Source organism: Peromyscus eremicus, chromosome 3 (assembly GCF_949786415.1).
Source record: "Peromyscus eremicus chromosome 3, PerEre_H2_v1, whole genome shotgun sequence".
Taxonomy (NCBI): Eukaryota; Metazoa; Chordata; class Mammalia; order Rodentia; family Cricetidae; genus Peromyscus; species Peromyscus eremicus.
Window position 1 is genome coordinate 134232573 of NC_081418.1, and position 144179 is coordinate 134376751.

The 144179-nt window shown below is 41.8% G+C and overlaps 3 protein-coding genes and 3 pseudogenes across 3 annotated transcripts; 5 read left to right on the forward strand and 1 right to left on the reverse strand.

The window, feature by feature from the left end:
* The first annotated feature begins 8366 nt into the window (after positions 1-8366).
* On the forward strand, positions 8367-18362 carry LOC131906098 (C-type lectin domain family 4 member A-like; annotated as a pseudogene).
* Positions 18363-20290: 1928 nt separating this feature from the next.
* Positions 20291-20706, reverse strand: LOC131906498 (non-histone chromosomal protein HMG-14-like; annotated as a pseudogene).
* A 7438-nt stretch (positions 20707-28144) lies between these two features.
* LOC131906499 (C-type lectin domain family 4 member A-like) lies at positions 28145-56130 on the forward strand. The gene is made up of 7 exons (XM_059257117.1): positions 28145-28166; positions 28774-28917; positions 29990-30106; positions 51338-51439; positions 53627-53778; positions 54681-54793; positions 55983-56130. Exons 1-7 carry the CDS (start codon positions 28145-28147, stop codon positions 56128-56130), a joined length of 798 nt encoding a protein of 265 aa, XP_059113100.1.
* A 23078-nt stretch (positions 56131-79208) lies between these two features.
* LOC131906099 (C-type lectin domain family 4 member A-like) lies at positions 79209-88770 on the forward strand (the record flags this gene model as incomplete). Its single annotated transcript, XM_059256888.1, has 6 exons — positions 79209-79368; positions 80441-80557; positions 83511-83612; positions 85539-85690; positions 86592-86704; positions 87882-88770. Coding segments are annotated over 6 exons (792 nt in total), but the record flags the coding sequence as incomplete, so codon positions are not given.
* A 15764-nt stretch (positions 88771-104534) lies between these two features.
* Positions 104535-123043, forward strand: LOC131906500 (C-type lectin domain family 4 member A-like; annotated as a pseudogene).
* A 10853-nt stretch (positions 123044-133896) lies between these two features.
* LOC131906100 (C-type lectin domain family 4 member A-like) lies at positions 133897-143297 on the forward strand. The gene is made up of 6 exons (XM_059256889.1): positions 133897-134153; positions 135318-135434; positions 138908-139009; positions 140691-140842; positions 141753-141865; positions 143155-143297. Exons 1-6 carry the CDS (start codon positions 134072-134074, stop codon positions 143294-143296), a joined length of 708 nt encoding a protein of 235 aa, XP_059112872.1. The 5' UTR covers positions 133897-134071; the 3' UTR covers position 143297.
* The last annotated feature ends 882 nt before the right edge of the window (positions 143298-144179 follow it).

Genomic DNA, 144179 nt, shown 5'->3' on the forward strand with positions numbered 1-144179 from the left:
GATTCTGATCACCTGAGCCCATCCCAGGAGCCCAGTCTCCTGTCACATGGAGCCCACGCTTTCCAACTGCAGCTGTTTCCGTGGTGTGTGTGTGGGAGCTGCTACATCTGGCTGAAATATTCGGAGCTTGGGTTTAACTGCAGATGATGTCCTGTTTTAGCCCTGACACTTGCTAGAACAAACCCAGGGGAAAGGACAAGTCTCCAAGGCAGGCTAGGACAGTGGCCCTGTTGAGTGACAAGTCTCCAAGGCAGGCTAGGACAGCGGCCCTGTTGAGTGTCTTAGCTCCTAGACCTACTTCTCTGGAAAAAATCTGTGGGAGGGGCTGGGCCAGGCTTTCCTTTTCTGTTACTGGAGTTCTAAGAAATGTTTGCTCAGACTTACTGTTATTACTTGTGCACTGGTATCGGAATGGTTGAACTGCTGTGCGTTGGGGAGGCCTGTGCAATCTCTTGACTTCCTGTGCAGCTCATTTGTACATTTTGCAGAATAGCCAGTATTTCCAAGCATCCCCGAGAGTGTCTGGGGTCAGATACTGGAACTTGGCTTTCTGTCTCTCGCATAGTCTCAGCTGGACTTGATGTCTGAGAAGGCGCCCAGCAGCAAAAGCTGCTCAGACCTGAGACCACAAGTGCAGCATGTACAGTGAGATGGGAAGGTGCTGGGCACCGGGCTGCATCCCATACCTAGGTCCACACTGTGGGGAGGAAGGGGCGACCCCAGTAGTGCCACCAGCCACTCGGGCTCCATTTCCATCTCCCCAGGCACCTCAGGAAGGGCACTGTGTGAACATGTAGAGTGAGGCCGCCACCACACCAGAGCCTCTGTCCTGGATGAGCACTGCTGGGTGGGAACAGGGAGAGTGGTGAACCAGGTGGAGAAGGGCGTGGTCACCCAGCAGAACTCAGGTTTTCTGGTCTCTGTAGCACTTGGCTTCTCAACTTGTGTGTCACCATCACTAGGAGGTTCGAATGACCCTTTCGCCGGGGTCGCGTAAGACCATTGGAAAACACAGACACTGACATTACGATTCATAACAGTGTCAAAATTACAGTTATGAATCAGCAGAACCGGGAGTCTGCAGAGCCTGTGTGCTCTGGCCTCTCCACCACTTAGCTGATGTGTCCCGAGGATCTCACAATGACTACAGGTTGCATGACCCAGCCACTGAGTACTTAATAGCTGACACTACATTCTTCAACCCTTAACTTTCACCATTTGCTTTTAAAGAATTTCCAGTTCCTCATAGAAATTCTCAATATTGATTTTTTTTCTTATGGCACATTAAACATACTTATTTTAAATTGTAAATCTGAGGAAAACCCACCTCATGTGTTTGAGCTCCATGGACCCTCTACTTCTTTGCATTTTTTTTTTGGGGGGGGTTGGTTCTTTTGAGACAAGGTTTCTCTGTGTGTTTTTTGGAGTCTATCCTGGAACTCACTCTGTAGACCAGGCTGGCTCGAACTCACAGAGATCCACCTGACTCTGCCTCCCGAATGCTGGAATCAAAGGTATGCGCCACCACCGCCCAGGATGGATTTTTTCATTATATAAGTATCGTATCTCTTGGTATTGTTGTTGCCTTCTGTTAACTATGAACTGTTGCCTGAAGTTTTGATGGCCTGCTAGTATTTTTTCAGAGCAGAATTGCTTCTGCTCCCCAAGGCAGCTGAGGGCTCCAGTACTCTTCAGCCACCTAAACCCATTTTCACAAGCTTAGATGATTCAAGTTGAGCTGCTGGATCTGGAACTGCCCATCTGTTTCTGGTTGGCCTTTATGTATAGGCTGTAAGGATCCAATTCAACCTTAGGGCAAATTATAGTGATTAATGAGTTTATTTGAGATCAAAATAATTGTTCTTTTCTTTAACAAAGTGTTTTAATATTTACAGAAAAATAAGAAAAAAGATGCTTTTTTGGGGGTGCAAAACCAGCTCATACTGTTTATATTAAGGAACTAAAAATTAAAATGTATTATTTGTAATTTTTGCTTTAAAGTATTTCTGAAAGACAATCCATCAAAGAGTTCAGAGCTTACATTAGAACATGAAGAGGGTCTGCGGCACCTGCCAACCTAGGCATATCATCTTGATAGCTTTCTGCTTCCCACACCATGGCTACAATTTTCCAGGCCTCTGAGAAGGGCAAAGAAGGACAATCAAGGTCACACATCACACTGTTCTTCCTCCTGTTATGTTAGGTCTGTCTTTTCTACACCAATCCTCCTATAAAGAGCAGGATAAATCCGGTTTCAAAGTCCTGCACAGGATCGTGCATTAAGGACTCAGTTTTACAATTAGCTCCCTGGAAAGGCTAAAATGTTTTCTTTTCATCTGCACACCTTACTTGGACCTACCCATGATTCTGCCTGTTCCCTGAGCTTTCCATTTTTCCTTACCACTTTGTCATCTTTGATTTTTATATTTTATCTGGGGCTTTTCTTCTGTTGGACTTTGTTCTATCACCTCATCGCTTTAGCAAGGTGATGTGGAGCATAATCTAGAAACACAGGACAGAAGGATGGAAGGAAGCAGACAGTGGAGTTCAGGGTTCCCAGTGAGCCAGAGCAGACAGCACAGGCAGAGCTCACACAGATGAGGAAAAACAAAGGAAACCTTAAGCTGCTTCTCTGGTGCAGCTAAGAGGAGTGTTTTCTTTCTCTGAACAATCAGATGATCCAGTCCTTCAGTGTGCATCTCTTCCTCCCCAGGAAGTAACTGGAAACACATGGTAATGTGTTATAACCACTTCCCCATTCCCTCTTTATGACTAAATCACCCATGCATGCACTCAAGCCAGCCCTGGCTGAACTGTTCTGACCTTTAAAAACTTGTTACTTAATGTCTGTTTCAAAACTTTAAGACACAAAGGAAAGAAGTGGAGGAAGAAACCAGAAGATAGAAAGATCTCCCCTGGTTACGGAAGACCAGGGTTAATGTTGTGAAAATGGCCAGCCTACCAAGAGCAATCTCCCGAGTCAACGCATAACCCTTAAAATTTTAACACAGTCTTCAGAGAAATTGAATAGATAATCTTAACTTTTATCTGGAGATACAAAAGACCCAGGATAGCCAAAACAATCTTGAACACCAAAACAAAAACCAAACCAAACCAAACCCTGCAGGAGACATCACTCCAAGATTTCAAATTATACTACAGAGCATCAGTAATAAAGACAATATAGTACTGGAATAAAAATAGACTAAAAAGCCCCTTAAGTTCTGACAAAGGGGCCAACAGTGCAGGTTGGAGAAAGGACAGCCTCTCTAACACATGGTGCTGATCACACAGGATAGCTACATACAGAAGAACAAAACTAGATCCTTATTACTGATCCTGCACAAAACTCAACTCCAATTGCTCAAGGACTTTCGCATAAGATTTCAGACCCTGAATCTGATGGTGCAGAAAGTGGGGGATATGCTTTATTTCAATGGCACAGGAAAAGACTTTGTGAACCACTCCCAATGGTCCAGGCATTAAGACCAACAATTAGTAAATGGAGCTTCATGGAACCAAAGGCTTCTGAACAGGAAAGGCTGTCCATAGAGTGAGGAAAATAATCTCTACCAACTATACATATGACAGGGAGTTGCTATCTAGAATATACAAAGAGCTTTAGAAAAAGGAAAGTACTTCCTTCCCCCACCAAAAAAGGGAAAGGAATTGAACAACTCAATAGAAAAGAAAGAAAACAACTGAAAAAAAATCCTTAGCCACACAGTTTAAAAATTCTTTGAGATTTTCATCTCACCCGAGTCAGAGTGATTAATGAAAAACAAAACAACAACAATGAATCCCAGCAGCAACAAATGCTGAGTTGGATGTGGGAAAGGGGAACAGTTATTCATTGCCAGCAGGAGTGCAAACTGGAGGATTGACTGTAAATATCAGTGTGAAGTTCCTCAGAAAGCTAAAAATAGTGGCTTCCACACCATCAAGCTGTACCTCTCTTGGGCATTTACCCAAAGGACTTCGTATCCTAATCTAGAGACACATGCTCATCCATGTTCATTGATGCTCTGCTCACAGTAACCAGGAGAATGAACAAGCCAGGATGCCCATAGCTGATGAATGAATAATGAAAATATATATTTACACAATGGAATATTATTCAACTGTTAATAAAGATGAAATTATTTAATTTATAGGTAAATGAATGAAGATGGAAACATTCATTCTGAATGAGGTAATCCAGACCGAGAAACACAGTTGTACATTTTTTTCTCAGTTGTGGATGTTAGCTTTGAATCTTCAGCTATGTGTTTTGTGTGTAATGCTCATAGAGGCCAGGAAATTTCTAAGGGACCAGGAGGAGGGGATTTCAAAGACAGAACAATAGAGTGTAATGGTATAAAGGGTTAAAAGGGAATAATGAAACAGGAAGGGTTATATTGGGTTCAGTGAGAGAGGATAGGGTAAGTGAAGTAATATAGGATGGATAAATAATACTAAAGACCTTTTCAAAAAGTCATATGGAAACATTACCATAGAGGATTTCTAAAATATACCTATGCATGCACGCACGCACACACACACACACACATACACATGTTAAAATGGAGTTATCCTATAATAGGTAAACAGTGTCCATACTAAACAGGGCTTGTAACTAAAACCCCAGTGGCAGGAATATATTACTTCTTTTTAGTTGTAGGTCTGGTAGACTCCCAAACATCATAGGTTATTGCAGTCATTCTTGACTACTCTTCAGAATGCTTTTCTTAGTTTTAATTTACTTTATTATTTGGGAAAAGTTTCACTGTGCTATTCATTGACATGGTACAATTGCATAGGACATTTTCATGTACCTACAGAATACACGCTGAGCTCATTTCCCACATACTCCCTGACTTTGCCCTTTCTCTCCACGTGCCTCTCATCAATCCCTCTTTCCTCTAGAAGATTTTACTTCTATTTTCATGTCCTGTGTGCAACCAGAGTTTATTCATCTGTTTAAAATCTAAGGATCACAAAGGAGAAACATATGCTGTATTTCATGGTGAGATTGGTTTAATCCAGTAAACACAATTATCCCTACTAGCATACATTTTCCTGCAAATGCCATTACTTTGATTTCTTTATGGCTGAAAATTCCATTTTACACATATACCACAGTTTGTTTATCCATTCCTCTGCTGTTGGACAGCTAGGTTTGTTCTATAACTTATCTATTGTGAGTAATGCTCCAGAACTTTATGATAAGACCCTGTTGCTGCAAACCACATAAAAAAATCAAGTTGTCATTGACCTAGAAACTTCAACCCTACTAACTAGCTATCATAGTGCTCAAAGGTGCTATCTATGCTACTGGAGAAGAAAAGTAATCATCAGTACTATCCAGGACTGAACCCTGGGAGCTACAATTATGATTGACCTGGCAAGACCTGCCCCTGGTGCAATAGTGGCTGCAACATCTTGACAGCAACCAATAACTCTCTGATTAAAGTTTTGTTCCATAAGATGAAACACACACCTGAAAACATTGTTGAGCTAAGAACCTATGGCTAGGCAGATCATAGGCCATAGGGGAGAATCTATTACTGTTATTTAGCTAAAGGGACATAGTGTATTGAATCTTAAAAACTTATCATTAAACCTGTATCAGTGTATCAACCCTCTCTAGAGAAGCTTCAATTTGCTATAGATGATGATTAACATCAAGACCCACAATTGGCCAAAGTACAGTGAATAAGCAGAATGCTTGCCCCTAAATGGGACATATATACCACAACTCCTTTCCCTGCAAAGCTCTGGGAACATTGTGGAAGAGGGAACAGAAAATTTAAGAGCCAAATGTGATGGATGACTGTAAGGAAACAGTGTCTTTTGGATAGAGCAGGACACCTGAATATTTGAACTCATAGTGTTTGTTACAAAACGCACAAGCCCAAGTCATACCAAATCCTATCATGGGAGAAAACCTGTCTCAAGATTGTTTCTAGTTTCTAACTATTACGAATAACACTTCTATGAACATAGTTGAGCAAGTAACCATATGCGATGATTGATATTCCTTTGCGTATATGCCTACAATTCTTCCAGGGAATCTTGTCTCCACTTCATTTTGACTGGTGTGAGATGGAAACTCAAAATGTTTAAAGTTTTATTTCACTGATGGCTAAGTATTCTGGACTCTTTTTTGTTGTTGTTTTTGTTTTTTTGAGACATGGTTTCTCTGTGTAGCTTTGCACCTTTCCTGGAACTCACACTGTAGCCCAGGCTAGCCTCGAACTCACAGTGATCTGCCTGCCTCTGCCTTCAGAGTACTGGGATTAAAGGCATGTGCCACCACCACCCGGCTTGAACACATTTTTACGTATTTATTGGCCATCTGTATTTCATCCTTTGAGAACTCTCTGTTCAGTTCATGAGTCCTGTTGGGAAAGATTTTTTTTTCTCCCTGTCCTGTAAGCTGTCTCTCCATTGGGATAATTGTTTCTTTCACTGTTTACACCACATTTTTGAGGATGCTGTTAGCAATCCTTTAGCTAGATAATGTAAAGTGATTGGAAGTAGTTTGCACAATTGATCAAATGTGTTTGCATAATTCTCTGTGGAAGGATTAGACTTTGATGCTCTTGACTCATTTTCCTGTGGGACCTACATTGGTGGTTGTCTGTCTTTCTACCTATTTATAGGTTTGTGCAAGTGACTGCCATTGACCAGTATTACCAGAGTGACTTTTTAATGACCACTACATTATTTGTGTGTGTGTGTGTGTGTGTGTGTGTGTGTGTGTGTGTGTGTGTAGATGGACGTGGAAGTTAGGACAACCTGTAGGAGATGGTTCTCTCTTATCATGTTCAGGGATTAAACTTGGGTGGTCAGGCTTGGTAGCAAACACCTATACCTCCTGAGCCTTATTCCTAGCCCTGACCACAATATTAAAATAGTGGAGTACACTGCATGCTCAACTATGCTGTGGTCTTGTCACCAAAAACAGGAAACATATGAAAGCATGTAAGCAGACCCTAAGAACAAACAAAATGTGATTGAGAAATAAGTGTTTGATGTTGTAAGCCAGTTAAGTACTGGGATGGTTGATGATACAGTATAGTTCATGTACAATGTGATTTTTTTTTCCTAGGGAGATAGAGGTAACTTTAGAACTCAATTTTGTGTAAGGAATTTGAATGATAGTGACTCTGAAATACTAAAAATAATAAATGGTTATAGTTGAGAGGGTGTCTGTGAATGAATCACTGGGTCCCTGAACCACATATGGAGAACGAGTAATTCTCTTGTTCTTCTTCTATCCTTTAAAAATACTATTTTCCCTTTCCTTACTAAATAATGCAATTTCAAGCAAAGTATTATACAGGAAAAGGCAGGGTAGGCATCCATGGTAGGGTGAGGTTTGGGAAGGCAATGATCTCTCTGTGCAGAGGGCTGGCCTGACAGCAGAATTGGAGACTGAGTAGTGAGGGGAAATGTGTTTTGAATGGGGAGTGAGTCCACGTGCAGCAGCCTGATGTGAGACTTCAGAGCCTGAGAGGTGACAAGGTCAGCTGTGTCTGAGAGTGGGCAGGTGCAGAGCCTCTGAGCTGAAGCAGGGGGAGAAGGCATCCATGCTTGAGGCCCCTTCTTGTGGATGTCAGAACCCTGAATGAGTGAGTGAGCAGAGGGTCCTCAAGGCCAGCCTGGTGTGACACCTCAGCACTTGAGGTGGTGAGGGTAGGCCCCAGTGCACAGTGTTAGCTCCAAGTCAGGTTGGGGTCAGGAGACTCAGCTGACTGAGGGGAAGTTCCTCACAGAGGGTAAACAAGGTTCTAGGAACCAGGCAAGGTACATGTGGGAGTGGAAAACACAAGGTGGGAACTCAGTGACTTTCAAGAGAAGGAGGAAATCCTTGCTGGGCTGTGTAAGAACTGGGTGTCAGAGCTCAGGCAGGTTAAGGGGGGTATCCATGCCACAGATAGAGCTGTCGTGGGTTCCAGAGACTGAACAGGGTGAAGACCTTGTCCCCATGAGGTGGGACAGTCTAGAGTGTATACTAGGTGCCTTTGTGTTTAAGAATGCTTCTGTCCATGGAGCACCTTGAATGTGGTGTTAAAGGCTCAGGTAGGCCAAGAAGCAGCTCTACAGAGACCAGGAAGGAGTAGGAATCACAGCACAAGACGAGAAATGCAGGCTTTATTGAGGCTTTATTTATTTAAATGAGGTCAGCTCAGACCGAGTGTCAGAATCTCAACTCTGTGAGGAGTTTGACTTCTCTAATGGCCTGGTTCCTCTTTTCCATTCCTTCCTGTTTTCTTCTCTCCCTCATTGAGTTCTTGGTATTTCTATGATTGTATAATGATACTGGGTGCGTTCTCCATCTGTGATTCTCCATTGCAGGTCACAGGACTGGAAGTCATGCTGCAGGCTCAGGGCACCGGTCTGTTATTTCCTCTCATCCCTAGATGTTATTGTGATAGTTTGTTTCTCGTTCAGGACCTATTTTAAAGAAGGGATGACACACATCTTCTGAGGGCAGGGGAAGAGTTCTTCTCAACATGTTTTCAGAAAGCATTTATAATAACAAGAACCTCATCAATAAACTTGATTCCTCAGACATGGATGCCGACTCTCCTCCAGGTAAGAAAGCATTTTCTGCTGCTCCTAGTTGGTGATGATGTAAAGGACAAAGATGATGTTAGCCGCTGGCCATGCCTCTGGGTCACTGGAGTCTCAACCAAGTGTGTTGCCTGTAGACAGATGTGAAAGGTTGTGGGAGTGTACAATGGAGAAGAGAAGGTGTTGTCTTTTACCATCTAGAGAAAATCCCACCACCCATGTTATTGTATCTTTTCTACATATAAACACACATAAATATGTGTAACAAATTGTTTCAAAGTTAAACCATGGCATACTGATTTCCCCCTCTATCTGGTGACATGTTATAGTCTGTTGGCATCCAGGTGTTGAGTAGTTTCTTTCACTCTCTCCCTCCTGTGATGGGGACAGAACCCAGGACCTCACCCATGGTTGGGAAGTGTTGTAACTCTTTTAGAAGTGGTGACTGAAAACATGGTGACTTTATCATAAAATATGACTTCTTGACTACTGCATATTTGAAGTTGGAAGCAAGCTGGAAGACTTTAAAAGTATATAATAAAATACTATGCAACCATAATAAAACTGATAAAGAAGACATGATAATATAGAATAATGTTCATCCAGATGTGCTGGCACAAGACTGTACTCACAGAACTCAGGAGTTAGAGGCAGGGGAGTTACTGTGAGTTTGAGGCCAGCTTGGACTTCATAATGCATTCAAAGTCTGCCTGGGGTACATACCAAGACCCTATCTCAAAAACAAACAAAAAAAAATCATGGTATAATGTAAAAGAAAATGATGGTCATAAATCAGTGTTTATGATGTTCCAATTGTGGAAAATATGTATTTATATGTAAAAGCTTTGAAGTTGTTGGAAAGATACGTACCAAAATACTGACAAGAATCATTCTCAGTGTCAGGAATGAGTGATTTTGTACGTATTGTAATGTTTCTATAATTGATCTGATATTTCCTATTTGCATTTTCTTATTATTTCAAACATCATGTTACTAGTATTTATTATGCACAAAAAAGTAGAATAGGAGAAAGAAGAGGAAATAGTAACAGAGCTCAAGCCATGAATTTGGTTTGTCTTTCAGGTCCTCAAAAGAAGACCATGAGTCATGAAAGTTGTCACAGATTCTCCAAGTTGCTCCTCACCTCATTCATAATACTTTTACTGCTATTGAAAATCTTATTCTCAGTTGCTCTGATCAGTAAGTATGCCCCTGGGAGAATTAAACACAGAGAAGAAAAGGGACTCATTAGACAGATGGTGGCCCAATAACCTGAGACAGACACTCTCTGGAGAGATGGATGACACTGGGAATTTCTCCCTGTTTCAGAATAACTCTTCTGTAAAAGTCATTCACTCTCACTGGAGAAGCATGCATTTGTTTGTTGGTATCACAGAGTGAAATCCTGGAGCATCTGTGTTAGGATCCAGTAACGAGAACAAACCTGTATTTTCTCATCAGCAGCATTTGGACACATAGACATCTATATTTTGGAATGAGTAGAGAGATTAGAAGACATAGACAGAGCTATTTCTGGGACAGTGCTCCAGTGGAGTTCCTTCTAATCATTTATTTTTTGTTCCAGATTGTATGAGACATGAATGCTAATTTAGAAAGTAGTAGAAATCTTTATACATTGGCCTTCATATTATTCAAAAACTAAAAAGCATAAACTATATTTTTATGTAGATGTTTTATTCATTCATGCATTAATTAGTAATACCCGTATACTATATATTGGGCAGCGTGTAGAGAATCCAGAAATAACTACAGTCCTCAGTCTCAGGAAATGTAGAGAACAGTCCTGTGAAGCAGTGCTTAAAAAATTGCATGGGTGGCTGGAGAGATGGCTCAGCAGTTAAGAGCACTGGCTGTTTTCCAGAGGTTCTGAGTTCAATTCCCAACAACCACATGGTGGCTCTCAGCCACCTGCAATGAGATCTGGTGCCCTCTTCTGGACTGCAGGGACACATGCAGGCAGAACACTGTATCCACAAAATTGCATGGGAAATGCTCTGCAGGTGAGCAATAAGAAGTAAGCACAGGGGGCTAAGAAAAGCTTGGAGCAGATGACACCTAGACCTGTGTGTGCCAGCAATGTTCTAGACATGTGGGGGCATAGGAAATATGGGCAAATATAAGTACACATTACTGTCATATATAGTGCTACATGGAGTGTGGGGGCCAAAACACCCCCACATTTCCCCAGAGTACTCTTGAGTACAAAGCAGCAGAAAATATTAGATAGAAGGATAGAGGGGAGAGAAAAAGATAGAAAATATAGGCTATCCTCGTGTGGGCCTGGATCCTAATCAATCGGGTCCTGACTGTCTCTGCCCTAGGGTTTTTAAAGGAATGCCAATAGGTGGAGCAAAAGACCTCCACCAGCACAGCCAAGTGGAGACCATCTTAGCCACCTGGTACTCAGTTCAGTGATCTAATCATCCTCTTTATGCAGACCTGCTGGGTAAAGCTGCTAGGAAACCTACATGGGCTCCATCAACGGAGAACAAAGCATGAAACTGTAGGGGCAGACAAAACTGGATCAGATCACAAAATAGTGCATACCATATCACACAGGCATCCACTCTTAATGTTATTTCATTTAGTAGCTGTTGCTCAAGCACTAACCAACTTAAAACTTAGTAGGTTAATTGAACTATTTATTTAATTCTTTCTTGGTAGCTTGGCCGAGACTTGTCCCTCTTGGAGATTCCCATGGTCCTAGGTGAACTTACTAATTCTCATGGAGTCATACATCAGTAACAGACAACCCAGCTTCCCATGGCCACTTCAGACTTTCAGGAAGGATGGTGGCAGTAAGCCAAGCCCAACATTGAGCAAATACACATTTGCCTTTGTGTATTTTAGTGGCCAAAGAACTCTCAGCAGCAGCTCAGATGAGGTGATGTAGACATAGAACAGTCTCTTGAGAAGGGAAGTGCAAAGGTATAGTCTAAATGGATATTTATATAGGGAAGGTTGAGATGTGTCCAGTATTGCAACGTGCCACAGTCATGGAGATTCACTAAAGAATCTAAAGCAGGACATGATATTTTAAAACTGACTTAGAGAAGTGTGCTCTTATAGAGATGTGAAAACCAAGGGAAGGAGAAATTGTTCATTGATTCAGAATCCGTTTGAGCAGCACTAGGGGTTTGATCCAAAGATCATGTGAGTGATGCACAGGAGAGGAGATAAGTTAGAACAAAGGATGTGACGTTTTGGTCAATTATTGATAGCTGAGAATTAGGGGACACAGGAGTGAGATAATGACTTTAATATTCTGATTTCATAAAGTCAGTAATCATGAAGTTATTTGAAGAGAAAGAAGATGAGTAGCAGGTTTGAATTGGAATAAGATGATTTAAGTTTTGTTTATGTTCGCCTAAATCTCAGATGCACAGTTTAGTGATGCATATTAACATGTTTTAGGAAAGAGGTGTACATTTTAGAAGACCTTTGCTTATAGGCAGCAGATAACAAAAACTGACTAAAAAACAAAACAACCACTTCTACTCCCGACCTCAACCCCAACAACCCAGTACATTGAACATCACTAAGGAAGAGGAATTTGGAGGAGAAAGAGAAATACAGAAGGAACTGGATGCAGTGTTCCGTTTTATGAGAGGTGGGTGTAGAAGGAAACAGGTAGGAAAGAGCACAGGAAACAGCAGCAAGCAGGGCCAGGCAAAACAGGAGGGAGTCACTGTCTCCCAACAGTTAAGGAGGAAGAGAAGTGGGCAGGGTAATGTGAGAAGTCCCACAGGAAGATGACTGATCAGTGGACAGGAGAAGCCATTGACATCTAGTTCAGGAATGTTTGGTAAGTGAGCAGAAGGGAAAGCCGGAATCTAGTGACTCCAGGAACAAGTGGGAGATGAGGAAGAGAAGAAAGAAAATTCAATTTCTCGAGGAAAGGTGAGTTAGTTTTCAGTTAGGAACTCGGTGAAAGTGTGGGGACCCTGAGAAGTCAGAGCTGGGGTGGAGGGAGATACAGGAAAGAAGAGGATGAAAACAAAGTCCTTTTGATCAGTGTCAGGCTTTTATAACTTCCGTGCTCAGGTTACCTGGAACTGCTCTCGATAAGCTCATTTCTCCCTCACCTTTCCTGGGGTGCATATATACTTAATAGAACTTGTCACCTAAGATGTAGTCTTCAGTGTGTCCTTCATGAAATGTTGAAGAGACCCCAGGGTCATGGTTCTGTCCTGTTTTTCCAGCTCTTCCTGAAGATATCTGTGGTCATAAATTACTCGGAGCAGGGTAATACTGGCTATGAGGGATTAAAAAAATATTTCTCTTGGTGGAAAGGTCTCATGTAGCTCAGGCTAGCTGTGAACTAACTAACTAACTAACTAACTAACTAACTAACTAACCAACCAACTATCTAATGATCTAACTAACTAACTAACTAACTAACTAACTAATCAACTAACCAATAACTAAGTTACCAACTAAGTTAACCAACCAGCCAACTAAACTATACTAACTAGCTAGCTAAAACAACCAACCAAGTATAGTAACTTGCATAGTTAAGGATGACCTGAAACTTCCATTCTTCCTCATTCTAATTCCCAAGTGTTAGGGCCACAGCCTCCACAATCTGTGGTGATGGAGAATCTGTCCCATGCAGACTCTAATGACTCAGGTAACTGGACATTTATAGGTTTTGTTTCTACAAAGAATGTAAGAAGGTAAAAGTAAAAAAAAAAAAAGTCTTAGCACTACCAGAAAAATGAATTGTTTTTATTCTGTTTTACAGCTTTGTTTAAAAAATATTCTCCACTTCTTGATGAAAAAGCAATTACAAAAGAACTGAATTACACTGATTTGGAGTGTACAAAACAGCATTCACTCTCGAAAGGTAAAACTTAATGTACCTAAAATCAGCATTTCCAACACGATTCTCAGGTATCCATCAGCAATGAGCTCTGTGGAGACATGACTTCATACCTCACACTCAGTACCAGCTGCCTGTGGAGTCATTTTTAGAAGTCTCCAGTCAGACATAATTGGGATGTGTGCCCCCTAGTGTCAAGAAAGAAGAGTTTCAAGGAGGGAGAAGCAATACTAGGCTGAGCAGAATTTTATTAGAAACAGAAAGGAGCTCCAGAAAGAATAAAGCAAATCTGCTGGTGTGAATGTGAGCGTCTCCAGGGACTCATGCTCAATGGTGTGTGTTTAAGATTTCCTTTTTAATTAATATATGTATATATGCACGTGCCTGTGTGTGGGTTGGTGTATGTGAGTGCACAGCCTGCAGAGGCAGAGGAGGGTTCAGATCCCTGGAGCTGGAGTTGGATGTGGTTGTGAGTCACAGGTTGGGGGTGCTGGGAACTGAACTCCAGTCCTCTCTGAGAGCAGTACACACTCTTAACCACTGAGCCATTTCTGTAGTCCCTGAAGTGTTTTCATAACTCTGTGTGTGTGTGTGTGTGTGTGTGTGTGTTTGTGTGTGTATGAGTGGGTGTGATGATCTTGGTGTGTGTGTGTGTGTGTGTGTGTATGTGTGTTTGTGTGTGTGTGTGAGAAATGATCTTGTTCCATTCTCAGTTACAGTGTCTACAAAGTGTAATTTACTCAAGATTTGAATAGAGAATTTGTTTTTCTAGAAAACTAAACTGGAAGGTGGACTGATAAACGTGTATTACTTAGATTTAGGAAAGAGAGGGAAGTGCTTAACACTACCCATCACTTTGGTCCGGAGTAAGCAAAGATTCTCGACTGCCTTTGACATCTGTAACTGAGATGTCTTTGGAATACACCGTCTGGCCCTAAACAATCAATTTGTGTACTGTTTTTGTCAACAGACCTTTTGGGAAACACATGTTTCCCTAGACCACTTGAGCTTGTCTGGGGTTCCTGCCTTTCTCAGCAGATCTCTGTCTCTTCACTCACTGGATCCTTTGCTGTAAAGCAGCCTGCAGTTCCATTCAGGGAGTCTTTGCCTATGCCTACATCTTGATCTGTTGTCTTGTTTTTTCCTGTAACAATTTCAGGGTCGCAGGCCTCACAGTAAGGTGTTTAATCCATTTAGAGTCTATTTTGAAGTCAATTTTCACACAGAATGCCTACGGATCTAGCTTCATTCTTCTGCACATTGGTACCTAGTTTTCCCTGCACAGTTTGTTGAAGAGCTTATCTTCCTCCGATAAGTATTTCTAGTGAAAAGTCCGGTGGCTGTAGTTGTGTGGGTTCATGTTTGTGGTTCTCTTTTGTGTTCATTGATCAATGTGTGTACTTTTGTTGTGGTACCATGCTCTATAGTGTAGCCTGAAGTCAGGTCTGGAGATACCTCCAACATCATTCTTTTTCCTTCAGGATTGCTCTGGCTATCCAGGGTTTTTTCCACTTCTATATGATTTTTGAGATTGTTTTGTTCATTTATCTGATGAAGAATCTTCCAATATCTATTGGGACTTTATTCATCTGTAGATATGTAGGGTTTTAACGTGAGACTTTATTTTACTGTTTCATTTCCCTTTTTATACCCTTGAGGGTTCACTGATATCTCTGTTGCCTTCAGGATGCAATTAACACCCTGGAATACTTCAAATATATTTTCAGATAAAAGTTTCCATTCAGCTCTTTACATCTTTCTTTGTTGATGATTTACATATTTTTAAAAGTTGTTTCCGGAATGTTTTTGTTTTCTTCTTGTAACATCTATCATGGGCATTTTAAAATTTTGAGATAAACCTATATTTTTGTTATCTTACTTGCTGTAATATATTGACTACCACTTTTATCATCACTAATTAAAAATATCTGTCTGCTAACTCTGAAATTTTGCTGCCTTGGTTAATAACATCTATTGTTTTCATGTACAAGTATGTATATATTTATGTAATATGAGAACTTTCTGGTTCTTGGTATGATGAGTTCTATCCTTTGAAGACCCAGACTGTTTGGTATTATGTCCTCAGTGTCTGAGTATTCTTACACTCTGTTTTCCTGACAGCACCCCAGTAGGACAATGGGGCCTTGAAGTTGGTGTCCACAGAGGTAGACTGGAGTTGCTTGGCATCTGAGGGGAGAGGGGCTCCTTGTTGTATCTGGAGAAGTGGAGAGTCTCAGCTTCCATGTGGTCTCCACATCAAACAGGTTTTAAAATGACTTTATGACATTGAACTTACATTTCCTTTGCCCCAAAGTCTGGAGCTGTTGCCCAAAGGATTAGAAGCCACTTAATTACCACTGCTACTTCACTGTGGGTTATTCATCATCTTGGAATAAGAGTGAGGAGAAGTGCTCCAGCATGGGTGCTCATCTGATGGTGATCCACAGCCAGGAAGAGCAGGTGCATTCTGGGAGAGACTAGGGCCTGGGCCTGGCCTGCTCTCTGCCTCATTTTACTAAGAGGGAGTTTTGTTGACATGGGTGTTGCTGATGTGGCAGAAGACTTTCCATCAGGAAGCCGGAAAGGTTGCTTCAGCCTTGGCATTCTACACCTTGTCCCTGCTTCAGTGAAGCTGAACAACCCACAAGGAACCATGGCAACAGAAATGCAACCTCTGAGGGTGGAGGGAGGGATGAAATGTTTCTGCTTGAAAGAGCAGTGTGTGATTTCAGCACTCTAATGCTTCCTGTAGTACCAACTGCCTAACAGAGGAGGGCGCAGAGATGACTAGGGAAAGGGGATCAAATCAGGAGAGTCACAGCCAACCATCAGAAATGAAATATCTGAGGTTATGAATGGAGAATGCTTACATCTGCTAAATTCTCACATGCACAACTTTCAAGAATGGTGCTGGGGAAGAAAAGAGGGGAGTGAGTCTGAGAAGAGAATTCATTATGATCACGGACAGAGATTGTTTCCAATGTCATGGAAATCGGGCCTCTGAGTGATGACTTTGTGTCCTGGTCAGCGGAGAGGATGGCACTCCTGGGGTTGGGGGTGGTTTTTCTATTCCTTGATCCTTTCTTTGTCTTCTTATCTCATTGTGACCAGAAATAAGTCATTCAAAGTATCACAGTGTACCTCTAAAATGATAGTTAATGAGTATTAGTTTATAATTTGAAAACTGTTGAAAGACCTAGAGAGATTATTAGGATTTGATTATTATGTATTTCCATAGGTGCATCATATTGGACCTATACTTTTGTATGGTTAAAATAACTTTTGAAAGATCTTATACAAATTCTATAATTGAAAAAGAAGCACTTCATCCAGGCTGAATGCTGTATCTTTCTTTCCTCTTAGGATTTCATCACCAATTTCCTGGATCCTAAAGCTGATTATTATATTGGGCTTTCGGATCCAGGTCATCGACAGTGGCGATGGGTTGATCAGACACCATACAATGAAAATTCTACGTGAGTTTAGAGTTACTTCAGGGAGTCCTGGTTCCTGTAGCATGAGAAGACTTTAGGGTGTTCTAGTTGTCGGTTATGAAATTAAAACAGCTCACTCCTGGTGTGAGTGTTGGGGATGGAGTTACTTTTATTCCCATTTCCTCATCAAGGAGTCCTGTGAGACACACGTTACTGATATTCTCAGGACAGATGAGGAAATTGAGTTTGAAGAGTGTAGCATGATAAGTACCCAGGTGGGTTTCATTATGTTTTCAGTCCCTCTCTATATTTAACAATAGTATTTAATTTACTTTTGTTTGTGTGTATATCTGTGTCTCTCTTGAGTGTGTGCCATGTGTATGTGGGTGCCCATGGAGCCCATGAGAGAGTGTTGGATTCCCCAGAGCTGAGGTCATAGGTGGTGTGACTGTGTCAATATGTGTGCTGGGGACAGAACTCACACACTTTCTGCAAAAGCACAAGCACTTTTAATTTCTGAGTCATCTTTCCAGCTCTCATTTATAGTGTTATAATAAAAATTAATGTCAAGATCATTTCTCATAAATCAAAAGCCCTCATTCTGATATTGTTATGTGTTGTATTTATATAATTATTTAAAAACTCTAATATCTTAGTATGTTCCCATATTCTATCCTGATTTCTGTTGTGAGATATAGGTAGTAATTTTATTCTCATTCTCAGTCTTCAGAGAAGAAAAGTAAGAATGGAGGATGTTAAATTATTTGTCCTAGATATTAGAAATAAGCAGATTATCTAGATATTTTAAACATCTTTTCAGTCTCTAAAATAAAACTATTGTAAAAGGAAAAAAAACCCTTTATCAAAACACAAGAATAAGGAGAGACCTTTTCATTATGTAAGTAAGCACACAGAATGACAGTCCCTGGGTACCAAGACCTAGGGATGAAGTAGAATAAAGTAGCCTCTGGGATGTGTTCTGGGAGAACAGTTAAGTAATAAGCTAAGAGAATATTGAGTGCAGTGGCCCTGTTTTCCAGGGACATGTCAGACATGGGTGGTGGAGAATGGTTAATTTGTACACTGAATCAGATTTCCACAAATTCCCACCACATCCTCAGGCTTGCTTACTCTTGTTTTCTCTTTCCCAGCATCACTGTGGGAAACACTTTGATGCTCTTTTCTCCCTTCCAGGTTCTGGCACCCAGGTGAGCCCAACAATAAGAATGACAATGAAGAATGTGTTGAAATACGTCACCTATCTTCTAGATGGGGCTGGAATGACATCTCTTGCAGTTCTATCCGGAAGTCAGTTTGTCAGATGAAGAAAATATATTTATGAGTCAAGCTTTTTCCATGGACAAGGATTTCATTTTTATCCAGCATTACACAGATACTGCAAAGATCTTCTTGTGGAATAGATGACCATAGAAATTTAGGTAGGCATCAACAGTTATCCATATGATAATACTGGTCCCCATATATACTTATTTATTCATCTTAAGCTCTTTATGTAATAAGAATATCCCATATACCAGAGACTCTACAGGATTCTTTTGGTATATGTAGAAGCACACTAGCTTCTCTGTCCATTCTTAGATTCTTAAAGTCTTATTTGATGATAGAATTGTATGGTGTGGTCCCTCTACCCATTTCTCTCTCCTTGGATTAATGATGTATAATTGACAAATAAATTATTTATATTTACATTACACTCTCTTGACTTGATATGGAAATGTATTATGCAATGTCTACCACAATAAAGTTAGCAACACCCTCTATTACCTAACATTGTTGTCTGTTTTTTGTGTGTGTGGTTTAGAACATTTAAGATCTTCTTAAGCAAATTCAGACAGACATGGTGACTTGGTACCTATTGTCACTTTGATCCTCAGTGCTTACTCACATTTTCTCTGGCAGTTTGTGCCCTTCCATCAGCATTTTCTCATGTCCCCCAATACCTGCACTACCAGGAACCATTCAGGACTTGGTCCCCATGGCTAGTGTGTCAGGTGCTATGGGTGCCGTGAGGCTGATGTGGGCCACTAATGGGTGGCTGATCCTGGACTGGGTGACCTTCCTCAAGAGCAAGTTTAAGAAGATGATAGCCAACCTTCTACTGGCACCGCCTGTTATTCTTGGTGTCCCTCCTTGTGCCTGCCACATTAGGGACAGCCTCTGCCCTGTGGATGGACATTGAGGAGAGCCACATGTCCCATGGAAGCCTGCATGATGCTTAACACTTTGGAAGCCCTTTCAACTTCTTCCTAAGAGTATTTTGAAATAGAAGTTGACTGGATGGTATCATCAATTGTTGACATTTTGAAAATTATATATGTATATATATATGTATATATTTGTGTATGCATATGTCACTTGTTAGGGCACTTGAGAGTTAGTTTGATACATAACACTTCAGGCAATATTTTAATATATATCTGAAAATGTCAGTGCACAAGAAAACAATACCACTATCACTCTTAGAAAATTTAACAACTCTTTTCTCATATGGTACATTATACTGCTTGTATTTCCTCAGCCATCCCCAAAGTGTTTCTTATGGCTGTTCTGGTTAGCCATAGCCAAAAATATTTTATTTACTAATTACATTGTTCTACAAGTTCAGGCCATGCCTCCACAAGACTGTCCTCATTTTGAGTCGACTTCAAGTTCAGGAGTTCCCAAGGATGCCATTACTTCAAGTCAACTGTCTGCAGAGTCCCAGGATCCCATGATAACTGCGGATTTATGAGCTGCTAGGATGACATACTGAACTAACTATTCTGTTCTATTAGAATTATAGTTTTTTTCCTCTTTCACAACTGAGACTTTATTGGTTGAGTACACAGACATTTCAATTCTTAAAACATGGACCCAAACTCTAAGAGTCAGACATTGTGTTCACGTACCCAAAAGAGCCATGTGTTGTTTCTCTTTGAACTTATTCCAGTGATGTTCCATCCTAAACTTGGCAAGTTTTCCCTAAGACCTCACATAACAATCAAATGCTCACAATCCTTAACTCCGCTGACTCACAATTTTATGCCACATACAGTACATATTCAAAATTTCAATCTTTCATAGCACACTATCACAATTGTTAGGAAAATGGACTGCCATGACCAGAGACAATTCTGACAGGGCAAGGACCGAGGAGTGGTTTTTTAGGATACAGTTCTACTAGAAACACGAGACCAGAAATAACTGAAAATACTCCAGACACAAATGCATGACCAAGACTCCAAATTACCATTTAGTATGCTTTGTGTTGTAGGATACAAAACTAGCCCCCTCTACGGAATGTTAGGGTGACCCCCGAGACAGTCACAGCCTCTCCTGATTCAGTATCCTGCTATTTTCTGGTTGTACCAAAAAATAAACAACCAGCAAGTGATTTAACCTCCTAAAAAATCATTTACACTTAAAAAATGGGATGATGCGGGACTTCCTCTCACCTTTTAAAAACATTTCTAGAGCTACTAAAAAACTCGCATTTACAAAATAGTTGATAAAAACATTCCTCTGGATTGTACAAGAAGGGAGGCGGGGACACTGAAAGACACGATGGACGGTTAGTCGGCCTTGGCTTCTTTTTTTCGACTTCAGAGGCTGGACTCCGGTGGTCAGCCTCTCCATTTTCTCCAGGCACATCTGTGGTTCTGCAGGCACATCTGTGGTTTACTGGTCAGCCACCTCCGCCTGTTTGCCCTTTGCTTCCCTCTTCCCTTTGGTTTGCACTTTTTGTCTGATGGTTTATCCGTGGCCGCCTTCCACCTTGGCAGGGGCAGGCTTGGCCAACAGCCTCTGGGCGCACCGCTTGGGCTCTGCCTTCGCCACTCAGTCAGTGCTAGCCTTCCTCTTGGGCATCCTGGCTGCACTGGGTGGGAGGCGCGTGCCAGGCCGAACCTGTCACAGAGGGAGCTACACCGCCTCGGCCGCCACCGCACCTATAGGTTGTAAGATACTAAGCAGAACTAAAGGGAGGGACATATCAGGTGAGGTCAGGGAGGGTCCCATAAAGGGAACTTCCATTGATCCCATGGATGCATCTCCTTCCCAGAATGTTAATGAGTGGCAGTATACAGAATAGGCCAACCAGGGGGCACTCATCTGAGCTCTGATGCTCAGAGATTTGTCAGGGTTCATTATATAGGTGTGAATGTTTGGTGGGTAAGAGAGTGAACTCAGTCTTCAGCATCACTTCCCTGCCAGAGTGAGCATCTCATGGCTCAAAGGCTCCACACTTTGATCACATGGTCAGTGTTTCTGAAATGGTGAGCTCCCACCATGAATCATCTTGTTAGCATGAACGATGAAAGAACTGAGCAGCATAAGGCTTCATGACCTACCATGGTAAAATAGATGTCCCGATAGCTTCAGGGATTCCAAAGAACTAGAGAGGTCACCTCCCATGACCGGGTTAGAAGTCCAGAGAAAGTCTTTCTTGTACAGGTCAGGTGTAAAATGATATGACTGCAGATGTGGGTGAACAGGAGAACGTGCACCATCACTGTCCCAGGCACTCCCTCACTGCTTCCCGACAGACCCCATGCTGTACATGACAGACACCCAACACTAAACCCATATGACACTAACTTAGTTCAATACCAGAGATAAGTAAAGCACAGGCTTGAGTATTTTATTTATATACGTGAAGTGCTCTATTTGCATGTATGACTTCCTGCCACAACAGGGCCTCAGATCCCACTAGAGATGGCTGTGAGCCACCATGTGGTTGCTGAGAATTGAACTCAGGACCTTTGGATGAGCAGCCAGTGTTCTTAACCACTGAGCCATCTCTCCAGCAAGTTTTAATATTTCATGCTTGTGTTGCAATGGTACCTCTTTTCTGCTGATGGTCCATTTTGAAATCCAAAACAAAACATCTCCTGAGCAAACAGGAAAGGGGTTTGGTGTAGATGCTATGCTGGTCCCAGTGCTTTCACTCTCCTCTATAGAAGGACTGTTCAATGCCTTTGATCGTCTTCCTTTATATAGAGTATGCTTTCAACCTCAATTGGCTGGTTTGTCTAGGTGACTTTCACTGGCCATAGAATGAGAATGAATATGATTCTCTAAATACGGGAGGCTAATACACATTCAATTTAAAAGAAGGTGCCATTCTCTATGATACTGGCTCCCAAATAATAAATGTGGAAAGAAACTAAACAGAATTACAGTGTCCCATAGCCAGATCCTTAGGACATGCACAAATGACAAATATTTGTTGTTGAAAGTCATTTAGATAGTGTGTATGACTTATTTTAGTGTATGTGAGATATGATAATTTAGAAATATATTTTGCTGAGAGGGTGAAACACTGAGCATTTGTGGTTGGAATGAAGTGGTGTATAGGGATATTTATCACTATGGAAGTAGTCAATAGTTTAATAATTGCACAGGACTTCATGTTCTTTCATATCTGGTTGGTTTTTCTTGCAGCACCTCAGTTACTTAGTAACTTACTGAATAAAGAATTGTGTAGGGAGGGCAAGGCATGTGTCTGTGGAAGGGTCAGGTGTGGGGCAGCAATGGTCTGGCCCAGGGTCTGGGTGACCATGCTGAGGGCTGGCCTGTCAGCGGAACTGGAGCCCAAGCAGTGAGGGGAATGTCAGCATGCTGGTGAGAAAGTGTCTGGATTCAGGAGAGAGACTCCAAGCAGCAGTCTGGTGTGAGACATCAGAGCCTGAGAGGTGAGGAGGGCACCTATGCTATAGAAAGGTCACTTGTAGGGAGTCTGTGCTCCAGCATGGTGAGGAGAGTATCAACTCACTAGGTCACTTCCTGTGGGGAGTCAGAACTGCAAATAGGTGAAGAGAGGGTTGTGATGGAGGAACTCAGCATTTGGAAGGATTAGGAGGTCTGAACCCTGGGAGCTACCAGTATGATTTGACCTGGCAAGATCTGCCCACTGGTGCAATAGTGGCTGCAACATCATGACAGCAACCAATAACTCTCTGATTAATACAGAGACCCAAAACTGGCCAAGGTAGAGTGAATAAGCAGAATGCTTCCCCCTAAATGGCACATATAATGGGGGATTTATTGAGGCAACTCAATGTAGTTAAAAGGAAGGTTTATTTTGGGGTAACTTACAACAAGTAAATGGATAGGTTATGGGATCTGCAAGACATGAAGTGCAGTCCAGGAGTGCTCTCAGTGGAACTCTGCTCAGTCTACCATCCAGCATCCAGAATCACAAGGAACCAAGACAGCTGGCACATCTGGATCTCAGGTCTTAAGGGCTCCTATCTCTGCCTCGCTTCAGCGGCAGGTCATAGGTAGGGGTGACAGTTACTGGAAGCCTCACTGGGGGTAGTATTTCCAGGTCAAAGCTGGAACAGCTACCTGCTACATCCCCTGTTTTGTCTAAATAAGAAAGTTCTAACATAATATAAAACTATACACAATAGGAATGATTATCAAATATTGCCCATGAGGAATAAGGGATAATAAGGACCTAGACAAGATGGAACTATAACCAACACAAACAACATCAAACAAGAGACACATACTAAAATCCAGAGAAGTCTGGAGCATAGGTAAATGGCACATACAAAGATCATTCCAAAAGTTTTCCTATCCTAAAGAACCTAAATCTAATACTTAGTATGTTCTAGCTAAGATACAAGAAGATTGTAACTATAACTGTTAGTCTTCAATTCCATCAAAGACCTGAGAAGGAATATAACATCTGAGAAATGGGAGAAGGACGCAAGCAACTTTTGGGAGTCTTGTGAGAGTAGACAGAGACAGCTGGCAGCCTGGACAGTCACCTAAAGTTTCTCAGCATCACTGCTGCATTTAAATTGGCTACAGGCCTAGAGTCAGACCATTTTTCTGTCAGCAGTCGAGGCAAAGGCAGGTCTTTGCCCAATAGGTCATTTTGTGCCAAAGTGAAGACAAACTTCCCAATGGAAATGTCTGAGAAGCCCTTTACATTGTCTCGGGATCATATCAGTGCTGCCAGGAGTAATCGTGTCTCTTGTCAACAGAATTCCAAGTTATCAAAACATTTAAATGCTGTATTCTCTAGGTCTATGAAGTGTTTGAAGACTATCTATCCATCTGACATATGTTTTTGTAAGTCTGGAGAACTAATTTAAAATAACTATATAGATGACAAACACAGGTAACTATAAATCTGTAAGTCTTATCTACCTAGATAACCTAAGGACTAAGGCCTCACATAAACAGGGTAAACAGTCTGTAAGCAAATGTACATTAAAAGGACAATGACTTCAAAATTGTGATAATACACAAAATAGCTAAAGCAGAGTTGGAAATGTATAGTACAATATGCAATATGACAGTTATCCTAAACATATATCAATATACCATATATCCTAAGCAGAGGTAGAACATACATCCAGTATAACAAATATAATTTTACATTTGTGTCAATATACAAAACATTTCAAATATGAGTAGAAATACATGTACATTACAACAAATACGGTTCTGAATTTGTATCACTATATAAATTATCTGGAACAAGAATATAAAAATAGTTTACATTTCTATCAATATACAAGAATCCATAACAGTCCAATTTATCTAAGGCTGATACTTTACAAAATTATTTTACTAGTATATACCATAATCTACCTTAATATCCTATACCTATCCCTTCCCCTTTATTAGGTAATATTATCTGAGTTTTTTGATGTAGTTGAGGACTATATAGTTATAGTTTTCCTTAGTTATGATAAAAGATAAGTTAGATATGAAACCTTAGACTCACAAATATTGGATAAGTAGAATATTTTCTTTGAATTTGCCAAATATAAATAAAGTTGATATTGTAACTGTAATTCTTGCTTGATAACTGTTTTATATAATTTTACTATGTTAAAGTTAGAACTTTCCTTTTTAATTAAATAGAAAGGAGGAATGCTGTGGGATAATGCTTTTGTACACTGGTTTAATAAAACGCTGATTGGCCAGTAGCCAGGTAGGAAGTATAGGCGGGATAAGCAGACAAGGAGAATTCTGGGAAGAGGAAGGCTGAGTTAGGAGACGCCAGCCTGCCATCCAGGGAACAGCATGTAATGGCACACAGGTAAAGCCATGGAACATAGGCTAACACATAGATTAACAGAAATGGGCTGAGTTTAAATGTAAGAGCTAGTCAGTGGTAGGCCTGAGCTAATGGCTGAGTAGTTTTAATTAATATAAGCCTCTGTGTGTTTACTTGGGTCTGAGCGGCTGCAGACTGGGATGGACACGGGAAAACTTCTACCTACAGATGTATATACCACAATTCCTTTCCATACAGAGCTCAGGGAACATTGTGGAAGAGGAACAGAAAGTTTAAGAGCCAAATGTGATGGATGACTCTAAGGAAACAGTGTCCTTTGGACAGAGCAGGACACCTGAATATAGACTCACAGTGGTTGTTAAAGAGTGCACAAGCCTAAGTCATACCAAATCCTATCATGGGAGAAACCCAGTCTCAACATTGTTTCCAGGTTCTGGCTATTACAAATAACACTGCTATGAAGATAGTCAAACAATTGTCCTTGTGAGATGATTGATTGTCCTTTGGGTATACGCCCAATATTCTTTCAGGGATTCTTATGTCTCCACTTCATTTTGACTGGTACAAAACAAAATCTTAAAATTGTTTAAATTTGTATTTCCTTTAAGGCTAATTATTTTGAACACTTTTTTAGGTATCAATTGGCCATCTGTGTTTATTGCTTTGAGAATTCTCTGCTCAGTTCATGAGTTCTGTTGGGAAAGGTTTTTTTTTCCCCCCATCCTGTAAGCTATCTCTCCATCTTGCTAATTGTTTGTTTTCCTGTTTACACCATATTTTTGAGGATGCTGTTAGCATCCCTTAGCTAGATAATGTAAAGTGATTGGAAGTAATTTGCACAACTGATAAAGTGTGTTTGCATAATTCTCTGTGGCAGGATTAAACTTTGATGCTCTTGAAACATTTTCCTGTGGGACCTGCACTGTAGGTAGTCTGTCTTTCTACCTATTTATAGGTTTGTGCAAGTGACTGCCATTGACCAGTATTATAAGAGTGACATTTTAATGACCACTACATTATTTATATGTGTGTGTGTGTGTGTGTGTGTGTGTGTGTGTGTGTGTGTGTAGATGGACATGGAAGTTAGGACGTGTAGTAGATGGTTTTCTCTTACCATGTTCAGGGATTGAACTTGGATGGTCAGGCTTGGTAGCAAACACCTATACCTGCTGAGCCATATCACTAGCCCTGAACACCACATTGGAATAGAGGAGTATATTTCATGCTTAACTACTCTGTTTTCTTGGCTCCAGAATGAGGAAATTCATGGAAGGATCTGCCTCGGACTGAGTCTCAGTGGGGCCACCAGGCCGAGGGAGAACGGGGTGAAGGTGCTCAGGATAATTGGGATTTGGCGATGACAGACACAGATACCAGAGTATGCTGTGAAACTGCTGCAATTTTACTGAACATCAGGCTGAGATTTTGTACAATCTTAACAAGGAACTAAGTTCAGAGGCAAAAGGAAAACAATAGACGCAATCTTTTGTGATCACACAACGTGGTTTTTAGAATGATTAATCCTTTCAGGCAGAGACATGATGTGGCCTGAATCCTAAGAGCCAGATCACGCACTCAATAACTAGTAATCCATTTCTAGTAATTTATTAAAGACAGTTACAAAGTCCTCGTCAAGAGCCTTCGCCCACCTCTTTAGCACAGGTGCTATACCCCTTAATATAGCTGACCTTGTCTGTCTATCATATGTACACCATACCTTTCTGCTTCTAACCAGCCTTTCCATAAAAGGCAACTGATTCTACAACATTCTTTTCCCCCACGATTTACCCAACCAATTCCCTTCATAGTCATAAGCCCCTGTAAAAGGGGGTGGATCTAAGTAATTTTTACTTCTGGGATTTCAACGAAAGGGTGTCCACTATTTCCCATTAATATGGTATTGAATGTACTTTCCAACCATTCTTGTGGGAGTTGCCAGTTTCCTAAGTTTTCTTTCTTGTGAGTTTGCATGAGCTGAGTGAGGGTTACCTAACAATCTTTTTACTTTTACATTTTTTCCTTAGAATCTGTGGGAACCTGAATCATTAGCTCTTTCTTTTCTAATCCATCCATGAGTGCCCCCACTGAAGTAGGGGTTTTTTGTGCTATCTGTCCAAGGGCTTGAATCACTGGGGGCGGTGCCGGTGTAACAGTTGAGGAGTTATCAGGTACGTCAAGCAAGTGTCTATGGGAGTCCAGGCACAGGGAGGTTGTTATTGTCAGGAAAGAAGAAAGAAGCAGGAGTCTTGCCAACCATCTACGGAAGGCTGGTGTTTAGGGAACAGTGTATCCAGGAACCATTGCTTGGGCTGAATGCCAGGGGACCGCCGGGGGCCTAGCCTCGAGAGACACGTGCCCCCCTTCCTCGTGAGACCACCAGATCAGCATTTGTCACACGGGCGACACCGTCGCCGGTGTGGCAAGGATCCAAGCAGAATTAGCCTTAGGAAAACCCTAAGCACAAATAAAATGTGATTGAGAAATAAGTGTTTGGTGTTGTAAGACAGTTAGGTCCTGAAATTGTTGATGACACAGTATAATTCATGCACATTGTGATTTTTTTCCTAAGAGAGAGAGGTAACTTTAGAACTCAATTTAGTAAACTGAGTTTGAATGATAGATCTCCCGGGATAAGTGGTTACATTTGGGAGGATGTGCATGCATGAATCATAGGGTCCTTGAACCACATATGGAAAACTATTAATTCTCTTGTTCTTCTTTTATACTTTAAAAATACTATTTTCCATTTTTCTTATTAAATAATACAATTTCGAGTAAAGGATTATACACGACAATGCAGGGTTGGCGTCCATGGTAATGTAGGGTGTGGGGAAGCAATGATCTGTCTGTGCAGAGGGCTGGCTTGACAGCAGAACTGGAGCCTGAGCAGTGAGGGGAAATGTGTCTTGAATGGGGAGTGAGCCCACAAGCAGCAGCCTGGTGTGAGACTTCAGAGCCTGAGAGGTGACAAGGTCAGCTGTGTCTGAGAGTGGGCAGGTAGAGCCTCTGAGCTCAAGCAGGGTGAGAAGACATCCATGCTTGAGGCCACTTCTTGTGGGAAGTCAGAACCCTGAATGAGTGAGTGAGCAGAGGGTCCTCAAGGCCAGCCTGGTGTGACACCTCAGCACTTGAAGGAGGTGAGGGTGGGCCCTAGTGTACAGTGTTAGCTCCAAGTCAGGTTGGGATCCGGAGACTCCACAGACTGAGGGAATCTTCCCCACAGAGGGTAAACCAGGCATTGATTCCATGGACTAGGCAAGGTACATGTGGGAGTGGAAAACACAAGGTGGGAACTTAGTGACTTTCAAGAGAAGGAGGAAATCCTTGCTGGGTTGTGTAAGAACTGGGCTGTCAGAGTTCAGGCAGGTTTAGGGAGTATCCAGGCCTCAGATAGAGCTGTCGTGGATTCTACAGACTGAGCAGGGTGAAGACACTGTCCCCATGAGGTGGGACAGTCTAGGGTGTAAACTAGGTACCTTTGGTTTGAGGAACTCTTCTGTCCATCGGGGCGACTTGAGTGTGGTGTTAAAGGCTCAGGGAGGTCAGGAGGTAGCTCTACAGGGACCAGGAAGGAGTAGGAATCACAGCACAAGACGGGAAACGGAGGCTTTATTGTAGAGGTCAGCTCAGACCGAGTGTCAGAATCTCAACTCTGTGAGAAGTTTGACTTCTCTAATGGCCTGGTTCCTCTTTTCCATTCCTTCCTGTTTTCTTCTCTCCCCCATTGAGTTCTTGGTATTTCTATGATTGTATAATGATACTGGGTGCATTCTCCACCTGTGACTCTCCTTTTGCAGGTCACGGGACTGTATCTCATGGTTTATTCTCAAGGCAGCTATCTGGTATTTCCTCTCATGTTTAGCTGGTATTGGGATAATTTGTTTCTTGTTCAGGACCTATTTTAAAGAAGGGATGGCACACATCTTCTGAGGGCATTGGAAGATTTCTTCTCAACACGTTTTCAGAAAACATTTATATTAACAAGACCCTCATGAATAAACTTGATTTCTCAGACATGGATGCAGACTCTCCTCCAGGTAAGAAAGCATTTTTTTGATGCTCCTAGTGAGTGATGATGTAAAGGACAAAGATGATGTTAGCCACTGGCTATGCCTCTGAGTCACTGGAGTCTCAACCAAGTGTGTTGCCTGTAGACAGATGTGAAAGGTTGTGGGATTGTACAATGGAAAAGGAAGGTGTTGTCTTTTTACCATCTAGAGAAAATCCCACCACCCATGTTATTGTATCTTTTCTACATATAAACACACATAAATAAGTGTAACAAATTATTTCGAAGTTAAACCATGGCATACTGATTTCCCCTTCCATCTGTTGACATGTCATAGTCTGTTGGCATCAAGTTGTTGAGTATCTTCCTTCTCTCCCTCCTGTGATGGGAACAAAATCCAGGACCTCACCCATGGTTGGGAAGTATTGTAACTCTCTTAGAAGTGGTGACTAAAAACGTGGTGACTGTATCACAAAATGTGACTTCTTGACTACTGCATATTTGAAGTTGGAAGCAAGCTGGAAGACTTTAAAAGTATATAATAAATACTATGCAACCATAATAAAACTGATAAAGAAGACATGATAATATAGGATAATGTTCATCCAGACGTGCTGGCACAAGCCTGTTGTCACAAAACTTAGGAGTTAGACGCAGTGGGGTTGTTGTGAGTTTGAGGCCAGCTTGGACCACATAATGCATTCAAAGTCTGCCTGGGGTAAATACCAAGACCCTATCTCAAAAACAAAACAAAGAAATCATAAACTAAAAAAGTCATGATGTAATGTCAAAGAAAATGATGGTACCAAATCAATGTTTATGATGTTCCAATTGTGGAAAATATATATTTATATGTAAAAGCTTTAAACTTGTTGGAAAGATACATACCAAAATACTGACAAGAATCATTCTCAGTGTCAGGAATGAGTGATTTTGTACATATTGTAATGTTTCTATAATTAACCTGATATTTCCTGTTTGCATTTTGCTATTACTTTGAACATCACGTTACTAGTGTTTATCACGCACAAAGAGTAGAATAGGAGAAAGAAGAGGAAATAGGAACAGAGCTGAAGACATGAATTTGGTTTGTCTTTCAGCTCCTCAAAAGAAGACCATGAGTCATGAAAGTTGTCACAGATTCTCCAAGTTGCTCCTCATCTCATTCATAATACTTTTACTGCTATTGAAAATCTTATTCTCAGTTGCTCTGATCAGTAAGTATGCCCCTTGGAGAATTAAACACAGAGAAGAAAAGGGACCCAGTAACCTGAGACAGACACTCTCTGGAGGGATGGATGACATTGGGAATTTCTCTCTGTTTCAGAATAACTCTTCTGTAAAAGTCATTCAATCTCACTGGAGAAGCATGCATTTGTTTGTTGGTGTCACAGAGTGAAATCCTGGGGCATCTGTGTTAGGATCCAGTAAGGAGGACAAACCTGTATTTCCTCATCAGCAGCATTTGGACAGATAGACACCTATATTTTGAATGAGTAGAGAGATTAGAAGACATAGACAGAGCTATTTCTGGGACAGTGCTCCAGTGGAGTTCCTTCTAATCATTTACTTTTTTGTTCCAGATTGTATGAGACATGAATGCTAATTTAGAAAGTAGTGGAATTCTTTATATATTGGCCTTCAATGAAATCCCCATCAAAATCCCAACACAATTCTTCACAGACCTGGAAAGAATAATACTCAACTTCATATGGAAAAACAAAAAACCCAGGATAGCCAAAAGAATCCTGTACAATAACACAACCTCTGGAGGCATCACGATCCCTGACTTCAAGCTCTACTATAGAGCTTCAGTAATAAAAACAGCTTGGTACTGGCATAAAAACCAACATGTGGACCAATGGAATCGAATTGAAGACCCTGACATTAATCCGCACACCTATGAAAAAGAAGCCAAAAGTGCACAATGGAAAAAAGAAAGCATCTTCAACAAATGGTGCTGGCATAACTGGATATCAATATGTAGAAGGCTGAAAATAGATCCATATCTATCACTCTGCACAAAACTTAAGTCCAAGTGGATCAAGGACCTCAACATAAATCCAGCTACTCTGAACCTGCTAGAAGAGAAAGTAGGAAGTAGTCTTGAACGCATTCACATAGGAGATCACTTCTTAAATATAACACCAGTTGCACAGACACTGAGAGAAACAATCAATCAATGGGACCTCTTGAAACTGAGAAGCTTTTGTAGAGCAAAGGATATGATCAACAAGGCAAAGTGACAGCCTACAGAATGGGAAAAGATCTTCACCAACCCCACATCTGACAGAGGACTGATATCCAGAATATATAAGGAACTTAAGAAATTAGACATCAAAATGCCCAACAGTCCAATTAAGAAATGGGCTATAGAACTAAACAGAGAATTCTCAACAGAGGAAACTCAAATGGCTGGAAGACATTTAAGGAGTTGCTCAACATCCCTAATTATCAGGGCAATGCAAATCAAAACAACTCTGAGATACCACCTTATGCCTGTCAGAATGGCTAAGATCAAAAACACTGAAGACACCTTATGCTAGAGAGGATGTGGAGCTAGGGGAACTCTCCTCCACTGCTGGTGGGAATGCAAACTTGTACAACCACTTTGGAAATCAATATGGCGCTTTCTTAGAAAATTGGGAATCAATCTCCCCCAAAATCCAGCTATACCACTCTTGGGCATATACCCAAGGAATGCTCAATCATACCACAAGAGCACTTGTTCAGCTATGTTCATATCAGCATTGTTTGTAATAGCCAGAACATGGAAACAACCTAGATGCCCTTCAACTGAAGAATGGATAAACAAAATGTGGTACATATACACAATGGAATACTACTCAGCAGAGAAAAACAATGACATCATGAGGTTTGCAGACAAATGGATGGATCTAGAAAAAATCATCCTGAGTGAGGCAACCCAGACTCAGAAAGACAAACATGGTATGTACTCACTCATAAGAGGATACTAGATGTGGAACAAGGATGACTGGACTGCTACTCACATCACCAGGGAGGCTACCTGGAAAACAGGACCCCAAGAAAGACACGGGGATTGCCCAATGATGGAGAAATGGATGAGATCTACATGAACAGCCTGGACATGAGTGGGGGTAATGAAGGGCGAGGGTTGAGGGAAAGAGAGCTTGGCGGAGCGGGAGATCCCAGCTGGATCAAGAACAGAGAGGGAGAACAAGGAATAGGAGACCATGATAAATGAAAACCACATGAGAATAGGAAGAAGCAAAGTGCTAGAGAGGCCCACAGAAATCTACAAAGATACCCCCACAACAGACTGCTGGCAATGGTCAAGAGACAGCCTGAACTGACCTATTCTGGCAATGGGATGGTCAAACATCCTAACTGTCGTGCTAGAAATCCCATCCAACTACTGAGGGATCTGGATGCAGAGATCCATGGCTAGGCCCTGGGTGGATCTCTGAGGAGGGTTTTTATGAGCGAGAAATTGTTGAGAGCAAGGTTGGATAAAGCACAGACAAATAGCCAAACGAATGGAAACACATGAACTATGAACCAATGGCTGAGGGGTCACCAACTGGATCAGGCCCTCTGAATGGGTGAGACAGTTGATTGGCCTGGTCTGTTTGGGAGGCATCCAGGCAGTGGGACCGGGTCCTGTGCTCATTGCATGAGTTGGCTGTTTGTAACCTGGGGCCTATGCAGGATTGCTTGGCTCGGCCTGGGAGGGGTACTGGACCTGCCTGGACTGAGTCTACCAGGTTGATTTCAGTCTGCGGGGAAGGCTTTGCCCTGGAGAAGATGGGAATGGGGGGCAGACTGGGGGGAAGGGGAGGGGGACGGGAGGGGGGAGAACAGGGGAATCCGTGGCTGATATGTAGAACTGAATTGTATTGCAAAATAAAAATTAAAAAAAAATTGCATGGGAAATGCTCTGCAGGTGTGAAGCAAGAAGTAAGCACAGGAGGCTAAGAAAAGCTTGGAGCAGATGACACCTAGACCTGTGTGTGCCAGCAATGTTCTAGACATGTGGGGACATAGGAAATATGGGCAAATATAAGTACACATTACTGTCATGTATAGTGCTACATGGAGTGTGTGGGCCAAAAATACCCCCACATTTCCCCAGAGTACTCTTGAGTAGAAAGCAGCAGAAAATATTAGATAGAGGGATAGAGGGGAGAGAAAAAGATAGACAATACAGGATATCCTCGAATGGGCCTGGATCCTAATCCGTCAGGCCCTGACTGTCTTTGACTTAGGGTTTTTAAAGGAATACCAATGGGTGGAGCAAAAGACCTTGCCCAGCACAGCCAAGTGGAGACCATCTCAGACACCTGGTACTCAGGCCTGTGATCCAATCATCCTCTTTATGCAGACCTGCTGGGTAAAGCTGCTAGGAAACCTACATGGGCTCCAACAATGGAGAACTAAGCATGAAACTGTAGGGGCAGACAAAACTGGACTCAGATCACAAAGCAGTGCATACCATATTACACAGGCATCCACTCTTAATGTTATTTTTTCAGAAGCTGTTGCTCAACCACTAACCAACTTAAAATTTAGTATGTTAATTGAACTATTTATTTAATTCTTTCTTGGTGGCTTAGCCGAGACCGGTCTCTCTTGGAGATTCCATGGTCCTAGGTGAACTTACTCTTTCTCATGGAGTCATACATCAGTAACAGACAACCCAGCTTCCCATGGCAACTTCATACTTTCAGGAAGGATGGTGACAGTAAGCCAAGCCCAACATGGAGCGCACACACATTTGCCTTTGTGTAATTTAGTGGCCAAAGAACTCTCAACGGCAGCTCAGATGAGGTGATGTAGACATAGACCAGTCTCTTGAGAAGGGAACTCCAAAGGCATAGTCTAAATGGATATTTATATAGGGAAGGTTGAGAAGTGTGTTCAGTTTTGAAACATGCCACAGTCACGGAGATTCACTGAAGAATGTGAAGCAGGGCATGAAAAAATTAAAACTGACTTAGAGAAGTTTGCTCTTATAGAGATGTGAATATGAAGGGAAAGAGAAATTAGGACGTTGATTCAGAAACCGTTTGAGCAGCACTAGGGATTTGATCCAAAGATCATGTGAGTGATGCACAGGAGAAGAGATAAGTTGGACCAAAAGGATGTGATGTTTTGGTCAATTATTGATAGCTGAGAATTAGGAAGGAGATATGACTTTAATATTCTGATTTCATAAAGTCAGCAATCATGAAGTTATTTGAAGAGGAAGAAGATGAGTAGCAGGTTTGAGTTGGAATAAGATGATTTAAGTTTTGTTTATGTTCGCCTAAATCTCAGATGCACAGTTTAGTTGATTCATATTAACATGTTTTAGGAAGGAGGTGTACATTTTAGAAGACCTTTGCTTATAGGCAGTAGATAACAAAAACAGACTAAAAAACAAAACAACCACTTCTACTCCCCACCCCAACCCCAACAACCCAGGACAATGAATATCACTAAGGAAGAGGAATTTGGAGGAGAAAGAGAGATACAGAAGGAACTGGGTGCAATGTTCTGTTTTAAGAGATGTGGGTGTAGAAGAAAACAGGTAGGAAAGAGCACAGGAAACAGCAGCAAGCAGGACAAGGCAAAACTGGGGGGAGCCACTGTTTCCCAATTGTTAAGGAGGAAGAGAAGGTGAACAGGAGAATGTGCACCATCACTGTCCCAGGCACTCCCTCACTGCTTCCTGACAGACACAATGGTGTACATGACAGACACCCAACACTCAACCCATATGACACTAATTTAGTTCAATACCAGGGATAAATAAAGCACAAGTTTGAGTATTTTGTTTATACATGTGAAGTGCTCTATCTGCATGTATGACTTCCTGCCACAACAGGGCATCAGATTCCACTAGAGATGGTTGTGAGTCACCATGTGGTTGCTGGGAATTCAACTCAAGACCTTTGTATGAGCATCCAGTGTTCTTAACCACTAAGCCATCTCTCCAGCAAGTTTCAATATTTCATGCTTGTGTTACAATAGTACCTCTTTTCTACTGATGGGGCTAATGGTCTATTTTGAAACCGAAACAAAACATCTCCTGAGCAAACAGGAAAGGTGCTATTCTCATTGATCCTGGCTCCCAAATAATAAATGTGGAAAGAAGCTGAACAGAATTACAGTGACCCGTAGACAGACTCTTAGGACATACACAAATGAGAAATATTTGTTGTTGGACGTCACTTAAACAGTGTGAACGACTTATTTTAGTGTATGTGAGATATGATAATTTAGAAATATGTTTTGCTGAGAGGGTGAAACCTTGAGCATTTGTGGTTGGAGTGAAGTGGTGTGTAGGGATATTTATCGCTATGGAAATAGTCAATAGCTCAATAATTAAACAGGACTTTAATTCTGTCATATCTGGTTTCTTTCCTTGCAGCACCTCAGTTACTTAGTAACTTACTGAATAAAGAATGGTGTAGGGAGGGCAAGGCAGGTGTCTGTGGAAGGATCAGGTGTGGGGCAACAATGGTCTGGTTCAGGGTCTGGGTGACGGTGCTGAGGGCTGGCCTGACAGCAGAACTGGAGCCCAAGCATTGAGGGGAATGTCAGCATGCTGGTGAGAAAGTGTCTGGATTCAGGAGAGAGTCTCCAAGCAGCAGTCTAGTGTGAGACATCAGAGCCTGAGAGGTGAGGAGGGCAGCTATGCTGTGGAATGGTCACTTGTAGGGAGTCTGTGCTCCAGCCTGGTCAGGAGAGTATGAACTCACTGGGCACTTCCTATGGGGAGTCAGAACTGCAAATAGGAGAGGAGAGGGTCCTGATGGAGGAACTGGGCAATTGGACAAGTGAGGAGTGCACGTGTGTAGAGTGAGGAGTGCACCTGTGTATAGTGAGGAGTTCACCTGTGTATAGTGAGGAGTGCACCTGTGTAGAGTGAGGAGTTCACCTGTGTATAGTGAGGAGTGCACCTGTGTATAGTGAGGAGTGCACCTGTGTAGAGTGAGCAGTGCACGTGTGTATAGTGAGGAGTGCACCTGTGTAGAGTGAGGAGTGTACCTGTGTAGAGTGAGCAGTGCACGTGTGTATAGTGAGGAGTGCACCTGTGTAGAGTGAGCAGTTCACCTGTGTATAGTGAGGAGTGCACCTGTGTATAGTGAGGAGTGCACCTGTGTAGAGTGAGGAGTGTACCTGTGTAGAGTGAGGAGTGCACCTGTGTAGAGTGAGGAGTGCACCTGTGTATAATGAGGAGTGCACCTGTGTATAGTGAGGAGTGCACCTGTGTAGAGAGTGAGGAGTGCACCTGTGTAGAGTGAGGAGAGCACATGTGCCCTCTCATGGTGAGTAATGTACCCAGACATAGTGAGGAGGGCAGCTGTCCATACTGGGTTGGATTCAGAGACACAGAAAATTGAAAGGATCTTCTTTGCAGAGGGTAGACCAGGCATGTGTAAAGCGTATTCCTACGTTGGACCTCAGTGTGGAACCTTAGTGTCTAGTAGGGTGAGGAGAGCATCCTTGCCTGGTTGTGGATGTCCTGGCATTGGGTGCAGTGGTCAAATAGGCGGAGGAGAGTGTCTGTGCAGAAGGCAGAGCTGGTGTGGGTTTCAGAGACTGGCAAGGTAAGGATGCTGTCTACCTGGAGAGATAGCTCTGTATGGCCACTCAGTACCTTCCAGGGGGATGAGGGCTTCTGCACATGGAGGTGACCTTGGTGGAGTGCTAAAGCCTCAGGGTGTAAGTGGAGACTCCTCAGGGATTAGCACCAGGAGTCAGCACAAAAGACTGGTGAAGGAGCCTTTCCTCAGTTGTGACATGAGACCTTCAGCAAGATGTCTGGTCCTGAGAGGGAACACCCAGGAAAGGAAGGAAGGCATCAGTTCAGGGGACACAGGCTTGACCTGAAGTTTTAAATTAGTTTCCTAGGGTTTTCCACCTTGGAGCTATTCATAAAAACATCTCAATCTAACCTTAAGTTATTTTTTTAAGGCTGTGTTTCAGCTATGATGCACTCTGAGACCTATGAACACATCTCCCAACAATAAGATTAGAAGAATTTAAGCTAGCTGAGCTTCTGGGACTCAATTGTTTTTCTTAATCAATAACCTAAGCCACAGTCTATATGGTTCCTCAATAGAAACTCATGTATTCTAGCTGTATGACACTTCCTTGTTTTGTTTTTCATCCTCGGCAGCCTCTGCTTTATCAGAGGCAGGGGCAACATTTTATCCCACCTTTACCTATGTTAACTTTTCCACTAAACTAACCTCTATCATAACCCCTTACTATATTTGTTAAAACTACTCAATCATCAAAATCCTATTTCAACTAACACTATTATTATATAAAATAATTGCTTAGGAGGAAATCATCTTCAAAATAATCCACAGGTAAAACTTAACTCTCTGAGTAAAACTGTCCAGTAGAACCAGATGTTACCAAGAGATGACCATACTGCATTAAGGGCAGTAGGGATCTCTCTATGCCCATTCACACCATGCCAGATACCAGAGAAAAATGGCAGCAGCAAAGATGGAAATGCACAGCAGTAGCAAGAGACATTCTGGGGCTGAGGTTCTCAGGGCTATGCTTATTTGAGATTCACTCATGAGGATTTTTTTTGTGGGTCTGCTTCCCGAAACTTAACTGTCACCTGCTGCTACCTTGACAGGGCCACTGGCACATTTGCATAGAGAACACACACATACACACACACACACACACACACACACACACAAACACACAAACACACTTTGTTTGTGTTTTTTGTGTTTCTAGATTTTCTCATGCTTTTGTATGAAAGGCACATAGTTGAGTGAGGGGCTTGTTAAATTTCGAAAACAAAATCAAATTAGTCCAATTATTACCAGCTGATGTGCCTTTTTTGCTAAAATTGCTTGGTGATCAAATATAGTGATTAATTCCTTGTGCCCATTTCTGCCCTCATTTTCCTGATATAAACCAAGAAACAAAAAACCTGTTGCTGAATGGGTATGCACCCTGAGGGTTTAAAGTAGAGATTACTGACTGTTTTTCAAATACAAAAGTTTAGATTTGTGATTCTTCAAAGATTTCTTTTAAGATTACATTTTGTGACAAATAATAAAATAATTGGTTCTTTCTTTGTAACTGCAAAATGCAGCCTGCTAGTAAAAGAACTGGCTGAGAAAAAAAACCCTGATTGCTTACACTCTGTTAATCGATAACGAGTTACTTGGAGGTGAATGCACGTGGGTTCTTGGGATGATTTTGTTTAATCATGTAAGGGAGATGAAACACATGTTTTTACCTGTATTCATTGTAATCATTCACTTGAAAAATAGAATGTAACCACATTGTAATTTTTATATTGCCTGAAAGATTTTGCTGGGGTATAAAGTTGTAAGGGCAATAAAATCAAGTTAGCCAGAATGAAGACATCAAGAGAGACAGAGGGACATTTATGGATAGAGGTAAGGAGAGAAATGAAGAACTGAGAGAGATGATAGAAAGATCCTCTCTCTCTCTCTCTCTCTCTCTGTGTGTGTGTGTGTGTGTGTGTGTGTGTGTGTGTGTGTGTATGTTCCCTCTCTAACAGATAAAAAAGTCCAGGATTCCTGGTTCTGTAGGCTCTCCCTCAAGCCCTGTGCTGCTGGAGGCTGGTTCTCAAGGCAGCAAAACACGTGCTGTTTACTTATTATGTGTATGAACATGGGAGCAGCCTGAGGAGATTTCAAGAAGGGAAGTGTTTGGAAGAGTTGGAGGCTGAGCATGTGGGTATGAGCTGGAAGACGTCTGCAGGAGGAACTCAAATGATCCCATTATTAGCAACTACCTTAAGTTCCCCTCTGGTATATTATGATCCATTAATTCTCCCAACTGTTCCCAACAGTGCTGTGAATCCAGGAAGCTCCTGCTAAGCAGTGCAGGGATCAAGGGAAGAGAGGCATGAGGAGAGAGACAGCCTCCTCTCACAGCTGCTAACCAGAGCTGTGTCAGGATGTGGCCAGTGGCCCAGTGAGTGGAGAGTGCCCATGAGTGAGTTATGAAGACAGTGGGAAGCAGAGAGCTCAGGAGAGCAGCTTCAGAAGACCAGGATGTGTGAGCTTTGCCTTCCCCCTGCAGGAGGCAGCTGAGTGGGAAGTGGGAGCCCACACAATGGAGAAGGGTCAATGGTCCTCTAGAATGTGGTGTTAGAACTTGCTGTTCAGTCAAAATGGATGTTGTCATGCCTTAAGTGTTTTCAAATGTTGTCCGGTTTGTCTCAAACCATGTTTGCATATAGAAGCACATGAATTTATGTTTGCTGCAGAGTATCTTAGGACAGAGTTCTCTCATAACGTGGTTTCTCTTCTCCTCTTCTTCACATGTCTTTCCTTCCCCCTTTGAGTTCCCACTTTATAGTATTTGTGTATTGGGTTGAGTAGGTTTGAATGCTACAACTCTTATTTTCTTGTTTTAAGATGTTGCATCTCTGTATGTGGTCTGAGTGATTCTGTGTTGTGGTTTCTCATTCTCATGTGGTATATCCCAGCAGGAAATCTCTCTTCTCTTATACAATTGTATCACCATGGTACTGTAGTCCCAAATTTTAAGATAGGGAACTGAGAATACCAGAAATTAAATTACTTGTCCAAGGTATGATAAATAGAAGGTGTGTATACTTTAGTTAGTTCCTCAGGCTGTAAATCATTCCATTTAAGAAGATCAGATGGACACACGAGCTCACAGAGACTGTGACAGCTACATTAGACCTGCACAAGCTCAAGTCAGACCAAATCCCAGCATGAAGGAGGGGACGTGGGCACAGAGTCCCACCCCTAACAGAGATGCTCTTCCCATTGATGGCTTCTGGAGGGGAAAACCAGCTTTCCCTAGTGGAGTGTCACTAGGTATATGAACCACACTCCAGGGCAGGCCCCATGCTCAGGAGCAGTTGACAAACACAAATGGACTCCATGTATTTGTTCTTTTAATGAGAGAAAAAAGAACATGAAGTTGGGTGGGTAGGGAGCTTGGGAAAGATCCAGAAGAAGGTGAGGATGGGAAAGAATATGATCAAAATATATTGTATTAAGATCTCAAAGAGTAAATAAAAATGTTATTTAGAAAAGGATAAAACTATTGGCCCATAGTACTGATGGGAAATATTTTCATCAATTAAGAAAGTTTTAGAAAGGGTGTAGGAATGATCAAATAGAGGTGAGCCTTTGGAATACTTGCCTTCATATTACATAATACAATAAGGTGCTGTGGGCTCAGTTTTCAAGGGAGAGCCAGAGATTCAAGTGGAGGAGAAGCTGCATGCCTAGTGGGGGAGGAGTAATTTGGGCACACATGACCTTGATTTCCACAAAGTTCACTCCCAGCTTTCAGACCCCTATTGCCTGTATCCCTTTTCAAAGTAATTATTGAGAGAATTACTCTCATCTTTTTCTCTTTGAGACTCTGGCACTCAGAGGAACCCAGTGGCAAGAACGGATTTTATGTTGTGCTAAATTATCACCCAAACATTAAAGGATGAGGCTGAAGTGACATCTCTTATGATGGTTATTATAGGTCAGTTTGTGAGATGATGCAGCTGTCTTATGAAGCAAACATTCTCTATGGACACATGACGTGGTTGGAGTGGAATCCATAATCATGGAGATAGCTAGAGAGGTCCTCCTTTGGTCCCCTTAGGGATCAAACATAGGTGCTTGGAATGGTGTTAGTAAGCCTGGGTCTTAGTAATTTCTCTCTCTCTCTCTCTCTCTCTCTCTCTCTCTCTCTCTCTCTCTCTCTCTCTCCCTCTCTCTCTGGAGTGAGGGTCTCACTATGTAGCTCTGGCTGTCCTAGAACTCACTATGTAGACCAGGCTAGTCTCATACTTACAAAGATCCTCCTGCCTTTCCTTCTCTAGTTCTGGGATTAAAGATATTTGACCCTAAACCCAGACTCTTAGTAAAATCTCCATGTCTGCAGAATTTTAGTCAGCTGGGTCACAGACTCTTCCATTTATGAGAACATTGGCTCACATTTGTCCTCATTCATCCATTTTCTCATTCATAAAAGAAGCATTTTCTCCCTGCCAGCTAGAGACCCTTTTGTGCACACACAGAATGCACATGTGTCTCTCTGCTAAGGTCTGTCTGATGCTAAGGTTTTACTTACTGATTGGATGCTGTGATTCTGCCCCATCTGCCGTTTGTCTTTCCTCTTTGGCTTTGTTGATGTATAACTGACAAATAAACTTCTGTATGCTTAAGATATCGATGTGCTGATCTGATGTACGTATATACTAGAAAATGATTATAGGTTAGCCAACACATGCATTACTGAAGGCAGTGGCCATTTATTTGTGTTTGTGCAGAAAGAACACTTAAGGTCTTCCTGAACAAATTCCTGTCACGCTGTAATACTATTGACTGTTGTCACCACGGTGCACATTGGTCTCCAGAACTTCTCTTGGTCTAAATTTTCAGTTCACCATCACCATCCTATTTCTCCCAACACCCAGGTCCTTGAAATTGCTGTTGACTTTCTTCCTGTGAGATTTCCTTGTGAAGATTCCACACAGAAGTGGGATCTTATCTACACATGGCCATCCCAATGTGACCCCAGAGTTCCTGCAACTGTGCCTTTCATTAGCTGCTCATTTCCTGACCACAATCAAACTCAAGTTCTTTCTATGCAGGTTTCAGTTCCATGTGTTTTCAGATTTACAATTTCACTTCCCAGAGAAGAAGGTGCACAATAATTCTGGTGGGACTTTTTTTGTTCCCTAGACAGAGTTTCTCTATGTAGTTCTGGCTGTCCTAGAACTTACTCTGTAGACCAGGATGGCCTCAAACTCAGAGATCTCTCTCCCAAGTACCTGGATTAAAGGTGTGGGAAATCACAGCCTGACATCTGGGGGGACTTTTACTTTGTTGAAAGTGAGCTTTCCCCATTATTGTTTCTACAACAGAGATGGGACAAAGGAAGCAGAAAGGTCCCCCTTCACTAAGCTCCTCTGACAGCACGGTAGAGTGAACTTGAACTGTAACATCGCCCCAGTACTCAGTTCTGGAGCCTCCACTCTACTCTGTATTTTATGTGCTCTTTAATTTTTCTCAGAGCACCTTTAAATACACAGATATGTCACAAAATTAAATAGGGTCTGTGTTTACAGGGTGATATTAAACTGAAAACTACCTAGGGGAGCCCAGGTCAATGAATGGACCTGTAAAAAACACTTAATCGTCTGTTACTTTAAGCCCCAGGGTTTGGATAATTCATCAGCCCCCTCAACTGAAATAAGTTTTTAATTGTACTACATGTTTCGAACTAAGATTATGCAAAGCACATTCAATCACCTTCTATTTCTACAAAGTTGAACAATTTCTAATGTACCAAACACCCCTTAATATCATGATCGTCCTGCTCTGGTCTTGAGTGCTGGGATCAGGTGCTGCCAAGTAATGGGAAACAAGTGTCACTTTTGGTTCAGAAGTGGAGCAGAGGTGTCAGGAGAGGAGAGACCTGTGGTTTGTGATTTAAACCACACTGGGGCAACAGGGAACTGTTTTAATCCAGCCTTTCTCAGACAATTCCCACAATTTCAGGGCAGGGAATTTTCTCCATGGACTAGAGAGGAGCTGTTAGTGTTCTTGGAGGGAAGGGGTCAGGAGCCAGGAGGATTCTGATCACCTGAGCCCATCCCAGGAGCCCAGTCTCCTGTCACGTGGAGCCCATGCTTTCCAACAGCAGCTGTTTCCGGTGTGTGTGGGGGGGGAGCTGCTACATCTGCCTGAAATATTCGGAGCTTGGGTTTAACTGCAGATGATGTCCTGTTTTAGCTCTGACTCTTGCTAGAACAAGCCCAGGGGAAAGGACAAGCCTCCAAGGGAAGGCTAGGACAGTGGCCCGGTTGAGTGTCTTAGCTCCCAGACCTACTTCTCTGGAAAAACATCTGTGGGAGGGGCTGGGCCAGGCTTTCCTTTTCTGCTACTGGAGTCTAAGAAATGTTTGCTCAGACTTACTGTTATTACTTGTGCACTGGTTTCTGATTGGTTGAACTGCTGTGCATTGGAGAGGCTTCTGCAATCTCTCGACCTTCCTATGCAGCTCATTTGCTCATTTTGCAGAATAGCCAGTATTTCCAAGCATCCCTGTGAGTGTCTGGGGTCAGATACTGAAACTTGGCTTTCTGTCTCTTGCATAGCCTCAGCTGGACTTGATGCCTGAAAAGGCACCCAGCAGCAAAAGCTGCTCAGACCACAGACGACATGTGCAGCATACACAGCGAGATGGGAAAGTGCTGGGCACCGGGCTGCTTCCTTTGACCCTAAGGTCCACACAGTGGGGAGGAGGGGAGACCCCAATAGTACCACCAGCCACTGGGGCTCCATTTCCAGCTCCCCAGGAACTGCAGGAAGCATACTGTGTGAACATGTAGTACGAGGCTGCCACCAAGTCAGAGCCTCTGTCTTGGATGAGCACTGGGTGGGAGCAGGGAGAGTGGTGAACCAGGTGGAGAAGGGCGTGGTCACCCTCCTCCCCAGCAGAACTCAGATCTTTTGGTCTGTGTAGCGCTTGGCTTCTCAACTTGTGGGTCACAGTCTCTGGGATGTTTGAATGACCCTTTCACCGGGGTTACCAAAGACCTTTGGAAAACGCAGCTATTTACATTGATACATAACAATAGCAAAATTACAGTTATGAATTAGCAACAAATATAATTTTATAGTTGGGGGTTACCACAAAATGAGGAGCCGTATTAAAGTGTCACATTGTTAGCAAAGTGGAGAACTGCTGGTGTAGCGCCCTCAGGGATGCTGAGCACAGGAGGGCACTGCCGCGCGAAGCCCTTCCCTCTGTCCAGGCCAGGATCCTGCCGCCATGTGCGACTGCTCTCACTTGCGTCTGTTGAGGCCTCAGGGACTGTGTACACTGCCCCTCACCCTGCTGGCCCTCTGCACACAGCTCAGGGTTCGCTGGATTGGGTGGCCCTATCAGGCTAAACACTGCATACTGACACCTCAACAGCTCTTCCTGTGCAGGAAGGTGCAGCCTCTTCCTCCAAGAACCTCTGACTGGCTAGGTCTGAGCATGCTTTCCACTCACAGGAAAGCACCACTCAGAACCGGGAGTCTGCAGAGCCTGTGTGCTCTGGCCTCTCTACCACTTAGCTGATGCGTCCCGAGGATCTCACGATGACTGCAGGTTGCATGACCCAGCCACTGAGTACTTAACAGCAGACACCGCATTCTTCAACCCTTAACTTTCACCATTTGCTTTTAAAGAATTTCAGTTCTTTACAGAAGTTCTCAATATTGATTTATTCTCATGGCACATTAAACACACTCATTTTAAACTGTAAATCTGAAGAAAACCCACCTCCATGTATTTTGAGCTCCATAAACTTATTATTTCTTTGCATTTTTTTTCTGTTTGTTTTCAGTTCTTTTGAGACAAGGTTTCTCTGTGTGTGTGTTTTTTTTTTCTTTTTTCTTTTTGGAGCCTATCCTAGAACTCGCTCAGTAAACCAGGCTGGCCTTGAACTCATAGTGATCCACCTGGCTAAGCCTACTGAGTGCTGGGATTAAAAGCATGTGCCACCACTGCCCAGCTTAAACACATTTTTACGTATCTATTGGCCATCTGTATTTCATCCTTTGAGAACTCTCCGTTCAGTTCATGACTCCTGTTGGGAAAGATTTTCCCCCCGTATCCTGTAAGCTGTCTCTCCATCCCAATAAATGTTTCTTTTGCTGTTTATACCACATTTTTGAGGATGCTGTTAGCAGTCTTTTAGCTAGATAAGTAAAGTGATTAGAAGTAGTTTGCATAATTCTCTGTGGAGGAATTAAACTTCGATGCTCTTGACACATTTTCCTGTGGGACCTACAGTGTAGGTAGGCTGTCTTTCTACCTAATTACAGGTTTCGGCAAGTGAAGGCCATTGACCAATGTTATATGAATGACTTTTTAATGACCACTATATTATTCATTTGTGTGTGTGTGTGTGTGTGTGTGTGTGTGTGTGTGTGTGTGTGTGTGTAGATGGACATGGAAGTTAGGACAACCTGTAGAACATGGTTCTCTCTTATGTTTAGGGATTGAAGTTGGGTGATCAGGCTTGGTAGCAAACACCTATACCTGCTGAGCCATATTCCTAGCCCTGACCACAATATTAAAAGAGTGGAGTACATTGCATGTTCAACTATGCTGTGGTTGTGGCTCCAGAATGAGGATATGCACAAAAGCATCTAAGCAGAATTAATTATCCTTAAGCAGACCCTAAGCACAAGCAAAATGTGATCAAGAAATAAGTGTTTGATGCTGTAAGCCAGTTAGGTACTGGGATAGTTGATCATACAGTATATTTCATGCACAATGTGATTTTTTTCCTAGGGAGATAGAGGTAACTTTAGAACTCAATTTTTTATAAGGAATTTGAATGATAGAGACTCTGGAATAAGTGGTTACAGATGAGAGGGTGTCTTTGAATGAATCACTGGTTCTCTGAACCACATATGGAGAACTGGTAATTCTCTTGTTCATCTTTTATCCTTTAAAAATACTATTTTCCCTTTCCTTATTAAATAATGCAATTTCGAGTGAAGCATTATACAGGACAAGGCAGGGTAGGCGTTCATGGTAGGGTAGGGTGTGGGGAGTCAATGATCTGTCTGTGCAGAGGGCTGGTTTGACAGCAGAATTGGAGCCTGAGCAGTGAGGGGAAATGTGTCTTGAATGGGGAGTGAGTCCACAAGCAGCAGCCTGGTGTGAGACTTCAGAGCCTGAGAGGTGACAAGGTCAGCTGTGTCTGAGAGTGGACAGGTGCAGAGCCTCTGAGGTCAAGCAGGGTGAGAAGACATCCATGCTTGAGGCCACTTCTTGTGGGAAGTCAGAACCCTGAATGAGTGAGTGAGCAGAGGGTCCTCAAGGCCAGCCTAGTGTGACACCTCAGCACTTGGACGAGGCGAGAGTGGGCCCCAGTGCAGTGTTAGCTCCAAGTCAGATTGGGGTACGGAGGTCTCAGCAGACTGAGGGGAAGTTCACAGAGTGTAAACTGTCATGGGTTCCAGGAACCAGGCAAGGTAGAGAGTGTGGGAGTGGAAAACACAAGGTGGGAACTCAGTGACTTTCAAGAGAAAGAGAAAATCCTTGCTGGGGTGTGGAAGAACTGGGTGTCAGAGCTCAGGCGGGTTAAGGGGGGTATCCATGCCACAGATAGAGCTGTCGTGGGTTCCAGAGACTGAACAGAATGAAGACACTGTACTCATGAGGTGGGACAGTCTAGGGTGTATACTAGGTGTCTTTCTGTTTAAGAATGCTTCTGTCCATGGAGCAACTTGAGTGTGGTGTTAAAGCCTCAGGTAGGTGAAGAGGCAGCTCTACAGGGACCAGGAAGGAGTAGGAATCACAGCACAAGACGGGAAATGGAGGCTTTATTGTAGAGGTCAGCTCAGACCGAGTGTCAGAATCTTAACTCTGTGAGAAGTTTGACTTCTCTAATGGCCTGGTTCCTCTTTTCCATTCCTTCCTGTTTTCTTCTCTCCCCCATTGAGTTCTTGGTATCTCTATGATTGTATAATGATCCTGGGTGCATTCTCCACCTGCGATTCTCCCTTCGCAGGTCAGGAGAAGGGACCTCATGCTGCATGCTCAGGGCAGCTGTCTGTTACTGCCTCTCATCTCTAGCTGGTATCGGGATAATTTGTTTCTCGTTTAGGACCTGTTTTAAAGAAGGGATGACACACATCTTCTGAGGGCATTGGAAGATTTCTTCTCAACACGTTTTCAGAAACATTTAAATTAACAAGACCCTCATGAATAAACTTGATTTCTCAGACATGAATGCAGACTCTCCTCCAGGTAAGAAACCATTTTCTGCTGCTCTTAGTGATGAAGTGAAGGACAAAGATGATGTTAGCCGCTGGCCATGCCTCTGGGTCACTGGAGTCTCAACCAAGTGTGTTGCCTGTAGACAGATGTGAAAGGTTGTGGGATTGTACAATGGAGAAGGAAGGTGTTGTCTTTTACCATTTAGAGAAAATTCCACCACCCATGTTATTGTATCTTTTCTACATATAAACACACATAAATATGTGTAACAAATTGTTTCAAAGTTAAACCATGTCATACTGATTTCCCCCTCCATCTGGTGACATAGTCTGTTGGCATCCAGGTGTTGAGTAGTTTCTTTCACTCTCTCCCTCCTGTGATGGGGGTAGAACCCAGGACCTCACCCATGGTTGGGAAGTATTGAAACTCTCTTAGAAGTGGTGACTAAAAACATTGGTGACTTTATTATAAAATGTGACTTCTTGACTAATGCATATTTGAAGTTGGAAGCAAGCTGGAAGACTTTAGAAGTATATAATAAAATACTATGCAACCATAATAAAACTGATAAGGAAGATATAATATAGAATAATGTTCATCCAGATGTGCTGGCACAAGTTTGTAATCACAAAACTCAGGAGTTAGAGGCAGTGGGGTTACTGTGAGTTTGAGGCCAGCTTGGACTATATAATGCATTCAAAGTCTGCCTGGAGTACATACCAAGACCCTGTCTCAAAATAAAACCAAAAAATATAAACTAAAAAAATCGTGATATATTGTCAAATAAAATGATGGTCACAAACCAGTGGTTAATGATGTTCCAGTTGTGGAAAATATATATTTATATGTAAAAGCTTTAAACTTGTTGGAAAGATACATACCAAAATACTGACAACAATCCTTCTCAGTGTCAGGAATGAGTGATTTTGTACATATTGTAATGTTTCTATAATTAACCTGATATTTCCTGTTTGCATTTTCCTATAATTTCAAACATCATGTTACTAGTGTTTATCATGCACAAAAAGAGTAGAATAGGAGAAAGAAGAGGAAATAGGAACAGAGCTGAAGACATGAATTTGGTTTGTCTTTCAGGTCCTCGAAAGAAGACCATGAGTCATGAAAGTTGTCACAGATTCTCCAAGTTGCTCCTCACCTCATTCATAATACTTTTACTGCTATTGAAAATCTTATTCTCAGTTGCCCTGATCAGTAAGTATGCCCCTTGGAGAATTAAACACAGAGAAGGAAAGGGACTCATTAGACAGAAGGTGATCCAGTAACCTGAGACAGACACTCTCTGGAGAGATGGATGACACTGGGAATTTCCCTCTGTTTCAGAATAACTCTTCAAAAAAGTCATTCACTCTCACTGGAGAAGCATGCATTTGTTTGTTGGTGTCACAGAGTGAAATCCTGGGGCATCTGTGTTAGGATCCAGTAACTAGAACAAGCCTGTATTTCCTCATCATCAGCATTTGGACGCAGAGACATCTATATTTCAGAATGAGTAGAGGCTTAGAAGACATGGACAGAGCTATTCCAGGGACAGTGCTCCAGTGCAGTCCCTTCTAATCATTTATTTTCTGTTTGAAATTATGTGACAACTGAAAGCTAATTTAGAAAATAGTGGAATTCTTTGTACATTGGCCTTCAAATTTATCAAAAACATAAATGTATAAACTATATTTTCATGTAGATGTTTTATTTATTCATGCAATAATTAGTAATATCCATTTACTATGCATTGGGCAGCATGTCAGAGAGTCCAGAAATAGCTACAATCCCCAGTCTTAGAAAATTTAGAGAGCAGTCAAGTGAACCAGTGCTTAAAAAATTGCATGGGAAATGCTGTGCAGGTTAGAAGTAAGGAGTAAGCACAGGGGGCTAAGAAAAGCTTGGAGCAGATGACACCTAGACCTGTGTGTGCCAGCAATGTCCTAGACATGTGGGGGCGTGGGAAATACGGGCAAACATAAGTACACATTAATGTCATGTATAGTGCTACATGGAGTGTGGGGGCCATTACACCCCCACATTTCCTCAGAGTACTCTTGAGTAGAAGCAGCAGAAAATATTAGATAGAAGGATAGAGGGGAGAGAAAAAGATAGAAAATATAGGCTATCCTCGTGTGAGCCTGGATCCTAATCCATTGGGCCCTGACTGTCTCTGCCCTAGGGTTTTTAAAGGAATGCCAATGGGTGGAGCAAAAGACCTCCCCAGCACAGCCAAGTGCAGACCATCTCAGACACCTGGTACTCAGGCCTGTGATCCAATCATCCTCTTTATGCAGACCTGCTGGGTAAAGCTGCTAGGAAACCTACATGGGCTCCAACAATGGAGAACTAAGCATGAAACTGTAGGGGCAGACAAAACTGGACTCAGATCACAAAACAGTGCATACCATGTTACACAGGCATCCACTCTTAATGTTATTTCATTTAGTTGTTGCTCAACCATTAACCAACATGAAACTTAGTATGTTAATTGAACTATTTATTTAATTCTTTCTTGGTGGCTTAGCCGAGACTGTTCTGTCTTGGAGATTCCCATGGTCCTAGGTGAACTTACTCTTTCTCATGGAGTCATACATCAGTAACAGACAACCCAGCTTCCCATGGTCACTTCAGACTTTCAGGAATGATGGTGGCAGTAAGCCAAGCCCAACATGGAGTGCACACACATTTGCCTTTGTGTATTTTAGTGGCCAAAGAACTCTTAAAGGCAGCTCAGATGAGGTGATGTAGACATAGACCAGTCTCTTGAGAAGAGAACTGCAAAGGCATAGTCTAAATGGATATTCATATAGGGAAGGTTGAGAAGTGTGTCCAGTTTTGTAATGTGCCCCAGTCATGGAGATTCATTGAAGAATGTGAAGCAGGACTTGATAAAATTAAAACTGACTTAGAGAAGCTTGCTCTTATAGAGATGTGAAAATGAAGGGAAGGAGAAATTAGTACGCTGATTCATAATCCATTTGAGCAGCACTAGGGGTTTGGTCGAAATATCATGCTAGTGATGCACTGGAGAAGAGATAAGTTGGACCAAAAGGATGTGATGTTTTGGTCAATTATTGATAGCTGAGAATTAGGAAGGAGATATGACTTTAATATTTTGATTTCATAAAGTCAGCAATGATGAAGTTATTTGAAGAGGAAGAAGGTGAATTGCATGTTTGAGTTGAATTATGATGATTTAAGTTTTGTTTATGCTCACCTATATCTCAGATGCACAATTTAGTTGATGCATATTAACATGTTTTAGGAAAGAGGTGTACAATTTTTTTTTTTTTTTGGTTTTTCGAGACAGGGTTTCTCTGTGTAGCTTTGCGCCTTTCCTGGAACTCACTTGGTAGCCCAGGCTGGCCTCGAACTCACAGAGATCCACCTGGCTCTGCCTCCCGAGTGCTGGGATAAAGGCGTGCGCCACCACCGCCCGGCGAGGTGTACATTTTAGAAGACCTTTGCTTATAGGCAGTAGATAACAAAAACAGACTGAAAAGCAGAATAATCATTTCTATTCTCCACCCCCACCCCACCAACCTAGGACAGTGAATATCACTAAGGAAGAGGAATTTGGAGGAGAAAGAGAAATACAGAAGGAACTGAATGCAAAGTTCCGTTTCAAGAGAGGTGGGTGTAGAAGGAAACAGGTAGGAAAGAGCACAGGAAACAGCAGCAAGCAGGACCAAGCAAAACAGGAGGGAGTCACTGTCTCCCAAGAGTTAAGGAGGAAGAGAAGCAGGCAGGGTCATGTGAGAAGTCCCACAGGAAGATGACTGATCAGTAGACAGGAGGAGCCATTGACATCTACTTCAGGAATGTTTGGTAAATGAGCAGAAGGGAAAGCCAGGAACTCCAGGAACAAGTGGGAGATGAGGAGGAGAAGAAAGAAAATTCAATTTCTAGAGGAATGGTGAGTTAGTTTTAAGTTAGGAACTCCTTGAAAGTGTGGGGACCCCGAGAAGTCAGAGCTGGGGTGGAGGGAGATACAGGAAAGAAGAGGACGAAAACAAAGTCCTTTTGATCAGTGTCGGTCTTTTATAACTTCCGTGCTCAGGTAACCTGGAACTGCTCTGAGTTAGCTCATTTCTCCCTCACGTTTCCTGGGGTGCATACATACTTAATAGAACTTATCATCTAAGATGTAGTCTTTATTGTACCCTCCATTAATTGTTGAAAAGTCCCCAGGATTATGGTTCTGTCCTGTCTTTCTAGATCTTCCTAAAAATATCTGTGGTCATAAATTACTAGGAGCAGGGTAATACTGGCTGTGAGGGATTGTAAAAATATCTCTATTTGTGGTAAGGTCTCATGTAGCCCAGGCTAGCTATAAACTAACTAACTATCTAACTAACTAAATAATCAACTAACCAACAACTAAGTTACCAACTAAGTTAACCAACCAGCCAACTAAACTCAACTAACTAGCTAGCTAAACCAACCAAACAAGTATAGTAACTTGCATAGTTAAGGATGACCTGAAACTTCCATTCTTCCTCACTCTAATACCCAAGTGTTAGGACCACAGGCTCCACACTCTGTGGTGATGGAGAATCTGTCCCACGCAGGCTCTAACGACTCAGGTAACTGGACATTTATAGGTTTTGTTTCTACAAAGAATGTAGGAAGGTAAAAGTAAAAAAAAAAAAAAGTCTTAGCACTACCAGAAAAATGAATTGTTTTATTCTGTTTTACAGCTTTGTTTAAACAACATACTCAGCTTCCTGATGAAAAAGCAATTACGAAAGAACTGAATTACACTGACTTGGAGTGTACAAAACAGCATTCACCCTCGAAAGGTAAAACTTAATGTGCCTAAAATCAGCATTTCCAACACGATTCTCAGGTAGATCCATCAGCAACGAGCTCTATGGAGACATGACTTCATACCACACACTCAGTACCAGCTGCCTGTGGAGTCATTTTTAGAAGTCTCCAGTCAGACATAATTGGGATGTGTGCCCCCTAGTGTCAAGAAAGAAGAGTTTCAAGGAGGGAGAAGCAATACTAGGCTGAGTAGAATTTTATTAGAAACAGAAAAGAGCTCCAGAAAGAATAAAGCAAATCTGCTGGTGTGAATGTGAGCTTCTCCAGGGACTCATGCTCAATGGTGTGTGTTTAAGATTTAATTTAATTAATATATGTATATATGCACGTGCCTGTGTGTGGGTTGGTGTATGTGAGTGCACAGCCTGTAGAGGCAGAAGAGGGTGTCAGATCCCTGGAGTTGGAGTTGGATGTGGTTGTGAGTCACAGGTTGGGGGTGCTGGGAACTGAACTCCAGTCCTCTCTGAGAGTAGTACACACTCTTAACCACTGAGGCATTTCTGCAGTCCCTCAAGTGTTTTCATGAGTGTGTGTGTATAGTGATCTTGTTGCACTCTCAGTTACAGTGTCTACAAAGTGTAATTTACTCAAGATTTGAATAGAGAATTTGTGTTTCTAGTAAACTAAACTGGAAGGTGGACTGATGAACGTGTATTACTTAGATTTCGGAAAGAGAGGGAAGTGCTTAAGGCTATCCATCACTTTGGTCCCGAGTAAGCAGTTTCTTGACTGTCTTTGACATCTGTTACTGAGGTGTGTTTGGAATACACCGTCTGACCCTAAATAGGCAATTTGTTTACTGTTTTTGTCAACAGACCTTTTGGGAAACACGTGTCTCCCTAGACCATTTGAGCTTGTCTGGGGTTCCTGCCTTTCTCAGCAGATCTCCCTCTCTTCACTCACTGGATTCTTTGCTGTAAAGCAGCCTGCAGTTCCATTCAGGGAGTCTTTGCCTATGCCTACATCTTGATCTCTTGTCTTTATTTTTTTCTGTAACAATTTCAGGGTCGCAGACCTCACAGTAAGGTGTTTAATCCATTTAGAGTCTATTTTGAAGTCAACTTTTACACAGAATGCCTATGGATCTAGCTTCATTCTTCTGCACATCGGTACCTAGTTTTCCCTGCACAGTTTGTTGAAGAGCTTATCTTCCTCCGATAAGTATTTCTAGTGAAAAGTCCGGTGGCTGTAGCTTTGGGGTTCATGTTTGTGGTTCTCTTTTGTGTTCGTTGATCAATGTGTGTACTTTTGTTGTGGTACCATGCTCTATAGTGTAGCCTGAAGTCAGGTCTGGTGATACCTCCAACATCATTCTTTTTCCTTCAGGATTGCTCTGGCTCTCTAGCATTTTTTGCATTTCTATATGATTTTTTGAGATTGTTTTGTCCATCTATCTTATGAAGAATCTTGGAATTTCTATGGGCACTCATTCATCTGTACACATTCAGGGTTTTAACGTGAGATTTTACTTTTCTGTTTCATTTCAGTTTTTCTGCCCTTGAGAGTTCACTGATATCTCTGTTACCTTCAGGATACAATTAACAACCTGAAATACTTCAAATATATTTTCAGATAAAAATTTCCATTCAGCTCTTTATATCATTTTTTTGTTGATGATTAACATATTTTTAAAACGTGTTTCAGAATGTTTTTTTTTTTTCTTGAAACTTCTGTCATGGCGTTTTAAAGTTTTTAGATAAACCTATAGTTTTGTTATCTTGATTGTTGTAATATATTGACTACCACTTTTATCATCACTAATTAAAAATATCTGTCTGCTAACTCTGTAATTTTGCTACCTGGGTTAATGTTATCTATTGCTTTCATGTACAAATATGTATATATTTATGTAATATGAAAACTTTCTTGTTCCTGGTATGATGAGTTCTATTCTTTGATGACCCAGACTGTTTGGCATTATGTCCTCAGTGTCTGAGTGTTCTTACACTCTGTTTTCCTGACAGCACCCCAGTAGGACAATGGGGCCTTGAAGTTGGTGTCCACAGAGGTAGACTTGGGTTGCCAGGCATCTGAGGGGAGAGGGGCTCCTTGTTGTATCTGAAGAAGTCAGGAGACTCAGCTTCCATGTGGTCTCTACATCAGGCAGCTTTTAAAATGACTTTATGACATTGCACTTACATTTCCTTCTTCTCCCAAAGACAAAGTCTGGAGCTGTTGCCCAAAGGACTGGAAGCCATTTAGTTCCCACTGCTACTTCACTTCGAATGACTCAGCATCTTGGAGAGAGAGTGAGGAGAAGTGCTCCAGCATGGGTGCTCATCTGATGGTGATCCACAGCCAGGAAGAGCAGGTGCATCCTGGGAGAGAGTGGGGCCTGGGCCTGGCCTGCTGTCTGCCCCTTTTTACCAAGAGGGAGTTTTGTTGACATGGGTGTTGCTGATGTGGCAGAAGGCTTTCCATCAGGAAGCCAGAAAGGTTGCTTCAACCTTGGCATTCTACACCTTGTCCCTGCTTCAGTGAAGCTGAACAACCCACAAGGAACCATGGCAACAGAAATGCAACCTCTGAGGGTGGAGGGAAGGATGAAATGTTTCTGCCTGAAAGAGCAGTTTGTGATTTCAGCACTCTAATGCTTCCTGTAGTACCCACTGCCTAACAGAGGAGGGCGCAGAGCTGACTAGGGAAAGAGGATCAAATCAGGACAGTCACAGCCAATCATCAGAAATGAAATATCTGTGCTTATGAATGGAGAATGCTTAAATCTGCTAAATTCTATCATGTACAATTTTCAAGAATGGTGCTGGGGAAGAAAAGAGGGGAGTGAGTCTGAGATGAGAATTCATTATGATCATGGACAGAGATTGTTTCCAGTGTGATGGAAATCAGGCCTCTGAGTGATGACTTTGTGTCCTGGTCAGCTGGAGAAGATGGCAATCCTGGGGGTGGGGTGGCTCTTCTATTCCTTGATCCTTTTTTTGTCTTCTCATCTCTGTGTGACCAGAAAAAGTCAGTCAAAGTATCACAGTGTACCTCTAAAATATATAGTTAGTGAGTATTGGTCTATAATTTGAAAACTGTTGAGGGGCCTAGAGAGATGAATAGGATTTGATTATTATATATTTCCACATGTGCATCATATTGGACCTATAATTTTGTATAGTTAAAGTAACTTTAAAAGATCTTATAAATATTCTATAATTGAAAAAGAAGCTTTTGATCCAGGCTGAATGCTTTCTCTCTCTTTCCTCTTAGGATTTCATCACCAATATCCTGGATCCTAATGCTGTTTATTATATTGGGCTTTCTGATCCAGGTCATCGACAGTGGCAATGGGTTGATCAGACACCATACAATGAAAATTCTACGTGAGTTTAGAGTTACTTTGAGGAGTCCTGTGTCCTGCAGCATGAGAAGACTTTATTGTGTTCCAGCTGTTGGTTATGAAACTAAAACATCTCACTGGTGGTGTGCATGCTGGGGATGGAGTTACTTTTTTCCCCATTTCCTCATCAAGGAGTCCTATGAGACACATGTCACTGATACTCTAGGAGAGATGAGGAAATTGAGTTTGAGAGTGTAGCATGATATGTATCTAGGTCACCCAACCAAGGTGTTACACCATGGTGGGTTTTATTATGCTTTCAGACTTTCTACATATTTAACAATAGGATTTAATTTATATTTATTTGTGTGTATATCTGTGTCTCTCTTGAGGGTGTGCCATGTGCATGTGGGTGCCCATGGAGCCCAGGAGAGGATGTTGGATTCCTCAGAGCTGAGGTCACATGCGGTGTGACTGTGCCAATAGGTGTGCTGGGAACAGAACTCGCACACTTTCTGCCAAAGCACAAGCACTTTTGACTTTTGAGTCATCTCCCGAACTCTCATTTATAGCATTATAATAAAAATTAATGACAAGATCATAACTGATTATTTCTCATAAATCAAAAGCCAGCATTCTGATATTGTTATGTGTTGTATTTATATAATTATTTAAAAACTCTAGTATCTTAGTATGTTCTCATATTCTATCCTGATTTCTGTTGTGAGATATAGGTAGTGATGTTATTCTCATTCTCAGTCTTCAGAGAAGAAAAATAGGAATCGAGGATGTTAAATTACTTGTCCTAGATATTAGAAATAAGTAGAGTATCTAGATATTTTAAACATCTTTTCAGTCTCTAAAATAAGACTATTGTAAAGTTAAAAAAAACCCTTTATTAAAACACAAGAATAAGGAGAGACCTTTTCATCATATAAGGAAGCACATGGAATGACAGTCCCTGGGTACCAAGACCTAGAGATGAAGTAGAATAAAGTAGCCTCTGGGATGTGTTCTGGGAGAACAGTTAGGTAACAAGCTAAGAGAATATTGAGTGCAGTGGCCCTGTTTTCCAGGGACATGTCAGACGTGGGTGGTGGAGACAGTTGATTTGTACACACCTGAATCTGCTTTCCACAAATTCCCACCACATCTTCATGCTTGCTTACTCTTGTTTTCTCTTTCCCAGCATCACTGTGGGAAACACCCTGATGCTCTTTCCTCCCTTCCAGGTTCTGGCACCCAGGGCAACCCAATAATAAGAACGACAACGAAGAATGTGTCGTAGTTTATCATCCGTCTTCTAGTTGGGGCTGGAATGACATCCCTTGCAGTTGTATGCGGAAGTCAGTTTGTCAGATGAAGAAAATATATTTATGAATCTTTTTTATCCATGGATTTGGATTGCATTTTTATCTAGCATTACACAGACACCTGCAAAGATCTTCTCGTTGAAGAGATGACCATAGAAATTTAGGTAGGCATTCAAAAGTTATCCATATGATAATACTGGTCCCCATATATACTTATTTATTCATCCTAAGCTCTTTATATAATGAGAATCCCATATACCAGAGACTTGAGACTCTATGGAATCCCTTTGTGTATATGTAGAAGCACACCAGCTTCTCTGTCCATTCTTAGATTCCTAAAGTCTTATTTGATGATAGAATTGTATGGTGTGGACCCTCTTCCAATTTCTCTCTCCTTATTCCTCTGTCTATAGGGTAATGATGTATAATGGACAAATAAATTATGTATATTTACATTACACTGTCTTGACTTGATATGGAAATGTATTATACAATGGCTACCACAATCAAGATAACAACACCCTCTATTACCTAACCTAGTTGTCTGTTTTGTGTGTGTGTGGTGTTAGAACATTTAAGATCTTCTTAAGCAAATTCAGACAGACATGGTGACTTGGTACCTATTGTCGCTTTGATCCTCAGTGCTTACTCACATTTTCCCTGGCAGTTGTGCCCTTCCATCAGCATTTTCTCGTGTCCCCCAATACCTGCACTACCAGGACCCATTCAGGACTTGGTCCCTATGGCTAGTATGTCAGGTGCTATGGGTGCCGTGAGGCTGATGTGAGCCTCTAATGGTGGCTGATTCTGGACTGGGTGACCTTCCTCAAGAGCAAGTTTAAGAAGATGATAGCCAACCTTCTACTGGCACCACCTGTTATTCTTGGTGTCCCACCTTGTGCCTGCTGCATTAGGGACAGCCTTGCCCTGTGGATGGACATTGAGGAGAGCCGTACGTCCCATGGAAGCCTGCATGATGCTTAACATTTTGGAAGTCCTTTCAACTTCTTCCTAAGAGTATTTTGAAACAAAAGTTGACTGGATGGTATCATCAATTGTTGACATTTTGATAACTTGATATAGATATATTTGTTTATGCATATATATGCACATGTTACTTGATAGGGCACTTGAGAGTTAGTCTGATACATAACACTTCAGGCAATATTTTAGTATATATCATCTGAAATTGTCAGTGTACAAAAAAACAATACCAGTATCACTCTTAGAAAATTTAACAACTCTTTTCTGATATGTTACATGATATTGCTTGTATTTCCTCAGCCATCCCCAAAATATTTCTTATGGCTGTTCTGGTAAGCCATAGCCAAAAATATTTTATTTACTAATTAAATTGTTTTACAAGTTCAGGTCATGCCTCCCCAAGAATGCTCTCATTTCAGAGTCAGGCTTCAAGTTCAGGAGTCCCGAAGGATTCCATTACTTCAAATCAACTGTCTACAGAGTTCCAGGATCCCATGATAACTGCAGATTTATGAGCTGCTAGGATGAAACACTGAACTAATGATTCTGTTCTACTAGGATTATAATTTTGTTATGTAGAAAGCTACAAAGCAGAACTAAAGCGAGAGACATATCAGGTGAGGTCAGGGAGGGCCACATAAAGGGAACTTCCATTGACCCCATGGATGCATCTCCTTCCCAGAGTGTTAAGGAATGGCAGTATACAGAACAGGCCAACCAGGGGGCACTCATCTGAGCTCTGATGTTCAGAGATTGACCAGGGTTCATTATATAGGTGAGAGCATTTGGTTGATAAGAGAGTGAACTCAGTCTTCAACATCACTTCCCTTCCAGGGTGAGCATCTCATGGCTCAAAGGCTTCACACTTTAATCACATGATCAGTCTTTCTGAAATAGTGAGCTCCCACCATGAATCATCTTGTTAGCATGAACTATGAAAGAACTGAGCAGCATAAGGCTTCATGGCCTACCATGATAAAATAGATGTCCCGATAGCTCCAGGAATTCCAAAGAACTAGAGAGGTCACCTCCCATGACCGGGTTAGAAGTCCAGAGAAAGTCTTTCTTGTACAGGTCAGGTGTAAATGATATGACTGCAGATGTGGGTGAACAGGAAAATGTGCACCATCACTGTCCCAGGCACTCCCTCACTGCTTCCCAACAGACCCCATGTTGTACATGACAGACACCCAACACGAAACCCATATGACACTAATTTAGTTCAAAATCAGAGATAATAAAGCACAGGTTTGAGTATTTTATTTATATATGTGAAGTGCTCTATCTGCATTTATGACTTCCTGCCACAACAGGGCATCAGATCCCACTAGAGATGGTTGTGAGCCATCATATAGTTGCTTGGAACTGACCTCAGGACCTTTGGAAAAGCAGCCAGTGCTCTTAATCACTGAGACATCTCTCCAACAAGTTTTAGTATTTCATGCTTGTGTTGCAGTGGTACCTCTTTTCTGCTGACAGGACTAATGTTCCATTTTAAAACCCAATAACATACATCTTGTGAGTAAACAGTAATGGGATTAGGTGTAGATGCTGTGCTGGTTCCCAAGTACTTTCATAATTCTCTGTAAAAGGATTGTTTCAAAGCCTTTGATCCATCTTCCTTTTTATAGAGTATGTTGTCAACCCCAATTGGCTGGTTTGTCCAGGTCACTTTCACTGCCCATAGGATGAGAATAAATTTGATTATTTAAACACAGGAGGCTACTATACATTCAACTAACAAGAAGCTGTTATTCCCTATGATCTGGTCTTCAAAATGACCAATGTGCAAAGAAGTGTTTCAGTGACCCATAACCAGACCCTTAGGACATATGCAAATGAGAAATACTTGTTGTTGGAAGCCACTTGAATGTTGTGCGTGGTTTATTCTGTGTGTGTTTTTTATGCACGGGTGCCAGTGGCCATGTCAGAGGAGCAGCAGGTGACAGTCAAGGTTTAGGAAGCTGGCCCACCAGTAATCAAAACCCTCATGGATGAATCTCGGATAGGCATAACCCTGAGAACCTCAGTCCAAGAATGTCTCTTGCTACTGCTGTGCATTTCCATCTTTGCTGCTGCCATCTTCCTCTGGTATCCGGCATGGTGTGAATGGGCACGGGGAGATCCCCACTGCCCTTAATGCAGTATGATCATCTCTTGGTAATATCTGGTTCTACTGGACATTTTCCTCAGAGAGTTAAGTTTTACCTGTGGATTATTATGAAGATGATTTTATTCTAAGCAATGATTTTATACAAAAATAGTGTTAGTTTAAATAGAATTTTGATGATTGAGCAGTTTTAATAAATATAGTAAGAATTTATGATAGAGGTTAGTTTAGTGGAAAAATTAACATAGGTAAATGTTGCCTCTGCCTCTGATAAAGCAGAAGCTGCAGAGGATGAAAAACAAAACAAAGAAGTGTCACACAGCTAGAACACATGAGTTTCTACTGAGGAGCCATATAGACTGTGGCTTAGGTTATTGATTAAGAAAAACAATTGAGTCCCAGAAGCCCAGCTAGCTTAAATTCTTCTAATCTTAATGTTGGGAGATGTGTTCATAGGTTTCAGAGTGCATCATAGCTGAAACAAAGCCTTAAAAAATAGCTTAAGGTTAGATTGAGATGTTTTTATGAATAGCTTCGAGGAGGAAAACCCTAGGAAATGAATCTAAAGTTCAGAAAGGCACATAATTGAGTGAGGGACTCGTTAAAGTCAGGGAACAAGAACAAAGCAGCCCAATTATTACTAGCTGATGTGCCTTTCTTGCTAGGATTGCTTCATTACCAAAGGTGATGATTAATTCCTTGTACCCATTTCTGCCCTCAGTTTCCTGATATAAAACCAAAATCCAAAAACCTATTGCTGAATGGGTATGCACCCTGAGATTTAAAGTAGAGATGACTGATTGTTTTTCAATGTAAAAGTTTAGATTTGTGATTCTTCTAAGATTTCTTTTAAGATTACCTCTTGAGATAAGTAATAAAATGATTAGTCCTTTCTTTGTAACTGCCAAATGCAGCCTGCCAGCAAAAGAACTGACTGAGAAAAATACCCCGATTGCTTACACTCTGTTAATCTATAACAAGTTACTTAGAGGTGAATGCGTGTGGGTTCTTGAGATGACTTTGTTTAAACACAAAAGGGAAATGGGAGACATGTTTCTGCATGTATCCATTGTAATCATTAACTTGAAAAATAGAATGTAACCACATTATAATTTTTTTCAGGACTAAAAGAAAACATTTATTGAATCAAAATCAATACTTTCTTTTTAATATCTACAAGCCAACAGTGAGCTCACTTTATTCAAGAATGAACACAATGTACAAAAAAGTATGCTTATATTATAAAAATACATCCATCTTCTCTTCCGGTGCCAAGCAGAAGTCACTGAACAGATCAAGGCAAGCTGCTCTACACCAATAGCTCTGTTTAACCACAGGGAAGCTAATGGACAAAATCTTCCCAGGCCCACAGGAAAAGCTGCACCCAGCACATGTTGCTACCAGAATCCAGGTGCAACCTGCTGTTCCTCTTGCTTACTAATTGTCACTGTGTATTTCAGAAAAGTATTAACAATATAATAAATTCTGGGTACAAAATCCTATTAGCTCCAATTTAAAAATGAGATGCGTTACTATGAAGCAACAAAGAGTTCCCAGGGTTTACAATCCCATGTAGGGACATGGGAAGTTTGCTTCCCTTCACCCTTGCCAGCATTCTTAAGCCTCCATAAAAACCATCATGTACAAGGTTAGTTACTCTGTACATATTCTTGACTTTACTGGAACCTTCCAGAACACCAGGCCAGTGCACTGTGTACAGTGTCTCACTGTGCTGAGAAGAGGTCCGAGGCAGCTGCAGGACCATCACAGGCTCCTTTGGCTTATTAATGACTGGCCTTGGAGCAGCAGAGTGATGGGGGAGGGGACAATGGCTCCCTGTGCTGTCCCATCCATCAGTGCTGAAGATGCCAAGAAATCCCTGTCTGTCATACAGAGTTTGCACACAGCAGTGCCCTGGCAGGAACCTCACCCTGGCTAAGCAGAATGAGAAACTCAAGAGTGCCGTGCCCACATGATGAATTAAAGACAACAGTGAATTCAACATTTCTCCTTGACAGACTCTCTCTGTGCTCGGATTGACACCTATGAATGGGAAGAATTGCAAAGTCTAAGGATCAGGTCCTCCAGTGTTGCATCCCACTGGTAAATTAAGTTCAGAAGAAATGGAGGAGAAATGCTTTCAGCTGTGCCTGCGCTGCCCTACTGGCTCTACAGTCAGCATCTCAGGACAGGAGCAGTGCTGGGCAGGGACAGACAAAGGGCAGAAGGTAGAAATGATCACAGTTTCTCTAGACAAGGACCTAACTGCTTTCCGCACTCTGATTTCAGTCATGCTCATCTTCTGCACGAATGCCAAGCAATCAAAGGCAGTTAGACAGTGATGTGGACCCCAGGGCCCAGCTGGGAAGGGGAACAGAACAGGACCTGAGCAAAGGCCTCTGGCAAACCACAGAAAGTCACTGTGAGGGCTGTTCATGGTCAGGGAATCAGCCAGGCAGGCAGCAGGTGCTGTTGGAAGCTGCCATGGCCTCCGTAGCAGTGGAACACTGGAAGGCCAAGGGCTCTGCCGTCAAAGCTGGTAGCAGAGGCTGAGTTTAAAGAGAAAACAGAGACAGTACACAGAGAGTGAAGAGCTAACAGGACGAAGATGCCGAGAAACTGGATGAGCTTCACCACGACACGTAGATACGGAACTATTTGCTCACAATCACAGGTCCTTACTCTCAGAATAAATACACTGAACGTTTAGAGCCATGCAACTGCCTTTGGAACACAGGCTTTCTGTAACTGCTCTAATCAGACCAGACCCCAACTTTGATTATCTGTAAAGAGCATCCTCCAGGAGAGCAGCATCCTCAAGCTGCAGCAGCTCAGGATGCCAGTGTCTGGCATCCCAAGGGGGTCCCCTCTGAGCAGCACCTTGAGTGTACAGACACGAGCTCAAGTTTCCAACAGATGAAAAGGACTATTGTGCTTGTGGGTCTCACACCTTCAAAATATACATAAATGGTGGCAGTAACTATAGGTCTCTGCTCACCAGTAAAATCATAATGCAGAAGGGCTGGAGGTGCAATGAAAGTTTAAAAGGGAAAAAATTGCAAAACAGTGCTAGCAGTCACAAGAAGACCATGCTCCATATCGATTAAACATTGAAAATTCAGCTATGATCCAAAGAACTCTCATCAGAATCCCAGGCATGCATGACACTGACAGCAAGGCAGGTCGGCCTGGCGCTGCCTTCCTCAGAGCAGGAATGTCTTGCTGGAGATCATAGGGGTGAACAGGTTGCTGCAACACTTCTTTTTTATAATTAAAATAAAAGGAATCCATTCACAAGACAAAAATATTATAGAACTATGGACAGAGAAAAGACAGAAATTCTGATGGACCGGGACTATCCTGCCTTTGTGTCCACAAGCTGCATCTGCATGCTGGCTCCGCCCTCCACCACTTTGTAATTTTTATACTGCTTGAAAGATGTTGCTGGGGTATATAAGCTGTAAGGGAAAAAATCAAGTTAGTCAGAATGAAGACATCAAGAGAGACAGAAGGGACATTTATGGATAGAGCTAAGGAAAGAAATGAAGAACTGAGAGAGATGATAGGTCCCGTGTGTGTGTTGTGTGTGTGTGTGTGTGTGTGTGTGTGTGTGTGTATGTGTGTTTTATCTCTAGCAGATAAAAAGTCCTGGTCTCCTGGTTCTGTAGGCTCCCCCTCAAGCCCTGTGCTGCTGGAGGCTTATCCTCAAGGCAGCAACCAGATGATGTTTGCCTGTTATGTGTATGAACATGGAGGTAGCCAGAGGAGACTTCAAGAAGGGAAGTGTTTGGAAGAGTTGGAAGCTGAGCATGTGGGTGTGAGCTGGAAGACATTTGCAGGAGGAACTCAAATGATCCCATTATTAGCAACTAGTTTAAGTTCCCCTCTGGTATATTGTGATCCATTAATTCTCCCAACTGTTCCCAACAGTGCTGTGAACCCACAAGGCTCAAGGCTGGTGCTGAGCAGTCCAGGGATCAAGGGAGGAGAGGCATGAGGAGAGAGACAGCCTCCTCTCACAGCTGCTAACCAGAGCTGTGTCAGGATGTGGCCAGTGGCCCAGTGAGTGGAGAGTGCCCATGAGTGAGTTGTGAAGACAGTGGGAAGCAGAGAGCTCAGAGGAGCAGCTTCAGAAGGACCAGGATGTGAGCTTTGCCTTCCCCCTGCTGGAGGCAGCTGAGTGGGAAGTGGGAGCCCACACAATGGAGAGGGGCCAATGGTCCTCTAGAATGTGGTGTCAGAACTTGGCTGTTTAGTCAAAATGGATGTTGTCGTGCCTTAATTGTTTGCTATTTGATTGGAAAGACTTTTCCCAGTCTTTCACTCTGAGGTAGTGTCTGTCTTTGAAGTTGAGGTGTGTTTCTTGTGTGCAGCAGAAAGATAGATCCTGCTTTCATATCCATTCTGTTAGCCTGTGTCTTTTTATAGGTGAATTAAGACCAGTGATATTAAGGGATATTAATGACCAGTGATTGTTAATTCCTGTTATCGTTTGGTGTTAGTGTGTGTGAATTTCTGTTCTTTGGGATTTACTGCTGTGAGGTTATCTATTGCCTGCGTTTTCATGGGTGTATCTGACTTCCTTAGGTTGGAATTTTCCTTCTATTGCTTTCTGCAGGGCTGGATTTATGGATAGATATTGTTTAAATCTGGTTTTGTCTTAGAATGTCTTGTTCACTCCTTTCTGTGGTGATTGAAAATTTTGCTAGGTATATTAGTCTAGGCTGGCATCCATGGTCTCTTAGTGTCTGTATTACATCTGTCCTGGTTCTTCTGGCTTTCAAAGTCTCTATTGAGAAGTCAGATGTTATTCTGATGGGTTTGCCTTTATAAGTAATTGGCCTTTTTCCTTTGCTATTCTTAATATTCTTTCTTTGTTCTGTATGTTTAATGGTTTGATTATTATGTGGCAAGGGGACTTTTTTAGGGGGGTGTCTAGTCTCTTTGGTATTCTATAGGTTTCTTGTATCTTCATGGGTATTTCCTTTCTTCTGTTGGGAAAGTTTTCTTCTGTGATTTTGTTGAAATTATTTTCTGTGCCTTTGAGTTGGTATTCTCCTTCTATCACTATTATTCTTAGGTTTGGCCTTTTCATGGTGTCCCAGAATTCCTGGACATTTTGTGTTATGATTTTTTTGGCTTTGGTATTTTCTTTGATTGACAAATCTATTTCCTCCATTGTATCCTCTACACCAGAGATTCTCTCTTCCATCTCTTGTATTCTGTTGGTTATGCTTGCATCTATGTTTCCTGTTCATTTACTCAGATTTTCTATTTCCAGCATTCCCTCTGTTTGTGTCTTCTTCATTGTTTCTATTTCACTTTTCAAGTCTTGAACTGTTTCCCTCACACATTTAATTGCTTTTTCATGGTTTTCTTGGCTTCTTTAAGGGATTTATTGATCTTTCCCCACCACTTTTTGTTTGTCTTTTCCTCAGTTTCTTTAAGAGAATTTTTCATTTGCTTTTTAAAGGCTTCTAGTATCTTCATGAAGTTATTTTTAAGGTCACTTTCTTCTGCTTCTACATTGTGATGTTCAGCTCTTGCTGTTGTAGAAGGGCTAGGTTCTGGTGATGCCATATTGCTCTTTATGTTGTTGTATGTATTTTTGCACTGGCATTTACCCATCTCTTCCTCCAATAGGTGTAAGAGGTGCCTATGTCTGAGCGAGGTGCTATTGGTCTAGTCTGTTCTTGCTGTGTCTGTGTCTCTGGGGGCCCCTCTGGGTCCAATCTTAGCTCTTGATCTAATTGGAGCTGGGAGATTCTGTTTTTTTCTGGGAGGTGCTCTTGGTCCAATCCAAGCTAGCTGATTCTGTGACTCAGAGAACTGCTTTTGATCTTATTAGAGCTCTTGGTCCAGTCAGAGCTGACAGATTCTGTGTCTCAGGAAACCTCTCTTGGTCCAATGAGAGCTGCAAGATTCTGTCTCAGAAAGCCACTCTTGGTCCCTTGAGAGCTGGCAATTTGGTTTCTGTGTTTCAGGAAGTTACTGGGGTCACAGTCATATGGGTATTGGGGTAGGGCATGGAACTTGTAGATTGCAGGGTCTGAAGGACAGTGTTTTGTTAGGATGGCCTTCCTGCAGGAGTTTTCCCTGCTGTCTGGCAACTGGGGCAGAGATGGATGGGGGTTCCTGGGGACTGGATGTGTCCCAGGACTTGGGTCCTAGAGGCAGGACTCTCTGGGTGGGAGAAGAGTCACTCACCTCTTGGTCCAATCAGAACTGGAGGCTTGGTTTCTGTGTCTCAGGAAGTTACTGGGGTCACAGGCAGATGGGTATTGGGGTAGGATGTGGAACTTGTGGATTGCTGGGTCTGATGGGAGGTTTTGGTGGGGAATCCTTCCTGCAGAAGTTTTCCCTGCTGACCATCAACTGGGGCAGAGTCAAGTGGGTCCTAGAGTGATAAGTATTCTTTAAATCTGGTTTTATCATGGAATATTTTGTTTATTCCATTTATGGTGATTGAGAGATTTGCTGGATATAAAAGTCTGGGTAATAGTCTGGGTTGGCATCCATGGTCTCTTAGTGTCTGCATAACATCTGTCCAGGACCTTCTGACTTTCAGAGTCTCCATTGAGAAGTCAGGTGTCATTCTGATGGGTCTACCTTTATATGTTACTTAGCCTTTTTCCTTTGCTGTTCTTAATGCTTTTTCTTTATTCTATATGTTTAGTGGTTTGATTATTATGTGGCGAGGGGACCTGTTTTTTTGGATCCAGTATATTTGGTGTTCTGTAACCTTCTTGTATCTTCATAGGCATTTCCTTCTTTATGTTGGGAAAGTTTTCTTCTATGTTTTTGTTGAATATATTTTCTGTGCCTTTGAGTTGGTATTCTTCTCCTTCTACTATTCCTAGGTTTGACCTTTTCATGGTGTCCCAAATTTCCTGGGTGTTTTGTGTTATGATTTTGTTGGCTTTAGTATTTTCTTTGACTGACAAATCTATTTCCTCTATTGTATCTTCAATGCCAGAGATTCTCTCTTCCATCTCTTGTATTCTGTTGGTTATGCTTGTATCTGCAGTTCCTGTTCATCTACTCGGATTTTCCATTTCCAGCATTCCCTCTGTTTGTGTCTTCTTCACTGTTTCTATTTCAGTTTTCAAGTCTTGAACTGTTTTCTTCACCTGTTTAATTGTTTTTCTTGGCTTCTTTAAGGGATTTATTGATTTCTTCCAAATTTTTGTTTGTCTTTTCCTCAATTTCTTTAAGGGAATTTTTCATTTCCTCTTTAAAGAGCCCTATCATGTTCTTAAAATCATTTTTAAGGTCGATCTCTTCTCCTTCTTCTGCATTGGGATGTTCAGGTCTTGCTGATGTAGAACCAATAGGTTCTGATGGTGCCATATTGGTCTTTATGCTGTTGACTGTATTTTTGCACTGGCATCTACCCATCTCTTCCTCCACTCAGTGCAAGCAGTGTCTGTGTCTGAGGGAGCCTTTCTTAGTCTGATGAGTACCCTTGGTCCAATGAGAGCTCTTGGTCTAATCAGGGCCCTTGGTCCAATCGGTGCTGATGGATTCTGTGTCTCAGGGATCAGCTCTTAGTCCAGTTGACACTGCCAGGTTCTCTTCCTCCAATCGGTGCTAGAGAGCTCTGTCTAAATGAGCAGCTACAGTCTCAGAGGGTGGGTGGGTTTGGGGGAGGTAGGGCTTGTGGGTTACAGGGTCTGGTGGGGGATGGTGGTAGTCTGACCTGCCAGCAGGATACCTGCCTGCTGTCCTGAAACTGGGGTTGCCGAGGATGGTGGTGTAGGGGTGCAGGGTTGTGTCCTTGGGCCCAAAGCCTAGAGGCTGGGGTGTTTGGCTATGAGAACAATGACTCACCTCTTAGTACAATCAGTGCTGTTGGGCTTTCTGATGCCTGACTTCTATGTCTAATCTAGTGGCTGTTCTGTTCTCTGATCCCCAGGTGAGTTCATAGGGTACACTATTAGGGTACACAATATATTGAGGTGTACAATATATCACCACATTTCCCCCTTTTTGTTGTTAGTTCTGATAGGTTGGCCTTCTGAACTCTAGTTGTCACTGATGTACACTCCCATGGACTTTTACTACCAGCAACTCTCAATAATCTGGGGCTATTCGTCTGTTGGACTTTGTTATACCACCTCATCACTTTATCAAAGTGATATGCCAGGAAAAGACTTTGTGAACAGAATTCTAATGGTCCAGGCATAAGACCAATAATTAATAAATGTGACATCATAAAAGCAAAGGATTCTGAACAGCAAAGACTGTCCATGGAATGAGAAAAAAATTTTCTACCAGCTATACATCTGACAGAGATTTACTATGTATAATATTCAAACAGCTTTAGAAAAAGAAAAGTACTCCCCCAAAAGGAAGGAAATGAACAACTCAATAAAAAGAAAGAAAACAACTGAAGAAAAATCCTTAGCCATACAATTTAAAAATTCTTTGAGATTTTTATCTCACCTGAGTCAGAGTGATTAATGCAAAACAAAACAAAAAAGACAATGAATCCCAGCAGCAACAAATGCTGAGTTGGACATGGGAAAAGGGAACAGTTATTCACTGCCAGCAGGAGTGCAAACAGGAGTAATGACTGTAAATATCAGTGTGGAGTTCCTCAGAAAGCTAAAAATAGTGGCTTCCACACCATCAAGCTATACCTCTCTTGGACATTTATGCAAAGGATTTCGTGTCCTAATCTAGAGACACATGCTCATCCATGTTCATTGATGCTCTATTCACAGTAACCAGAAGAAGGAAAAAGCCTAGATGCCCATAGCTGATGAATGAATAATTAAAATATATATTTACACAATGGAATATTATTTAGCTGTTAAGAAAGATGAAATTATTTAATTTATAGGTAAATGAATGGAGCAGAAAACATTCATTCTGAATGAGGTAATCTAGACCCAGAAAGACAAATGTTGCATATTTTTTCTCAGTTGTAGATGTTAGCTTTGATTCTTCAGATATGTGTTTTATTTGTAACACCCAGAGAGGTCAAGAAATTTCTAAGGGGTCAGGAGGAGGGGCTTTCAAAGGAGGAGCAATAGAATGTAATGGTAAAAAGGGTTAAAAGGGAATAGGAAAGGTTATATTGGGGTCAGGGAGAGGAGGGTAGGGTAAGAGAAGTAACATAGGATGAATAAATAATATTAAACATCTTTTGAAAAAGTCATATGGGAACATATTACCATAGAGAATTTCTAAAATACACACACACACACACACACACACACACACACACACACACAAGTTAAAATGGAGTTATTGTATAATAGGGAAACAATGTCCCAAGTAGATGGCTCGTAACTAAAACCCCAGTGGCAGGAATGTGTTACTTCTTTTTAGTTGTAGGTCTGGTAGACTCCTGAACATCATAGGCTATTGCCATCACTCTTGACTACTCTTTAGAATGCTCTTCTTAGTTTTAATTTATTTTATTATTTTTTAAAAGTTTCATTGTGTTATTCTTTGATGTGGTACAATTGCATAGGACATTTTCATGTACTGACAGAATACACACTGAGCTCATTTCCCACATACTCCCTGACTTTGCCCTTCCTCTCCCCGGTGCCTCCCATCAATCCCTCTTTCCTCTAGAAGATTTTACTTCTATTTTCATGTCCTGTGTGCAACCAGAGTTTATGCATCTGTCTAAAATCTAAGGATCACAAAGGAGAAACATATGCTGTATTTCATGGTGAGATTGGTTTAATCCAGTAAACACAATTATCCCTACTAGCATACATTTTCCTGCAAATGCCATAACTTTAATTTCTTTATGGCTGAAAAAATTCTATTGTACTCATATACCACAGTTTGTTTATCCATTCCTCTACTGTTGGACAACTAGGTTTGTTCTATAACTTAGCTATTGTGAATTATGCTCCAGATTTTCATAAGACCCTATTGCTGCAAGCTACATATTTGAGTCAGAGGAAATAAAAAAATCAAGTTGTCATTGACCTAGAAGCTTCATCACTACTGTCTAGCTATCATAATGCTGGAAGGTGCTATCCATGCTACTGGAGAAGAAGCGTAATCATTGATCTTATCCAGCTCTGAACCCTGGGAGCTACAGTTATGATTGATCTGGCAAGACCTGGTGCATTAGTGGCTGCAACATCATGACAGTAACCAACAACTTTCTGATTAGATTTAAGTTTTGTTGCATAAGATGAAACAAATACCTGAAACCATTATTGGGTGAAGAACCTATGACTAGACAGATCATAGGCCATAGGGGAGAATCAATTATTATTATTTAGCTAAAGGAACAAAGTATACTGACTCTTAAAGACTTATCATTTAACCTCTATCAATGTATCAACCTTCTCCTGAGAAGCTTCAATTTACTGTAAATGATGATTAACACTGAGACCCAAAACTAGCCAAGGTACAGTGAATAAGCAGAATGCTTACCCCTAAATCGGACATATATACCACAACTCCCTTCCCTACAAAGCTCAGGGAACATTGTGGAAGAGGGAAAAGAAAGTTTAAGAGCCAAATGTGATGGATGACTGTAAGGAAACAGTGTCTTTTGGATAGAGCAGGACACCTGAATATATGGACTCACAGTGGTTGTTACAGAATGCATAAGCCCAAGTCATACCAAATTCTATCTTGGGAGAAACCCTGTTGCTAGGTTCTGACTATTATGAATAACACTGCTATGAATATAGTTGAGCATGAGTCCTTGTGGGATGATTGAACATCCTTTGGGTATATGCCCACAATTCTTCCAGGGAATCTTGTCTCCACTTCATTTTCACTGGTGTGAGATGGAATCTCAAAAATGTTCAAATTTTTATTTCCTTTATGGCTAAGTATTTTGAATACATTTTAACGTATCTATTGGCCATCAGTATTTCATCCTTTGAGAACTGTCTGTTCAGTTCATGAGTCCTGTTGGGGAAGACCTTTTTTCCCTATCCTATAAGCTGTCTCTCCATCCTGTTAATTGTTTCTTTTGCTGTTTATACCACATTTTTTTTAAATTTTTATTTTGCAATACAATTCAGTTCTACATATCAGCCACAGATTCCCCTGTTCTTCCCCCTCCCGCCCCCCTCACCTTCCCCCCAGCCCGCCCCCCATTCCCATCTCCTCCAGGGCAAAGCCTTCCCCACCAACTGAGATCAACCTGGTAGACTCAGTCCAGGTAGGTCCAGTCCCCTCCTCCCAGGCCGAGCCAAGGGACCCTGCCTGCATAAGCCCCAGGTTTCAAACAGCCAACTCATGCAATGAGCACAGGACCCGGTCCCACTGCCTGGATGCCTCCCAAACAGATCAGGCCAATCAACTGTCTCACCCACTCAGAGAGCCTGATCCAGTTGGTGACCCCTCAGCCATTGGTTCATATTTCATGTGTTTGCGTTCATTTGGCTATTTGTCTCTGTGCTTTATTCCAACCTTGGTCTCAACAATTCTTGCTCATATAAACCCTCCTCATTCTCGCTAATTGGACTCCCAGAGATCCACCCGGGGCCTAGTCATGGATCTCTGCATCCAGATCCCTCAGTAGTTGGATGAGGTTTCTAGCACGACAATTAGGGTATTTGGCCATCCCATCACCAGAGTAGGTCAGTTCGGACTGTCTCTCGACCATTGCCAGCAGTCTGTTGTGGGGGTATCTTTGTGGATTTCTGTGGGCCTCTCTAGCACTTTGCTTCTTCCTATTCTCATGTGGTCTTCATTTACCATGGTCTCCTATTCCTTGTTCTCCCTCTCTGTTGTTGATCCAGCTGGGATCTCCCACTCCCCCAAGCTCTCTTTCCCTCAACCCTCGCCCTTCACTACCCCCACTCATGTCCAGGCTGTTCATGTAGATCTCATTCCATTTCTCTGTCATTGGGCGATCCCCGTGTCTTTCTTGGGGTCCTGTTTTCCAGGTAGCCTCCCTGGTGATGTGAGTTGCAGTCCAGTCATCCTTGTTCCACATCTAGTATCCTGCTATGAGTGAGTACATACCATGTTTTTCTTTCTGAGTCTGGGATATCTCACTCAGGATGTTTTTTTCTAGATCCATCCATTTGTCTGCAAACCTCATGATGTCATTGTTTTTTCTCTGCTGAGTAGTATTCCATTGTGTATATGTACCACATTTTGTTTATCCATTCTTCAGTTGAAGGGCATCTAGGTTGTTTCCAGGTTCTGGCTATTACAAACAATGCTGATATGAACATAGCTGAACAAGTGCTCTTGTGGTGTGGTTGAGCATTCCTTGGGTATATGCCCAAGAGTGGTATAGCTGGATCTTGGAGGAGATGGATTCCCAATTTTCTAAGAAAGCACCATATTGATTTCCAAAGTGGTTGTACAAGCTTGCATTCCCACCAGCAGTGGAGGAGAGTTCCCCTAGCTCCACATCCTCTCCAGCATAAGGTGTCTTCAGTGTTTCTGATCTTAGCCATTCTGACAGGCGTAAGGTGGTATCTCAGAGTTGTTTTGATTTGCATTGCCCTGATGATTAGGGATGTTGAGCAATTCCTTAAATGTCTTTCAGCCATTTGAGTTTCCTCTGTTGAGAATTCTCTGTTTAGTTCTATAGCCCATTTCTTAATTGGACTGTTGGGCATTTTGATGTCTAATTTCTTGAGTTCCTTATATATTCTGGATATCAGTCCTCTGTCAGATGTGGGGTTGGTGAAGATCTTTTCCCATTCTGTAGTCTGTCGCTTTGCCTTGTTGACCATATCCTTTGCTCTACAAAAGCTTCTCAGTTTCAAGAGGTCCCATTGATTGATTGTTTCTCTCAGTGTCTGTGCTACTGGTGTTCTATTTAGGAAGTGGTCTCCTATGCCAATGCGGTCAAGACTACTTCCTACTTTCTCTTCTAGCAGGTTCAGAGTAGCTGGATTTATGTTGAGGTCCTTGATCCACTTGGACTTAAGTTTTGTGCACGGTGATAGATATGGATCTATTTGCAGCCTTCTACATGTTGATATTCAGTTTTGCCAGCACCATTTGTTGAAGATGCTTTCTTTTTTCCATTGTGCACTTTTGGCTTCTTTGTCAAAAATTATATGTTCATAGGCATGCGGATTAATGTCAGGGTCTTCAGTTCGATTCCATTGGTCCACATGTCGGTTTTTATGCCAGTACCAAGCTGTTTTTATTACTGTAGCTCTATAGTACAGCTTGAAGTCAGGGATCGTGATGCCTCCAGAGGTTGTGTTATTGTACAGGATTCTTTTGGCTATCCTGGGTTTTTTGTTTTTCCATATGAAGTTGAGTATTATTCTTTCCAGGTCTGTGAAGAATTGTGTTGATATTTTGATGGGGATTGCATTGAATCTGTAGATTGCTTTTGGTAAGATTGCCATTTTTACTATGTTAGTCCTGCCTATCCATGAGCATGGGAGATCTTTCCATTTTCTGACATCTTCTTCAATTTCTTTTTTCAGGGACTTAAAGTTCTTGTCATATAGGTCCTTCACTTGCTTGGTTAGTGTTACCCCAAGGTATTTTATGTCATTTGTGGCTATAGTAAAGGGTGATGTATCTCTGATTTCCTTCTCCGCTTCTTTGTCCCTTGTATATAGGAGGGCTATTGATTTTTTTGAGTTGATCTTGTATCCTGCTATGTTACTGAAGGTGTTTATAAGCTGTATCAGTTCCTTGGTGGAATCTTTGGGGTTGCTCAAGTATACTATCATGTCATCTGCAAATAGGGAAAGCTTGACTTCTTCCTTTCCAATTTGTATCCCCTTAATCTCCTTATGTTGTCTTATTGCTCTGGCTAGAACTTCAAGTACTATATTGAATAAGTATGGGGAGAGCGGACAGCCTTGCCTCGTTCCTGATTTTAGTGGAATTGCTTTGAGTTTCTCTCCATTTAATTTGATGTTGGCTATTGGCTTGCTGTAAATTGCCTTTATTATGTTTAGGTATGTTCCCTGTATTCCTGATCGCTCCAAGACCTTTATCATGAAGGGGTGTTGGATTTTGTCAAATGCCTTTTAGGCATCTAGTGAGATGATCATGTGGTTTTTTTCTTTGAGTTTGTTTATATGGTGTATCACATTGACAGACTTTCGTATGTTGAACCATCCTTGCATCCCTGGAGTGAATCCTACTTGATCATGGTGGATAATTGTTTTGATGTGTTCTTGGAGTCTGTTTGCCAGTATTTTATTGAGTATTTTTGCATCAATGTTCATGAGGGAGATCGGTCTGTAGTTCTCTTTCTTTGTTGTATCCTTGTTTGGTTTAGGAATCAGGGTAATTGTAGCCTCATAGAAGGAGTTTGGTAATGTTCCTTCTGTTTCTATTGTGTGGAACAATTTAGAGAGTATTGGTATTAACTCTTCTTTGAAGATCTGGTAGAATTCTGCACTGAAACCATCTGGTCCTGGGCTTTTTTTGGTTGGGAGACTTTTAATGACTTTTTATTTCATTAGGGGTTATTGGACTATTTAAATAGTTTATCTGGTCTTGATTTAATTTAGGTATGTGGTACCTATCCAGAAAATTATCCATTTCTTTTAGGTTTTCCAGTTTCGTGGAATAGAGGTTTTTGAAGTATGACCTGATGATTCTCTCGATTTCCTCAATGTCTGTTGTTATGTCCCCCTTTTCATTTCTGATTTTGTTGATTTGGATGCTCTCTCTCTGTCTTTTGGTTAGTTTGGATAAGGGATTGTCTATCTTGTTGATTTTCTCAAAGAACCAACTCTTTGTTTCATTAATTTTTTGTATTGTTCTCTTTGTTTCTATTTTATTGATTTCAGCTCTCACTTTGATAATTTCCTGGCATCTATTTTTCCTGGGAGACTTTGCTTCTTCTTGTTCTAGAACTTTCAGGTGTGCTGTTAAGTCACTAGTGTGAGATTTCTCCAGCTTATTTATGTGGGCATTTAGTGCTATGAATTTCCCTCTTAGTACTGCTTTCATAGTGTCCCATAGGTTTGGATATGTGGTGTCTTCATTTTCGTTGATCTCTAGGAAGTCTTTAATTTCTTTCTTTATTTCTTCCTTAACCCATTGGTGATTCAGTTGGGTATTATTCAGTTTCCATGAGATTGTAGGTTTTCTGTAGTTTTTGTTGTTGTTGAAATCCAACTTTAGACCATGGTGGTCTGATAGAACACAGGAGGTTATTCCAATTGTTTTGTATCTGTTTAGATTTGTTTTGTGGCCAAGTATGTGGTCGATTTTAGAGAAGGTTCCATGGGGTGCTGAGAAGAAGGTATATTCTTTTTTGTTAGGATGGAATGTTCTGTAGATGTCGATTAAGTCCATTTGAGTCATGACATCAGTTAAGTCCTTATTTCTCTGTTAAGTTTCAATTTGGGAGATCTGTCCAGTGGTGAAAGTGGGGTGTTGAGGTCTCCCACTATTAATGTGTGGGGTTTTATATGTGATTTAAGCTTTAGCAATGTTTCTTTTACATATGTGGGTGCCCTCATGTTTGGGGCATAAATGTTCAGAATTGAGACTTCATCTTGGTGGATCTTTCCTGTGATGAGTATGCAATGCCCTTCTTGATCTCTTTTGATTGATTTTAGTTTGAAGTCTATTTTGCTGGATATCAGGATGGCTACACCTGCTTGTTTCTTAAGACCGTTTGATTGGAAAGTCTTTTCCCAGCCTTTTATTTTTAGGTAGTGTCTATCTTTGAATTTGAGATGTGTTTCTTGTATGCAGCAGAAAGATGGGTCCTGCTTTCGTATCCATTCTGTAAGCCTATGTCTTTTTATAGGTGAATTAAGTCCATTGATATTGAGAAATATTAATGACCAGTGATTGTTCATTCCTGTTATTTTTTGGTGGTGATGTGTGTGTACTTCTCTTCATTGGGGTTTACTGCTGTGGCTTTATCTATTGCCTGTGTTTTCGAGGGTATATCTGACTTCCTTAGGTTGGAATTTTCCTTCTAGTGCTTTCTGTAGGGCTGGGTTTGTAGATAAATATTGTTTAAATCTGGCTTTGTCATGGAATGTCTTGTTCACTCCATCTATGATGATTGAAAGTTTTGCTGGGTATGTTAGTCTAGGCTGATATCCATGGTCTCTTAGTGTCTGCATTACATCTGTCCAGGTCCTTCTGGCTTTCAAAGTCTCCATTGAGAAATCGGGTGTTATTCTGATAGGTTTGCCTTTATATGTCACTTGGCCTTTTTTCTTTGCTGCTCTTAATATTCTTTCTTTATTCTGTACGTTTAATTGTTTAATTATTATGTGGCGAGGGGACTTTTTTGGGGGTCTAGTCTGTTTGGTGTTCTATAGGCTTCTTGTATCTTCATAGGCATTTCCTTCTTTAAGTTGGGAAAGTTTTCTTCTATGATCTTGTTGAATATATTTTCTGTGCCCTTGAGTTGGTATTCTTCTCCTTCTTCTACCCCTATTATTCGTAGGTTTGGTCTTTTCATGGTGTCCCAAATTTCTTGGACATTTTGGTTCATGACTTTGTTGGCTTTAGTGTTTTCTTTGACTGATGAATCTATTTCTTCTACTGTATCTTCAACGCTAGAGATCCTCTCTTCCATCTCTTGCATTCTGTTGATTATACTTGCATCTGAAGTTCCCAATCGTTTTCTCAGATTTTCTATTTCCAGCATTCCCTCTGTTTGTGTCTTCTTCATTTTTTCTATTTCCCTTTTCAGGTCTTGGACTGTTTCCTTCATTTGTTTCATTGATTTTTCTTGATTTTTTTCTTGATTTTCTTTCAGTACTTTATTGTTCTCTTCCAGGACTTTATTGATTTCTTCTAATTTGTTTGCCCTTTCCTCTAGTTGTTTACAGTGTTCTTCACATTTTTTTTGTCTTTTCCTCTACACAAGCCTCTAGCTTCTTCATGATGTCATTCATAAGGCTATTTTCTTCTGCTTCTTCCAATTTCTGATGTTCAGGTCTAGGTGTTAGAGGAGGGCTAGGGCCTGGTGATGGTGTATTGCTATTCATTTTGTTGTATGTGTTTCTGCCTTGATGTCTGCCCATCTCCTTGTGGTTCGTTCTTGGCCTTATCCGCACACTTGGTTCAGACACAGCTGACAGATTCAGGAAGTCTCTCTCTCTTGTCCAGATGGGAGCTCTCTTGTCCAAATTGGAAGTCCGGGGCAGGATGGGAGCTCTTGTCCAGAAGGGAAGTCCGGGGGATGGGAGCCCTCCTCTCTCTCTCTCTCTCTCTCTCTCTCTCTCTCTCTCTCTCTCTTTCTCTTTCTCTCTCTGCTCCAGAAGGGAAGTCTGGGGCAAGATGGGAGCTGGGGGCCAGCCTCTAAGTCTCAGGAAGAGGCTTGGGGCTCAGGTGGATGGGCGTGGGGGCAGGCCGTGGAGACTGCAGGGACTGCCAGGGGTCTTGGAGAAGGGGATCCTTCCTGGTGGGGCTAGAAGGGAACCTGCCTGGTGGCCAGAACCTGGGGCCAAGTTGGGCAGGTCTTCCCCGGAGTGGCTGTTGCCCAGGGATGGGGTCTGGGGCAAGTTAGGGGACTCACCTGTGCTCCAGAAGGGAAGTCCAGGGCAAGATGGGAGCTGGGAGCCGGCCTTTAAGTCTCAGGAAGAGGCTTGGGGCTCGGGTGGATGGGCGTGGGGCAGGGTGTGGAGACTGCAGGGTCTGCCAGGGGTCTTGGAGAAGGGGATCCTTCCTGGTGGGGCTAGAAGGGAACCTGCCTGGTGGCCAGAACCTGGGGCCAAGTTGGGCAGGTCTTCCCCGGAGTGGCTGGTGCCCAGGGATGGGGTCCGGGGCAAGCTGGGGGACTCACCTGTGTTCCAGAAGGGAAGTCCTATACCACATTTTTGAGGATGCTGTTAACAATCCTTTAGCTAGATAATGTAAATTGATTAGAAGTTGATCAAGTGTGTTTGCATAATTCTCTGTGGAAGGATTCAATTCGATGCTTTTGACACATTTTCCTGTGGGACCTACAGGGTAGGTAGCCTGGCTTTCTACCTACTTACAGGTTTGTGCAAGTAATTGCCATTGACCAATATTATAAAAGTAATTTTTGAATGATCACTAAATTACTTATTTGTGTGTGTGTGTGTGTGTGTGTGTGTGTGTGTGTGTGTGTGTATGTGTGTGTAGATGGACATGGAAGTTAGGACAATCTGTAGGATATGTTTTTCTCTTACCATGTTCAGGGATTGAACTTGGTTGGTCACTCTTGTCAGCAAACATCTATCCCTGCCGAGCTTTATCACTAGCCTTGACCACCATATTAAAATAGCAGAGTACATTGCATGCGCAACTACTCTGTGGTCTTGGCTCCAGAATGAGGAAATGCCCGGAAGGATCTAACAGAATTAGTCATCATTAGGCAGACCCTAAGCACAAATAAAATGTGATTAAAAAGTAAGTGTTTGATGTTGTAAGCCAGTTAGGTACTGGAATGATTGTTGACACAGTATACATAATTCATTCATAATGTGATTTTCTTCCTAGGGAGAGAAAGGTAACTTTAGAACTCAATTTTGTATAAGGAGTTTGGATGATAGAGACTCTGGAATAAGTGGTTACAGTTGAGAGGGTGTAGCTAGGTTTTCCTGCCTGGCCCACAGTCAGGGCAAATCTCTCTCACCTGCCAGTCCCACAGCCGCTCAGACCCGACCAAGTAAACACAGAGACTTATGTTGGTTACAAACTGTATGGCCGTGGCAGGCTTCTTGCTAACTGTTCTTACAGCTTAAATTAATCCATTTCTATAAATCTATACCTTGCCACATGGCTCGTGGCTTACCGGCATCTTCACATGCTGTTTGTCATCATGGCGGCCGGCAGTGTCTCTCTGACTCAGCCTTCCACTTTCCAGCTTTATTCTCCTCCTTGTCCCGCCTATACTTCCTGCCTGGCCACTGGCCAATCAGTGATTTATTTATTGACCAATCAGCAACACACTTGACATACAGACCATCCCACAGCAAGAGGGTGTCTGTGCTTGAATCACTGGGACCCTAAACCATATAATGAAGAACTACTAATTCTCTTGTTCTTCTTCTGTCCTTTAAAAATACTATTTTCCCTTTCCTTACTAAATAATACAATTTCCAGTAAAGTATTATAGAAGACAAGGCAAGGTAGGCATCCATGGTAGGGTGGGGTATGGAGAAGCAATGATCTGTCTGTGCAGAGGGCTGGCTTGACAGCAGAATTGGAGCCTGAGCAGTGAGGGGAAATGTGCCTTGAATGGGGAGTGAGTCCACAAGCAGCAGCCTGATGTGAGACTTCAGAGGCTGAGAGGTGACAAAGTCAGTTGTGTCTGAGAGTGGGTAGGTGCAGAACCTCTGAGCTCAAGCAGGGTGAGAAGACATCCATGCTTGAGGCCCCTTCTTGTGGGTGTAAGAACCCTAAATGAGTGAGTGAGCAGAGGGTCCTCAAGGCCAGCCTGGTGTGACACCTCAGCACTTGAAGGAGGTGAGTGTGGGCCCCAGTGCAGTGTTAGCTCCAAGTCAGGTTGAGGTCCGGGGACTCAGCAGACTGAGGGGAAGTTCCTCACAGAGTGTAAACCGGCATGGATTCCAGGAACCAGGCAAGATACAGAATGTGGGAGTGCAAAACACAAGGTGGGAACTCAGTGACTTACAAGAGAACGAGGAAATCCTTGCTGGGGTGTGGAAGAACTGGGCTGTCAGAGTTCAGGCAGGTTTAGGGGAGTATCCAGGCCTCAGATAGAGCTGTCGTGGGTTCCAGAGACTGAACAGGGTGAAGACACTGTCCCCATGAGGTGGGACAGTCTAGGGTGTATACTAGGTACCTTTGGTTTGAAGAACTTTTCTGTCCATGGGGGTGGCTTGAGTGTGGTTTTAAAGCTCTACAGGGAACAGGAAGGAGTAGGAATCACAGCACAAGATGGGAAACGGAGGCTTTATTGTAGAGGTCAGCTCAGACCGAGTGTCAGAATCTTAACTCTGTGAGGAGTTTGACTTCTCTAATGGCCTGGTTCCTCTTTTCCATTCCTTCCTGTTTTCTTCTCTCCCACATTGAGTTCTTGGTATTTCTATGATTGTATAAAGATCCTGGGTGCATTCTTCACCTGCAGTGCTCCCTTTGGAGTATGACCTCATGGTGTATCCTCAGGGCAGCTGTCTGGTACGGCCTCTCATCTCTATCTGGTATTGTGATAATTTGTTTCTTGTTCAGGACCTGTTTTAAAGAAGGAATGGCATACATCTTCTGAGGGCAGTGGAAGATTTCTTCTCAACACGTTTTCAGAAAACATTTATATTAACAAGAACCTCAAAAATAAATTTGATTCCTTCGACATGGAAGCAGACTCTCCTCCAGGTAAGAAAGCATTTTCTGCTGCTCCTAGTGAGGGATGATGTAAAGGACAAAGATGATGTTAGCCGCTGACCAAACCTATGGATCACTGGAGTCTCAACCAAGTGTGTTGCCTGTAGACAGATGTGAAAGGTTGTGGGATTGTACAATGGAGAAGGAAAGTGTTGTCTTCTACCATCTAGAGACAATCCTACCACCCATGTTATTGTATCTTTTCTACATGTAAACACACATAAATATGTGTAACAAATTGTTTCAAAGTTAAACCATGGCATACTGATTTCCCCCTCTCTATCTGGTGACATGTCAGTCTGTTGGCATCCAGGTGTTGAGTAGTTTCTTCCATTCTCTCCCTCCTGTGATGGGGACAGAACCCAGGACCTCACCCATGGTTGGGAAGTATTGTAACTCTTTTACAAGTTGTAACTAAAAATGTGGTGACTTTATCATAAAATGTGACTTCTTGACTATTGCATATTTGAAGTTGGAAGCAAGCTGGAAAACTTTAAGAGTATATAATAAATACTATGCAGTCATAATAAAACTGATAAAGAAGACATGATGACATAGAATAATGTTCATTGAGATGTGCTGGCACAAGCCTGTAGTCACAAAACTCAGGAGTTAGAAACATGGTGTTTCCTGTGAGTTTGAGGCCTGCTTGGACTACATAATGCATTCAAAATCTGCCTGGTGTACATACCAAGACCCTGTCTCAAAAACAAAAGAAAAAAATCATGAAGGAAAAAATCGTGATATAATGTAAAAAAAATGATGGTCTCAAATCAGTGTTTATGATGTTCCAGTTGTGGAAAGTACACATTTATATGTAAAGGCTTCAAACTTGATGGAATTATTTTGCCAAAATACTGACAACATTCATTCTCAGTGTCAGAAATGAGTGATTTTGTGCATATTGTAATGCTTCTGTAATTAACCTTATATTTTCTGTTTTCATTTTCCTATTATTTTGAACATCATGTTTTAGTGTTAATCATGCACAAAAAGAGTAGAATAGGAGAAAGAAGAGGAAATAGGAACAGAGCTGAAGACATGAATTTGGTTTGTCTTTCAGCTCCTCAAAAGAAGACCATGAATCGTGAAAGTTGTCACAGATTCTCCAAGTTGCTTCTCACCTCATTGATAATACTTTTACTGCTGTTGAAAATCTTACTCTCCATTGCTCTGATCAGTAAGTATGCCCCTGGGAGAAGTAAACAAAGAATAGGAAAGGGATCCATTAGATGGTGACCCAGAAACCTAAGACAGACACTCCCTGGAGAGATGGATGACATTGGGAATTTCCCTCTGTTTCAGAATAACTCGTCTGTAAAAGTCATTCACTCTCACTAGAGAAGCATTTATGTGTTTGTTGGTGTCACAGAGTGAAATCCTGGGGTATCTGTGTTAATTTCCAGTACTGAGGACGAATCTGTATTTCCTCAGCAGCAGCATTTGGATGCATAAACATCTATATTTTGTAAGGAGTAGAGGGATGAGAAGACATGGCCAGAGCTATTCCAGGGACAGTGCTCAAGTAGAGTCCCTTCTAATCATTTATTTTTTGTTCCAGATTGTGTTAGACTTGAATGATAATTTAGAAAATAGTGGATTTCTTTGTTGATTGGCCTCAAATTTATCAAAAATCGAAAACAATACCCTTTTTTGTATATGTTATAATCAGTGATTCAATAATTAATAATAACCATTTACTGTATATTGGGGAGCATGTTAGGGTGTCCAGAAAGATCTACAGTTCCCAGTCACAGGAAATTTAGAGAACAGTCAAGTGAACCAGTGCTTTAAAAAATTGCATGTGAAATGCTCTACAGATGAGAAGTATGGAGTAAGCACAGAGGGTGAAGAAAAACTTGGAGCAGATGACACCTAGACCTGTGTGTGCCAGCAATGTTATAGACATGTGGGGGCATGGAAAATATAGGCAAATATAAGTACACATTACTGTTATGTATAGTGCTACATGGAGAACTAAGCATGAAACTGTAGAGAGCAGACAAAACTGGATTCAGATCACAAAATAGTGCATACCATATTACACGGGCATTCTGTCTAAATGTTATTTTACTTAGTAGCTGTTGCTGAACCACTAACCAATTTAAAAGTTAGTAGGTTAATTGAACTGTTTATTTAATTCTTGCTTGGTGGCTTCACAGAGACTGGTTTCTCTTGGGAGATTCCCATGGTCCTAAGTGAACTTACTCATTCTCATGGAGTCATGCATCAGCTCAACTCAGCTTCCCTGGACACTTCAGAGTTCCTGGACAGATGGTGGCAGTAAGCCAAGCCCACCATGGAGCACACACACATTTGCCTTTGTGTATTTTAGTAGTTAAAGAACTCTTAATGGAAGCTCAGATGAGGTGAAGTAGAAACAGACCAGTTTCCTTGCAGGGAACTGCAAAGGCATAGTCTAAATGGATATTCATATAGGGACGGTTGAGAAGTGTGTCCACTTTTTCAGTGTGTCACAGTCATGGAGATTCACTGATGAATCTGAAGCAGGACATGATAAAATTAAAACTGACTTAGAGAAGTTTGCTTTTACAAAGGTGTGAAAACAAAGGGAAGCAGAAATTAAGATGTTCATTCAGAATCCATTTGAGCAGCCTAGGGGTTTGATCCAAGGATCATGCTAGTGATTCACAGGAGAGGAGATAAGTTGGACCAAAAGGAGGTGATGTTTTGGTCAATACTGATAGCTGAGAATTAGGGGACACAGGAGTGAGATATGACTTTAATATTCTGATTTCATAAAGTCAGTAATCATGAAGTTATTTGAAGAGGTAGAAGATTGGTAGCAGGTTTGAGTTGAATTATGATGATTTAAGTTTTGTTTATGTTCACCTAAATCTCAGATGCACAGTTTAGTTGATGCATATTAACATGTTTTAGGAAAGATGTGTACATTTTAGAAGACCTTTGCTTATAGGCAGCAGATAAGAAAAACTGACTTAAAAACAAAACAACCACTTCTACTCCCGACCCCAACCCCAACAACCCAGGACAATGAATATCACTAAGGAAGAGGAATTTGGAGGAGAAAGAGAGATACAGAAGGAACTGGATGCAAAGTTCCGTTTCAAGAGAGGTGGGTGTAGAAGGAAACAGGTAGGAAAGAGCACAAGAAACAGCAGCAAGCAGGACCAAGCAAAACAGGAGGGAGCCACTGTCTCCCAACAGTTAAGGAGGAAGAGAAGTGGGCAGGGTAATGTGAGAAGTCCCACAGGAAGATGACTGATCAGTGGACAGGAGGAGCCATTGACATCTAGTTCAGGAATGTTTGGTAAGTGAGCAGAAGGGAAAGCCGGAATCTAGTGACTCCAGGAACAAGTGGGAAATGAGAAGAGAAGAAAGAAAATTCAATTTCTAGAGGAAAGGTGAGTTAGTTTTAAATTAGGAACTCCTTGAAAGTGTGGGGACTCTGAGAAGTCAGAGCTGGGGTGGAGGGAGATACAGGAAAGAAGAGGACGAAAACAAAGTCCTTTTGATCAGTGTTGGGCTTTTATAACTTCCGTGCTCAGGTCACCTGGACCTGCTCTGGATTAGCTCATTTCTCCCTCACCTTTCCTGGGGTGCTCACATACTTAATAGAACTTATCACCTTAGATGTAGTCTTCAGTGTGTCCTCCATGAAATGTTGAAGAGACCCCAGGGTCATGGTTTTGTCCTGTTCTTCCAGCTCTTCCTGAAAATATCTGTGGTCATAAATCACTAGGAGCTTCGTAATACTAGCTGTGGGGTGATGGAAAATTGTCTCTCTTTGTGATAAGGTCTTATATAGCCCCGGCTAGCCATGAACTTACTAACTAACTAACTAACTAACTAACTACCCAACGAATTAAGTTAACCAACCAGCCAACCTAACTAAACTAACTAACCAAGTAAACCAACTTGTATAGTTAAGGTACCTGAAACTTCCATTCTTCCTCATTCTAATTCCCAAGTGCTAGGGCCACAGCCTCCACACTCCGTGGTGATGGGGAATCTGTCCCAGGCAGGCTCTAACGACTCAGGCAATTGGACATTTATACATTTTGTTTCTACAAAGAATGCAAGAAGGTAAAAGTAAAAAGTTGAGTCTTAGCACTACCAGGAAAATGAATTGTTTTTATTCTGTTTCACAGCTTTGTTTAAAAATCATCCTCAGCTTCTTGATGAAAATGCAATCATAAAAGAACTGAATTACCCTGACTTGGAGTGTACAAAACAGCATTCATTCTTCAAAGGTAAAACTTAGTGTGCCTAAAATCAGCATTTCCAACAAGATTCTCGGGTAGATCCAGCAGCAATCGGCACTATGGGGACACTACTTCATACCCCACACTCAGCACCAGCTGCCTGTGGAGTCCTTTTTAGAGGTTTCCCATCAGGCATAATTGGGATGTGTGGTAGCCTACTGTGATACACTCTTAACAACTGAGCCATTTCTGTAGTCCCTCAAGTGTTTTCATAAGAGTGTGTGTGTACATGTGTGTGCACCTGTGAATGCGTGTGGTGTGTGTGTGTGTGTGTGTGTGTGTGTGTGTGTGTGTTGATCTTGTTGTATTCTCAGTTACAGTGTCTACAAAGTGTAATTTACTCAAGATTTGAATAGAGAATTTGTTTTTCTAGTAAACTAAACTGGAGGGCAGAAGGTGAACACGTATTACATAGATTTAGGAAAGAGTGGGGAGTGCTTAACACTATCCATCACTTTGGTCCCGAGTAAGCAAAGATTCTCGACTGTCTTTGACATCTGTAACTGAGATGTCTTCAGAATAAACCATCTGGCCCTAAATTGGCAATTTGTTTACTGTCTTTGTCAACAGACCTTTTTGGAAAACACATGTTTCCCTAGACCATTTGAGCTTGTCTGGGGTTCCTGCCTTTCTTAGCAGATCTCTCTCTCTTCATTCACTGGATCCTTTGCTGTAAAGAATCCTGCAGTTCCATTCAGGGAGTCTTTGCCTATGCCCACATCTTGATCTGTTGTCTTTATTTTTTTTTCTGTAGCAATTTCATGGTTCCAGGCCTCACAGTAAGGTGTTTAATCCATTTAGAGTCTATTTTGAAGTCAACTTTCACACAGAACGGCTACGGATCTAGCTTCATTCTTCTGCACATCGGTACCTAGTTTTCCCTGCACAGTGTGTTGAAGAGCTTATCTTCCTCCCATATGTATTTCTAGTGAAAAGTCCGGTGGCTGTAGCTTTGGGGTTCATGTTTGTGGTTCTCTTTTGTGTTCATTGATCAATGTGTGTACTTTTGTTGTGGTACCATGCTCTATAGTGTAGCCTGAAGTCAGGTCTGGTGATACCTCCAGCATCATTCTTTTTCCTTCAGGATTGCTCTGGCTATCCAGCATTTTTTGCATTCCTATATGATTTTTGAGATTGTTTTGTTTATTTATCTTATGAAAAATCTCAGAATTTATATGAGGATTGTATTCCTCTGTAGACATTTAGGGTCTTTACATGAGACTATTTTTCTGTTTCATTTTAGTTTTTCTTCCTTGAGGATTCATGATATCTCTGTTGCCTTTATAATGCAATATACACCTTGGAATACTTCAAATACATTTTTCAGATATAAAATTTTCATTCAGCTCTTTATATCTTTCTTTGTTGATTATTTACATATTTACAAAACTTGTTTCTAGAATGTTTTTATTTTCTTCTTGAAACATCTATCATGGGAATTTTAAAGTTTTTAGATATACCTAAAGTATTTTTTATCTTGCTTGTTGTAATATTGACTTCCACTTTTATCATCACTAATTAAAAATATCTGTCTGCTAACTCTGAAATTTTGCTGCCTTGGTTAATGGTATCTATTGTTTTCATGTATAAATATGTATATATTTATGTAATATGAGAACATTCTGTTTCTTGGTATGATGAGTTCTATTCTTTGGAGACCCAGACTGTTTGGCATTATATCCTCAGGGTCAGAGTGTCCTTACACTCTGTTTTCCTGACAGCATCCCAGTAGGACAAAGGGGCCCTGACATTGGTGTTGACAGTGGAAGACTGGGGTTGCTTGGCACCTGACAGAGAGGGGCTCTTTGGTTTTTCTGGAGAAGTCCGGAGCCCCAGCATCCATGTGGTTTCCACATTAAGCAAGTTTTAAAATGACTTTATGACATTCACTTACATTTCCTTCTTCCCCCAAAGACAAAGTCTGGAGCTGTTGCCCAAAGCATTGGAAGCCGTTTAATTACCACTGCTACTTCCCTACGATTGACACTGCATCTTGGAGAGTGAGTCAGGAGAAGTGCTCCAGCATGGGTGCTCATCTGATGGTGATCCACAGCCAGGAAGAGCAGGTGGATTCTGGGAGAGAGTGGGGCCTGGGCCTGGCCTGCTGTCTGCCTCTTTTTACTAAGAGGGAGTTTTGTTGACATGGGTGTTGTTGATGTGGCAGAAGGCTTTCCATCAGGTAGCCAGAAAGGTTGCTTCAGCCTTGGCATTCTACACCTTGCCCCTGCTTCAGTGAAGCTAAACAACCCACAAGGAACCATAGCAAGAGAAATGCAACCTCTGAGGGTGGAGGGAAGGATGAAATGTTTGTGCTTGAAAGACCAGTTTGTGATTTCAGCACTCGAATGCTTCCTGTAGTACCCACTGCCTAACAGAGGAGGGCGCAGAGCTGACTAGGGAAAGAGGATCAAATCAGGAGAGTCACAGCCAATCATCAGAAATGAAATATCTGTGCTTATGAATGGAGAATGCTTACATCTGCTAAATTCTCTCATGCACAATTTTCAAGAATGGTGTTGGGGAAGAAAAGAGGGGAGTGAGTCTAAGATGAGAATTCATTATGATCATGGACAGAGATTGTTTCCAGTGTGATGGAAATCAGGCCTCTGAGTGATGACTTTGTGTCCTGGTCAGCCAGAGAAGATGGCACTCCTGGGGGTGGGGATGGCTCTTCTATTCCTTGATCCTTTCTTTGTCTTCTCATCTGTGTGTGACCAGAAAGAAAGTCAGTCAAAGTATCACAGTGTACCTCTAAAATGTATAATTAATGTGTATTAATCTATAATTTTAGAATTATTTAATGGGCTAGAGAAATGAACTAGGATTCGATTATTATGTATTTCCATAGGAGCATCGTACAAAACACTATAATTTTGTGAAGTTAAAATAATTTTTAGAAGATCTTATAAAAATTCAAAAAAGAATCACTGCATCCAGGCTGAATGCTGTATCTTTCTTTCCTCTTAGGATTTCATCACCAAGATCCTGGATCCTAAAGCTGCTTATTATATTGGGCTTTCAAATCCAGGTCATCGACAGTGGCGATGGGTTGATCAGACACCATACAATGAAAGTGCCACGTGAGTGCAGAGTTACCTAGAGGAGTCCTGGGTCCTGTAGCATGAGAAGACTTTAGGGTGTTCTAGCTGTTGGTTATGAAACTAAAACAGCTCACTCCTGGTGTGAGTACTGGGGATGGAGTTAATTTATCCCCCTTTCCTCATCAAGGAGTCCTGTGAGACACATGATACTGATACTCCAGGAGAGATGAGGAAATTGAGTTTGAAGAGTGTAGCATGATAAGTACCCAGGTCACCCAACCAAGGTGCCACATCATGGTGAATTTTCTTATGCTTCCAGTCTCTCTCTATATTTAACAATAGGATTTATTTTATTTTCATTTGTGTGTATATCTTTCTGTTGAGGGTGTGCCATGTGTATGTGGGTGCTCAGGGAGCCCAGGAAAGATTGTTGGATTCCTGAGGGCTGAGGTCACAAGTGGTGTGACTGTGCCAGTATGTGTGCTGGGAACAGAACTCGCACACTTTTTGCAAAAGCGCAAGCACTTTTAATTTCTGAGTTATCTCTCCAGCTCTCATTTATAGTGTTATTAAAAAATTAATGTCAAGACCATAACTGATTATTTCTCATAAATCAAAAAACCTCATTTTGTTATTGTTATGTGTCATATTTATATAATTAAATAAAACTGTAATATCTTAGTATGTTCCCATATTCTATCCTCATATCCATTGTGATATATAGGCAGTAATGTTATTTTCATTCTCAGTCGTCAGAGAAGATTAGTAGGAATCCAGAATATTAAGTTGCTTGTCCTAGATGACAGAAAAAAATAGATTATCTAGATATACTAAATAGTTATTCAGTCTCTAAAATAAGACTGTTGTAAAATGGAAAATAAAAACTTCATTACATCATGTGAATAAGGAGAGACCTCTTCATCATACAAATAAGCACATGGAATGACAGTGCCTGGGTACCAAGACCTAGGGATGAAGTAGCTTCTGGGATGTGTTCTGGGAGAACAGTTAGGTAACAAGCTAAGAGAATATTGAGTGCAATGGACCCTGTTTTCCAGGGACACGTCAGACATGGGTGGTGGAGAATGGTTGATTTGTACACACCTGAATCTGATTTCCACAAATTCCCACCGCATCCTCAGGCTTGCTTACTCATTTTTTTCTCTTTCCCAGCATCACTGGGGGAAACACCCTAATGCTCTTTCCTCCTTTCCAGGTTCTGGCACCAGGATGAGCCCAACAATGACAAGGACAATGAAGAATGTGTTGTAGTAAATCATCGATATTCTGGTTGGGGCTGGAATGACATCTCTTGTAGTAGTAAAGAAAATTCAGTTTGTCAGATGAAGAAAATATATTTATGAATCAAGCTCTCTTGGTGAAAATGGATTGCATTTTTGTCCAGCATTACACAGACAAAAGATCTGGGAAGATCTTCTTGTGGAAACGATGTCCATAGAAATTTAGGTAGGCAGCCAACAGTTATCCATAGGATTATACTGGTCCCCATGTATGCATATTTTTTCATCCTTAACTCTTTATATAATGCGAATTTCCCATATTCTAGAGACTACATGATTCCTTCGTGCATCTGTGGTAGCATCCCAGTTTCTCCTCCCATTCTTAGATTCCTAAAGTCTTATTTGATGATAGAATTGTATGGTATGGACCCTCTACCCATTTTTCTCTCTCCTTGTTCCCCTGTGTTTATATTTATTAATGTACAATTGACAAAGTGTATATATTTACATTACACTGTCTTGACTTGGTATGAAAATGTATTGGGCAATGGCTACCACAATCAAGTTAACAACACCCTCTATTACCTAACCTAGTTGTCTGTTTTGTGTATGTGTGGTGTTAGAACATTTAAGATCTTCTTAAGCAAATTCAGACAGACAGGGTGACATTGGTACCTATTGTCACTTTGATCCTCAGTGCTTACTCACATTTTCTCTGGCAGTTGTGCCCTTCCATCAGCATTTTCTCGTGTCCCGCAATACCTGCACTACCAGGAACCATTCAGGACTTGGTCCCCATGGCTTAGTGTGTCAGGTGCTATGGGTGCCGTGAGGCTGATGTGAGCCTCTAATGGTGGCTGATCCTGGACTGGGTGACCTTCCTCAAGAGCAAGTTTAAGAAGATGATAGCCAACCTTCTACTGGCACCGCCTGTTATTCTTGGTGTCCCACCTTGTGCCTGCTGCATTAGGGACAGCCTTGCCCTGTGGATGGACATTGAGGAGAGCCACATGTCTCATGGAAGCCTGCATGATGCTTAACACTTTGGAAGCCCTTTCAAATTCTTCCTAAGAGTATTTTGAAACAAAAGTTGACTGGATGTTATCATCAATTGTTGACATTTTGAAAACTTGATATAGATATATATTTGTGTATTCATATATATGCAGATGTTACTTGATAAGACACTTGAGAGTTAGTTTGATACATAACACTTCAGGCAATATTTTAGTATATATCATCTGAAATTATCAGTGCACAAGAAAACAATACCACTATCACTCTTAGAAAATTTAACAACTCTTTTCTCATATGATGTGTGATCTTGCCTGTATTTCTTCAGCCATCCTCAAAATGTTTCTTATGGCTGCTCTAGTAAGCCATAGCCAAAAACATTTCATTTACTAATTAAATTATTCTGTAAGTTCAGGCCTTGCCTCCATGAGACTGTCCTCATTTCAGACTTGAGCTTCAAGTTCAGGAGTTCTCAAGGATGCCATTACTTCAGGTCATCTGTCTGCAGAGTCCCAGTGTCTCAGGATACCTGCAGATTTATAAGCTGCTAGGACAATGCACTGAACTAATGATTCTGCTCTATTAGGATTATAGATTTGTTATGTAGAAAGATACACAACAGAAATGGGAGGGACATACCAGGCGAGGTCAGGGAGGGTCCTAAATAGGGAACTTCCATGGACCCCATGTATGCATCTCCTTCCCAGAATGTTAATGAGTGGCAGTATACAGAATAGGCCAACCAGGGGGCACTCATGTGAGCTCTGATGTTCAGAGATTTATCAGGGTTCATTATATAAGTGAGAGTGTTTGGTTGATAAGAGAGTGAACTCAGCCTTCAGCATCACTTCCCTGATAGGGTGAGTACTTCATTGCTCAAAAACTTAACTTTTATTACATGATCAGTGTTTCTGAAATGATGAGCTCCCACCATGAATCATCTTGTTAGCATGAACTATGAAAGAACTGAGCAGCATAAGGCTTTGTGGCCTACCATGGTAAAAGAGACTTCCCAATAGCTCCAGGAATTCCAAAGAATTAGAGAGGTCACCTCCCATGACCTGGTTAAAAGTCTGGAGAAGATATTTCTTTGGCATGTCAGGTGTAAAAAAATGCATCCCAAGGATCTCACAATGACTACAGGTTGCATGACCCAGCCACTGAGTATTTAATAGCTGACACTACATTCTTCAACCCTTAACTTTCACCATTTGCTTTTAAAAAATATCCAGTTCTTCATAGAAATTCTCAATATTGATTTTATCTCATGGCACATATAACATACCTATTTCAAACTGTAAATCTGGAAGAAAGAAAAAAAAACAGCTCCTATATATTGAGCTCCATGCACTTACTACTTCTTTGGATTTTTCGATATATACATATCATATCTCTTGGTATTGTCATTGCATTCCATTAACTATGAACTGTTGCCTGAAATGCTTGATGGCCTGTTAACATTTTATCAGAGGGGAGTTACTTCTGCTCCCCAAGGCACCTGAGGACTCCAGTGCTCTTCAGTCTCCTAAATCCATTTTTCACAAGCTTAGATGATTCAAGTAGAGCTGCTGGATCTGGAACTGCCCATCTGTTTTTGGTTGGCCTTTATGTAAAGATTCAATTCAATACTGGGAAAAATAATAGTGATTAGTGAGGTTATTTGAGATCAAAATGATTGTTCTTTTCTTTAACAAAGGGTTTTAATATTTACAGAAAATTAGAAAAAAGATTCATTTTTAGCGGGGGTGCAAAATCAGCTCACACTATTTATATTAAGGAACTAAATCTTTAAAAAATACTATTTGTAATTTTTGTTTTAAAATATTTATGAAAGAAAATCCATCAAAGAGTTCAGAGCTTACATTAGAACATGAAGAGGGTATGTGGCCCCTGTCAACCTAGGCATATCATCTTGATAGCTTTCAGCTTCCCACACCGTGGCTATAATTTTCTAGCCCTCTGAGAAGGGCAAAGAAGGACAATCAAGGTCACACATCACACTCTTCTTCCTCCTGCTATGTTAGGTCTGTCTTTTCTTCACCAATCCTCATATAAAGAGCAGGATAAATCTGTTTCAAAGTCCTGCAGAGGGATCGTGCATTAAGGACTCAGTTTTATATCTAGCTCCCTGGAAAGGCTAAAATGTTTTCTTTTCATCTGCACACCTTACTTGGACCTATCCATGATTCTGCCTGTTCCCTGAGCTTTCCACTTTTCCTTACCACTTTGTCATCTTTGATTTTATATTTTATCTGGGGCTTTTCTTCTGTTGGCCTTTGTTCTATCACCTCATCACTTTATCAAGGTGATGTGCCAGCATAATCTATAAACGCAGGACAGAAGGATGGAAGGAAGCAGACAGTGGAGTTAAGGGTTCCCAGTGAGCCAGAGCAGACAGCACAGGCAGAGCTCACACAGATGAGGAAAAACAAAGGCAGCCTTAAGCTGCTTCTCTGGTGCAGCTGAGGGGAGCATTTTTTCTCTCTCTGCACAATCAGATGATACAGTCCTACAGTGTGCATCTCCTCGTCCATGAGGAAGGAACTGCAAACACATGGTAATGTGTTACAACCACTTCCCTGTTCCCTCTTTACGACTAAATCACCCATGCATGCACTCAAGCCAGCCCTGGCTGAACTGCTCTGACCTTTAAAAACTTGTTTCTTAATGTCTGTTTCAAAACTTTAAGACACCAAAGAAAGAAGTAGAGAAAGAAACCAGAAGATAGAAAGATCTCCCCAGCTTGAGGCTTAGCAGGGTTAATGTTGTGAAAATGACCAGCCTGTCAAGAGCAATCTCCCGAGTCAATGTGTAACCCTTAATATTTTAACACAATTTTCTCAGAAGTTGAATATTAACTTTCATCTGCATATACAAAAGACCCATGATAGCCAAAACAATCTTGAACACCAAAGACAAAAACCAAACCAAACCAAACCCTACAGGAGACATCACTGTCCAAGACTTAAAGTTATACCACAGAGCTACAGTAATAAAGACATTATAATACTGGAATAAAAACAGACTAAGAAAGTCACCTCAGTTCTGACAAAGAGGCCAACCACACAGGTTGGAGAAAGGACAGCATCTCTAACACACGGAGCTAATCACACTGGACAGCTACATGCAAAAGAACAAAACTAGATCCTTATTACTGATCCTGCACAAAACTCAAATACAAGTGGATAAAGGACTTTCACATAAGATTTCAGACCCTGAATCGGATGGTGCAGAAAGTAGGGGATATGCTTGACTTCAATGGCACAGGAAAAGACTTTGTGAACCACTCCAATGGTCCAGGCATTAAGACCAACAATTAATAAATGGGACTTCATGAAACCAAAAGCTTCTGAACAGCAAAGGCTGTCCATGAATGAGAAAAAATTCTCTACCAGCTGTACATCTGACAGAGAGTTACTATCTAGAATATACAAAGAGCTTTAGAAAAAGGAAAGTACTCCCCCAAAAGGAAAGGAAATGAACAACTCAATAAAAAGAAAGAAAACAACTGAAGAAAAATCCTTAGCCATACAATTTAAAAATTCTTTGAGATTTTTATCTAACCCGAGTCAGAGTGATTAATGTAAAACAAAACAAAAACAACAATGAATCCCAGCAGCAACAAATGCTGAGTTGGACGTGGGAAAGGGGAACACTTATTCATTGCCAGCAGGAGTGCAAACAGGAGTAATGACTGTAAATATCAGTGTGGAGTTCCTCAGAAAGCTAAAAATAGTGGCTTCCACACCATCAAGCTATACCTCTCTTGGACATTTACGCAAAGGATTTCGTATCCTAATCTAGAGACACATGCTCATCCATGTTCATTGATGCTCTGCTCACAGTAGCCTAGAGAAGGAAAAAGCCTAGATGTCCATCAGATGAATGAATGAATAATGAAAATATATATTTACACAATGGAATATTATTTAGGTGTTAAGAAAGATGAAATTATGTAATTTTCAGGTAAATGAATGGGCAGAAAACATTCATTCTGAATGAGGTAATCCAGACCCAGAAAGACAAACGTTGCATATTTTTTTCTCAGTTGTAGATGTTAGCTTTGAATCTTCAGATATGTGTTTTATTTGTAACACCCATAGAGGCCAGGAAATTTCTAAGGGGTCAGGAGGAGGGACTTTCAAAGGAGGAGCAATAGAATGTAATGATATAAAGGGTTAAAAGGGAATAATGAAACAGGAAGGGTTGTATTGGGGTCAGGAAGAGGAGGATAGTGTAATTGAAGTAATATAGGATGGATAAATAATACTAAAGACCTTATGAAAAAGTCATATGGAAACATATTATCATAGAGGATTTCTAAAATATAGCTATGCGCGCGTGTGTGCGCGCGCGCGCACACACACACACACACACACACACACACACACACACACACACACAAGTTAAAATGGAGTTATCCTGTAACAGGGAAACAATGTCCCTACTAGACAGGGCTAGTAACTAAAACCCCAGTGGCAGGAATGTATTACTTCTTTTTAGTTGTAGGTCTGGTAGACTCCCAAACATCATAGGTTATTGGAATCATTCTTGACCTCTCTATAGAATGTTTTTCTTAGTTTTAATTTACTTTATTATTTTGGAAAAGTTTCACTGTGCTATTCATTGACATGGTACAATTGCATAGGACATTTTCATGTACCTACAGTATACACACTGAGCTCATTTCTCACATACTCCCTGACGTTGCCCTTCCTCTCCCCAATACCTCCCATCAATCCCTCTTTCCTCTAGAAGATTTTACTTCTATTTTCATGTCCTGTGTGCAACCAGAGTTTATGCATCTGTCTAAATTCTTAGAATCACAAATGAGAAACATGCAATATTTCACGGTGAGATTGGTTAATCCAGTTAATATAATTATCCCTACTAGCATTCATTTTCCTGCAAATGCCATAACTTTGACTTCTTTATGGATGAAAAATTCCATTGTACACATATACCACAGTTTGTTTATCCATTCCTCTGCTGTTGGACAACTAGGTTTGTTCTATAACTTAGCTATTGAATTATGTTCCAGATTTTCATAAGACCCTATTGCTGCAGGCCACATATTTGAGTCAGAGGACATAAAAAAATCAAGTTGTCATTGACCTAGAAGCTTCATCCCTACTGTCTAGCTATCATAATGCTGGAAGGTGCTGTCCATGCTACTGGAGAAGAAAAGTAATCATTGATCTTATCCAGCTCTGAACCCTGGGAGCTACAGTTATGATTGACCTGGCACGACCTGCCCACTGGTGCAATAGTGGCTGCAACATCATGACAGCAACCATCAACTTTCTGATTAGATTGAAGTTTTGTTCCATAAGATGAAACACACACCTAAAACCATTATTGGGCTAAGAACCTGTGACTAGACAGATCATAGGCTATAGGGGAGAATCTATTACTATTATTTAGCTAAAGGGGCATAGTATATTGACTTTTAAAGACTTATCATTAAACCCGTATCAATGTATCAACCTTCTCCTGAGAAGCTTCAATTTGATGTAAATGATGATTAACACTGAGACCCACAACTGGCCAACGTACATATCTATTGGCCATCTGTATTACATCCTTTGAGAACTCTCTGTTCTTTTCATGATTCTTGTTGGGAAAGATTTTTTCCCCATCTTGTAAGCTGTTTCTCCATCCCAATAATTATTTCTTTTGCTGTTTATACCACATTTTTCAGGTGCTGTAGGCAATCTTTTAGCTAGATAATGTAAAGTGATTGGAAGGAGTTTGCACAATTGATCAAAAGTGTTTGCATAATTCTCTGTGGAATGATTAAACTTTAATGCTCTTGACACATTTTCCTGTGGGACCTACAGTGTAGGTAGTGTATCTTTCTACCTATTTATAAGTTTGTGCAAGTGACTGCCATTGACCAATATTATAAGAGTGACTTTTTTTTTTAAGATTTATTTTATTTATTACGTATACAGTGTTCTGTCTGCTTGCAGGCCAGAAGAGGGCACCAAATCTCTCTATAGATGGTTGTGAGCCACCATGTGGTGCTGGGAATTGAACTCAGGACCTCTGGAAGAGCAGTCAATGCTCTTAACCTCTGAGCCTTCTCTCCAGCCCCAAGAGTGACTTTTTAATGACCTCTACATTATGTGTGTGTGTGTGTGTGTGTGTGTGTGTGTGTGTGTGTGTGTGTGTAGTGGACATGGATGTTAGGACAACCTGTAGGATATGTTTCTCTCTTATGTTCAGGGATTGAACTTGGGTGGTCAGGCTTGGTAGCAAACACCTATACCTGCTAAGCCATATTACTAGCCCTGACCATATTAAAATAGCAGAGTACATTGCATACTCAACTATTCTAAGGTCTTGGCTCCAGAATAAGGAAATGCACGGAAGGATCTAAGCAGAATTAGTCACCCTCAGGCAGACCCTAAGCACAAATAAAATGTGATTAAAAAGTAAGTGTTTGATGTTGTAAGCCAGTTAGGTACTGGAATGGTTGTTGACACAGTATACATAATTCAATCACAATGTGATTTTCTTCCTATGGAGAGAGAGGTAACTTTAGAACTCAATTTCATATAAGGATTTTGGATGATAGAGACTGTGGAACAAGTGATTACAGTTGGGAGGGTGTGTGTCCTTGAATCACTAGGTTCCTAAACCATATAATGGAGAACTACTAATTCTCTTGTTCTTCTTCTGTCCTTTAAAAATACTATTTTCCCTTTCCTTACTAAATAATACAATTTCCAGTAAAGTATTATACAGGACAAGGCAGGGTAGATGTCCATGGTAGGGTGGGGTGTGGAGAAGCAATGATCTGTCTGTGCAGAGGGCTGGCTTGACAGCAGAATTGGAGCCTGAGCAGTGAGGGGAAATGTGTCTTGAATGGGGAGTAAGTCCATGAGCAGCAGCCTGATGTGAGACTTCAGAGCCTGAGAGGTGATAAGGTCAGTTGTGTCTGAGAGTGGGCAGGTGCAGAGCCTCTGAGCTCAACCAGTGTGAGAAGACATCCATGCTTGAGGCCACTTCTTGTGGGTGTAAGAACCCTAAATGAGTGAGTGAGCAGAGGGTCCTCAAGGACAACCTGGTGTGACACCTCAGCACTTGAAGGAGGTGAGTGTGGGCCCTAGTGCAGTGTTACCTCCAAGTCAGGTTGAGGTCCGGGGACTCAGCAGACTGAGGGAAAGTTCCTCACAGAGGGTAAACAAAGCATGGATTCCAGGAACCAGGCAAGGTACAGAATGTGGGAGTGCAAAACACAAGGTGGGAACTTAGTTACTTTCAAGAGAAAGAGGAAATCCTTGCTGGGTTGTGTAAGAACTGGGCTGTCAGAGCTCAGGCAGGTTAAGGGAAGTATCCATGCAGTAAGTTAGTGCTGACCTAGGTTCCTGAGATTGAGCATGGTGAAGACAATGTCTCCATGATGTGGGACAGTCTATGGTGTATACTAGGTGTCTTCGTGTTTAAGAATGCTTCTGTCCATGGGGGCGACTTGAATGTGGTGTTAAAGCCTCAGGTAGGTGAAGAAGCAGCTCTGCAGAGACAAGGAAGGAGTAGGAATCACAGCACAAGGATGGGAATTGGAGGCTTTATTGTAGAGGTCAGCTCAAAATGAGTGTCTGAATCTCAACTCTGTGAGAAGTTTGACTTCCCTAATGGCCTGGTTCCTCTTTTCCATTCCTTCCTCTTTTTTCTCTCACTCTTTGAATTCTTGGTATTTCTATGATTGTATAAAGATCCTCGGTGCATTCTCCACCTTCAATGCTCCATTTGCAGGTCAGGGGACTGGACCTGTTGGTGTATGCTCAGGGCAGCTGTCTGTTACTGCCTCTCAGCTGGTATCAGGATAATTTGTTTCTTGTTCAGGACCTATTTTTTTTTTTTTTTTTTTTTTTTTTTTTTTTTTTTTTTGGTTTTTCGAGACAGGGTTTCTCTGTGTAGCTTTGCGCCTGTCCTGGGGCTCACTTGGTAGCCCAGGCTGGCCTCGAACTCACAGAGATCCGCCTGGCTCTGCCTCCCGAGTGCTGGGATTAAAGGCGTGCGCCACCACCGCCCGGCCGTTCAGGACCTATTTTAAAGAAGGGATGACACACATCTGAGTGCAGGGTAAAATTTCTTCTCAACGTATTTTCAGAAAACATTTACTTTCACAAGAACTTCATGAATAAATTTGTTTCCACAAACATGGATGCAGACTCTCCTCCATGTAAAAAAGCATTTTCTGCTGCTCCTAGTTAGTGATGATGTAAAGGACAAAGATGATGTTAGCCACTGGTCATGCCTCTGGGTCACTGGAGTGTCCACCAAGTGTGTTTCCTGTAGGCAGATGTGAAAGGTTGTGGGATTGTACAATGGAGAAGAGAAGGTGTTATCTTTTACCTTGTAGAGAAAATCACGCCACCCATGCTATTGTATCTTTTCTACATAAAAACACACATAAATATGTGTAACAAATTGTTTCAAAGTTAAACCATGGCATACTGATTTCCCCATCTCTATCTGGTGACATGTCATAGTCTGTTGACATCCAGGTGTTGAGTAGTTTCTTTCACTCTCTCCCTCCTGTGATGGGGACAGAACCCAGGACCTCACCCATGGTTGGGAAGTGTTGTAACTCTTTTAGAAGTGGTGACTGAAAACGTGGTGACTTTATCACAAAATATGACTTCTTGACTATTGCATATTTGAAGTTGGAAGCAAGCTGGAAAACTTTAAGAGTATATAATTAAATACTATGCAATCACAGTAAAACTGATAAAGAAGACATGATGACATAGAATAATGTTCATCGAGATGTGCTGGCACAAGCCTGTAGTCACAAAACTCAGGAGTTAGAAACATGGTGTTTCCTGTGAGTTTGAGGCCTGCTGGGACTGCATAATGCATTCAAAGTCTGTCTGGTGTACATACCAAGACCCTGTCTCTAAAATAAAACAAAAAATTCATAAGGGAAATAAATCATGATATAATGTAAAAAAAATGATGGTCGCAAATCGGTGTTTATGATTTTCCAGTTGTGGAAAATAAACATTTGTATGTAAAAGCTTTAAACTTGTTGGAAAGATACATACCAAAATACTGGCAACAATCATTTTCAATATCAGAAATGAGTGATTTTGTACATATTGTAATGTTTCCATAATTAACCTGATGTTTTCGGTTCTCATTTTCCTATTATTTCAAACATCATGTTTTAGTGTTTATTGTCAAGGACCAAACATGAACCATGGAAAAGTACTAGCTAGGCCAGAAAACAAGCCACAGGCCCTAAACCAGATGCCCCCAAAGATAAAGAACACCCCACGGTCAGGTAGCATAGCAACAGAGCAATGGTGACCTTATCACCTAGCACAACATCCTGCAGCTTCACGACCTGCACGTCCCCCCTCCACTGCATGTCCTGCATGTCCTGTACCCCTTTCCTCCTTCCTGCCCCCTTCCCCTCCCATGCTATATAAGCCTTGCTGAGAAAAATAAAATTAGCAGCTTGATCAGAACCCTGTCTTTCTGTCTTCCTTTGTGTCTCCCATCCCTTTCATTCTCTCGCCACTGTTGAGACCCCACTTGTTGGGGACCGATTCCGGACAGTGGTGTCCTTACTTTATCAAACCTTACAAAGGCAGGAAGTTCCTGGCCTAACCTCGGGCTGTACAACTTCCTGGAGTACCTGCTAATCAGCCAGCTGCAGGGGCCTGGGACCAAAGTGACCTCACCCTCCCTTAGGAATTTTCCATCCTTCTCTCCGTGCTTCCCCTGTTCCCCCTCCCTGCCTGAAGCCCTGTTTATAAGCCTCAACACCCAGTCAATAAACGGAGACCTCGACGCAACTCAGAATGTCTCTGTCTTCCTTTACGCGCCTGGTCTCCTTTCTCTCTCACCCCCATTGATCTTTCAGGAGGTGCCTCCTCGGGTCTCATCAAATAACCTGGCCCGCGGGACCGGGCAAGTGGCGCCCGAACGTGGGGCTCGAGGCACGGTGACCTGCCGGACGACAGACAACGGAAGGGGCCCCGGAGAGGATTAGGGTAGAGACGCCCGGACCGCATCACTCGTGCAACGCGGGAGAGTCTTGAGGTAAGTATGTCGTCCCATCGATCATGGGCAAAAATTTATCTAAAGAGGCTGTTTTTCTAAAGGAGATGAAAAGGTAATCTTAGGGAGAGAGGAATAAGAGTTAAGAAAAAGGATTTGATAAAATTCTTCTAATATGGGGAGGAGAAATGTCCCTGGTTAGTGATTAATGGACCAGGAAATCACCCTTTGACTTGGAACAAGGTTGGAAAAGATATTAACAAATTACTCAGAGACGGGGAAAATGTCCCCGACGCCTTTTTTAGTTTTTATGGTGTGATTAGAGATGTTCTAAAGGAAACAGAGAGATGGGCGTGTTTCACATTTACTAGCCCTTGCAGAGGATTTTCTCTCAAACTCCCCCTGCCTGACACCCAAGGGTCCAGAGGTTTATTGACATCTACCGGTAAGAGCGCTCTCTGTCCTGTCTGTGTCTCTGTCATGTTACTTTTGTTTTGTACCGGTCGACCGATTTGTACTTTGCAGGCTCTCACTGGGGCAGACGTGTCCGGACAGTGAACCTGGCGGCGAAGGGAGACGTCCCAGAGCCCTAAGGCCACCTCAGAGGTGACGATTTGGTTTAGGAGCATCTTTGGGTATCTTCCCCCACAATGGGAGGAAGTGCCACCTTGTATTTTGTCCCGGGAATTTGTCAGAGCCATTTTGTGGTTTTTTTGTTATGTTTTGTTATGATCATTGTTACTTTACTCTCTCCTTCTCTTCCAAGAAAAAAAAATTTGTTTAACTAAACGAAAAAAGGGGAACTGCTGCAGGCCGCAGGAATATATCATAAAAACTCAGCTGGTTATGGCAAAGTCACTACCTGGAGGAATCAGGGAATTCCTCCAGAGGAAGCCAAATCCTAAGGAGTTTTTGGTGTTACTTGGCTTGTTATATATCAGCTGTATTCTGTTATAAAAATCATGTGTGCCTTCATAGTTTTCCCAATTGATTTTTCCCTAAGAAGGGCTAACAATGTGCACTGATCACTCTCTAGACATACACATTCCAGGCATTTGGAGAACAGCCCCAGGAAAGGCTTTCTCTGGAATCAGATATCTCCCCTAGCCATTTTCAAGGACTAAAGGAGACACCACCCAGGTGGTCACCCAACTTCCGAGGACTAACAGTGATAACCACCCACAGGTGAGTCTCCTGACTTAAGGTAAATTCCACAAGGAGACACCGCCCAGGTGGTCACCCAACTTCCGAGGACTAACAGTGATAACCACCCACAGGCGAGTCTCCTGACTTAAGGTAAATTCCACAAGGAGACACCGCCTAGGAGAGGTGGATGTTAAGTAATAGCTTTACACAGTTTAGCTTGGACCCTCCCTTTTATATACCGGGACTTCCAGGGCACAGAAAGGAAAAGAAAAAAGAGAATGGAAGAACTAGATGGGTAAGAACTTGAGAGGAACAAACTGAGATGGGGAAGAACTAGATTGAAAGGCTAGAAGAGAGGACTAGAGGAACGAGATGGAAGATGAGAAAAGAGCCAGATGGGGAAGAACAAGATGAGAAAGAGCCAGATGAGAGAGAAGGAGATGGGAGAGGAGCTGATAGGGGAAAGAACTAGATAGATGAGAACCTAGAAGGGTCAGAACTATATGAAGGAATTAAGATAGAACCTAGAGGTAGATAAATATAGAGAAATCAGTCAAGAAAGGAGCTAGACATGACAGCAGAATAGAAGCTGTGTAGAGAGAGAACTGTCACAGAATAATAAAGTGTATGAACAAAACAAAACAACAACAACAAAAAAAAAGGTGCATGTCTGACTGACAGGGATGTGGAAGCCCCTGATGTCTGTTTGATCAAGGACAGAGATCCTCGAGTCTGGATTGTTTTTGATGTGATTGAGCCTGGAGGGTTACCCCCTCACCTCCCAGAGCACATCAGGCTGTCATTGTTCTTGGAGCTTTGTTGGTTGTTTTGTTGGGGCAAAGTTTTTTCGTGTGCCCTTGGTCTTGTGTGTAATGTATTAATTGTTCTCTTTGTTGACTTGACTGTGACGGACGCTATGGGACAGTTCCCTTCTTCTCTACTAGACCTTTGCCTAGCCCACTGGAAGGATGTGTGAGCCACAATAGAGGGAACTGAGTTCCCCACCCCCACTCCCTGATTGAACTGAGATAAACAGGTAGCTCCTGCCAGATGGGGCTTGCATACTGCAGGAGGGGCTTGCTGGCTGTGAATGAGGCCGTCGTCTCAGTGCTGATGTTCCAGTTCTTGAATTGTCTGTGTAAATGTTATTTGTTTCTGTCTACTAACCTCCCTTATTTTTCTAGAGGAAGAGGAGGAAAGAGAGGCATAACAAAGGCCACCTCCTTCCCTCCCTAACTCTCTTGCTATCAGGACTGCAGCCAGCTGGCTGCTCTCAGGAGGGTGGGGTACGTGCTCTCCATACAGGCAGGCAAAGATGGGAGCTTTGGACAGGGCAATGGGGACTGCCTGCAATTGACAAGAATCTGACCCTCCCTTCCTTTACTGTGATAACTTCAAGGTCTCTTCTGCTGGCCAGCAGCTTCTCTTGTTAGCCCTTCTCTGTCCTGATATTGCTTAAAAAGAAATGTTAAATTACCAGTTCAAGATACTGGGAAAATTATGCTTTTGTTTCCACAGGAAAAACAAAAATTTACATGGGTTTTGGTCATTTGAGTTCAGTGGGTTACAAATACTTGCCATCATTTAAGAGAATTGGTTTCAAATTATTGTTGGTTAAGATAAAAAATAATGTTTTTATAAAAAATGACTTGAGATATGTATATATATAAAAAAAAGAAACATGTTTCATATTTCTTTGTCTTGCTATTCTGCTGTTACATTGAGACTCCAAAGGGTCATAGTTGTAAAAATGTCTGTCTACTCTACAGGTATGAATGAAAAATGTGGCCACATGTATGTTTGGTTTTGAATGTCTGAGTTTGCATGTCCTTTGTGTTAAGAAATGCAAGTTAATACTAGTCATCTGGCTATTCAGATACTAGTTTAAAGCATAAACTGTTCTATTTTCAAAAAAAAAAAAAAAACTAAGAGGTATATTTGACTAATATATCTATAGGAGAACAAATTGGCCTGGTTATTGTTACCAAACTTAGAGATATTTTCAAGATTAGGCCTAGATTTGTTTGGCTTAGATACATTTAATAGATAATAGTCCTCAAACCTGTCAAGGATCTGATAAATATGGCATTTACATTATTTGATAAAAAGCTTACTATAGCAAACAGAGACTCCGAGCTCCCCAGCTCCTAGCAATGACTCCCAAGGTCTCCAAAGAAGATATGAAACAACGACAAGAAGATGCCACCTGAATTGTGGACAATGCTGTCCTGACAGCTGTCCTGCCAACACTATGAAGACTATAGGAGCCTGGGATGATGACAGTCTGGGTAATGAATAGTCTATGTTGTTTTTTAAATAGACTTAAAAGTCTGCACTCAGGTAAAGTTTATCCTTCTCAGATCTTTGATGACATTTATGACTGGACTAGCTATAGCTTTCTCAGCTTAGTAATTGATTGATCAATGGATTAATTAATTAAAGCTAATAAGTCTCTTTAAAAAAGATAAACAGGTTGTAAATATAGACTTACAGATGCTTTTCATTGGGCCAAGGAAATTTCAGTCCAATCTATATTTGGTTCTCTAGATAGAAAAGACACTATGGATTTCAGGGCAAATTGATAATACTACAAATTACTAAGACTATGGGTCTAAAAGTTCCAAATAAGTTCATAAGTTTTAACTCCTGTTCCTAGTTTATATCTGTCTCAACAGGTTTCCACTTGGCTGACAGATACATCCAAGCATCATTTGCTGGTGACAACCTACTGCAAATGACTGTGAGCCCTGAACTTGCTGAAAGCTGATATGGACCAATTCAGCCGATATGCATACCATCTCTTCAGCTGGTCAATAAAACATTCCCTCTTGTCTTTGACTAACATTCTGGCTTTCCAGGGCCTTGACGACAACGTCCCAATGTCAGCAGGAAGTAATTACAGAAGAGAGAAAACATCTCCCCTGTTTCCCCCCCACCCCAGAATGTTAGATCAAAAGGGAATTTCTTGTCATAGGGAACCTGAGATAAAGTTCCAAGTTCCTTGAGGATAAGGAACTCTGTCAGCCATCATAAGGCTTTTGGCCTTGTGCTTCTGCTAATTACTGTTGGCTCTTATATCACTGATGTCTTAACTAAATGATGATTCATGTCTGGGTACCACTAAACTGAGGATGCTAGAATTCCAATATCCACCTCGGAACCCATGACACACTTGCAGATGGCAAAAACTAAATAAGGGGAAGCTCGCTTTGCCATTGATAATGGGAAAACTCTTATGTTCTGGTCCAATTAGTCTCCGATATGGAATTCTTTGAGCAGAGAGGCAGATACACTGGAGAACCTGTGTCTATAACTATTGCCCTCTTGTTAGGTATTGGGGCATCACTGCAGGAATTGGTACAGGAACTACTGCTCTCGTGCAGAGCAACCACCTTATGCAGTCACAAATGGCTATGACTACTGACCTAGAGGCCATAGAAAGATCCATTTCTGCTCTGGAGAAATCTTTAACCTCGCTCTCTGAGGTTGTGTTACAAAACAAAAGAGGTCTGGATTTACTATTTTTTAAAGGAGGGGGGATTATGTGCAGCCTTGAAGGGAGAATGCTGCTTTTATGCCGACCATACTGGTATTGTCAGGAAATCGATGGAAAAATTACGGGAAAGGCTGGTTCAAAGAAAAAGGGAGTTTAAAAATCAGCACGGGTGGTTTGATCTTTGGTCCCTGGGCCTTTCAGCGGTTGACTCGATTTATCAATAATCAGATTGATTCGGCCTTACCACAACACGTCTCGATTCATTATCACAGAGTAGATTCTGAGGAGGCCAGCCAGGAGCCCCATCAAGGACTCAGATTCAGTGTCCTAAGGCCCTAACATCCCCACGGTCCTGCTAGAGGGTACTCAACGACGGGAATAGTACAGGGCCCACGCCGGAGACAACAGCATACAGAGGTCGCCCGAGACCGGCTCAACACGGCATGCTGCCGAGCGTGGGAAGCCCCCTGTGTAGCCTAAGACAGGGACTCTCTCGGACCTTAGCCACCCCGACACATGGACTTGATCCATTTTTGAGAAAAGAGGGGGAACTGTTGGGGACCGATTCCGGACAGTGGTGTCCTTACTTTATCAAACCTTACAAAGGCAGGAAGTTCCTGGCCTAACCTCGGGCTGTACAACTTCCTGGAGTACCTGCTAATCAGCCAGCTGCAGGGGCCTGGGACCAAAGTGACCTCACCCTCCCTTAGGAATTTTCCATCCTTCTCTCCGTGCTTCCCCTGTTCCCCCTCCCTGCCTGAAGCCCTGTTTATAAGCCTCAACACCCAGTCAATAAACGGAGACCTCGACGCAACTCAGAATGTCTCTGTCTTCCTTTACGCGCCTGGTCTCCTTTCTCTCTCACCCCCATTGATCTTTCAGGAGGTGCCTCCTCGGGTCTCATCAAATAACCTGGCCCGCGGGACCGGGCACCCACTGGCCGGGGCAGTTTATCATGCACAAAAAGGGAAGAATAGGAGAAAGAAGAGGAAATAGGAACAGAGTTGAAGACGGGAATTTGGTTTGTCTTTCCACTCCTGAAAAGAAGACCATGAGTCACGAAAGTTTTCACAGATTCTCCAAGTTGCTCCTCACTTCATTCATAATACTTTTACTACTATTGAAAATCTTATTCTCAGTTGCTCTGATCAGTAACTTTGCCCCTGGGAAAAGTAAACACAGGGAAGAAAAGGGACTCATTAGACAGATGGTGACCCAGAAACCTGAGACAGACACTCTCTGGAGAGATGTGTTGCATTGGAAATTACCCTGTTTCAGAATAACTCTTCTGTAAAAGTCATCCATTCTCACTGGAGAAGCATGCATTTGTTTGTTGGTGTCACAGAGTGAAATCCTGGGGCACCTCTGTTAGGATCCAGTAACGAGAACAAACCTGTATTTCCTCATCAGCAGCATTTGGACACATAGACATCTGTATTTTGTAAGAAGTAGAGAGATTAGAAGATATGGACAGAGCTATTCCAGGGACAGTGCTCCAGTGGAGTTCCTTCTAATCATTTATTTTTTGTTCCAGATTGTGTGAGACCTGAAAGCTAATTTAGAAACAGTAGATTCTTTGTATATTGTCCTTTGAATTTATCAAAAATTAAAAAAAAATACACTATATTTTTATGTAGATGTTTTATTCATTCACACAGTAAATAGTAGTATCCATTTACTATATATTGGGCAGCATGTAGAGAGTCCAGAAATAGCTACAGTCCCCAGTCTCAGGAAATTTAGAGAACAGTCAAGTGAACCAGTGCTTAAAAAATTGCACAGGAAATGCTCTGCAGGTGAGAAGTAAGGAGTAAGCACAGGAGGCTAAGAAAAGCTTGGAGGAGATGACACCTAGACCTGTGTGTGCCAGCAATGTCCTAGACATGTGGGGGCATGGAAAATATGGGCAAATATAAGTACACATTACTGTCATGTATAGTGCTACATGGAGTCGGGGGCCATCACACCCCCACGTTTCCCCAGAGTACTCTTGAGTAGAAGCAGCAGGAAATATTAGATAGAAGGATAGAGGAGAGAGAAAAAGATAGAAAATATAGGATATCCTTGTGTGGGCCTGGATCCTAATCCATCGGCCCCTGGCTGTCTCTGCCAAAGGGTTTTTAAAGGAATGTCAATGGGCGCAGCAAAAGACCTCCCCCAGCACACTCAAGTGCAGACCATCTCAGACACCTGGTACTCAGGCCTGTGATCCAATCATCCTCTTTATGCAGACCTGCTAGGTAAAGCTGCTAGGAAACCTACATGGGCTCCAACAATGGAGAACTAAGCATGAATCAGTAGGGGCAGACAAAACTGGACTCAGATCACAAAATAGTGCTTACCATATTACACAGGCATCCACTCTTAATGTTATTTTATTTAGAGGCTGTTGCTGAACCACTAACCAACTTAAAACTTAGTAGGTTATTTGAACTATTTTTTTAATTCTATCTTGGTGGCTTCACTGAGACTGGTCTCTCTTGGGAGATTCCCATGGTCCTAGGTGAAGTTACTTGTTCTCATGGAGTCATAAATCAGTAACAGACAACTCAGCTTCCCATGGCCACTTTAGACTTTCAGGAAGGATGGTGGCAGTAAGCCAAGCCCAACATGGAGCACTCACACATTTGCCTTTGTGTATTTTAGTGGCTAAAGAACTCTTAAAGGCAACTCAGATAAGGTGATGTAGAAATAGACCTTTTTCTTGAGTAGGGAACTACAAAGGCATAGTCTAAATGGATATTCACATCGGGAAGGTTGGAAAGTGTGTCCAGTTTTTCAGTGTGCCACAGTCATGGAGATCCCCTGAAGAACTTGAAGCAGGACATGATAAAATTAAAACTGACTTGGAGAAGTGTGCTCTTACAGAGGTGTGAAAACGAAGGGAAGCATAAATTAGGCCACTAATTCAGAATCCGTTTGAGCAGTACTAAGGGTTTGATCCAAGAATCATGCTAGTGATACACAGGAGAGGAGACAAGTTGGACCAAAAGGAGGTGATGTTTTGGTCAATATATTCACCATTTCCGAGGGAGGGGCTGTGGATCAAAAAACAGAAACAAGAACAGTGAGTCATTCATCTCAGCAGAATGCGGAATGCCATTCATTGAAGGAGGGAGGAAACCTTAAATACAGGCTTACAGCACAATGGAAGAACCCCAGAGGGCAGAAGTTCACTACAGATGTTTTACATTCTTGCATCTAAGCTGTTTACACCAAATGCAGGATACAAAAACAAAGAACCTCCTGTGAGCAGTGAGCATTCAGGAGGAAGCAAAGGGGCAGGAAATCAGTATAGGAAGGACATCTGGTCAAGGTCAGCAAGCAAGGCAACAGCCACCCAAAATGGGTGGTGGGGGTGGGGTGGGGGTGGGTGGGCAGGGCCCTACACAGCAGTCATGAAGTAATTTGAAGAGGAAGAAGATGAGCAGCAGTTTGAGTTGTAATATGATGACTTAAGTTTTGATTATATTCACCTAAATCTAAGGTGCACAGTTTAGTTGGATGCATATTAACATGTTTTAGTAAAGAGGCATATGTAGCTAGAGTTTTCCTGCCTGGCCCACAGTCAGAACAAATCTCTCTCACCTGGCAGTCCCACAGCGGTGGTACATTTTCTGCCAGCTCTGGGAGCCATCAACTCTCAGAAATAGTGGGTCTATGCTTCTATCAAAGCAGCGTGTAGCCCAGAAACCTCTTTTTTTTTTGTTTTGTACTAGCAAAGGCTAAATCCACGATGCAGCTTAATGTGCCACTTGCAGAGGCCTCATTCCCGCCAAACTGCAGGTTGAGCGCACATGCCAGAAACCCGCCATAGTAGCTCAAACACACAGGCTGCCACTAACTTGAGAGAAACAACTAGGAACTGTTTTTAGTTCCGTTTTAGAATCTTTTTTCTCAGGTTTTAGGTGGAAACTCTTGCAAACACATTGGGCGCCATTTGTAACTAGAGTTTTCCTGCCTGGTGCACAGTCAGGACAAATCTCTCTCACCCACCAGTTCCACAGCCGCTCAGACCCAACCAAGTAAACACAGAGACTTATATTGCTTACAAACTGTATGACCGTGGCAGGCTTCTTGCTAACTGTTCTTATATCTTAAATTAATCCATTTCTATAAATCTATACCTTGCCACGTGGCTGGTGGCTTACCGGCATCTTCACATGCTGCTTATCATGGTGGCGGCTGGCAGTGGCTCCTTCCACCTTCCTGTTCTCTCAGTTCTCCTCCCTGTTAGTCCCGCCTATACTTCCTGCCTGGCCACTGGCCAATCAGTGTTTTATTTATTGACCAATCAGAGTAATTTGACATACAGACCACCCCACTGTAGGCATACATTTTAGAAGACCTCTCCTTATAGGCAGCAGATAACAAAAACAGACTAAAAAAATCACTTCTACTCCCCACCCCCACCCTCACCAACCCAGGACAATGAATATCACTAAGGAAGAGGAATTTGGAGGAAAAATAGAGATATAGATGGAACTGGATGCGATGTTCCATTTTCCAAGAGAGGTGGGTGTATAAAAAAAAAAACCGGTAGGAAAGAGCACAAGAAACAGCAGCAAGCAGGAACCGACAAAACCAGAGGGAGCCAATGTCTCCCAACAGTTAAGGAGAAAGAGAAGCAGGCAGGGTAATATGAGAAGTCCCACAGGAAGATGACTGATCAGTGGACAGGAGAAGTCATTGACATCTAGTTCAGGAATGTTTGGTAAGTGAGCAGAAGGGAAAGCCAGAATCTAGTGACTCCAGGAACAAGTGGGAGATGAGGAAGAGAAGAAAGAAAATTCAATTTCTAGAGGAAAGGTGAGTTAGTTTTAAGTTAGGAACTCGGTGAAAGTGTGGGGACACTGAGAAGTCAGAGCTAGCTGGGGTGGAGGGAGATACAGGAAAGAAGAGGACGAAAACAAAGTCCTTTTGATCAGTGTTGGGCTTTTATAACTTCCATGCTCAGGTAACCTGGAACTGCTCTGAATTAGCTCATTTCTCCCTCACCTTTACTGGGGTGTGCACATACTTAATAGAACTTATCACCTTAGATGTAGTCTTCAATGTGTCCTCCATGAAATGTTGAAGAGTCCCCAGGGTCATGGATCTGTCCTGTCCTTCCAGCTCTTCCTGAAGATAAAGTGGTCATAAATTCACTAGGAGTAGGGAAATACTGACTGTTTGGCTATGTAAAATTCTCTCTCTTTGTGGTAAGGTCTCATGTAGCCCAGACTATCTATGAACAAGCAAACGAAAGAACTAACTAACTAACTAATAAACTAAATTACCAACTAAGTTAACCAACCAGCCAACTAAACTAAACTAACTAGCTAGCTAAACCAACGAACCAACTATACTAACTTGTATAGTTAAGGATGGCCTGAAACTTCATTCTTACTCATTCTAATTCCCAAGTGCTATGGCCACAGCCTCCACACTCTGTGGTGATGGGGAATCTGTCCCAGGCTGGCTTTAACTATTCATGTAATTGGACATTTATAGGTTTTGTGTCTACAAAGAATGCAAGAAGGTAAAAGTAAAAAAAGAAAAAGTCTTAGCACTACCAGGAAAATGAATTGTTTTTATTCTGTTTTACAGCTTTGTTTAAAAAATATTCTCAGCTTCTTGATGAAAACACAATTACAAAAGAACTGAATCACACTGAGTTGGAGTGTACAAAACAGCATTAACTATTGAAAGGTAAAACTTAATGTGCCTAAAATCACCATTTCCAACACTACTCTCGGGTTGATCCATCAGTAATGAGCACTATGGAAACACAACGTCATATCACACACTCAGTACCAGCTTCCTGCGGAGTCCTTTATAGAGGTCTCCAAAAGGCATAATTGGGATGTGTGGCAGCCTAGTGTCAATGAAGAATAGTTTTAGGGAGGGAAAGGAAATACCAGACTGAGTAGAATTTTATTAGAAACAGAAAGGAGTTCCAGAAAGAATAAAGCAAATCTGATGATGTGAATGTGAGCATCTCCAGGGAGTCATGCTCAAGGGTGTGTGTTTAAAATTTCATTTTTAATTAATATACATATGTATGCACTTGTCTGTTTGTGGGATAATGTACGTGAGTGCAGTGTCTGCAGGGACAGAGGAGGGGGTCAGATCCCTGGAGCTAGAGTTAGATGTGGTTGTGAGTCACAGGTTGTGGGTACTGGGAACTGAACTCCAGTCCTCTGTGAGAGCAGTACTCACTCTTAACCACTGAGCCATTTCCGTAGTCCCTCAAGTGTTTTTATAAGTGTGTGTTTGTATGTGTGTATGTTTGTGGTTCTCTTTTGTGTTCACTGGTCAATGTGTCTGCTTTTGTTGTGGTACCATGCTCTATAGTATAGCCTGAAGTGAGGTCTGGAGATACAGTCAACTTTATTCTTTTTCCTTGATGGTTGCTATGACTAGCCAGGGTTTTTTTGCACTTCTACATGATTTTTGAGATTGTTTTGTTCATTTATCTTATGAAGAAATTGGAATTTCTATAGGGATTGCATTCATCTGTAGACATTTACAATCTTTACATTTTTCTTTATTTTTCTATTTCATTTTAGTTTTTCCTCCTTGACGGTTCACTGATATTTGTGTTGCTTTCAGTATGCAACTAACACCCTGGAATACTTCAAATATATTTTTCAGATATAAAATTTCCATTTAGCTCTTTATATCTTTCTTTGTTGATTATTTACATATTTTTAAAACTTGTTTCCAGAATGGTTTTATTTTCTTCTTGAAGCATCTATCACGGGCATTTTAAAGTTTTTAGATAAACGTATAGTTGTGTTATCTTGCTTGTTGTAATATATTGTCTCCCACTTTTATCATCACTAATTAAAAATAACTGTCTGCTAACTCTGAAATTTTGCTGCCTTGTTTAATGGCATCTATTGTCTTCATGTATAAATATGTATATATTTATGTAATATGAGAATTTTCTGGTTCTTGGTATGATGAGTTCTATTCTTTGGAGACTCAGACTGTTTGGCATTATGTCCTCAGTGTCTGAGTGTTCTTAAGCTCTGTTTTCCTGACAGCACCCCAGTAGGACAAAGGGATCTTGAAGTTGGTGTCCACAGAGGTAGACTGGAGTTGCTTGGCATCTAAGGGGAGAGGGGCTCCTTGTTGTATCTGGAGACATGGGGAGCCCCAGCTTCGATGTGGTCTCCACATCAAGCAGGTTTTAAAATTACTCTATGACATTGCACTTACATTTCCTTCTTCCCCCAAAGACAAAGTCTGGAGCTGTTGCCTGAAGGATTGGAAGCCATTTAGTTCACAATGCTACTTTACTGCGACTGGGCCAGCATCTTGGAGCGAGAGTGAGGAGAAGTGCTCCAGCATGGGTGCTCATCTGATGGTGGTCTGCAGCCAGGAAGAGCAGGTGCATCCTGGGAGAGAGTGGGGCCTGGGCCTGGCCTGCTGTCTGCCTCTTTTTACTAAGAGGGAGTTTTGTTGACATGGGTGTTGCTGATGTGGCAGAAGGCTTTCCATCAGGAAGCCAGAAAGGTTGCTTCAGCCTTGGCATTCTACACCTTGGCCCTGCTTCAGTGAAGCTGAACAACCCTCAAGGAACCATGGCAACAGAAATGCAACCTCTGAGGTGGAGGGAAAGATGAAATGTTTGTGCTTGAAAGACCAGTTTGTGATTTCAGCACTCTAATGCTTCCTGTAGTACCCACTGCCTAACAGAGGAGGGCGCAGAGCTGACTAGGGAAAGAGGATCAAATCAGGAGAGTCACAGCCAATCATCAGAAATGAAATATCTGTCTCACCCACTCAGAGGGCCTGATCCAGTTGGTGACCCTTCAGCCATTGGTTCATAGTTCATGTGTTTCCGTTTGTTTGGCTATTTGTCTCTGTGCTTTATCCGACCTTGGTCTCAACAATTCTCGCTCATATAAACCCTCCTCATTCTCGCTAATTGGACTCCCAGAGATTCACCTGGGGCCTAGTCATGGATCTCTGCATCCAGATCCCTCAGTAGTTGGATGAGGTTTCTAGCACGACAATTAGGGTGTTTGGCCATCCCATCACCAGAGTAGGTCAGTTCGGACTGTCTCTCGACCATTGCCAGCAGTCTGTTGTGGAGGTATCTTTGTGGATTTCTGTGGGCCTCTCTAGTACTTTGTTTTTTCCTATTCTCATGTGGTCTTCATTTACCATGGTCTCCTATTCCTTGTTCTCCCTCTCTGTTGTTGATCCAGCTGGGATCTCCCACTCACCCAAGCTCTCTTTCCCTCGACCCTCACCCTTCACTACCCCCACTCATGTCCAGGCTGTTCATGTAGATCTCATTCCATTTCTCTGTCATTGGGCGATCCCTGTGTCTTTCTTGGGGTCCTGTTTTCCAGGTAGCCTGCCTGGTGATGTGAGTAGCAGTCCAGTCATCCTTGTTCCACATCTAGTATCCTGTTATGAGTGAGTACATACCATGTTTGTCTTTCTGAGTCTGGGATACCTCACTCAGGATGATTTTTTCTAGATCCATCCATTTGTTTGCAAACCTCATGATGTCATTGTTTTTCTCTGCTGAGTAGTATTCCATTGTGTATATGTACCACATTTTGTTTATCCATTCTTCAGTTGAAGGGCATCTAGGTTGTTTCCATGTTCTGGCTATTACAAACAATGCTGATATGAACATAGCTGAACAAGTGCTCTTGTGGTGTGGTTGAGCATTCCTTGGGTATATGCCCAAGAGTGGTATAGCTGGATCTTGGAGACAGTTGATTGGCCTGATCTGTTTGGGAGGCATCCAGGCAGTGGCACCGGGTCCCATGCTCATTGCATGAGTCGGCTGTTTGAAACCTGGGGCCTATGCAGGGTCCCTTGGCTCGGCCTGGGAGGAGGGGACTAGACCTACTTGGACTGAGTCCACCAGGTTGATCTCAGTCTGTGGGGAAGGCTTTGCCCTGGAGGAGATTGGAATGGGGGGCGGGCTGGGGGGAAGGTGAGGGGGGCGGGAGGGGGGAGAACAAGGGAATCTGTGGCTGATATGTAGAACTGAATTGTATTGCAAAATAAAAATTAAAAAAAAAGATTATGAAAAAAAAAAGAAATGAAATATCTGAGGTTATGAATGGAGAATGCTTAAATCTGCTAAATTCTCTCATGCACAACTTTCAATAATGATGCTGGGGAAGAAAAGATGGGAGTGAGTCTGAGATGAGAATTCATTATGATCATGGACAGAGATTGTTTCCAATGTCATGGAAATCAGGCCTCTGAGTGATGACTTTGTGTCCTGGTCAGCTGGAGAAGATGGCACTCATAGGGGTGGGGGTGGCTCTTTTATTCCTTGATCTTTTCTTTGTCTTCTTATTTCTGTGTGACCAGAAAAAAAGTCAGTCAAAGTATCACAGTGTACCTCTAAAATGTATAATTAATGACTAATAATCTATAATTTGAAAACTATTTAAGGGCCTAGAGAGATGAAATAGGATTTCATTATTAAATATTTGCATGTTTGCATCATATTGAACCTATAATTTTGTGTAGTTAAAATAACTTTTAAAAGATTTTATAAAAATTCTATAACAGAAAAAGGAACACTCCATCCAGGCTAAATGCTGCATCTTTCTTTCCTCTTAGGATTTCATCACCAAGATCCTGGATCCTAAAGCTGCTTATTATATTGGCCTTTCAAATCCAGGTCACCGACAGTGGCGATGGGTTGATCAGACACCATACAATGAAAGTGCCACGTGAGTGCAGAGTTACCTAGAGGAGTCCTGGGTCCTGTAGCATGAGAAGACTTTAGGGTGTTCCAGCTGTTGGTTATGAAACTAAAACAGCTCACTCCTGATGTGAGTGCTGGGGATGGAGTTACTTTATCTCCATTTGCTCATCAAGGAATCCTGTGAGACACATGTCACTGATACTCCAGGAGAGATGAGGAAATTGAGTTTGAAGAGTGTAGCATGATAAGTACCCAGGTCACCCAACCAAGGTGATACATCATGGTGAATTTTCTTATGCTTTCAGTCTCTCATCTATATATTTAATAATAGGATTTATTTTATTTTCCTTTGTGTGTATATCCGTGTCTCTCTTGAGTCTGTGCCATGTGTATGTGGGTGCCCATGGAGCCCAGGAGAGGGTGTTGGATTCTCCAGAGTTGAGGTTGAGGTGGTGTGACTACGCCAATACATGTGCTGGGAACAGAACTCACACATTTTCTTCAAAAGCACAAACACTCTTAATGTCTGAGTCATCTCTCCAGCTCTCATTTATAGTGTTATAATAAAAATTAATGTCAAGACCATAACTGATTATTTCTCATAAATCAAAAAACCTCATTCTGTTATTGTTATGTGTCATATTTATATAATTAAATAAAACTGTAATATCTTAGTATGTTTCCATATTCTATCCTGATATCTGTTGTGATATATAGGCAGTAATGTTATTTTCATTCTCAGTCTTCAGAGAAGAAAACTATGAATTGAAAATATTAAATTACTTGTACTAGATATTAGAAATAAGTAGATTACCTAGATATTGTAAACAATTCTTCAGTCTGTAAAATAAGACTTTTGCAAAATGGAAAATAAATCCTTTATTAAAACACAAGAATAAGGAGAGACCTTTTCATCACACAAATAATCACATGGAATGACAGTCCCTGGGTACCAAGACCTAGGGATGAAGTAGCCTCTGGGATGTGTTCTGGGAGAACAGTTGAGTAACAAGCTGAGAGAATATTGAGTGAGGTGGCCCTGTTTTCCAGGGTCATGTCAGACATGGATGGTCGAGACAGTTGATTTGTACACACCTGAATCTGATTTCCACAAATTCCTATCACATCCTGAGGCTTGCTTACTCTTGTTTTCTCTTTTCCAGCATCACTCTGGGAAATGCCCTGATGCTCTTTTCTCCTTTCCAGGTCCTGGCACCCAGGTGAACCCAACAATAAGAACGACAATGAAGAATGTGTTGTAATACATCACCCTTCTTCTAGTTGGGGCTGGAATGACATCCCTTGCAGTTGTATGCGGAAGTCAATTTGTCAGATGAAGAAAATATATTTATGAATCAAGCTTTTTCCATGGACAAGGATTGCATTTTATCCAGCATTACACAGACACCTGCAAAGATCTTCTTGTGGAAGAGATGTCCATAGAAATTTAGGTAGGCAGGCAACAGTTTTCCATATGATAATACTGGTCCCCATATATATTATTTATTCATCCTTAACCCTTTATATAATGAGAATTTCCCATATACCAGAGACTCTACAGGATCCTTTTGTGCATATGTGGACGCACTCCAGCTTCTGTGTCCATTCTTTGATTCCTAAAGTCTTATTTGATGATAGAATTGTATGGTGTGAACCCTCTACCAGTTTCTCTTCCCTTATTCCTCTGTCTTCAGATTAATGATGTATAATTGACAAATAAATCATGTATATTTACATTACACTGTCTTGACTTGATATGGAAATGTATTATGCAATGGCTACCACGATCAAGTTAACAACACCCTCTATTACCTAACATTGTTGTCTGTTGTGTGTGTGTGTGTGGTGTTAGACCATTTAAGATCTTCTTAAGCAAATTAGACAGATAGGATGACATTGGTACCTATTGTCCCTTTGATCCTCAGTGCTTACTCACATTTTCTCTGGCAGTTGTGCCCTTACATCAGCATTTTCTCGTGTCCCCAATACCTGCACTACCAGGACCCATTCAGGAACTTGGTCCCCATGGCTAGTGTGTCAGGTGCTATGGGTGCCGTGAGGCTGATGTGGGCCTCTAATGGTGGCTGATCCTGGACTGGGTGACCTTCCTCACCAGAAAGTTTAAGAAGATGATAGCCAATCTTCTACTGGCACCGCCTGTTACTCTTGGTGTCCCACCTTGTGCCTGCGGCATTAGGGACAGCCTCTGCCCTGTGGATGGACATTGAGGAGAGCCATATGTCCCATGGAAGCCTGCATGCTGCTTAACACTTTCGAAGCCTTTTCAACTTCTTCCTATGAGTATTTTGAAACAGAAGTTGACTAGATGGTAATATCAATTGTTGACATTTTGATAACTATATATATATACATATATATATGTGTGTGTGTGTGTGTGTGTGTGTGTGTGTGTGTGTATTTACATGTTATTTTGATAGGGTACTTGAGAGAGTATATATTATCTGAAATTGTCATTGCACAACAAAACAATACAACTATCTCTCTTAAAAAATTTATCAATTCTTTTTTATGTGAATTTTTTAAAAATTTTATTTTATTTTACAATACAGTTCAGTTCATTTCTTTTCTGACATGATGTGTGATCTTGCCTGTATTTCCTCAGCCATCTCCAAAATGTTTATGGCTATTCTTCTAAGCCATTGACAAAAACATTTCATTTATTAATTAAATTATTCTACAAGTTCAGGCCATAACTCCATAAGACTGCCCTCATTTCAAACTCAGGCTTCAAGTTCAGGAGTTCCCAAGGATGCCATTACTTCAAGTCAACTGTCTGCAGAGTCCCAGGATCCCATGATACCTGCAGATTTATGAGTTGCTAGGATGACACAGTGAACTAATGATTCTGCTCTATTAGAATTTTATTTTTTTAATATAGAATGATACAAAGCAGAACTAAAGGGAGGGACATATCAGGTGAGGTCAGGGAGGGTCCCATAAAGGAAACTTCCATTGACACCCATGGATGCATCTCCTTCCCAGAATGTTAGTGAGTGGCAGTATACAGAACAGGCCAACCAAAGGGACTCATCTGAGTTCTGGTGTTCAAAGTTTTACCAGCGTTCATTATGTAGGTGTGAGCATTTGGTTGATAAGAGAGTAAACTCAGTCTTCAGCATCACTTTCCTGCCAGGGTGAGCATCTCATGGCTCAAAGCTCCACTCTTTAATCACATGATCAGTGTTTCTGAAATGATGAGCTCCCACCATGAATTGTCTTGTTAGCATGAATTATAAAAGAACTGAGGAGTATAAAGTTTCATGGCCTACCATGATAAAACAGACTTTCCAATAGCTCCAGGGATTCCAAAAAATTAGAGAAGTAACCTCCCATGACCGGGTTAGAAGTTCAGAGAAAGTCTTTCTTCGACAGGTCAGGTGTAAAATGATATGACTCCATATGTAGATGAATAGGAAAATGTGCACTATCACCATCCCAGGCATAACCACACGGCTTCATGACAGACCCCATGGTTTACATGACAGATACCTAAAACTAAACCCACATGAAACTGATTTACTTCAATATCAGAGATCAGTAAAGCACAAGTTTGAGTATTTTATTTATTTATTTAAATATTTATGAAGTGCTCTATCTGCATGCATGACTTTATGCCAGAAGATTGCATCAGATCCCACTAGAGTTGGTTTTGAGCAACAATGTGGTTGCTAGGAATTGAACTCAGGACTTTTGGAAGAGTAATAAGTGCTCATAACTATTGAGCCATCTCTCCAGCAAGTTTTAGTATTTCATGCTTTTGTTGCAATAGTACCTCTTTTCTGCCAATGGGACTAATGTTACATTTTAAAACCCAATAATATACAACTCCTGAGTAAACAGTAAAAGGATTAGGTGTAGATGTTATGCTGGTTCCCACAAGCACTTTCCTACCCCTCTATAAAAGGACTGTTTCAATGTCTTTGATCCATCTTCCTTTATAATGAGTACGCTTTCAACTTGATTTGGCTGGTTTGTCCAGGTGACTTTCAGTGGCCCATAGAATGAGAATGAATCTGATTCTCTAAATACAGTAGGCTACTACATGTACAAGAAGCTGTGATTCTCTCTGACATGGCTCCCAAATGATAAATATGGAAAGAAGCTGAACAGCATTTCAGTGACCCATAATCAAACTCTTAGGACATATGCAAATGAGAAATACTTGTTATTGGGTACTTGAGTATTGTGCATGACTTATTCTAGTATATATGGGATATGATAACTTTAGAAATATATTTTGCTGAGAGTTGAAAACCCCTGAGCTCCTGTGACTGGAGTGAAGTGGTGTGTATGCATATTACCATGGAAACATTTGATAGGTTCAATAATCACACAGGAGTTCATATTCTGCCATATCTGGTTTCTTTCCTTGCAGTACCTCAGTTACTTAGTAACTTACCTATAAAGAATGGGAGGGCAAGACAGGTGTCTGTGGAAGGATCAGGTGTGGGGCAGCAATGGTCTGGCCCAGGGTCTGGGTGACCATGCTGAGGGCTGACTTGACAGCAGAACTGGAGCCCAAGCAGTGAGGAGATGTCAGCATGCCGGTGAGAAAGTGTCTGGATTCAGGAGAGAGTCTCCAAGCAGCAGTCTGGTGTGAGACCTCAGAGCCTGAGAGGTGAGGAGGGCAGCTATGCTGTGGAATGGTCACTTGTAGGGAGTCTGTGCTCCAGCATGGTGAGGAGAGTATGAACTCACTAGACACTTCCTGTGGGGAGTCAGAACTGCAAATAGGAGAGGAGAGGGTCCTGATGGAGGAACTGGGCAATTGGACAAGTGAGAAGTGCACCTGTGTATAGTGAGGAGTGCACCTGTGTATAGTGAGGAGTGCACCCGTGTAGAGTGAGGAGTGCACCTGTGTATAGTGAGGAGTGCACCTGTGTATAGTGAGGAGTGCACCTGTGTATAGTGAGGAGTACACCTGTGTATAGTGAGGAGTGCACCTGTGTACAGTGAGGAGTGCACCTGTGTACAGTGAGGAGTAAGAGTGAGGAGTGCACCTGTGTATAGTGAGGAGTGCACCCGTGTAGAGTGAGGAGTGCACCTGTGTATAGTGAGGAGTGCACCTGTGTATAGTGAGGAGTGCACCTGTGTATAGTGAGGAGTGCACCTGTGTATAGTGAGGAGTGCACCTGTGTATAGTGAGGAGTGCACCTGTGTATAGTGAGGAGTGCACCTGTGCATAGTGAGGAGTGCACCTGTGTATAGTGAGGAGTGCACCCGTGTAGAGTGAGGAGTGCACCTGTGTATAGTGAGGAGTGCACCTGTGCATAGTGAGGAGTGCACCTGTGTATAGTGAGGAGTGCACCCGTGTAGAGTGAGGAGTGCACCTGTGTATAGTGAGGAGTGCACCTGTGTATAGTGAGGAGTGCACCTGTGTATAGTGAGGAGCGCACCTGTGTATAGTGAGGAGCGCACCTGTGTATAGTGAGGAGCGCACCTGTGCATAGTGAGGAGTGCACCTGTGTATAGTGAGGAGTGCACCTGTGTATAGTGAGGAGTGCACCTGTGTATAGTGAGGAGTGCACCTGTGCATAGTGAGGAGTGCACCTGTGTATAGTGAGGAGCGCACCTGTGTAGAGTGAGGAGCGCACCTGTGTATAGTGAGGAGTGCACCTGTATATAGTGAGGAGTGCACCTGTCTAGAGTGAGGAGCGCACCTGTGTAGAGTGAGGAGTGCACGTGTGTATAGTGAGGAGTGCACCTGTGTATAGTGAGGAGTGCACGTGTGTATAGTGAGGAGTGCACCTGTGTATAGTGAGGAGTGCACCTGTGTAGAGTGAGGAGTGCACCTGTGTATAGTGAGGAGTGCACCTGTATATAGTGAGGAGCGCACCTGTGTAGAGTGAGGAGCGCACCTGTGTAGAGTGAGGAGTGCACCTGTGTATAGTGAGGAGTGCACCTGTGTATAGTGAGGAGTGCACGTGTGTATAGTGAGGAGTGCACCTGTGTATAGTGAGGAGTGCACCTGTGTATAGTGAGGAGTGCACCTGTGTAGAGTGAGGAGCACACCTGTGTATAGTGAGGAGTGCATCTGTGTATAGTGAGGAGTGCACCTGTGTAGAGTGAGGAGCACACCTGTGTATAGTGAGGAGTGCGCCTGTGTAGAGTGAGGAGTGCACCTGTGTATAGTGAGGAGTGCACCTGTGTATAGTGAGGAGTGCGCCTGTGTATAGTGAGGAGTGCGCCTGTGTATAGTGAGGAGTGCACCTGTGTATAGTGAGGAGCACACCTGTGTATAGTGAGGAGTGCACCTGTGTATAGTGAGGAGTGCACGTGTGTATAGTGAGGAGTGCACGTTTGTATAGTGAGGAGTGCGCCTGTGTATAGTGAGGAGTGCACCCGTGTATAGTGAGGAGCACACCTGTGTATAGTGAGGAGTGCACCTGTGTATAGTGAGGAGTGCGCCTGTGTATAGTGAGGAGTGCGCCTGTGTATAGTGAGGAGTGCGCCTGTGTATAGTGAGGAGCACACCTGTGTATAGTGAGGAGTGCACCTGTGTATAGTGAGGAGTGCACGTGTGTATAGTGAGGAGTGCACCTGTGTATAGTGAGGAGTGCACCTGTGTATAGTGAGGAGTGCACGTTTGTATAGTGAGGAGTGCACCTGTGTAGAGTGAGGAGTGCACCTGTGTAGAGTGAGGAGTGCACCCATGCAGGGTGAGGAGGGCATCAACTTAGTGTTGGTTCCATACTGGGTTGGATTCAGAGACACAGAGGGTTGAAAGGAGATTCTTCGCAGAGCGTAGACCAGACATGGGTAAAGAGTGTCTCTGTGGTAGACATCAACATGGGACCTTAGTGTCTAGTAGGGTGAGGAGAGCATCCTTGCCTGGTTGTGGATGTCCTGGCATTGGGTGTAGTGGTCAAATAGGCCGAGGAGAGTGTCTGTGCAGAAGGCAGAGCTGTTGTGGGTTTCAGAGACTGGCAAGGTAAGGATGCTGTCTACCTGGTGGGATAGCTCTGTGTGGCCACTTAGTACCTTCCAGAGTGATGAGGGCTTCTATGCAAGGAGATGACGTTGGTGGAGTTCCAGTGCCTCAAGGGTAAGTGGAGACTCCTCAAGGATTAGTGCCAGGAGTCTGCACAAGCCTGGTGAAGGAGGTCTTCCTCCCCTCTAATGTGAGAACTTCATCAAGGTGTCTGGTCCTGAGAGGGAACATCCAGCTAAAGGGAGGAAGGCATCATTCAGGGCACACAGGCTTGACCTGAGGGCTGGAGCCCATCCTGGAGAGACAGGCAGCTTAGTGGAGGATGTGGGAGGGTGATGAGCAGCATCCAAGAGAGCTTTTAATAAAATAAAGAACACAGATTTTTCACCCACAGAAATAGGTTAGAAATGCTGAAATTTGGGAAATAAATGAGACCAGTGGTGACATTACATAAAAATAAGGTAATAGTGTAAACCCACAATTTTCAGTATGTTTGGATACAAAAGCAAGAGAATATCTAGAAACACGAACTAAGTGTGTGTGTGTGTGTGTGTGTGTGTCTGTGTCTGTGTCTGTGTCTGTATGTCTGTGTGTCTAGCAGGCCCCAGAGAGTTAAATTTTACTACCTCAGATAAAAAGGTCCAAGTCCATTGATTCCGCAGGCTCCCCATCAAGCCCTGTGCTGCTGGAAGCTGGTCCTCGAGGCAGCAAACCACGTGCCGTTTTTCTTGTTATGTGTATGAACATGGGAGTAACAAAAGGAGATTTGAAGAAGAGCTGAAGCCTGAGCATGTGGGTGTCAGCAGGAACATATCTGCAGGAGGGACTCAAAAGATCCCATTATTAGCAACTAGTTTAAAGTTTCCCCTCTGGTATATTGTGATCCATTAATTCTCCCAAGTGTTGCCAACAGTGCTGTGAATCCAGGAAGCTCCTGCTGAGCAGTGCAGGGATCAAGGGAGGAGAGGCATGAGGAGAGAGACAGCCTCTTCCCACAGCTGCTAACCAGAGCTGTGTCAGGATGTGGTCAGTGGCCCAGTGAGTGGAGAGTGCCCATGAGTGAGTTATGAAGACAGTGGGAAGCAGAGAGCTCAGAGAAGCAGCTTCAGAAGGACCAGGATGTGAGCTTTGCCTTCCCCCTGCTGGAGACAGCTGAGTGGGAAGTGGGAGCCCACACAATGGTGAGGGGCCAATGATCCTCTAGAGTGTGGTGTCAGAACTTGGCTGGTCAGTCAAAATGGATGTTGTCATGCCTTAAGTGTTTGCTCATGTTGTCCGGTTTGCCAGAAACCACGTTTGCATACAGAAGTGCATGAACTTATGTTTGCTGCAGAGTGTCTTAGGACAGCGTTCTCTCACAGCATGGTTCCTCTTCCCCCTCTTTCCTATGACTTTCCATCCCGTTTGAGTTCCCACTTTATAGTACTTACATATCGTGCTGAGTACGTTTGAACTCTACAATTCTTTTCTTTTTTTTTTTTTCGAGACAGGGTTTCTCTGTGTAGCTTTGCGCCTTTCCTGGGTCTCACTTGGTAGCCCAGGCTGGCCTCATACTCACAGAGATCCGCCTGGCTCTGCCTCCCGAGTGCTGGGATTAAAGGCGTGCGCCACCACCGCCCGGCAAACGCTACAATTCTTATCTTCTTGTTTTAAGATGTTGTATCTCTGTATGTGACCCGAGTGATTCTGTGTTGTGGTTTCTCATTCTCATATGGTATATCCCATCGGGAAATTCCTCTTCTCTTATACAATTGTGTGATATGACAAATTATTGCCATGGTGCTATAGTCCCAAATTTTAAGATAGGGAACTGAGAATACCAAGAAATTAAATAACTTGCCCAAGGTATAATAAATAGAAGGTGTGTATATTTTAATTAGTTCCTCAGGTTGTAAATCATTTCATTAAGAAGGGCAGATGGACACATGCGCTCCCAGAGACTGTGACAGCTACATTAGACCTGCACAAGCTCAAGTCAGACCAAATCCCAGCATGGAGGAGGGGACGTGGGCACGGAGTCTCACCCCTAACAGAGATGCTCTTCCCATTGGTAGCTTCTGGAGAGGAAAACCAGCTTTCCCTAGTGGAATATCAACCACACTCCAGGGCAGGCCCCATGCTCGGGAGCAGTCGACAAACACAAATGGACTCCATGTTTTTGTTCTTTTAATGAGAGAAAAAAAAAACATGAAGTTGGGTGGGTAGGGAGCTTGGGAAAGATCCAGAAGAAGGTGAGGATGGGAAAGAATATGATCAAAACATGTTGTATTAAGATCTCAAAGAGTAAATAAAAATGTTATTTAGAAAAGGATAGAAGTATCAGCCCATAGTACTTACGGGAAATATTTTCATCAGATATGAAAGCCTTAGAAAGGGTGTAGGAATGATCAAATAGAGGTGAGCCTTTGGGGATACTTGTCTGCATATTACATAATACAATAAGGTGCTGTGGACTCAGTTTTCAAGGGAAAGGCAAGATTCAAGTGGAGGAGAAGCTGCATGCGTAGTGGGAGAGGGGTAACTTGGGCACACATGACCTTGATTTCCACAAAGTTCACTCTCTTCTTTCAGACCCCTATTGCCTCTATCTCTTTTCAAAGTATTGTTGTGAGAATTACCCTCATCCTTTTCTCTTTCAGACTCTGGCACTCAGAGGAACCCAGTTGCAAGAAGGGATCTTTGTGTTGTGCTAAATTATCACCCTAATGTTAAAGGATGGGGATGGAGTGACGTCTCTTATGATGGTTATTATAGTCAAGTTTGTGAGATGATGCAGCTGTCTTATGAATCAAACATTCTCTATGGACACATGACATGGTTGGAGTGGAATCCATAATCATGGAGATAGCTAGAGAGGTCCTCATTTGGTCCTCTTAGGGATCAAACGTAAGTGCTTGGCATTGTATCAGTAAGCCAGTGTCTTAATAATCTCTCTCTCCTTCTCTCTCTCTCTCTCTCTCTCTCTCTCTCTCTCTCTCTCTCTCTCTCTCTCTCCTCTCTCTCTCTCTCTCTCTCTCTCTCTCTCTCTCTCTCTCTCTCTCTCTCTCCTTTTATCTCTCTCTTTCTGGAGTCTGGGTCTCACTATGTAGCTCTGGCTGTTCTAGAACTCACTACCTAGACCAGGCTGGTCTCATACTCACAACGATCCTCCTGCCTTTCCTTCTCGAGTGCTGGGATTAAAAGCATCTGACATTACACCCAGACTCTAGAAAATTCTCCATGCCTGCAGAATTTTAGTCAGCTGGGTCACAGATTCTTCCACTTATGAGAACATTGGCTCACATTTGCTCTTATTCATCCATTTTCTCATTCATAAAAGAAGCATTTTCTCCCTGCCAGTCACTATGCTAGAGAGCCTTTTGTGCACACACAGAATGTATCTCTCTGCTAAGGTCTGTCTGATGCTAAAGTTTTACTCACTGATTGGATGCTGTGGTTCTGCCCCCATCTGCCGTTTGTCTTTCCTCTTTGGCTTTGTTGATGTATAACTGACAAACTTCTGTATGCCTAAGATACCGATGTGATGATCTGATGTACGTATATACTAGGAAATGATTAAAGGTTAGCTAACACATGCATTACAGAAGACAGTGGACATTTATTTGTTTTGTGCAGAAAGAACACTTAATGTCTTCCTAAACAAATTCCTGTCAGGCTGTAATACTATTGACTGTTGTCACCACGGTGCACACTAGTCTCCAGAACTTCTCTTGGATCTGATTTTTCAGTTCACCATCATCATCCTATTTCTCCCAACACCCAGATCCTTGAAATTGCTGTTGACTTTCTTCCTGTGAGATTTCCTTGTGAAGATTCCACACAGAAGTGGGATCTTATCTACACATGGCCATCCCAATGTGACCCCAGAGTTCCTGCAACCATGCCTTTCATTAGCTGCTCATTTCCTGACCACAATCAAACTCAAGTTCTTTCTATGCAGGTTTCAGTTTCATGTGTTTTCAGATTTACAAGTTCACTTCCCAGAGAAGAAGGTGCACAATAATTCTGGGGAGGACTTTTTATTTTCTTCCTTAGACAAGATTTCTCTGTGTAGCCCTGGCTGTCCCAGAACTTGCTCTGCAGAGCAGCCTGGCCTCAAATTCAGAGATCTGTCTCTCAAGTGCTGCGATTAAGGGTGTGGGCCATCACCACCTGACATCTGGGGGACTTTTACTTTGTTTAAAGTGAGCTTTCCCCGTTATTGTTTCTACAACAGAGACAGGGTGGAGGAAGTAGAAAGGTCCCCCTTCACTAAGCTCCTCTGACTGCACAGTAGAGTGAACTTGAACTGTAACATCGCCCCAGTACTCAGTGCTGGATGGCTACATGCTACTCCATATATAACGTGCTCTTTAATTTTCCTTAGAGCACTTTTAAATACACAGATATGTCACAAAATTAAATAAGGTCTCTGTTCGCAGGGTGATAATAAACTAAAAACTACCCAGGTGAGCCCAGGTCAATGCAAGGATCTGTAAGAAACACTGAATTGGCTGTTACTTTAAGCCCCAGGGTTTGGGTAATTCATCAGCTCCTCAACTGAAACAAGTTTTTAATTGTATTACATGCTTCGAATTAAGATTCTACAAAGCACATTCAATCACCTTCTATTTCTACAAAGTTGAACAATTTCTAATGTACCAAACACCCCTTAATATCATGATCGTCCTGCTCTGGTCTCGAGTGCTGGGATCAGGTGCTGCCCAAGTAATGGGAAACAAGTGTCACTTTTGGTTCAGAAGTGGAGCAGAGGTGTCAGTCAGGAAAGGAGAGACCTGTGGTTTGTAATTTAAACCACACTGGGGCAACAGGGAACTGTTTTAATCCAGCCCTTCCTGGACAATTCCCACAATTCCAGGGCAGGGAAGTTTCTCCATGGACCAGAGAGGAGCTGTTAGTGTTCTTGGAGGGAAGGGGTCAGGAGCCAGGAGGATTCTGATCACCTGAGCCCATCCCAGGAGCCCAGTCTCCTGTCACATGGAGCCCATGCTTTCCAACAGCAGCTGTTTCCGGTGTGTGTGTGGGAGCTGCTACACCTGGCTGAAATATTCGGAGCTTGGGTTTAACTGCAGATGATGTCCTGTTTTAGCCCTGACTCTTGCTAGAACAAACCCAGGGCAAAGGACAAGTCTCCAAGGGAAGGCTAGGACAGTGGCCCGGTTGAGTGTCTTAGCTCCTCCACCTACTTCTCTGGAAAAAATCTGTGGGAGGGGCTGGGCCAGGCTTTCCTTTTCTGTTACTGGAGTTCTAAGAAATGTTTGCTCAAACTTACTGTTATTACTTGTGCCCTGGTATTTGAATAGTTGAACTGCTGTGCATTGGAGAGGCCTCTGCAATCTCTCGACCTTCCTGTGCAGATCATTTGCACATTTTTCAGAAAAGCCAGTATTTCTAAGCATCCCTGTGAGTGTCTGGGGTCAGATACTGAAACTTGGCTTTCTGTCTCTTGCATAGTCTCAGCTGGACTTGATGCCTGAAAAGGCGCCCAGCAGCAAAAGCTGCTCAGACCACAGACGAGATGTGCAGCATGTACAGTGAGATGGGAAAGTGCTGGGCACCGGGATGCGTCCTTTGTACCTAAGGTCCACACAGTGGGGAGGAGGGGAGACCCTAGTCTGCATCAGCCGCTGAGACTCCATTTCCAGCTCCCCAGGCACCTCAGGAAGGGCACTGTGTGCAGATGAGGTGTGAGGCTGCCACCACACCAGAGCCTCTGTCCTGAAGAGCACTGCTGGGTGGGAACAGGGAGAGTGGTGAACCAGGTGGAGAAGGGCGTCACCCTCCTCCGCAAAGGAACTCAGATCTTCTGGTCTGTGTAGGGCATGGCTTCTCAACTTGTGGGTCACGATCAGTAGGAGGCTTGAATGACCCTTTGGCAGGGTTCGCCTAAGAACATTGGAAAATACAGACATTTACGTTACGATTCATAACAGTGGCAAAATTACAGCTATGAATTAGCAATGAGAATAATTTTACAGTTTGGCATCACCACAAGATGAAGAACTATATTAAAGTGTGGCAGCATTAGGAAGGTTGAGAACAGCTGGTGTAGCGCCCTCAGGAAGATGCTGAGCAGAGGAGGGCAAATGCATCTGCATGCCTGAAGTGCTTCCCTCCATCCAGGCCAGGCTCTTGTGGCCATGTGCGACTGCTCTCAATTGTACCTGTTGCGGCCTCGGGGACTGTGTACACTGCCCCTCACCCTGCTGGCCCTCTGCACCAAGTTCAGGGTTCGCTGGATCGGGTGGCCGCAGGGGATTGAGCAGTCTGTACTGGCAACCCAACAGCTCTTCCTGTGCAGGAAGGTGCAGCCTCTTCCTCCAAGAACCTCTGACTGGCTTAGGTCTGAGCATGGAGTCTGGATCCAGTTCTTTCTACCCGCTGTTGCCCTGCTCACAGGAAAGCACCGCTCAGAACCGGGAGTCTACAGAGCCTGTGTGCTCTGGGTCTCCACACTTAGAAGATGCGTCCCAAAGATCTCATAATGACTGCAGGTTGCCTGACCCAGCCACTGAGTACTTCAGAGCTGACACTGCATTCTTCAACCCTTAACTTTCACTATTTGCTTTTAAAGAATTTCCATTTCTTCATAAAAATTCTCAATATTGATTTTTTTCTTATGGCATATTAAACATACTTATTTTAAATTGTAAATCTGAAGAAAAAAAACAACTCCACGTATTTTAAAACTTTGTGTTGTGGTTTCATTCTGTTAACTTTGAGTCTTGTAGAAGGAGTTTGATGACCACTGATCTTTTTCAGAGCAGAATTGCTTCTTCTCCCCAAGACAGCTGACGGCTCCAGTACTCTTCAGCCACCTAAACCATTTTCACAAGCTTAGATGATTCAAGTAGAGCTGCTGGATCTGGAACTGCCCATCTGTTTCTGGTTGGCCTTTATGTCTAGGTTGTAAGGTTCCAATTCAACCTTAGGACAAATAATAGTGATTAGTGAGATGATTTGAGATCAAAATGATTGTTCTTTTCTTTAACAAAGGGTTTCAATATTTACAGAAAAATTAGAAAAGAGATTCATTTTGGGAGAGGTGCAAGACCAAATTACACTTTATAATAAGGAACTAAATCTTTAAAAAGTGCTATTTATAATTTTTGCTTTAAAGTACTTATGAAAGAAAATCCATCAAAGACTTCAGAGCTTACATTATAACATGAAGAGGGTCTGCGGCCCCTGCCAACCTAGGCACAGCATCTTGACTGGTTTCAGCTTCCCACACCGTGGCTATAATTTTCCAGCCTCTGAGAAGGGGAAAGAAAGACAATCATGGTCACACATCAAACTGTTCTTCCTTCTGTTATGTTAGGTCTGTCTTTTTTACACCAATCCTCCTATTAAGAGCAGGATAAATCCGGTTTCAAAGTCCTGCAGAGGGATCGTGCATTAAAGACTCAGTTTTATATCTAGCTCCCTGGAAAGGCTAAAATGTTTTCTTTTCATCTGCACACCTTACTTGGACCTATCCATGATTCTGCCTGTTCCCTGAGCTTTCCACTTTTCCTTACCACTTAGTCATCTTTGATTTTATATTTTATCCAGGGCTTTTCTTCTGTTGGCCTTTGTTCTATCACCTCATCACTTTATCAAGGTGATGTGCCAGCATAATCTATAAACGCAGGACAGAAGGATGGAAGGAAGCAGACAGTGGAGTTCAGGGTTCCCAGTGAGCCAGAGCAGACAGCACAGGCAGAGCTCACACAGATGAGGAAAAGCAAAGGAAGCCTTAAGCTGCTTCTCTGGTGCAGCTGAGGGGAGCATTTTTTTCTCTCTCTCCACAATCAGATGATACAGTCCTTCAGTGTGCATCTACTTCTCCATGAGGAAGGAACTGGAAACACATGGTTATGTGCTATAACCACTTCCCCATTCCCTCTTTATGACTAAATCACTCATGTACCCAAGCCAGCCCTGGCTGAACTGCTCTGGCCTTTAAAATCTTGTTTCTTAATGTCTGTTTCAAAACTTTAAGACACCAAAGAAAGAAGTAGAGAAAGAAACCAGAAGATAGAAAGATCTCCCCAGCTTGAGGCTTAGCAGGGTTAATGTTGTGAAAATGGTCAGCCTATCAAGAGCAATCTTCCGAGTCAATGTGTAACCCTTAATATTTTAACACAGTATTCTCAGAAGTTGAATAAATAATCTTAACTTTCATCTGCAGATGCAAAAACCCAGGATAGCCAAAACAATCTTGAACACCAATGATAAAAACAAAACAAAACAAATCCTACAGGAGACATCCAAGACTTAAAGTTATACCACAGAGCTACAGTAATAAAGACAATATAGTACTGGAATAAAAACAGACTAAAAAAGCCACCTCAGTTCTGACAAAGAGGCCAACCAAGCAGTTTGGAGAAAGGACAGCATCTCTAACACAAGGTGCTGATCACACTGGATGCAGAAGAGCAAAACTAGATCCTTATTACTGATCCTACACAAAACTCAAATGCAAGTGGATCAAGGACTTTAACATAAGATTTCAGATCCTGAATCTGATGAGGCAGAAAGTAGGGGATATGCTTGACTTCAATGGCACAGGAAAAGACTTTGTGAACCACTCCATGGTCCAGGCATTAAGACCAACGATTAATAAATGGAACCTCATGAAACTAAAGTCTTCTGAAGAGCAAAGGCTGTCCATAGAGTGAGGAAAATTATCTCTACCAACTATACATCTGACAGAGTACTATCTAGAATATACAAAGAGCTTTAGAAAAAGGAAAGTACTCCCCTAAAAGGAAAGGAAATGAACAACTCAATAAAAAAGAAAGAAAACAGCTGAAGAAAAATCCTTAGCCACACAATTTTAAAATTCTTTGAGATTTTTATCTCACCCAAGTCAGAGTGATTAATGAAAAACAAAACAACAACAACAATGAAACCCAGCAGCAACAAATGCTGAGCTGGATGTGGGAAAGGGGAACACTTATTCATTGCCAGCAGGAGTGCAAACTGGAGTAATGACTGTAAATATCAGTGTGAAGTTCCTCAGAAAGCTAAAAGTAATGGCTGACACACGATCGATCAAGTTGTACCTCTCTTGGGCATTTACCCAAAGGACTCTGAATCCTAATCTAGAGACACATGCTCATCCATGTTCATTGCTGCTCTGCTCACAATAGCCAGAAGGAAGAAGCCTAGATGCCCATCAGCTCATGAATGAATAGTGAAAATATGTATTTACACAATGGAATATTATTCAGCTGTTTAGAAAGATCAACTTACGAAATTTTCAGGTAAGTGAATGACGTGGAAACATTCATTCTGAATGGGGAAAACCAGACTCAGAAAGACAAATGTTGCACATTTTTCCTCAATTGTGGATGTTAGCTTTGAATCTTCAGATATGTGTTATGTTTGTAACACCTATAAAGGTCAGGAAATTTCTAAGGGGCCAAGAGAAGGGTCTTTCATAGGCAGAACAATAGAATGTAGTTGTATAAAGGGTTAAAAGGGAATAATGAAACAGGAAGTTTTGGGGTCAGGGAGAGGAGGGTAGGGTAAGTGAAGTAATATAGGATGGATAAATAATACTAAAGACCTTTTCAAAAACTCATATGGAAACATATTACCATAGGGGATTTCTCAAATATACCTATACCTATGCATGCACACACACACACACACACACACACACACACACACACACACACACAAGTGTTAAAATGGAGCTATCCTATAATAGGGATACAATGTCCCTACTAGACAGGGCTAGTAAACAAAAGTCCAGTGGCAGGAATATATTACTTCTTTTTAGTTGTAGGTCCAGTAGACTGTAGCTAGAGTTTTCCTGCCTGGCCCACAGTCAGGACAAATCTCTCTCACCTGCCAGTCCCACAGCCTCAGACCTGACCAAGTAAACACAGAGACTTATATTGCTTACAAACTGTATGGCCATGGCAGGCTTCTTGCTAACTGTTCTTACAGCTTAAATTAATCCATTTCTATAAATCTATACCTTGCCACATGGCTTGTGGCTTACCAGGATCTTCACATGTGGCTTGTCATGGTGGCGGCTGTCAGTGTCTCTCTGACTCAGCCTTCCACTTCCCAGCTTTATTCTCCTCCTTGTCCCGCCTACACTTCCTGCCTAGCCAATGGCCAATCAGTGTTTTATTTATTGACTAATTAGCAACACATTTGCCATACAGAACATCCCACAGCAGTAGACTCCCAAACATCATAGGTTATTGCCATCATTCTTGACTACTCTACAGAATGCTTTTCTTAGTTTTAATTTACTTTATTATTTTTGACATGTTTTCATTGTTCTATCCATTGACATGGTACAATTGCATAGGACATTTTCATGTACCTACAGAATACATGCTGAGCTCATGTGCCCCATACTCCCTGACTTTGCCCTTTCTCTCCCCGATGCCTCCCATCAATCCCTCTTTCCTCTAGAAGATTTTACTTCTATTTTCATGTCCTGTGTGCAACCAGAGTTTATACATCTGTCTAAAATCTTAGAAGCACAAAGGAGAAACATATGTTGTATTTCATGGTGAGATTGGTTCAATCCAGTTAATATAATTATCCCTACTAGCATACATTTTCCTGTAAATGTTATAACTTTGATTTCTTTATGACAGAAAATTCCATTGTACACATATACCACACTTTGTTTATCCATTCCTCTGCTGTTGGGCAATTGTTTGTTCTATAACTTAGCCTTTGTGAACAATGCTCCAGAATTTTATGATAAGACCCTGTTACTGCAGACCACATAAAAAAAATCAAGTTGTCATTGACCTAGAAGCTTCATCCCTACTGTATAGCTATCATAATGCTGGAAGGTGCTATCTATGCTTCTGGAGAAGAATGGTAATCATCAGTCTTATCCAGTTCAGAACCCTGGGAGCTACAATTACGATTCACCTGGCACAACCTGCCCCTGGTGCAATAGTGGCTGCAACATCATGACAACAACCAACAACTCTCTGATTAGATTTAAGTTTTGCTCCATAAGATGAAACACATACATACCTGAAACCATTATTGGGCAACAACCTATGGTTAGACAGATCATAGGCCATAGGGGAGAATCTATTACTGTTATTTAGCTAAAGGGACAAAGTATACTGACTCTTAAAGATTTATCATTAAACCTCTATCAATGTATCAACATTCTTCTGAGAAGTTTCAATTTGCTGTAGATAATGATTAAAACTGAGACCCAAAATTGGCCAAGGTACAGGGAATAAGCAGAATGCTTGCTCCTAAAAGGGACATATATACCACAACTCCTTTCCCTACACAACTCAGGGAATATTGTGGAAGAGGAGCAGAAAATTTAAGAGCCAAATGTTATGGATGACTGTAAGGAAACAGTGTCTTTTGGATAGAGTAGGGCACCTGAATATATGGACTCACAGTGGTTGTTACAGAATGGGCAAGCCCAAGTCATACCAAATCCTATCATGGGAGAAACCTAGTCTCAACATTGTTTCTAGGTTCTGGATATTATGAATAACACTGCTATGAACATAGTTGAGCAAGTGTCCTTGTGGGATGATTGATCATCCATTGCATATATGCCGAGTATTCTTCCAGGGATTCTTATGTCTCCACTTCATTTTGACTGATATAAAAAAGAATCTCAAAACTGTTTAAATTTTTATTTCTTTTATGGATAACTATTTTGACCACATTTTAAGGTATCATTGGGGCCATCTTTATTTATTTCTTTGAGAATTCTCTGTTCAGTTCATGAGTCCTGTTGGGAAAGGTTTTTTTTTTTTTTTTTTTTTTTTTTTTACCTATCCTGTAAGCTGTTTCTCCATCCTGCTAATTGTTTCTTTTGCTGTTTACACCATGTTTTTTGAAGATATTGTTAGCAACGCTTTAGCTAGATAATGTAAAGTGATTTGAAGTAGTTTGCACAATTGATTAAAAGTGTTTGCATAATTCTCTGTGGAAGGATTAAACTTTGATGCTCTTGACACATTTTTCTGTGGTGTAGGTAGTCTGTCTTTCTGCCTCATTTATAGGTTTGTTCAAGTGAGTGCCATTCACTAATATTATAAGAGTGACATTATAATGACCACTATATTATTCATTTATTTGTGTGTGTGTGTGTGTGTGTGTGTGTGTGTGTGTGTGTGTGTAGATGGACATGGAAGTTAGGACAATCTGTAGGAGATGGTTCTCTCTTACCATGTTCAGGGATTGAACTCAGGTGGTCAGGGTTGGTAGCAAGCACCTATCCCTGCTGAGCTATATCGCTAGCCCTGAACACCATATGAAAATAGAATAGTATATTTCATGCCCAACTACTCTGTGCTCTTGGCTCCAGAATGAGGAAACACATGGAAGGATTGAAGCAGAATTAGCCTTAGGCAGACCCTAAGCACAAATAAACTGTGATTAAGAAATAAGTGTTTGATGTTGTAAGCCAGTTAGCTACTGGGATGGTTGTTGACATAGTATACATAATTCATGCACAATGTGATTTTCTTCCTAGGGAGAGAGAGGTAGCTTTAGAACTCAATTTTGTATAAGGAGTTTGGATGATAGAGACTCTGGAATAAGTGGTTACAGTGGGTTAAGGTCTGTGCATGAATCACAGGGACCCTAAACCATATAATGAAGAACTACTAATTCTCTTGTTCTTCTTCTATCCTTTAAAAATACTATTTTCCCTTTCCTTACTAAATAATGCAATTTTGAGTAAAGTATTATACAGGACAAGGCAGGGTAGGCATCCATGGTAGGATGGGATGTGGCAAAGCAATGATTTGTCTGTGCAGATGGCTGGCTTGACAGCAGAATTGGAGCCTGAGCAGTGAGGGGAAATGTGTCTTGAATGGGGAGTGAGTCCATGAGCAACAGCCTGATGTGAGACTTCAGAGCCTGAGAGGTGACAAGGTCAGCTATGTCTAGAGTGGGCAGGTGCAGAGCCTCTGATCTTAACCAGTGTGAGAAGGCATCCATGCTTGAGGCCACTTCTTGTGGGAAGTCAGAATCCTAAATGAGTGAGTGAGCAGAGGGTCCTCAAGGACAGCCTGGTGTGACACCTCAGCACTTGAAGGAGGTGAGGGTGAGCCCCAGTGCAGTGTTAACTCCAAGTCAGGTTGGGGTCTGGGGACTCAGCGTTCCTCACAGAATGTAAACCGGCATGGATTCCAGGAACCAGGCAAGGTACAGATTGTGGGAGTGCAAAACACAAGGTGGGAACTCAGTGACTTCCAAAAGAACGAGGAAATCCTTGCCTGGGTATGTAAGAACTGGGCTGTCAGAGTTCAGGCAGGATTAGGGGAGTATCCATGCCTCAGATAGAGCTGGTGTGGGTTCCAGAGACTGAACAGGGTGAAGACACTGTCCACATGAGGTGGGACAGTCTAGGGTGTATACTAGGTGTCTTTGGGTTGAAGAACTCTTCTGTCCATGGGGGTGACTTGAGTGTGGTGTTAAAGTCTCAGAGAGTCCAAGAGGCAGCTCCATAGCGATAAGGAGTAGGAATCACAGCACAAGAGAGGAAACAGAGGCTTTATTGTAGAGGTCAGCTCAGACCGAGTGTCAGAATCTCAACTCTGTGAGGAGTTTGACTTCTCTAATGGCCTGGTTCCTCTTTTCCATCCCTTCCTGTTTTCTTCTCTCGCCCTTTGAATTCTTGGTGTTTCTACGATTGTATAATGATCCTGGGTGCGTTCTCTGCCTGCGACTCTCCCTTCGCAGGTCACGGGACTGGACCTCATGCTGCAGGCTCAGGGCAGCTGTCTGCTGTTTCCTCTCATCTCTAGCTGGTATCGGGACAATTGCTGCCACGTTTGTTTCTTGTTCAGGACCCGTTTTAAAGAAGGGATGGCATACTTCTTCTGAGGGCAGGGGAAGATTTCTTCTCAACATGTATTCAGAAAACATTTATGTTAACACAAACTTCAAAAATAAATTCGATTCCTCAGACCTCAATGCAGACTCTCCTCCAGGTAAGAAAACATTTTCTGCTGCTCCTAGTTAGTGATGATGTAAAGGACAAAGATAATGTTAGCCTCTGGCCATGCCTGTGGGTCACTGGAGTCTCAACCAAGTGTGTTGCCTGTAGACAGATGTGAAAGGTTGTGGGATTGTACAATGGAGAAGAGAAGGTGTCTTTTACCATTTACAGAAAATCCCACAACCCATGTTATTATATTTTTTTTACATATAAATACACACACACACACACACACACACACACACACACATATGTGTGTGTGTGTGTGTGTGTGTGTGTGTAACAAATTGTTTCAAAGTTAAACCATGGCATACTGATTTCCCCTCTATCTGGTGACATGTCATAGTCTGTTGACATCCAGGTGTTGAGTAGTTTCTTTCACTCTCTCCCTTCCGTGATGGGGACAGAACCCAGGACCTCACCCATGGTTGGGAAGTATTGTAACTATTTTAGAAATGGTGACTGAAAACGTAGTGACTGTAGTATACAATGTGACTTCTATATTATTGCATATTTGAAGTTGGAAGCAAGCTGGAAGACTTTAAGAGTATATAATAAAATACTATGCAACCATAATAAAACTGATAAAGAAGACATGATGATATAGAATAATGTTCATCCAGATGTGCTGGCACAAGACTACAGTCACAAAACTCAGGAGGCTGAGACATGGGGTGTCTGTGAGTTTGAGGCCAGCTTGGACTACATAATGAATTCAAGGTCTGCCTGGGGTACAGACCAAGACCCTGTCTCAAAATGAAACAAAAATAATAAGGAAAAATTATGATATAAATGTCAAAAAATGATAGTACCTAATCAGTATTTATGATGTTCTAATTTTATAAAATAAACATTTTTATGTAAAACCTTTAAGCTTGTTGGAAAGATACATACCAAAATATTGGCAACAATCATTGTCAATGTCAGCAATGAGTGATTTTATTCACATTGTATTGTTTCTATAATTAACAATATAATACATTATATTATTAATATAGTATGTAGTACATAAATAATATAATTATTTACTATTTGCATTTTCCTACTACTTTAAACATCATGTTATTAGTGTTTATCATGCACAAAAAGAGAAGAATAGGAGAAAGAAGAGGAAATAGGAACAGAGTGTAAGACATGAGTTTGGTTTGTCTTTCAGCTCCTCAAAAGAAGACCACGACTCATGAAAGCTGTCACAGATTCTCCAAGATCCTCCTCACCTCATTCACAGTCTATTTCCTGCTGTTGACAACCTTATTCTCTGTTGCTCTGATCAGTAAGTATGACAATGGGACAAGTAAATAAGAGAAGGAAAGGGACCCATTAGACTGATGGTGACCCAGAAACCTGAGACAGACACTTTCTGGGGAGATGGATGACATTGGGAATTTTCCCTGTTTCAGAATAACTCTTCTGTAAAAGTCTTTCATTCTCACTAGAGAAGCATGCATGTGTTTGTTGGTGTCACAGAGTGAAATCCTGGGCATCTATATTAGACTCCAGTACCGAGGACAAACCTTATTTCCACATCATTTAGATGCATACACATTAATATTTGGAATGAGGAAGGTGATGAGAAGAGATGGACAGAGCTATTCCAGGGACAGTGCTCCAGTGAAGTTCCTTCTAATCATTTAATTTTTGTTCCAGATCGTGTGAGTCCTAGAAGCTAATTTAGAAAATAGTGGATTTCTTTGCAGATTGGCTTTCAAATTTATGAAAAATTGAAAAGTATAAATGGTATATTTTATATAGGTGTTTTATTCATTCATTAAATAATTAGTAATAATCATTTACTATATATTAGGCAGCATGTAGAGAGTCCAGAAAGATCTATAGTCCCCAGTCTTAGGAAATTTAGAGTAAAGTGAATCAGTACTTTAAAAATTGCATGGGAAATGCTCTGCAGGTGAGAAGTAAGAAGTAAACACAGTGGAGCTAAGAAAAGCTTGGAGCAGATGACACTTAGACCTGTGTGCCAGCAATGTCCTAGACATGTGGGAGCATGGGAAATATGGGTAATTATAAGTACACATTACTGTAATGTATAGTGCTACATGGAGAAATAAGCATGAAACTGTAGCAGACAAAACTGGACTCAGATCATAAAGTAGTGTATACCGTATTACAGGGCATCCCCTCTAAATGTTATTTTATTTAGTAGTTGTTGCTGAACCATTAGCCAACTTAAAACTTGGTAGGCTCTTTGAATTATTTATTTAATTCTTGCTTGGTGGCTTCACAGAGACTGGTCTCTCTTGGGAGATTCCCATGGTCCTAGGTGAACTTACTCATTCTCATGGAGGCATGCATCAGTTCAACTCAGCTCTCCATGACAAATTCAGACTTGCAGGACAGATGGAGGCAGTAAGCCAAGCTCTACATGGAGCTAATACATATTTGCCTTTGTATATTTTAGTGGCCAAAGAACTCTTAATGGCAGCTCAGATGAGGTGATGTAGACATAGACCAGTCTCTTGAGTAGGGAACTGCAAAGGCATAGTCTAAATGGATATTCATATAGGGAAGGATAAGGAGTATGTCCAGTTTTTCCATTTGTCACAGTCATGGAGATTCCCTGATGAATCTGAAACAGGACATGATAAAATTAAAATTGACTTAGAGAAGTGTGCTCTTACAAAGGTGCAAAAACGAAGGGAAGGAGAAATTAGGACACTAATTCAGTGTTTGAACAGCACTAGGGGTTTGATACAAGTAACATGCTAGTGATGCACAGGAGAGGAAATAACTTGACAAAAGGAGGTGACATTTTGATCAATATTGATAGCTGACATTAGGGGACACAGAGGAGTGAGGTATGTCTTTAATATTCTGATTTCATAAAGTCTGCAGTCATGAATTTATTTGATAGGAAGAATTTTGAATACTATTGAGGCCCAGCCTCTTTATTTTCCTTCCCAAGGCCCTAGAAGAGACACTACTAATGGTGCAAGTGACTTTTGGGAAAAGAATCTAAATACAAGGAGCTCTTTCATCCATCTGCTTTATTCCTCTGCCACCATAATTCTGCCTGGTCCTCTGGGGAACTGGTCTATATCTCACCAAAACAGCAACACTACAATACAAGACTTGCAAGGTCCTCAGCAGAGACATCATGGTTAACTTCCCTGGGAGTAGGGAGTCTGGAGGCAGAAAGCCTTTTCTATGTGACTTTATCCAAGTACTTTAAATGTATATGCCCAAGGAATAGTCCATTCACACTATTATAAGTACTTGGGGAAATTATGAGAGCACAAAAAATTCATAGCAGGAAACAGCTGATATATTAATACCAAATAACACCAAATACTCCTTGACATTTGACTTTTCCTCCAGAAGGATTCCTTGATCCTTCTAGATATAGCTTTACCTTATACAGCTGAATCTCTATTTCATATTGCTGTGTCCCATAGCATAAGAAGATGAGTTTGAATATGATGATTTAAGTTTTGTTTATGTTCACCTAAATTTGTAATGCACAGTTTAGTTGATGCATATTAACGTATTTTAGGAAAGAGGTGTACATTTTTTAAGAACTTTGCTAATACACAACATAACAAAAACAGACTAAAAAACAAAACAACCACCTCTACTCCCCCATCCCCAACACCCAGGACAATGAATATCGCTAAGAAAGAGGAATTTGGATGAGAAAGAGAGATACAGAAGGAACTGGATGTAATGTTTCAATTTAAGAGGGGTAGATGTAGAGGAAAACTGGCAGGAAAGAGCACAGGAAATAGCAGCAAACAGGACCAGGCAAAACCATAGGGAGCCAACGTCTCTCAACAGTTAAGGAGGAAGAGAAGTGGGCAAGGTAATGTGAAAAGTCCCACAGGAAGATGACTGATCAGTGGACAGGAGGAGCCATTGACATCTAGTTCAGGAATGTTTGGTAAGTGAGCAGAAGGGAAAGCCAGAATCTAGTGACTCCAGGAACAAGTGGGAAATGAAGAAGAGAAGAAAGAAAATTCAATTTCTAGAGGAAAGATGAGTTAGTTTTAAGTTAGGAGCACTGTGAAAGTATGGGGAAACTGAGAAGTCAGAGCTAGCTGGGGTGGAGGGAGATACAGGAAAGAAGAGGATGAAAACAAAGTCCTTTTGATCAGTGTTGGGCTTTTATAACTTCCATGCTCAGGTAACCTGGAACTGCTCTCGATAAGCTCATTTCTCCCTCACCTTTACTGGGGTGCGCACCTACTTAATAGAACTTATCACCTAGGATGTAGTCTTCAGTGTGTCCTCCTTGAAATGTTGAAGAGTCCCCAGGGTCATGGATCTCTCCTGTCCTTCTAGCTCTTCCTGAAGATATCTGTGGTCATAAATCACTAGGATCAGGGTTATACTGGTTGTGGGGTGATGAAAAATCGTCTTTTTTTGTGGTAGGTTCTCATGTAGACCAGGCTGTCCATTAACTAACTAACCAACTAAATAAACTATCCAATGAACCAACTAAACTAAACTAACTTACTAGCTAGCTAAACCAACCAACCAACTACACTAACTTGTGTAGTTAAGGATGACCTGAAACTTCCATTCTTCCTCACTCTAATTCCCAAGTGTTAGGGCCACAGGCTCCACTCTCCGTGGTGATGGGGAATCTGTCCCACGTAGACTCTAATGACTCAGGTAACTGGACATTTTATAGGTTTTGTTTCTACAAAGAATGTAAGAAGGTAAAAGTAAAGAGTGGATTTTTTGTTTGTTAGCACTAACAAAAAAATGAATTGTTTTTATTCTGTTTTACAGCTTTGTTTAAAAAATATTCTCAGCTTCTTGATGAAAAAGCCATCATAAAAGAACTGAATTACACAGAATTAGAGTGTACAAAACAGCATTCATTCTTGAAAGGTAAAACTTAACATGCTTATGATCAGCATTTCCAGCAAGATTCTTATTTAGATCTATCAACAGTGGACACTATGGGGACATGACTTCATACCACACACCCAGTACTAGCTGCTTGTGGAGTCCTTTTTAGATGTCTCCAATCAGGCATAAATGGGATGTGTGACCCTTAGTTTCAATAAAGCATAGTTTCAAGGAGGGAGAGGCAATACCAGGCTGAGTAGAATTTTATTAGAAACAGAAATGAGCTCCAGAAAGAATAAAGCAAATCTGATGGTGTGAATGTGAGCATCTTCAGGGAGTCATGCTCAATGGTGTGTGTTTAAGATTTTATTTTTAATTAAAAGATGTATATATGCACATGCCTGTGTGTGGGTTTGTGTACGTGAATGCAATTAGATGTGGTTGTGAGTCACAGGTTGTGGGTGCTGGGAACTGAACTCCAGTCCTCTGTGAGAGCAGTACACACTCTGAACAACTGAACCTTATCTATAGTCCCTCAAGTATTTTCATAAGTGTGTGTGTGTGTGTGTGTGTGTGTGTGTGTGTGTGTGTGTGAGAGAGAGAGAGAGAGAGAGAGAGAGAGAGAGAGAGAGAGAGAGAGAGAGAGAGGATCTTGTTGTATTCTCAGTTACAGTGTCTAAAAAGTGTAATTTACTCAACATTTGAATAGAGAATTTGTTTTTCTCATAAACTAAGCTGGAAGGTGGACTTATGAAGATGTATTATCTAGGTTTAGGAAAGAGAGGGGGAGTACTTTAGGCCATCTATCCCTTTGGCTCCAAGTAAGCAAAGTTTCTTGACTGTCTTTGACATCTGTAACCGAGATGTCTTTGGAATAAACCATCTGGTCCTAAATAGACACAGTTTGTTTACTGTCTTTGTCAACAGACCTTTTGGAAAACACGTTTCCCTAGACCATTTGAGCTTGTCTGGGGTTCCTGCCTTTCTCAGCAGATCTCTCTCTCTTCACTCACTGTATCCTTTGCTGTAAAGAAGCCTGCAATCTTATTTAGGAAGTCTTTGCCTATGCCTACATCTTGAAGTGTTTTCTTTATTTTTTTTTCTGTAACAATTTCAGGGTTTCAGGCCTCACAGTAAGGTGTTTAATCCATTCAGAGTCTGTTTTGAAGTCAATATTTACGCAGAACGGCTATGGATCTAGCTTCATTCTTCTGCACATCGGTACCTAGTTTTCCCTGCACAGTTTGTTGAAGAGCCTATCTTCCTCCGATACTTATTTTAGGTGAAAAAGTCAGGTGGCTGTAGCTGTGTGGGCTTATGCTTGTGGTTCTTTTTGTGCTCATTTGTCTTCTAACTCTGAAAATTTGAGACCCTGGTTAATGACATCTATTGTTTTCACATGTAAATATGTATATATTTATGAAATATGAGAACTTTCTGGTTCTTGGTATGATGAGTCCTATTCTTGTGACCCAGAATGTTTGGCATAATGTTTGAGTGTTCTTTACACTTGTTTTCCTGACTGTACCCCAGTAGGACAAAGGGGCCCTGATGTTAGTGTAGATGGAGGTAGACTGAGGTTTCTTGTCATCTGAGGGCCGAGGGCTTCCTTGTTATATCTGGAGAAGTGGGGAGTCCCAGCTTCTGTGTGGTCTCCACATCAAGCAGGCTTTAAAATGACTTTATGACATTGCACTTACATTTCCTTCTTCCCCCAAAGACAAAGTCTGGAGCTGTTGCCCAAAGGATTGGAAGCCATTTAATTCCCACTGCTACTTCACTTCCACTGACTCAGCATCTTGGAGAGAGAGTGAGGAGAAGTGCTCCAGCATGGGTGCTCATCTGATGGTGGTCCACAGCCAGGAAGAGCAGGTGCATCCTGGGAAAGAGTGGGGCCTGGGCCTGGCCTGCTCTCTGCCTCTTTTTACTAAGAGGGAGTTTTGTTGACATGGGTGTTGCTGATGTGGCAGAAGGCTTTCCATCAGGAAGCCAGAAAGGTTGCTTCAGCCTTGGCATTCTACACCTTGTCCCTGCTTCAGTGAAGCTGAACAACCCACAAGGAACCATGGCAACAGAAATGCAACATCTGAGGGTGGAGAGAAGGGTGAAATGTTTCTGCTTGAAAGAGCAGTGTGTGATTTCAGCACTCTAATGCTTCCTGTAGTACCCACTGCCTAACAGAGGAGGGCGCAGAGCTGACTAGGGAAAGGGGGTCGAATCAGGAGAGTCACAGCCAACCATCAGAAATGAAATATCTGAGGTTATGAATATAAAGAGTGATTTAATCTGCTAAATTCTCTCATGCACAACTTTCAAGAATGGTGCTAGGGAAGAAAAGAGGGGAGTGAGTCTGAGATTAGAATTCATTATGATCATGGACAGAGATTGCTTCCAATGTCATGGAAATCAGGCCTCTGAGTGATGACTTTGTGTCCTGGTCAGCCAGAGAAGATGGCACTCCTGGGGGTGGGGATGGCTCTTTTATTCCTTGATCCTTTCTTTTGTCTTCTCATCTGTGTGTGACCAGAAAAAAAGTCAGTCAAAGTATCACAATGTATCTCTAAAATGTGTAATTATTGTGTCTTTATCTAAAATTTGAAAACTATTTAAGGGCCTAGAGAGATGAACTAGGACTTGATTATTATGTATTTCCATAGGTGCATCATATTGGACCTATAATTTTGTATAGTTAAAATAATTTTTAAAAGATCTTATAAAAATTCAATAACAGGAAAAGAAACACTCCACCCAGGCTGAATGTTGTATCTTTCTTTCCTTTTAGGCTTTCATTACCAAGATCCTGGATCCTAAAGCTGCTTATTATATTGGGCTTTCGGATCCAGGTCACCGACAGTGGCGATGGGTTGATCAGACACCATACAATGAAAGTGCCACGTGAGTCCAGAGTTACCTAGAGGAGTCCTGGGTCCTGTAGCATGAGAAGACTTTAGGGTGTTCCACCTGTTGGTTATGATACTAAACAGCTCATACCGGGTGTGAGTGCGGGGGGAGGGAGTTACTTTATCCCAATTTCTTCATCAAGGAGTCCTGTGAGACACATGTCACTGATACTCCAGGAGAGATGAGGAAATTGAGTTTGAAGAGCGTAGCATGATAAGTACCCAGGGCACTCAACCAAGGTGCTACACCATGGTGGGTTTTATTATGCTTTCAGTCTCTCTCTATATTTAACAATAGGATTTAATTTATTTTTTATTTGTGTGTATATCTGTATCTCTCTTGAGTGTGTGCCATGTGTATGTGGATGCCCATGGAACTCATAAGAGGATGTTGGATTCCATGGAGCTGTGGTTACAGGTGGTATGACCGTGCCAATATGAGTGCTAGGAACAGAACTCACACTTTTTTTGGAAAAGCAGCAAACCCTCTTAATTTCTAAGCCACCTCTCTGGATTTCATTTATATCTATATAACAAAAATTAATGTCAAGATCATAACTGATTATTTCCCTTAAAGCAAAAGCACTCAATCTGATATTTTTATGTTTCATATTTATGTAATTGTTTAAAAACTCTAATATCTTAGTATGTTCCCATATTCTATCCTGATTACTGTTGTGAGAAATAGGTAGTAATGTTATTGTCATTCTCAATTTTCAGAGAAGAAAAGTAGGAATCCAGGATAGTAAATTACTTTCCTAGATGACAGAAATAAGTGGATTATCTAGATATTTTTAGTAGTTCTCTAGTCTCTAAAATAAAACTATTGTAAAGTGGAAAAAATACTTTATTACAACACAAGAATAGGGAGATACCTTTTCAACATATATATAAGCTCATGGACTTATGTGTCAAGAACTGTGTGAGTTCTGTTCCTAGCACTCATATTTGCACGGTCATACCACCTGTAACCACAGCTCCAGGGAATCTAACACCCTCTTATGAGCTCCATGGTACAATCCCCGGTTACCAAAACCTAGGGATGAAGTAGCTTCTGGGATATGTTCTGGGAGAACAGTTGAGTAACAAGGTAAGAGAATATTGAGTGCAGTGGACCCTGTTTTCCAGGTACATGTCAGACATGGGTGGTGGAGAACCGTTGGTGTGTACACACCTGAATCTGCTTTCCACAAACTCCCACCGCATCTTCATCTTGCTTACTCTTATTTTCTCTTTCTCAGCATCACTGTGGGAAACACTCTGATGCTCTTTTTTCTCTTCCAGGTTCTGGCACCCAGGTGAGCCCAGCAGCGACAACGAACAATGTGTTATAGTAAGTCATCCATATTCTAGTTGGCGCTGGAATGACGTCCTTTGCAGTGGTAAACAGAAGTCAGTTTGTCAGATGAACAAAATATACCTATGAATCAAGCTTTCTCCATAGACATGGATTGCTTTTTTTTTTTTTTTTTTTTTTTTTTTGGTTTTTCGAGACAGGGTTTCTCTGTGTAGCTTTGCGCCTTTCCTGGAACTCACTTGGTAGCCCAGGGATTGCATTTTTATCCAGCACTACATGGACACCTGGAAAGATCTTCTTGGGGAAGAGATGTCCATAGATATTTAGGTAGGCATCAACAGTTATCCTTATGATTATACTGGTCCCCATATATACTTATTTTATTCATCCTTAACTCTTTATATAACGAGAATTTCTCATATACCAGAGACACCACAGGATTCCTTTGTGCACTCCAGCCTCTGTGTCCATTCTTTGATTCCTAAAGTCTTATATGATGACAGAATTGGATGTTGTGTTTCTCCACCCACTTCTCTTTCTCTTCGTTCCTCTGTCTTTGGATTTATTGATGTATAATTGACAAATAAATAATGTATATTTACATCACACTGTCTTGACTTGATATGGAAATGTATTATACAATGGCTACCACAATCAGGTGAACAACACCCTCTATTATCTAACTTAGTTGTCTGTTTTTTGTGTGTGTGTGGTTTAGAACATTTAAGATCTTCTTAAGCAAATTCAGACAGACAGGGTGACATTGTTATTTATTGTCACTTTGATCCTCAGTGCTTACTCACACTTTCTCTGGCAGTTTGTGTCCTTTAATCAGCATTTTCTCATGTCTCCCAATACCTGCACTTCCAGGAACCATTCAGTATCTTGTGAGGCTGTGAGGCTGTGAGGCTGATGTGAGCCTCTAATGGGTGGCTGATCCTGTCCAGGTGACCTTCCTCAAGAGCAAGTCTAAGAAGATGATAGCCAACCTTCTACTGGCACCGCCTGTTAT

Bases quoted from the DNA above. Each gene is read 5' to 3' on its own strand.
- LOC131906499 (XM_059257117.1), top strand. From the start codon at position 28,145: ATGTGGGAGTGGAAAACACAAG. The intron at 51,440-53,626 runs GTAAAACTTAAT...CTTCTCCCAAAG, and splicing joins ACAGCATTCACCCTCGAAAG to ACAAAGTCTGGAGCTGTTGC. The intron at 53,779-54,680 runs GTGCATCCTGGG...CTTTCCTCTTAG, and splicing joins TCCACAGCCAGGAAGAGCAG to GATTTCATCACCAATATCCT.
- LOC131906100 (XM_059256889.1), top strand. From the start codon at position 134,072: ATGTATTCAGAAAACATTTATGTTAACACAAACTTCAAAAATAAATTC. The intron at 139,010-140,690 runs GTAAAACTTAAC...CTTCCCCCAAAG, and splicing joins ACAGCATTCATTCTTGAAAG to ACAAAGTCTGGAGCTGTTGC. The intron at 141,866-143,154 runs GTGAGTCCAGAG...TTTCTCTTCCAG, and splicing joins CCATACAATGAAAGTGCCAC to GTTCTGGCACCCAGGTGAGC.